General features: G+C 50.7%; 1 protein-coding gene and 1 long non-coding RNA gene across 3 annotated transcripts; one reads left to right on the forward strand and one right to left on the reverse strand.

Moving 5' to 3' along the window:
- Positions 1-25,691: 25,691 nt before the first annotated feature.
- On the forward strand, positions 25,692-31,646 carry LOC105730239 (uncharacterized). The gene is made up of 2 exons (XR_010337416.1): positions 25,692-30,288; positions 30,976-31,646. It is a non-coding gene; the product is annotated as an uncharacterized LOC105730239 (long non-coding RNA).
- A 1,150-nt stretch (positions 31,647-32,796) lies between these two features.
- On the reverse strand, positions 32,797-86,762 carry LOC105730226 (proto-oncogene tyrosine-protein kinase receptor Ret). Of its 2 annotated transcripts, none has more exons than XM_064362744.1 (20): positions 86,499-86,762; positions 62,937-63,200; positions 60,779-61,066; positions 57,872-58,113; positions 56,474-56,669; positions 53,872-54,068; positions 51,394-51,652; positions 50,633-50,758; positions 49,973-50,083; positions 49,260-49,379; positions 48,193-48,449; positions 46,145-46,292; positions 44,078-44,185; positions 42,701-42,915; positions 42,317-42,439; positions 40,511-40,581; positions 38,780-38,917; positions 37,587-37,686; positions 36,388-36,535; positions 32,797-33,604 (listed from the first exon to the last, which is right to left on the reverse strand). In XM_064362744.1, the coding sequence occupies exons 1-20, from the start codon at positions 86,575-86,577 to the stop codon at positions 33,474-33,476; spliced, it is 3,321 nt and encodes a 1,106-aa protein (XP_064218814.1). In that variant the 5' UTR covers positions 86,578-86,762; the 3' UTR covers positions 32,797-33,473. The 2 variants fall into 2 exon arrangements, with proteins under 2 accessions (XP_064218814.1, XP_021527955.2); XM_021672280.2 differs by having other exon boundaries at positions 32,797-35,001.
- Between the last annotated feature and the right edge of the window lie 56,147 nt (positions 86,763-142,909).

The following is a 142,909-nucleotide window of genomic DNA, read 5'->3' on the forward strand; positions in this document are numbered from 1 at the left end:
CCTCTGCCTCAACATTCTTAAAGAAAAGAGTTTTAAACCCAGAATTTCATCTCCAGCCAAACTTAGCTTCATAAGTGAAGGAGAAATAAAATCCTTTACAGACAAGCAAATGCTGAGGGATTTTGTCATGACTAGGCCTGCCTTACAAGAGTTACTGAAGGAAGCACTAAATGTTGAAAGAAAAAATCGGTACCAGCCACTGCAAAAACATAGCAAAATACAAAGACAAATGACACTATGAAGAAACTGCATCAACTAATTTGCTAAATAACCAGCTAGCATCTTAATGACAGGATCATATTCACACATAACAATATTAACCTTAAATGTAAATGGGCTAACCCCAGTTAAAAGACACAGACTGACAAACTGGATAAAGAGTCAAGACCCTTTGGTTTGCTGTATTCAGGAGACCAATCTCATGTGCAAAGACACATCTAGGCTCAAAATAAAGGAATGAAGGAATATTTACCTAGCAAATGGAAAGGTAAAAAAGCAGGGTTTGCAGTTCTTCTCTCTGATAAAACAGACTTTAAACCAACAGAGATCAAAAAAGACAAGGGCATTACATAATGGTAAAGGGATCAGTGCGACAAGAAGAGCTAACTATCCTAAATATATATGCACCTAATACTGGAGCAACCAGATTCATAAAGCAAGTTCTTAGAGACCTACAAAGAGACTTAGACTCCCACACAATAATAGTGGGAGACTTTAACACCCCACTGTCAATATTAGATCAATGAGACAAAAAATTAACAAGGACATTTATGACTTGAACTAGCTCTGGACCAAGCAGACCTAATAGACATCTACAGAACTCTCCACCCCAAGTCAACAGAACATAAATTCTTTTCGGCACCACATAATTGGAAGCAAAACACTCCTCAGCAAATGCAAAAGAATGAAAATCATAACAGTCTCTCAGTCTGTTCTTTTGCATTTGCTGAGGAGTGTTTTACTTCCAATTTTGTGGTCCATTTTAGAATAAGTGCTGTGTGAAAAAATAGAAAGAAAGAAACTCAAAACCATACAACTACACAGAAACTGAATTACCTGGTTCCTGAATGACTGCTTGGTAAATAATGAAATTAAGGCAGAAAGGAGTAAGTTCTTTGAAACCAATGAAAACAAAGACACAATGTACCAGAATCTCTGGGACACAGCTAAAGCAGTGTTTAGAGGGAAATTTGTAGCACTAAATGCCCAGATCAGAAAGTGGGAAAGATCTAAAATTGACACCCTAAGATTACCATTAAAACAACTAGAGATGCAAGAGCAAACAAATTCAAAAGCTAGCAGAAGGCAAGAAACAACTAAGATCAGAGCAGAACTGAATTTCAGGAGATGGAGACATGAAAATCCTTCAAAAAAATCAGTGAATCCAGGAACTAGTTTTTGGAAAAGATTAATAAAATAGACCACTAGTCAGACTGCCACTAGCCAGACTGATAAAGGAGAAAAGAGAGAAGAATCAAATAGAGACACTAAAAAAGACTACCGGGGATATCACCACTGATCCCACAGAAATGCAAACTATGATCAGAGAATACTATAAACACCTCTATGCAAATAAGCTTGAAAATCTAGAAGAAATGGATAAATTTTTAGACACATACATTCACCTAAAAATAAACCAGGAAAAAGTCAAATCCCTGAATAGACCAGTAACAAGTTCTAAAATTGAGGCAGTAATTAATAGCCACCAACCAAAAAAAGCCCAGAACAGATGGATTCACAGCTGAAAAATAGGGATGGCTGTGAGGCCTCTTTATGTGAAGAAAAGCCTCCCAGAAGATTCTGATTTTCACCCCAACTCCATTATTCCAAACTTTGCTGCACATTGAAATTACCTGGGAAACGTAACAACAACTTTGATGCCCAAAGTCATCCCCAATGCTAATTTAAATTAAAATGTTTTATGTTGAAAATGAGGCAGTTATTAAAGCTCCTCAGGTGATTTTAATGTGCAGCAAAGTCTGAGAGCTGCTGCTTAATTTGAGTTTAGGACAAGAAACTGCTCCTATTTGGTAGGACCTTGGGCAAGTCAGTTTTAAGATTTGTTTTTGTGATCTGTAAAATGAGTATTGGATTAAATGTGATTACACAGTCCCATATTTCTTGATCCTTTCCAGCATATAACTTCAAATTCTGTGATTTTAAAATTATTTCAGAGATGAAAACTACTTGAAGGACTATAGACATATCCATCTTAAGTGCTAATGTTACAGGCTTTTTAAAAACTGCTAATATGGTATAGACCTATTACTAAAATTGAGATTTGCCTTCCCTCAGTAATTTTGAGCCTCATTCTAGATGCTGAGGGCAAATGAAAGCACATAACTTACATAAGAGAACCTCTTGCTTTCTGTAGAACCTCTTGTTTTCTGATACACAGCATCAGTGGGTAACTTAGGAATACAGTTACATATATCTGAAGAGCTGTATCTGTTCAAAAATATTTCAGTTAAACTAATTGAAGTTACCTGCCATTCATATTACACTGTGTCATGTTACACTGCCTTGTTAGCACTGCTTATTTTAGGATCACTGAACTTATCATTGATTTCCTGTGTGCTTATATTTACTAATATATTTTAATAATTATGCAAAAGTGATTTCAAATAATTTTATTTGTTATAAAGCACTTTTATTATGTATTTTTCGGGAAATAATACAAATTGGGTGGGTAGGAGATAGTAAACTAAACTAAAATGCAGGGCCTAACATCTTTTTTTTGAAACAGAGTCTCACCCAGGCTGGAGTGCAATGTCATGATCTCAGCTCACTGCAACCTCCACCTCCTGGGTTCAAGCAGTTCTCCTGCCTCAGCCTCCTGAGTAGCTGGTATTACAGGCACCCACCACCATGCCTGGCTAATTTTTTTGTATTTTTAGTAGAGACAGTTTCACTATGTTGGCCAGGCTTGAACTCGTGACCTCATGACCTGCCCACCTTTGCCTCGCAAAGTGCTGGGATTACAGGCATGAGCCACCTCACCCATCCTGGACCTAACATCTTAAAAAGAAATCACTACTGTATGGGTTAAATTTAAACATATGGGCATATAGACGTAAATTGCATGAGGCTGAATGTGGTGGCTTACGCCTGTAATCCCAGCAGTTTGGGATGCTAAGGCAGGTGGATCACTTGAGGCGAGCAGTTTGAGACCAACCTGACCATCATGGCAAAATCCCTTCCCTACTAAAAATACAAAAATTAGCTAGGCATAGTGGTGCAAACCTGTAGTTCCAGCTACCTGGGAGGCTGAGGCATGAGAATTGCCTGTACCCAGGAGGTGGAGGTGAGCCAAAATTGTGCCACTGCACTCCAGTCTGGGCAACAGAGAAAGACTCTGAGTCAAAAAAGAAATAAATACATAAAGTGCATGGGCCAACAGGTTTTGGAGGTAGAAGAGCATATAACAGGGAAATATGTTATTATTTATATATTATAATCATCAACAGAAACATGTCTTCTAAGAGCATACTGCCTTGCATTTTGCTAAAAGCTAAGAAACGAAAGCAAGAAAGTGCCCTTATGGTACACTTCTGAACTAGATTTTAATTTCAGGGCCACTAGGAGAGTTTCCTCTGCACCCTTTTTAAAAAATGTCTTCAGGCCTAACAAATGATAACATCTATTGTTACGAATGTTTTTTCTTCCACAGTGTGACCTTAGCGATACATTATCATATCAAGCGAAGGTGAGCTTTTTAAAATCCTGTCTTGTTATTCTGGCTAATTACTTTGCAAGCTATCAAGCTCAGCGTTAGGTCACAGCTCTAGACATCATAAGCTATATTGTGCCTACGAAAATATTGAAGCAAATTATTTGTTTTCTTTGATCCTTAAGTCTCTTTTGATTCTTAAATGACTGAGAATCCTGAGTATGTTTTTATATTAATTATATTGGTATTTACTGTGATAGAAATATAAAATTGAGTTTTTTTTCAAAATCTATTTTTAGTTTAGATTTCATAGCTTTACCACTGTTGATATCATGAGCTAGATAATGCTTTGCCCTGAGGACCATCCTGTGCATTGCATAATGTTTAGTAGCATTGATGACCTTTACCAGTAGTAATCCATGACCCAGCTTGTGACAGCAGAAAATATTCCTGAAAACAATATTGTTAACATAAATTTTTTAATGAAAAAATAACTCTTCTACAACAATATCATCAGTAAAAGTGTGTCATGTAGTTATATTATTGAAAATCTCTAATGTTGGGCTTAATAGAAGATAGCTGGATTTTCTAGTTCATTTTTTTGCAAATTGCTTTAAAAAAGCAATAAGATAACCTAGTCTTATGCAAATATGTAGTTAGTAAAAGGTGTATTTTTAAAGCTTTCAGACAGCTGTGGGTATTCTTTAATACAAAATCAAAACTTCACAAGTGCTAGTTTCTTAAATTACAGTGGAATTTTACACATTAATTTATTCCATCAGCACTCATCGATCTTTCTTAAACAGTAAATGGATCTTTCCACCCATACTTGCATTTATAATATTATGCATTAATTATTTGGAAAATATTGGTTTACGTTTTATTGTATCAAAAATTACTTTTTTAGTTTAACCACCAATATTATTTTAAAACATTTAAAAATATTGAGAGGCTGTCAATATTTTATATTATAGTAGAAGGAACAAGTTTTTTGAAGTCCTCAGGAAAGCTTAAATTTTATCACTGGGAACAAATACTTTCCTTGTGACATGAGTGACACATTGCCTCATGAATGAGATCACCCTCACTTCATTTATTTTTGAGAATGATAGTTGTACTTTTTTTTAGACCTAGTGTCACTCTGTCACCTGGCTGGAATGGATTGGCATGATCTCAGCTCAAGGAGTCCTCTCACCTCAGGCTCCTGAGTAGCTGGGACCACTTTTTTTTAACACAACCATACTACAGTCAACAGAATTGCTTCTTGTTAACTTTCCACCTATTCAGAATACTAAAGAGAAATGTCAAGACTTAATAACACCATTTTTACTGCTTCATTAAAAATACTCAAGTAATTCAGGCTTTTTTTTTTTAAATGTAAGGGACAGTAAAGAATAGAATGCCTACTGGTGTAATTTTGTACGACTGCCTTGATTTATGCTGAGAAACCAGTTTTACCCAATTTTGCTTTTATACAATTATGGCAAGTGTCTAGAAAAAGCAGGCAATATCTTTACAATTTTTAAAAATGTTTTCATTTTTATTTTATCGGCTTTTTCAGGTTGAATTAGTATGTTTATCAGAACAGTGTTGACCTCTTAAGCCTTCTGGAAAAGGGTTATTGGGGATCCCCAGAGGTCCATGGAGCACATTTGGTGAACCACTGGTTTATCACACAGGCAAAATGTGTTAGTTTTACAAAGTTTAAAGTTCATCAAAGACTGGATTCCTTTAAAGTAAAAAGGAAGATGAGTTTTTAATTCAAACTACTGAAAATAAATAAATACATCATGAGTGTACTAAAGAGAACTAAAGAGAAAGGAAGCTAGCAATCTGAATCACATTTACATTTATTAAAGTTCTAAGGAGTTTATTGCCACCACCACTGCTTTGTAAAATGTTCTTGTGTTTCAGTGTGTGGTTAGAAGAGTGAAAATATGTTTGGTTTATTGCCATTGCCTGTTAGAGAGGGTCCGTTCTTATAGGCAGTTCTGACTGGTTATCATATAAAAGACTTTCCAGTACAGGACATGATGTGCTGAGTAAGAAGAGGTCAGGAAAACCTCTGCAGGTCAGGATCCAGGAGAATAATTTGTAAAAACTGTTTGCTTTGGTGCAGTAAACACCAAAGCACATAGGAGGCATTCTTTTACAAAACAGATATTATACTAAGATACTGACAATTTTTGAAGTAATGCACATTCTTATTTTATAGAGATGCAGATAGATCTTTGGGCATATTTGATGAAGAGTTACATCCATTTACAGTAAGTGTCACTTTTTCTTTTGAGACGGAGTTTTGCTCTTGTCTAGGCTGGAGTGTGATGGTGCCATCTTGGCTTACTGCAGCCTCCACCTCCCAGGTTCAAGCAATTTTCCTGCGTCAGACTCCTAAATAGCTGGGATTACAGGTGCCGGCCACCATGCCTGGCTAATTTTGTATTTTGGGTAGAAATGGGGGTTTCACCATGTTGGACAGGCTGGTTTCAAATTCCTGACCTCGGTGTCCCAAAGTGCTAGGATTACAGGCATGAGCCACTGTGCCTGGCCCAGCAAGTGTCACTTTTGTTGAGGTTGTATTTTCATCAGAGACTTTTATCTGTTTCATGCCAAAGTCAATGGCATCTTTCTTTAAGTCTCGATCCCCATTTCATGTTACATCTAGTCATCTTATTTCAAAAGTGTTATAAAAAGAACATGCTGGAATAAGATCTGATCTGCAGCTCTGTTTAGTGAGCTAGTGTGAGTAAATATACTATCCAAGTAGCACAAAATCTATCTTTTAGAAAGTTAATTGTCAATAGCATCAAACAACATAAGAATATGTAAATACTTTTAACACAGAAGCATTTTTATGAAGAGAGTTAAAAAATTTGTTTTAATCAATTTTACATGGTGTAAAAGTTTAAAAATGCACTTCCTCAGGTACATAATAGCCACAAGTGGCTAGGGATTATTGTATTTAACAGCATAGACTTAGAGTCTCATGGTTACAGGAAACTATTTTCTCAAAGTTTATTGCAGAGCAGAATGGCAGATGGTCAGTAAGACATTAAACCCTAAGAGTAGCTTACATTTGGATAGAATTATGTGGGGGAAACAGCAAAAAAGAACAAACATTTTCTGAGCTTAAGCTCATATTATTTTTAAGTGAATGTTGGTGAGTATTAAATCATTATGGTATTTTAAGATCCTACTGCTCATATTATAAAAACTGAAAGACATCTCACCAATCAAAATTATTGTAAGTGATACATGGGCACAAATGTGAACACTGCTGTCTTAAGGGCACTTCAGATTTTTTCTTCAATGGATACTTACATTGCGTCCGTTCTTCTTTCAGCAAGAACAGCTTCTGGAGGACTACTTGAAGTATGATCCTGAACACGAAGCGATTTTCAGATTTGTTAAACCTCTGTTTAAAGCTGTAAGGCTAACAGCTGAATTTGCAATCATGAGTCTGGTAAGATATTTTCTTTTTATAAAGCATCGTTAGCAATTTGTCTTGTAAACAGGGTGGTATGCTCATGTCTTTAAATAACAGTAAGTTTCTGAAATTATCTCGGAATGTTAAGAGAAACTTATGAAAGAAAATATACACATTGAGTTGAATCATCATTTTGGCTTAGAATGTCTCAATTGCTTTTCTAATCACAGAACAATTGCTATTAAAGACAGCAGGATGGATTTCTGATTTCTCCCCCCACACTTCAGTGCACACATGCATACACAGTGCACACACATCCAGGGCATGTGGAGGACTTGGAATGGGGAGTAGTAACAAAATCATCCAGTTGATGGGCAGGAATAGATGCCAGTATAGGTCTAAGCTGAGTCCCAGGCTATATCCCCAGGCAGTTCTGATGCTTGCTGTGATTGCAAGCTGCTGCCTTAAATTCATTGTTCCTTGGATGATGAGTGTTAATCCACCCCTGCTGATCACCTGTGCCTGCTCATGAAGTTGCCCAGGAATGTGGTTCCAGTAGCACTTGGACACAGGCTTTGCCAGTTGGTCTATCAAGTCATAGACGTGTCATTACATTTACATCATCCCTACAGAATTTTTTGATGAAACTATTATTTTAAATAATAAATTCTGTTCAAATTGTTAAAATTAGTCTTATTCCTCCCCACAGCAAACCTACAGAGTAACATCAACTTCATGGCTAGGAAGGAAAAAATATTTAGATCAGTAATTTTTTAGCATCTAGTTAGAGTCTAGGGGAGAAGGCTCCTGCTGTACACTTGAATCAAAGTCCTCAATGGGCACTGGACCAAATACAGGCCTTCTAGAGGAGCTGCAAATCATTTGGAACTCTTGGCATGTGCTGGAGGGAAGCAGGATTGGTGCTTCCAGATACAGAGAGATAGGTGATGTAGGAAGGAAAGCTCGATTGTAAAAGGGAGAGTTTTGTACATGGGGTAAGCTCAATGTGCCTTTGAGAGAGCAGAGTGGCAGAGTCTAGTCATCATTTGGATATACAGGGCTAGAGCATGAATCTGATGTAGAGCTACAGAATGAAGAGCAACAGTGGCTGTTTAAATACCAAGAAAGTGTGTAGAATGAAATTGGACAAGCCAGGCCTGGTGGTTTCATGCCTTTAGTCCTAGCTATTTGGGAGGCTAAGGTGAGGGAATTACTTTAGCCCAGCAGTTTAAGTCCAGCCTTGGCCAGAGGATGAGACCCTGTATTTTAAGAGAAGAAAAAATAAGGCCAGGTACAGTATCTCATGCCTGTAATCCCAGCATTTTGGGAGGCCAAGTTGAAAGAATTGCTCAACTGTGGGAGTTCAAGACCAGACTGGGCAGTAAAGGGAGACCCATTTCTACCAAAAAAAAAAAAAAAAAAAAAAAAAATCAAGAAATTAGCTGGACATGGTAGCACATGTCTGTGGCCTCAGGTCCATGGCAGGCTGAAGCAGGAAGATCACTTGAGCTGCAGTGACCTGGTATTTATGCCACTGTACTCCAGCTTGGGCAACAGAGTGAGGCCCTGTCTCAAAAACAGATAAAGCGGACAGAAAATAGGTCAGTAAGGACTGTTATGATTTAAGGGAGAAGCCCCCAGAAGAATGGCTACTAGAATTGGAGGAGGAAAAGCAGAGGAGGATAATAAAAGGAGAAAGAATTCAAGATAGGAGAGGCTGTGGTCACAGTGCTGAATGCTGCCAAGCAGTGACTTAATTCATGAACACACTGGATGCTGACTCTGCACTGCTCTTCTAAGTGCTGGGGTAGAGAAGAGGACAGGTGGAACACAGTTATTGTTTTTATGAGCTTGTATTCTAGATGGATTGAACTTAAGTATTTTTTTAGGTAGTATGAAACAGCAGAAAGAGAAAGCAGGATAAAGGGACACAGAATGATTGGGGGCTATTTGAGATAGAATGGTAATAAGAGCCTCTCTAGAGAGCTGACATTTGAACAGACCCAACTAAAGGTATGATGGGAAAGAGTGCTGACATTACAGGATGCAGGATGACTGCCAAGACAGACAGAAACATGTTTCATGTATGTTTGAGGAACAAACAGCAAGGTGACCAGCATGGTCAGAGTTAAGAATGAGGGAAACAGTAGAGGTGAAGTACCACGGGCAGTGCCATAGCTCATGGGGCCTTTTGGCTTGCAGGCCATAGGAATAAGTTAAGGTTTTGCTCCAGTTTGACGGGAAAATCGTGGTAGATCTTAGGCAGGGGAGTGCCATGCTCTAAATGAAGAGGCTATGCTGGCTGCTTTGGGGACAGTATAGGCCATAGCTGGGAGGCAGAGTGGAGGCAGAGAAGAGAGTTAAGAAACCTCTAGGGTAGTACAGGTGAGCACTGACAGACTGTGGTTCACCATGAAACCAGGCAGACTACCAGTGAAGGTAGACGTAACAGGCATTGCACACAGACTGGAGCAGGGGAAGTGAAATGCAGGTATTTGGACCCAGCATCTAGGCAAATGGAAATGTATGAGGAGCTCCAGTTTGTCAGTGTGAAGGCACCAGAAATAAGTGCCTATTGGTAAAAGGAACCTTGGGAGAGTCATGTCAGGGCAGGCAGCATAGGTGAAGGAGAGGTGGAAGATGAACTGGCATGAGGTTATGGTGTGCGCACCAGTGAGAGGACATAGTTGGAGAGCAGTGAGGGGTGGGATGGGGACAAAGGAAACACAATTTGGGAGAAATCTCTGGTAGAGAGGAAGAAAATCTTCAGAAGGACGTGACTGTGGGAACAGTATTCTGCAAAAGTGAGATGGGGTCAACTGCACTGAGGGAAGAGTTGACATCAGTGGGAATAAAGAATTTTTCTCAAATTCACCTAGAAGGGCATGTGGCATGGATGAGTGTCAGCAGGTCAGCAGCTCAGCAGCTCAGCAGGAAAGGGGATGGGAAGTTGAAGCTTTGCCATGTTTCAGTGCTCTCTGATTCCTATGCAGTTGAACCCAGGGAGGGAGATTCATTCTTGAAATACTTGAGACCACAGTTTGGGAGAAAGGGAGCAGAATCTTTAAAACATGTCATGTTCAATAGCCATTTGTTTTTGAAAACATACTTGAGTTTCTCAGCTCAGATCTGGCAATGTTTTCCAATTGGATAACCTGCATACAGGAAATAAACTCATGTTTTTTTTTTTTTTTTAAATAAAGTTTCATCCTTTTGTTATGATGTAAAGAGTTCAAATAGCTCACAGACATACTGTTCTGTAGAGCACCCTCTGAGGTAACAACACCTCACAGCTCACCTTTAATCTTTACTCAGCTGTTCACTTTGCCCAATTCTTTGTGGGACCGATGTTTGATAGATGTAAAGTAATTCATGAAATTGTCTCACAAACTGCTGGGCAGCAGGTTTAGAGGAATCCCAGGGATACTGAGATTGGCAGCTTTTTCCACTTTAAAACCAACAGAATTGTTTAAGTTGCAGATGATGTAAGACATAACAAATTTGTATGAAGTGATCATGAAGATGTGAAAAATAGGGGCTGTGAGAAGGACTCTCCTTTGTACATATGTGTTTCTTATCAAGTGAGCAATTGCATATGTGGAATGTTTTACTACCCCACAGACTTGTGTCCGCCATGCTGCTCTGCACAGCAGCCACTGGGAGGCTCTCTTGACCAGCAGTTTTTTAAGCTAGTGCCCCAGAAGGGTGAGTTTTTGTGATAAGGAGGTTAATATTTGCTATCACCTAGGTTTTACATATTCAAGTTTGACATACTTGTAAAATTCCCATCTCCCTACTAGCTAGATGTGAGATATTATATGTGGTAGGCACTTGAGGATATGTTGAACAACTTTAATCCACACTGGGCATGTGTGTGTGTGCTCTCTCTTATGAGTCTCAAGGTGACAACACTGCCTCTTTCTATGATGCCCTTGGCTGAGACGTAGAGTCATTCTTGTGACCAAAATTGGGCTGTAAATTTCTATGGGCAGAGTAAGTAACAGAAGTATCTGACCTAAGACTGTGATATGGCCGCTTGCCTGGCCTGATCAAGTGAAGTCTCTGTAGAACATAAGAATAAAAGGCACTTGCTTTCTGGTCAAGACCACAAGGAATCTGTCATTCATAAGAGTTCTTATCACAGCACTTAAACGGAGCTAAATCAAAGGCCAGTGTTTGCTATGTTTTGCAGATTTACATAGAAAGACTTGTAAGTTACGTTTGTATCGATATTTGTCCAACCAACTGGAGGAGGATTGTCATGGGAGCCGTTCTTACTGCCGCCAAGGCTTGGAATGATGCAGCTTTGTGGAATGAGGATTACTGCAGGCTCTTTGACAGTGTTACAGTTGAAGCAATGTGAGTTTGTATGGTTTTTGTGAACTTTCTTTCCTTTCTTTCTTTCTTTTTTTTTTTTTTTTTTTTGATATGGAGTTTCACTCTTGTTGTCCAGGCTGTGGTGCAATGGCATGATCTTGTCTCACTGCAACCTCCACCTCCCAGATTCAAGTGATTCTGCCTCCCAGATTCAAGCAGTTCAACCTCTTGAGTAGCTGGGATTACAGGCATCCACCACCACATCCAGCTAATTTTTTGTGTTTTTAGTAGAGATGGGGTCTCATCATGTTGTCCAGGCTGGTCTCAAACTCCTGGCCTCAGGTGATCCACCTGCCTTGGCCTCCCAAAGTGCTGGGATTACAGGGCATGAATGAGGGGAATAACTAAAATGAAGACACGAAGGTGGAGTCTGTCTGGCTCAAGAAGCTAACATGAAGCCTGGAAAGCTCTCAGCTAAGAGAGAGAGAGTCAGTTTAAGCCAACGAAAAGCAGGTTATCACATAGGGACCAGGGGAACTTACTGCACTTAAGGGAAGGACAGAAGCCTGGCTAGCTTCACTACCTGCTAATTGTAGAGCCCTGGGGCCTTCAGTGACATAGGTGGCAGCAGGTAGATGTTACAGTGGGCCTTCTGCAGTCACAATGCTGTGCCGACTTCAGACCTAGTGCCGTCTGGACAGACCTAGTGCTGTTCCAGAGGTCGTGGCCACAGGGGTGCTTGTATCACTCCTCTCCCGGCTCCAGGCAGCCTAGCACAGAGAGACAGACTTCATTTGTGGGAAAGTAAGGGAAGAAGGGAGCCTGTCTGCTAATACAGAGAATTCCTTCAGGTCTTATCCGAGACCACCAATATGGTACCTCCATAAGTCTGCAAAAACAATGACATTCTTCACAGAAATAGAAATGAAAAATGAATCCTAAAATTTATAGGCAACTACAAAAGACTCAGAATATCCAAAGCTATCCTGAGCAAAAACAAACCTTGAGGAATCACATTATCTGATTTCAAATTATACTCTACAGCTACAGTAACCAGAACATCATGGCACTGGCATAAGAACAGACACATAAACCAATGTAACAGAGTAGAAAACCTAGAAACCAGTCCATACATCTGCAGTGAACTCATTTTCAGCAAAGGTGCCAAGCCAGTACAATGGGGAAATGACAGTCTCGTTAATAAGTGGTGCTGAGAAAACTGGATATCCATGTGCAAACTAATGAAACTAGGCCTCTATTTCTCACAAAAATCAAATCAAAATGGATGGAAGTTTTAAATTTTGGCTGGGTGCAGTGGCTCATGACTGTAATCCCAGCACTTTGGGAGGCCAAGATAGGAGGATCTCTTAAACCCACTAGTTTGATACCAGCCTGGGCAATGCAGTGAGGTTCTGTCTCTATTTTTATAATTAATTTTTTTTTAAAATTTAAATCTAAGACTTGAAATATGAAACTAAAATAAAATGAAAACTCTCTAGGATATTGGACTCAGCATATATTTCTTGAATATTTTATAAGCACAGGCAGCCAAAGCAAAAATGAGCAACTTAGGTCACATCAAGTTAAAAAGCTTCTGCACAGCAAAGGAAACAATCAACAAAGTGAAGAGACAACCCACAGAATGGGGGAAGGTATTTGAAAACTATCTGACAAGGGATTAATTACCAGGATATTTAAGGAGCTCAAATAACTCCATAGAAAAAAAGTCTCATAATCTGAATTTTAAAATGGGCAAAATATCTGAATAGACATTTCTCAAAAGAGGACACATTAGCCAGGCATTGTGACACGTGCCTGCAGTTTCAGTTATTTGGGAGGCTTAGGTGTGAAAATTACCTGAGCCTGGAAGATTGAAGCTGGAGTGAGCTGTGATTGTGCCACAGCACTCCAACCTGAGTGACAAAGTGAGACCCTGTTTCAAAACTTAAGGGAATACAAATAGCAGATAGGTATATGAAAAGATACTCAACATCAGTATCATATTCAGAGAAATGCAAATCAAAATTACAATTAGAGATCATCTCACCCCACTTAAAACAGCTTCTATTTAAAAGACATTGAATAACAAATGCTGGCAAGGATATAGAGTAAAGATAAACCTTGTACACTGTTAATGGGAATGTAATTTAAGTATAACCACTATGGAGAACAGTTTGGAGGTCCTCAGAACTAAAAACAGAGCTACCATCTGATCCAGCAATCCCCCTGCTGGGTATATACGCAAAAGAAAGGAAATCAGTGTATCAGAGAGATACCTGCACTCTCATGTATGTTGCAGCACTATTCACAACAGCCAAGATTTGGAAGCATCCTGAGTATTCATCAACAGATGAGTGGCTAAAGAAAATGGTATATATACACAGTGGAGCACTATTCAACCATAAAGAAGAATGAGATCCTGTTATTTGCAACAATGTGGATGGAAATGTTGAGTGAAAAAAGCCAGACGCAGAAAGACAAACGTCACATATTCTCATTTATTTGCGGGAGCTAAAAATTGAAATGATTTAACTCATGAAGATAAAGAGTAGGAGAACTGTTAGCAAAGGCTGGTAAAAGTAGTATGGGGGATGAGGAGTAAGGGGTAATGGTTAATAGCTGCACACATAGAGTTAGAATCAGTAAGATCTAGTATTTGATAGCAGAACAGGGTGAAAACAGTCAAGAATTATTTATTGGTACATTTTACAGTAACTAAAAGAATATAATTGAATTGTTTGTAAAACAAAGGATAGATGATTTGTTTGTTTTTTTAAGAAGATGGATACTTCATTTACCCTGATGAGATTATTACACATTGTAGGCCTGTATCCAGATATTTTATATGCCACATAAATATATACAACTATAATATACCCCCAAAAACCTTTTTTTTTTTTTAATATTTTCATTCAGAATTACCACACTGTATACTTACAGCTGAATTGAGGATTCTTGTGACTAAAAAGAAACTGGCTAGTGATGGTTTGTTGGTTGCTTTTGAAATGGCTGCTAAATTACCACTTTGCTAATAGTGGAAACTGAGTTGTCATGGTGATATTGCCAGTAGCCATTTTAGCAAAGGATGTAACAGAAAATGAGTTTGAAACAAACAGAAGTACTTTGAAAGTTGCAGAAGCTGAAGTGCCCTTAATCTCTACTGTCATCAGTCTGTAAACTGGTTTCTTGAAGGGAGCAAAATTTGTCATTATGAACACTTAGCTCCACAATAATGGCAGCCAAATTGTTCTCAAAACCTGCAGCTAATCTGGTGGGGCTCTAGTTCTAGTTACAAGGTCAGAGAATATGCAGGGAAATGTGCAGGTTTCCACAGATGTGAGCTCCAGAAGCAGTGGTGACAGAGGGCAGCTCCAGTTCTACACAATGGTGTTTGTGAACAGAGAAGCACCAGGAGCTATGGTCTGAACAGGAGCTATGTTTGTGATCTTTGGAAATTGAAAAACATTACAACAAAGTGTTTAATGGACAATTATCTTGTCCCTTTGCTGTTATTTATAATAATCTCTTTTTTTTTACTGTAAATTGAACCATTTAAACATTAGTGTCTATCAGATTTTTCTTCAAACTTTTCAACATCGAAAACCACAGTGTGATACCACCTTATTCCTGCAAGAATGGCCATGATTAAAAAATCAAAAAATCATACATGTTGGTATGGATTTGGTGAAAAGAGAACACTCACACTGCTGAAGGGAATGCAAACTAGTACAAGCTCTGTGGAAAACAGTACTGCCATTCAATCCAGCAATCTCACACTGGGTACCCAAAGGAAAAGACGTCATATGAAAAAGACACATGCACATGCATGTTGATAGCAGCACAATTTGCAATTGCAAAAATATGGAACCAGCCTCAATGTCCATCACTTAATTGGTAGATAAAGATAATGTGGAATATGTACACCATGGAATACTGCTGAGCCGTAACACAGAATGAAATAATGGCCTTGACAGCAACTTTTGGTCAGGACAGCTGAATAATCATGTGACAGAGGGCTTCTCCCAGCCTGTTCCCCTCTCAGTGCATTCAACTCATCTCCACAGTCTGTTCTGGCCAGGGTAGCAGATGCTGAACACCCTGGGGTTTCATTTCTAACTCAACTCAGGAGAAACACTGTGTAAGGCTGGCACTCTACCAGAAGGCATCTCCCAAAATGGGTTTAGTCTAGCCAAGATCAGTTCTCTGATCTTTCTACTGTTCAAAATGTAAAGAGTATTCTTGCCCTCCATCATTTCTGTCATCAGATCACTATTGCGGTGCCTTGGGAGTGAGCATGGAATCTGATTTGTGCAATGGACCCCTCAAGAATGAGCACCGAGTCAGCTGCATGAGTGCAGAAGAGACTGTTGCCTTTCTCCCCATCCCAAACTTGGGGTGCTGGATGCAGAATGGACTGCAAGCAGCTGTGCCCTGTTTGGATATTAGCATAGGAACCCAGCTGCATAGCCTATATTTGTTTCAAAACAGCATTTGGAGCCGTTCTAGTAGCTGAGTGTTATTATTTTTAAATAAATAGAGAAAAATTTTATGAATTGATTTTAAAAAAAAAAAAAAAACTGGCTATTAAATTCATTTAGTATTGTTCAAGGAGTATCTACAAAATTTTAACCTCAATGCTTTCTTGCAAAAGAAGTGGAAGTAAGTACAGAGACCCTTTCAAATAAAGAATCACTGAGAAATGTAAGTAGTATAATATTTACTTATGTAAATTTTTGAAGATTATACCATAATCGATTTGCATCAGGCTTTCCAATTTAGGAATGCTGAGAGGATTTCCCTCTAGGGCAAGTTTTCACATAAATGTTGAAGAAATTGTTAAAACTGAAAACTTTTCTGTATTTGATAATCTACTGGGGTTCCAATCCATTATGCTTCTTGTATTTATAAGGTCTATCTACAGGGTGTGTTATCATGGGTCTTGGAGTAAATACCATGTAAATGAAGGCATTTCTACATTCTATGCATTCATAGGTTTTATTTCAGGAATGAGTTCTTATCTTCATGTGGAACTGGAACAACTGAAGACCTTACCACATGTTTGTATGTAATAAGGGTTTTCTCCATTGAATCCTTTCATGTTTTCAAAGAAATGAAGCAGCTGAAGGCTTTATCGTGTTTCCTAAGATTATGTCATTTTTCTCCATGTTAAATTCAAATATGTCTTTGAAAGGATGTGGGAAAATCAAGTGTATTAACACACTTTTTATATCCATTTTTTTTCCAATACAGGTTTTTTCTATTTTCAAAGAGAGCTGGGAAAGTTGCATGCTTTCTTGTATTTCTTCGAGCGACAGGGTTCTGTCCAGTGTGAGTTCTTTCATGCGTTCTAATAAACTAGAGCATGGGATGGCTTTACCACATTTCTTACATGAGAATAATGTTTTTGAAGATGGCCCAGTGAACTAACATTGTCTTGTGTTGGTTTTGTTGTGTTTCTCCTTCCCCAGGAATGAGTTGGAAAGGCAAGTCTTGAAGCTAATTAATTATAATATCAAAGTTCCTGGCAGCATTTACACCAAATACTACTTTGATCTTCACACTTTAGCACATGACCACAGCCTGTATTTGCCTGTTTATCTTCTCGACAGAGAAAGAATATGGAAGCTGGAGGTACGACTATGAAGTTACTAAGTGGATTTGCAGTCAGCAATGCCAACATCTGTGACTAAGTCATATTAAGTTGTTATTAGAAAAATGGAAAGCTTCAGCCCAGTGCAGTGGTTAATGCCTGTAATCTCAGCACTTTGGGAGGCTGAGGTGGGTGGATCACGTGAGGTCAGAAGTTCGAGACTAGCCTGACCAACATGAAGAAATACACTCTCTACTAAAAATACAAAATTAGCTGGGTTTGGTGATGCATGCCTGTAAGCCCAGTTACTCAGGAGGCTGAGGCAGGAGAATTACTTGAACTCTAGAGGTGGAGGTTGTGGTGAGCTGAGATTGCACTATTTCACTATAGCCTGAGTAGCGGGAGTGAAATACAAAAGATAAAAAAAGAAAAAAAAAATGGAAAATTTCAAAATTAACTAATACACTGAAGAGCTTATTAACCTTTTGACATTCTATTTCCTGCCTCTTACAGTTTTTACAAGGATCTACGTTATTTGAAAATTATAGATATTATCTCTTCTGTGACCATAATTAATAATATTTTAGGCTGGGCATGGTGGCTTCTGCCTGTAATCCCAGCACTTCAGGAGGCCAAGGTGGGTGGATCATGAAGTCACAAGTTTGAGACCAGTCTGGCCAATATGGTGTAACCCCGTTTCTACTACAAATACAAAAATTAGCTGGGCGTGGTGGTGCAAGCCTGTAGTCCCAGCTAAGGCAGGACAATCACTTGAACCTGGGAGGCGGAGGTTGCAGTAAGCCAACATCATGCTACTGCACTCCAGCCTGAGCAACAGAGTGAGGCTCTGTCTGAAAAAAAATATATGTTTCAATCAAGTTTAATTCATTCTCAATGTTTTGCTTTTGGACCTTTGCCCTTTCAAATAATCATACAGAAATGATTTCTTGCCATTGTATTCCTCATGATGTCTACATATATAATACACTTACCACTCTTGACTATTTTTTATTACTCAGTTTGCAAATTTATGACATTTACTACTGTGTATACTACAGTGCAGTCAGTCTCATGGGTTTGTTAGACAAAGCATTAGTGCCTAAGCCGAGAGACCTGCACTTAGACTGTATGAGGTGTGCGTGTCTCAAGTACGAGATGCAGGAAGTACATGGGATTTTACAGGAAATGATAACTTTTATAACTTTCATGGGACAAAGTAATATTTATGGTTTGTGACTTTTGGTAAGTACACAGTAAAATTACAGCTGACAATGTTGAACATTTAAAATAAGCATGCTCTGTAGTACCCTGGAAGTATTTTAAAATAATACTTTTTTTTATCATAATTAATGTGCAAGTGAAGTAGTGCCTTTTGATGCTTTAGTCATTAGACTTCATTGACATTCCAATACAATCCAGCACATGCCAGTCTCATTAAAATTTGCTTTTGTATATAATTACTACAAATTGGGTAGAATTTGAATAGATTAATAAACTAACTTTTTGCAAAAGTGTGTGTTCATTACATTTAAGGAACAAGTGCACAGGTAACAGATGATACTGCTGTTAGAAGCCTGTCATAATACTGTGAAATCTTTGGGAACCTAATTTTTAAGTAACTTAATAAAACAAGCCCCTCTTTGCCCCAGCAATCTAATTCTAGCCCTGAGATTACCTTAGTGAGTTGACAGAAGTTGGCAGTGTAAACCTCAGCCTAAGTAGCTGTAACTGAACTATCTAAAGAAGTCTGCATGTGTGGCTTATTATCAGTGGTGATTGTTAAAAAGTTGGAACCCTTTTTAAAATTGTACCTCTTTTCTGTTTGACATTCTTAGCCTTTTTCAAGGATGGGAAAAGACAGAGACATAGATAGTGCTGCCAAGAACAGGTCTTTGAGTGCTAATGATTTAACTAACCTTGAGTGCGCTAAAGCCGTGCTCTCCTAAAGGAAGAAATGAGGGGTAATGTAACATCTGAACCCCTCATCAAAAAAGACAGGAAAATACCACCTCTCCTGCTACAGAACTAGAAAACTTAGTATTTTCAAAAGAAGAAACACCTCAATTCAAGTTCACTCAAGGACAACTAAGATCTTGTCAGGGCAACAACACACTCTTCTGTCCTTTTTAATGAAAACACAGTTATAGACACTACTTCAAAGTGAAGGCTCCTTCTGCCTATGCACAGAGACTTCCTTAGTGTGTGGGCTGATAGCTGTGAATTATGTAAGGCTTTTAAAACAATAAAAAACTTTAAATTTTCAAGATAACTTCTCTGTTTCTTTCATGTTTTTTTCTCAGAATATTGCTGCACATGCATTTGGAATCAATGCAGTATTACTATTAAAGCATGGGACTCAGCTGGGCCTTGTGGCTCAAGCCTGTAATCCCAGCACTTTGGGAGGCTGAGATGGGCAGATCACGAGGTCAAGAGATCAAGACTATCCTGGCCAGCATGGTAAAACTCTGTCTCTATTAAAAATACAAAAATTAGCTGGGTGTGATGGCAGGTGCCTGTAGTCCTAGCTACTCAGGAGGCTGAGGCAGGAGAATCACTTAAACCAGGAAGGTGGAGGTTGCAGTGATTCGAGACCATGCCACTTCATTCCAACCTGGACAGAGGGAGACTTTCTCTGAAAAAAACAACGTGGGACTCTAACAACTCCTAAAGTCAGTAGGAGCAGATGCAGCATTGTCAGGGATTGAAGGGCTCTTCCTTCCTACTCTTACTTGATATGTCTTAAAGCATTTTTGTAAATTGCCTTGACCATTCACAAGTTGGTTTAATTCATGCCTGTATTTAAGATATAATATTTGTTTTTGTGTTCTTAAGCTCTTTTCAATTTTAAAATTATTTATTACACTTAAAATCACTCTCTGGCCACAATACTTAGTAGCATAGTGCATTAGATGGCATCCTTGAATAGTTGATTATTGTGTCTAAGAGGAAAAACACATTAGAATATAATATTAAATATACCAAAGAGAAAGGATTTCCAGGAATACCATAGAATTAGAACAAGGGTGTTGGAGGTTTTCAAACAGTCACACAGAAAAAAAAAAAAATGTAAGTACAGAAAGTAGAATTAAAAGTTTCTATACAGAGGGTGACTTAAGCTTACATTTTAGTTAAAAATAAATCACTTTTTTTTTTTTTGGAACTAATAATCTAGCCACTCGGTTTCAGTGATTCTCACTAAATCCTGAAAATATTGGTATATTTTTATCCATTTTAATTTTTTCATTTTTTAAAAATTCCTTAGAATTTAAGGTAAAATCTTCAACTTAACATCTTATCTTGATAAACTGCAGACTAGAATCAATGATCTGATGTAATTTAGAAGAAAAAGTCAATGATGAATCCTTATTTATAAGATGATTTGCACCTTATTAATATGACATTAACTAGAAGTTGTGACATATATGAGTGATCAAAATATTTAAAAACCAGTTTGGCAAAGGGACATTGGACATAAATCCTTGACTTCAAGAGTAAGGGCTGGTGCAGTGGCTCATGCCTGTAATCCTAGCACTTTGAGAGGCCGAAATAGGCAGATCATTTAAACCCAGCAGTTCAAGACCAGCCTGGCCAACATGGCAAAACCTCTTCTCTAGTAAAAACACAAAAATTAGCTGAGCATGGTGGCAGTTGCCTATGGTCCTAGCTCCTTGGGAGACTGAGGCATGAGAATCACTTAGGTTGCAGTGAGACATGATCATGCCTGCACTCCAGCCTAGGTGACAAAAATAGAGTAAATCAATAGAATAGGGACCAGTAACATCGTTCTTTCCTTTGGCTTGAATTCCAGAAGGCAACATAGTCATTTTGATAAATGAAAAATGGGGTCAAGTTAGAATAAGAATATAAATGTCACTGAAAGTGGGTAGGTTCTCTGACAACTGTTATGGGGCACGGAAACTAAGTTGGTAGCAGGTGGTAACTACGGCAGTATTCATAAAGCTTGATACCTGGGAAAGATTAGTTCTCTAACATAAGACTATGAAAAAGATTGACGACCAAAGCTCAGATTTATTTTCATTTTTAGGATTATTTTAATGTTTGTAATACAGACACCAGTGAAATTTTAACTCTGGTATAGTGTGAACTAAAACGTTTACATCTTCATTACAAAGAAAAGACAAAGATCTGAAATATGGATTTGAAGCAAGTGAAATGGCCATTTTTGTAGCATAAAAGCAGTTGCCTATTGGCAGTTCTATATAGTTTATTCTGAGGTGAACTATGTAATGTTAAAGCTCAAAGTTTCTAGAGAAATTTTATCCTGATATTTTATTCACGTTCTCTTTATGTAACCTAGATGCCCATACATTACTGAAATCCAGCAACACTAAGTCTGATTTTATTACAATTCAAGGTTCATTTTTTTGATGTAGTTTTCCCACACTACTTCTTGGTTTTAAAAAAACATGCCAAAGCCAATCTTAACCAAAAGCCAAATCACTCGATTCTGTATTTAGGTTATGCAGTGTTTCTGGAAACACTTTGCTGCAGTGGGCAGATTCGCTAGAATCTTTCATCACTCAGCCCTTTTCCTAACACATTTAAGATTTCTGTGGTTTCATTTTTCCATCACACAGCATCCTTGAGTATGGAACTACTTTGAAAATCCTTTGACAGCTGGCAGAGAAATCTCCCAGGTAAGTGCTAGTTTTTAATGCAAATTTGTAGAAAACACCCAGAAGCTATCAAGTTAAAGATTAAATGACCTTAAGTTTAATGGCCAGACACTTATTTACCTGGTTGGGCCCAACATCGTGCCAGCGAGCAATGCAAAAGATCTAGGAGGCCTTCAGTGAAGCCTGCCTCCTAGGACACAGGTTGCTAAGGCAATTTCCTTCTTTCCTTCCTTCCTTCCTTTCTTTCTTTCTTTTTTCTTTCCTATTTATTTCTTATTTTACTTTAAGTTCTGGTGTAGTGTGTAGAACTTGCAGGATTGTTACATAGGTATACACATGCCACGTGGTTTGCTGCATCCATCCCCCCCATCACCTACATTAGATATTTCTCCTGTTATCCCTCCCCAAACTCCCTACCCCCTGCTATCCTTCCCCTAGCTCCTAACCCCCCAAAAGACCCCAGTGTGTGATGTTCCCCTCCCTGTGCCCATGTGTTTTCATTGTTCAATACCCATTTATGAATGAGAATATGTGGTGTTTAGTTTTCTGTTCTTGTTGTCAGTTTGCTGAGAATGATGGTTTCCAGCTTCATCCATGTCCCTGCAGAGGACACAATTCGCCCTTTTTTATGGCTCTGTAGTATTCCATGGTGTATATGTGCCACATTTTCTTTATCCAGTCTATCATTGATGGGCATTTGGGTTGGTTCCACGCCTTTGCTATTGTAAACAGTGCCACAATGAACATACATCTTCATGTGTCTTTATAACAGAATGATTTATAATCCTTTCGGTATATACCCAGTAATGGGATTGATGGGTCAAATGGAATTTCTATTTCTAGATCCTTGAGGAATTGCCACACTGCCTTCCACAATGGTTGAACTAATTTACACTCCCACTAACAGTGTAACAGCATTCCTATTTCTTCATATCCTCTCCAGCAATTTCTGTTGAACTTTTTCAAATGCATTTGACAAGTGACAGAACATGTACTTAATGTGAAATTTAAAGAATATCAGCTTGTGGTTTAGGATTTCTAGGGTAAAGAACAACTAAGTGGGAAAGAAAAGTGGTATAGACATTATAAGAATCTTGAGTCCAGTGAAAAATGATTAACATTCTTTAAGAAGGAACAGGTTAGGTGACTCTTATAACTGCTGTAAGGAGGCTGAGCAATTGGACTGTGATTAGGAAAACTCAGTGATAGGCCTAGAACCTAAGGTCTTTAGTAAAATATGGGTGGTATCTCCTTCAAAAAACCACCATGGATTCCAAAAAGAGGCTGCTGGCTTCTTAAAAATATACATTGCTTTATCCTCACCTTCTCAACTTTATGAACCTTTACCTGTCACCCGAGCTGGGGACTCCTGTGTCTCCTCAGTGTGACAACTGATCACAGGCAGAGCTTCAAGTGCTTTATCCACCTCCCCTTCCAGCCCCTGCTTCATCTAAGACCCTTAGAACTTTAAGAATATAAATGTCCATCAACTGAAGAGTAGTCACATATTCAATGGAATATTACACAGCAATAATACCATGAAATAGCATGGGTGTGTCCCACAAGCAATATGCTGAGAATACTACGCAATTCCATTGACATGAAGCTCAAAATAGAGAAAACTAAAGGCTGATGAGAGAAGTCAGAATACAGATGGGAAAAGAGAGATATAACTGACTTGGAAGAAGCACAGGGAATCGGGACGATGGAACTGTGCTACGGTAATAATTTGATCAATCTGGTGGTTGCACAGGGTAGTATGTAAAAATTCATTGAGCTATACAATTAAGATTTGTGCTCTTATTGATTTCATATGTATTTTTTGCCTCAACAAAAACAAAGAGAAAAATGCAGCTTCTAAACTGGTCGGAACTCTGCTTATTTAGGCCAAACTTTTCTGAGCCACAAATATTGGAGATCCAACATCTTTTTTCATTCTTTTAGTCACATGACAACTTTAAACAAATGGTACTGGAATACCATTACAAAATGAACGCTAACACTCTCAGGCATAAAATACTTGGCTTCTCACTTCCAAGATCGAAACTACTATTTCAATACAACATTCAAAACCCAACATTAATTCCACGAGACATGAAGGCCCTGTTCCTGCGAGCCTTGAATGATGGTGAAACGTCACGACATCCTACATCTATTTCAAAAGCACGCTAGAAAATGCCTCCAAGTTTAACAAGGCAAGGGCTCAGGAAGAAAAGCTTCAGATATATAATCAAACTGTCATACCGCCAATACCATTATCACAAATAAAAGTATCTCTGTCGTGCTTTCTGCGTTTCTCAGAGATAAGAATCATTTTTAAGGTGCATTCTCTGACAATGCCAGAGGCTCCGCGTCTCCTCCGCCCCACAGAGCCCTTCACCATGGAGCATCTTTACTGGCGCTCGCTGTGCCGCCTGCGGATAAAGAGGGGCTGCGGGCAGAACTATTTTAACGCGATGACTAGGTCACCGCTGACTAAAAAGTTTATCCACTGGGAGCAGAGACGGTGGTGAGTTAGTTTAAAAAAAAAAAAAAAGACCAACACTGACATGCAAACCAACGGTCTCTGGCAGCACCACACTCAGAAAAACACCGGGCTTTTCCTAAAACCAGAGCCGACTCCGGCGGGCTCATCCCTAAGGGACAGGGACCCCAGCAGAGCCAGTCCGCGAGGCGACCCCACCCGACCCGACAGGAGCCCGCAGCCCCGGCCCGCGCCCTGGCGCCCGCACTGCCTGGGCCCGAGCCGACAGGAGTCGCTGACGGGCGGGCGAGGCCGGGCCAGGTACTCACCCTGCTTGACGCTCTGCGGTCCACCGCCTCCTGCGCCGCCCCTCCTGCGCCGCCGGCACACCCGGGCGGCGCCCTGCGCCCTGGGGACGCCACTGCCTCCTCCTCAGCCGCCTACACCCGGGCGCGCCACCGCGCCTGAGCGGCCACTTCCGGTGCGGGTGAGGAAATGAGGCCGCCGTGCGCCCGCGGCCCCGCGCAGTGCGCCCGCGGCCCCGCGCAGTGCGCCCGCGGCCCCGCGCAGTGCGCCCGCGGCCCCGCGCAGTGCGCCCGCGGCCCCGCGCAGTGCGCCCGCGGCCCCGCGCAGTGCGCCCGCGGCCCCGCCCGGGAAGCTTGACCCTGGCGGTGGGAACTGATTCGTCGTCAACGTGTTCAAAGTATATGTGCATGTGCCTCCAAAAACCGTTTGTGGAGGCAGCAGAGTGCCCGAGGCAGGAAAACGCTCCGGCCTGCAGGCGCCCCTGCCTGGTCTCTTGGACTGCAGCGCTGCCCCGCCCGGGAGCCGGTCCCCAGGCGGGGCCTCGGAGCCTGCGTGGGAGCCGAGCCGAGGACTTCGGGCCCCGGGGCTGTGGAGCGTCCTCGGGCACTGAGCCGCCGGCGGCCGTGGACGCATCACTGCTTTTCCCTGGAGGAGTTCCCTCATGTGTTGAATGAGGGAGTTGAGGCGGACACGCTGGGAAATGGCTTTGAGCTCACACTTTGAATTTCATGAGTGGAAAAGAGAAGCCCTTTCCTAGGCGTCTAACATGCCACTGCGTATTCCAGGGACCTCCCCAGGCACTCTGACTCCCATGCCACTCCGAGCACGGCCTTAGCGGGCAAGCAGAGGCGCTGCGGCGCCGACAGCCAGCTGTGGTGGACGCCGGGCACGTCACCATGGGCTCGGGGGGGGGGGGAGGGTACGCTGGGAAGCCCTCCAGAAGGAGGAGCGGCCACCGAGCATATTCCCATCTGCCACGCACCGTGGAGCCTCGCCTTCCGCAGCCGCATTTTCTTTCTTTTTCCTCCTAGTCCTACAGACACTGGGTTTCCTTTCTCATTCATGGTCTTGTTTTCTCCCAGGATCCTTCTTACTGGTGTTACCCTGTGGCCGCAAGGCTGGCACACGCGCGGCGGGCACTCCCTGAACCCCGATTCCTCCCAAGCCACTGTGCAGCGGCCAGAGCCCTCAGCTCGCGGTGGGGAAGTGGAAGCCTGAGAGGAAGCCGGGCAGCTGTTCCCAGGCAGCACCTGGCAGGAGATTGAAGCCGCAGGGTGAGAGTTGCCACCTGTTTTAAATTGCTATTTGAATCTTCCATTCGAATTGTTTTTATTTATTCGTATATTTTTTGAGACAGGGTCCCGCTCTGTCGCCCAGGCTGGAGTGCAGTGGAGCGATCACGGCTCACTGCAGCCTCCCCACCTCCGACTCCAGTGATCCTCTCGCCTCAGCCTCCCGAGTAGCTGTGGCCACAAGTGCACACCACCATGCCTGGCTAATTTGTATTTTTATTTTGGTAGAGATAGGTCCTCCCTGTGTTGCCTAGGCTGGCCTTGAACTCCTGGGCTCAAGCCCATCCTCCAGCTCTGGCCTCCCAAAGTGCTGGCGTTATAGGCATGAATCACCATGCCTGGCAAGAATTGTTTTTAAACGAACTGAGGGTCTCCCATTAATGGATTTAAATTGTTACTTTTTAATGATTGTTTTAAGTAGCCGAATACTAACTACATGTAATTTGAATTTGGAGAGAAGATAATGCATGATTGAAATTACGTGGCTGATCATGGGTGATACCACTAAGATACAGGTGTAAGGTAAGTAGTTCCCCTTGGGAAAATATTAAAGTACAACTACGTTGGGTTCAATATCAGAAAAAAATGTAATTAAAAGCATTTTCCCCCAACAACTTCCAATCTGATACTTAAAAAAACCCAAAACTATGAAAGTTTCCCATCCCTTTCCAGCCTTTAAATCTCTACCAAAAGCAAATGATACTGGCTGACTCCCCTGCTGTAGCAAGTTGTGAATAAATAGCCTTTGATGGTTTCCAGAGTTTTCCTGGTGGTCCCATGGTAAGTCTGTACTATTTGTCCCTGAGGTCCCCAGCCTTCCACCCGTTGTGGCACCCGGAGGCCCCTCATACCTCCACATTCTCTGCGTATCAAGTGCGCCGATGTGGTTAAGTCAGCACTGGGGGCTAACCTCATTCTACGTCGAGGTCTCTGGCTATTTATTCTCAGTTTGGTACTCTGGTTTTGTTACTGATTCTCATTGTCTGGCATCTCTAGTGGGATCAGGCCATTCTTTTTCTTCCCTTTTCACTGTATTTTGTGTTAACATTTTGTGTTCTGCTCTCAAAAAGTGCTGCTTGTCATAAGGAAAACCATAGGGAAGGACACAGGCATGGGCCTCGTAAGCATCTTGTTTGAGCTGGTCTCACGGCCCATGAGTTAGCAATTCTTATCACACCAGCATCTACTTGGACAAACTTTGCCTTGGGTTTCCAGTAAAACTGAATGAGATTCTCCTTCCAACTCACTTTCATGTCCTGAGAGACACAAACATTCTATATCTCCCCGGCCTCATCAGCCAACAATCATAGTGTTGTATAAGTTTAAATCTTCTCCTCCTCCAGGAAAAACCACTTCTTACATATACTGTCTTAACAATTCCAATTCTCATGCCCATCTCTGAAAAGCATTAACTTTACCAGGGTTGATTTGGTGAAGATATTACTTGGAGAACATCTAACTTGAATAAAATTGCTCATTTGAGAGATGCCTTAGAAACAAAAGAGAATAAGATTTCTCAGGCCCAATGGGCAGCCTTTTTTGATTGATAGTCAGAGATCTCCAAATGATATTCTGATTCAAAAAATGCTTCCCTGAAAGACTCTTTGGCTAAAGCTGATGAGCGATTTGGCAAATTTAAGCAGCAACAACCTAGACTCATTTTCCTAGTAAATTCTTCTCCTGCTTGTCATCCATTTGCTTCCCTAATACAGCTCTCCCTCTTCTCCTTATCCTTCTGATCTCTTTCCTTCCACATATCTGTCTACAGTTCCTTTCTCTTCCTCTTGTCCAGATCCCTGCCCTTTCCCGACAACCCTCCTATGACCCCCAAAATGCCAGCTGCCTCTCTGAAGGCCCTCCATGAGCCCCATATACAGACAACTATGGAATTTAAACCTTAGACCCAAGCTAAATTAATAATTATAATTAAGGATTTCCCTAAAGCCAGGCAAGATCAGCAACTATTCATAAAATAATTAAGAATACCTTGGCCAGGCACTATGGCTCACACCTGGAATCCCATCATTTTGGAAGGTGAATCAGCAAGGACTGTCTGAGTCTAGAAGTTCAAGACCAGCCTGAGCAACACAGTGAGATATCCATCTCTATGGGAAAAAAAAAAAAAAAAAAAAAGCCAGGCACGGTGATGCATGCCTGTAGTCCCAGCTACTCAAGAGGCTGAGATGGGAGGATCACTTGAGCCCAGGAGGTCAAAGCTGCAGCCATGATTGCACCCCTGTACTCTAGCCTGTGTGGTGGAGCAAGACCCTGTCTCAAAAAAAAGCAGTGGGGTGGACAGTGTTACTTAACTCATATCAACTTGTACAAACATTGACTAGAACCTTGCGTGCTAAATCCTGAATGGCAAAAGTTGATTAGACTCTCCTGGAAGGGAACCTACAGGATCCTACTGTCCACAATAAAACAAGAGTTAACAAAGAGGCTCAAAACATAGGGCAAAGTCTTCTAAAAGCCATTCCTCAAACATTCCCCACAAAAAAAGATTGGACCATAATCTGGTGTCATGCAAATAAAAAAAAGATGAACCTACAGGAGGTTTTTTGGGATAGGCTAGAAAATACACTGTACCATTTAGGAGTCTAGAAAGTAGCCCTTTCATCTCTTGTTGTCAGGGAGCTAAACCTGAAATTGGAGACCTATTTTAAAAAATGAGAATGGGAAATAGCCCTTTAACCTGAAATACAACACCTGGCAAACATTTCAAAAGTGCTTTAGAACAAAAATAAGAACCCAAAATAAACTTGTGGTCCTTCCAATCAAACAGCTGGGTGGCCCCTCCCCAACTAGTCAGCTACTGACAAGGGCACTTGTAGATATTGTAAACAGAAGGGACACTGGGAAAAAAAGACTGTTCAATCTTACAAAACAAAAATCAAGACAAAAGGAAAAATCCCTCACTTCAGATCAATGAGGTGCATTGGGGAAAAGAAAAGCACCAATATCCTGCAATACTTTTAAATACCTGCCACGCATTAACAATACATACAGATGGTGTGTGCATTTCCTAGGGTTGCTGTAACGATTTACCACAAACCAGTTGGCATAAAACTAAAAAACCGTAACACCACCCTTGGTTATTTGGCACTCTAACTGGGGGAGTTACTGACTCAATCAAAGCAATGTTCTCATCTGTGAGCATCCTATTGTCATAAACTTATCACTAACCCTGGCAAAAGTCATTAGCGATGGCACATCTTCCCTAGATGGGGCACCTATCAGTCTCAACTCATTGACATGAGTAGTGATGGACAGTCTCATTGCTGTAGATTTCTTATTGGTTGGTATGGACTCTACCACTGCTAGTACTACACCTGGATCAGTGAAACAGAGAAGATAAAACAGGCCACACATCACCTTGAGGCAAAACCTATTTGACTTTTGCCTTTTTTGGTTGATCCTCATGGCCTATATGGGATTTGCTCTTGGCCTGCATTGGTCAGGTGAGGTTTGCATTCAAAGCATGTCACAGGGACAGTTGTTCTTTCTGTCATAGTGGTCCTGATGCTGTTCCACTGCATCCTATTCTAGTCAAATGAGTACTATGATGCTACAACAGCAGAAGGATCATGACCAAAGAGACAACTGAATAATCTGTGAGCAGTGAAGAGCTGACTCTCTAGACTTGAGTTGGCCAACCTCCTACAAACAAGAAAATGACCAACAAGGGGGACTGAGACTGAACATGCAGACAATGGCCAGACCACACATGGCCAGAGGATTTGGACCAGAATCTCTGCAGAACGAGCCAGGAAGCCAAACCGCAACCTCTGTAACAGTTATCCCAGAATGGTTAGGACCTGGCCAGGAACTGAAGTTTCCCTATTTTTTTGCCATCTGAACTAAACAGAGAAAGCCATGTGTGTTCCGCAAACCAATCACAAAAGGCCCTCCTGCTGGTTATCTGCCTGCAGCTTCCCAAGGCCAACAAGCCCCAGTCACAGCATCCCTGAAGCCTTCTCCTCACCTTCCCCACCTTTTATTTTTTACTATAAGGCTTTCCCACCCCTCTGCCTGCCTTTCAGCTTCTGCCAAAAGTAAGTGATGCTGGCTGACTTTCTTGCTATAGCAACTTCAGAAACCATGGCTTCTGTGTGTTCTCATATGGGTAGCCTTTGCTTATTTCTACAAAGTTAAAGATTATAGGTAATTGTGTATCTCTTTAAAAGTAGTGCCCAACCACACTTCCTTTACTTTTTCCAGTGACTATCTTGGGAGACACCAGAGCTCTTCTATCCTTGGTGTCATTTCTATTTTTAGAATCATTTGCTATGATCTTACTTTTCTTTCCAGCCACTGAAGTCCCCCAAACCCTCAGTGTGCTCCTTAACCATGGGGTTCTGAGCAATCTAAGAGGCCCTGTGGCCAGAGTCTCCAGGAAAATTCTCAAGCTCTTGAAAACTCCCAGAAGAAAGACACAAAATATGGAGCAAGTTACATGCCCTAGGGAGAGTGGAGGCTCCAGGACATGGGTGCTGCCTTGCTCCCTACAGTTCTCTGATCAAAGCCCCTTGCCCCCAGAGACTCCTTCTTCCATGGGAGAGTATAGAAAAGGATTGATATACAGGTGAGAAAATCGAGCAGCCAAGAAAGAAGCAGGTTGCTCTGATTCTGTTTGTATCATTGACAAAAATACACAAAAACTTGGATGTTTTAAATGAATTTCATATTTTTATTCAAGAAATCAACAGTCTGCATGATAAATATGGTCTGTGTATGAAATATCAAACTTGTTTCCTTCTCAAAAAATGAAAAATGATATTTTCTTAGTTTTAGAATTCACTTACCTTGCTTGCCAGCACATTTTTAGCTTGAATTGCCTAGTGTCATCTGAGAGGATGTAGGTTTATGATCTCTCCTAGTGTGGTAGTCACAGTGGCTGGGATAGTCTCAGGCCACAAGCTCCCTCCATGCTGCCTGGCTCAGTTCCCTGTAACCTTGACATTTCTGCAGTCCCTACAGTGAGATGTACCCCCATAAAGGATCCCCTGCCTGGGATCCAGCTGAGAGATCTCACTTGGCCAGGTCCTGTGATTTAACACCTCAGAGAGATCTGCAAAAATACCTGGGCACTTGACACAGCACTCAGGTTTGTAGTTGTAAAGATTAAGTGTGATTTCTCCCAGGGGTTCAGAGTGTTTGCCTCCTTAACTCCGGGAAACAGCCTGCCCTTGTAGCCCTCAGACGGCCACCACCTAGCCTCGGCAGCAGGACATGGTAGTGGCCCCATGCTAAAAAGTTTTCTGCATTGCAGGTTCTTACAACCCCAGCTAAGACGATCCTTCCTGAGTCCCAGCTCCCTGAAGAGGTAGGAGACTCTACACAGTTCTGGTCAAGGCTGCTGCCATGGAGAAGGGACAGGAACACAGCAGGCAGCCCTGGTGGAGAGGATGCCTTCCTCACGGGCACATGAGCCTAGGACATGTGCCTGGTGCATCTTCACGTGGAAGATGCAAGGGTCCACGCGCACTGCTGCATGAACCCTGCAGACTCACTTTTCCACCTTTTTTAGGGCCACAGAAGTCAGGATTTCCTAGGACTTCCTAGAACCACCCCCCAGTTGTGAGGGTCACTAAACAAAGGCAAACCTCAGAGATACTGCTCCAGAATACCACAGTAAAGTGAAGATTGAAGAAGATACTAAATAAGTGAGCCACACAAGTCTCCTGGTTTTCCAGTGCATATAAAAGTTATATGCACACTGTACTGGAGTATGTTAAGGGTGTGACAGCGTTATGTCTAAAAACCAATGTACACACCTTGGTTTAAAAATACTTTGTTGCTTAACAGTACTGATAGAATGAAGTGAGTGCCTGCTGTTGGAAGAATGGTCCTGATAGACTTGCTCAATAACAGCATTGCCACAAAACTTTGATTTGTGAAAAAGGCAATAAAGCAAAGACCAATAAAACAAGGTGTGCCTGATACTATGTGCGAATGCACTGGAAGCCGGGAAAGTTGCCACTAACTGCTCTACCTGCCTGCGGGAGAGATTTTCTTTATATGTTAGAAATTATGCTTTTCCTTCAAATTTTCTTTTGTATATAAAGTATTTGTTCAAGCCCTGTTCTCAGGCACATTTAACTAAATTTTTGCCCACATAAGGTGGCCTTGTGGTGGGAAGGAATCCTTCGTGAAGGATGGAAGAAAATGTGTTTTTAGGGGGAAAAAAACAGCAAACACACACACACAAATAGTCCTAATGTAGACTCTACATTAGGGGTGGCTTTTAGTATTAACTTTTCTTGGAGTAGATTCCTACTTTCAGAGGTAAAGTCTACAGCAAACAGCTGGCTCTGGAGATTACGTTCACTTCCAGCCCCTGTGGTCCAGGTTGAAGGAGGAAGCCGTGAGCAGATGCAGGCACCTGCAGCTGGAATGTGGGACCTCATAGGCCTGGGGTGGGCATTGGGCAAGGCGTGCAAAGGCCTGCGTGTACACTTCTGGGTGAGGTGTGCAAAGGCCTGTGTGTACACATGTATATGCATGTGACACAGGCCCTCGGCACCTGACACACAATGCAATTGCAGATGAGACTGATGTTGACAACAACTCCTGTTTGCCCACTGACCCACCAGTTTCATGACCCCTGCATGAGCTCAGAGAATTCCTCGAGAGAGACAAACAGAATCAGTGAGTGTGTCAGGCTTTGTGCTGGTTCAGGACAGCATTTTCCCTCACACTTCTAATGGCCTTTCTCAGGACTCGGCATGTTATATTCTCTCTCCCACTTCTCTAAGGCCAAATTCAAAAGATCAGCAACAAGCAAATCGCTAGAGAGCTGTGAAGAGCTAAACTCGACATTGGCTGCTGCTTTATTCTAGGGATGGACACCTGAAGGAAGGAAACCCTTGATCAGTGGAGTTAGTTGAGTTTTTCACAGTTTCTATCAATGTGCCTATTCACAAGCAAATGTGCCAGATAAACCAGAGCCCCTGGTCCTCAACCACTATTGAAGCCTCAATGGTTATCATGATAGAATTCCTTGTGACATTTTAAATATTGTATGGAAACTACAAAATCAAGAAATCCATTGTTTCCAACTAGAATGTTAAAAAGAAAAAAAGTTTACACGTTTTATGATACATGATTTTATTTACACAACTGATTTTTTTAGTCACCTTGATTACAAAAAAAAAAATGAACATGGTCTGGTTTAATGACCTTTCATAAATAGATTTTACAAATTCTAGTAACTGACAGATTGCTACTTAATACTCAGTAATACTTAATACTTAGTAACTTCTGCTTATATGTGTAGGAAAATTCCAATAGCGCTAATAAGGATGGGGACTTTATAACTCAGGAATAAACAATTAGGTTATTGGTTAGGGATAACTACCCCATCATTGGGTTAGCTGTTTAGACCTGGAGTTCTTACCCTCCTGAGATCAAACCTGTTGAAGCAATTCACAGGCTTTTTTAATAATTTGAGAGAGTTTATCCTTATTTCTGCATTTAGTAAGACTATCATTAAGCACATCTGAAAGCCAAAAGTTTACCATGTCTATAGATATTTGTAAAAGAACTTACCACAGTGTATCTGAAAAACAGCCCCAACTAGAGCCAGGTTACATGCCCAGTAAGTGTTTTCCAAGTTCTCCCTCTGGGTGTGTGCACACACACCATAAGGCTCAATTACACATGCATCCAAGCCTTGGCCTCACAAAATGCCATAATTTTGCTGTTTTTGTGAAACGCCTATATAAAATACAGTATTTGAATGAGACTATTTTAAGTCCTATCAGTGCTTTAAGTCTGAAGAGCAGGCAGTGTTTTGGTAATCCGACTCTTTTCTGTGAAGTTACTGTGCTGACACAGCCAGAAGAGCTGCTGGGACTTCCCAAAAGCTGCCCCCACAAGACTGGAGGAGTGTTGAACATTTGTGACCACAAACAAGCAATGAAGAATGACAAGAAGCTTATGAGTCATGGTCAGAATCTAAGAAACAGAAACATCTTGTAGCAGCATTAAGTTACAAACAGGAAGAGCTGATCCATGGGCCTTTCACACAGGCTCTATAAGAGCCAAACACCATCTTTTCCACATCAGAATTGTAATCAGAGGTGTAGCAGTCCTTGGTCATTGTTACTGCTACTTCTGACACAGCTAGCTAGCCTGTCTCTTTATGGGTAAGTTGATAAGATTCAAATTAAAGTGAGTACAAGCCCTACCTGCTCCTAACAGGTAAGATGAGCCGCTGCTTTCGGCTCTGCTTGGCTGTGGGGTGCGCTGCAGGCTGATGGCTGCTGGGATTCACAGCAGCAAAGCCTCTGCCGTCAGCAGTCCTGGGACTCCCACAGCCCCCTTTCTTCGTACTCATCAGGGGTAGTGGTTCTCGGTACCGAACACGTGAGGATGATGTGGTGGGCCCGGGGGACAAATGTGTCTTGTGAGCCCACTTCCCTGATACCACCACCCACATAAGTAGAGATGGCATCGAATCTCTCCATTGTGCTAAATCTAGGAATCATCTTAATCATGATGAAAACCAAATGTCTTCCTAAGAAAAGGTTGCATGATTAAAAAAAATCATTCTCAAGATCGTGAGTGCTGAGCCCAGGCCCATCCCCTGGTCCCCTCTTCCCCTCCAGCCCTGGCAGGGCTTTGATGCTGCCACCCAGGCCTCCCCAGGCTCTCATTCTGAACAAGGACAGGTCATCTGGGCCAGCATTTTTCCTACTTCATTTTGCATGTGTGTGCTTCATGTTTAAATTTTGGTTGCCTCGTTTGGCAGCAACCAGAAAAATCCAACAGTTCAGGTCCAACTTCATACACCAGGTAGTAAGTGGCGGACCCACATATGTGAACACAGAACTTTGGTGGTCACTGATGGACACAGACTAACACTGGGCACTGCTGGGCACTGAAGAAAAAGGAATGCTTAACCACTAACACTCAGATCTCTTACCCGATGTGGCATGTCTGCTAGGAGGGAAAATCACCGGCTGTCAGAAGTAAAACCACCTTGGAAGTTAAAACAAACTACCAAAAACGAGTCTGCCCCTTGGGAACTGAACATGGCTTGGCCAATGTGACATTCACAAAGAAAGGGCCGGTAGACTTTCCGTTCTCAGCATATTTCTTCCCCATGTGAGTCCATTACCTTTCACAAAGAAATGTTAACTATCAAACGTGTCCATTAATTTTGCCGCTGAGGGTGAAAGCATCCAGTTAGCATATATACTATCATTTGCATATCTTGGAAACCCAGTGTTAGTGCCATCAGCTCTCGTGAGTGGTACAGGACTCTCTCCAGGCCAGTTCGGGTCTGACATGCCTAAAAATGAAAACAGATCATTTGTTCTGCACTGAAGAACCAAAACTTCACGTGCAGACAGTAAGGCCTTGGCAAAACTCCCTTTGATGTTCATACCAAACTCATGGTTTCTGTGCCAATTATATTCATGGTTTTGTGCTCCAGGTTTCCAAAAACACTGTTACAGTTAGGGGAAATATCATGTGCTCTCTTGGTAAATGTAACTTTACAGACACTACCAATTTTGGCTTTTATGAGCTTGAGACTCTCAAATCTGATGTATATTTCTCAAACTGTTTAACTCTTTTTCTGAGGCAGTGTAGGGCAACAGCACACTGCTGCACTCAATGGCTTTACTGCAGCAGGAACGTTCTATAAAATGTTCTCTAACATAAAGGAGGCACTCGTCTGTTGTCCAAGCCTACAATGGAGGAGAGGACCTTCCAAATCGAGGGTGCACACAGGCCAGCCCCACAGCATCATCAGCACAAATGGAGTGTGGCACTAGACGTAAAGACAGCGAGGAGTCAGTGAGTCAGAAGGCATGCAAAAGGAACCATCTCGGCTTCAAAAAATGCTTGAAACTCCAAGATTTCAATCAATGATGAAGTTAGGAAACAGAAAAAAAAATTCCAGTATTTAATCGAAGACAAAAGGAGGAGTTTTGACAAGAACCATATTTACTGTCCATTGCAAGACCACAGCACCACAGACTACGTTCTTTCAAAAAGCAACTGCTCCAGCTTTTAGCACTGACTTCATAAATGACAACCATCCTGACGGTGGGTAAGGCAAAGGATGTGAAAACAGCAGTCGGGGTGTGTCCTCCCAGGGCCCACTGGCGCCTGCCGCCTGCTGCCCCGACAGAGGACATGCGGCTGGGACTGGGGCCGAGGCTTGGCCAGCCACTGCTCGCCAGCTCCAGGTGGCCTCTGAGGGGCACCTGCCCACCCAGGAGGGATATGGGGGGGCCTGGCTGTGCTCCCAGCACAGGCTGGGTGACGCTGGCAGCTCCTTTCTCAATTGAATATCTCCCCAGATTGATAAATTTATCCATATAGTTAAACTAGAAGTACTGCGACTTGATTCCCACCCCAGAAATGCCTTATTCTGCCTGTTCTTGGTCTCCCCTGAGAGTTCCGCCCTGATCTGTTTTCTCCTCTACCATCCTAAGTTGCTGGACAGTATGGTAATTACACTTATTTTCACATCCTTTTAGAAAAACATAGTTGCAAAAATGCCTGAATGTAAACTAGATGCAAAGTCAGACATTTACAAATAAAAAGGTTCAGAGCAGACTTTAGTTTCGTTCAGACCAGAAACATTTTTAAAAAGCATCACAGAGAGGAAGGATAGTGCAGAAGAGACAGCGGTGCTAGAATCTAGTAAATGCATGGGAAATTCTACCATAGAGTTTGTTTTCAATCCATGTGGAAGGGAGGGCTCGAGGGAGGGGGGCATTATTACAGTCCACCAGGGGTGTCTCCTCCTCTGAGAGGCCATCGTCATAAAGCAGGGAGTCGGATGGAGTGGACGCTGCAAGGTCCAAGTAGTCCTGGAAGAGAGAGATGGCTGGTCACCCCAGGCCATGGGTAACAACCTGACACAACTCAGGTCCCCCGCTGCCCTCAGGGCAGAGGCTCTGGCTATGTCCCCGAGAAACCAGGGCCAGGCTGCGCTGAGCTCCCAGGACTCCTGCCTGGCCTGGTCCTGCTCTGAGGTCCTTATTGTTCCCCTTGGGTGTTGTCTATTCTGTCTCTTCCCCTAGAAAGTCATCTCCCTGGGGAGAGAAATGTGTTCCCTCAGCATCCTATCTCCAGGGCCTGGAGTGCAGCCATCTGAAATCCAACACCACTGTCAGGGTGCATAGGACGCTGCTACAGGCATGGGCTCCCAAGCATGAGGGGCCACTCATGCCTGCTCCTTTCACTGCCCAGCTTGAATGTGCACAGAGAGGCCCAGCATTTTCCTGGCTGTTTCTCAGCACTGCTCTAGGAAGGCCAGCACTAATGATCACTTCTGTTTAGAACAACCCTGCATTCACAGGACTTGGAGTTTTCATTTAAGCGAGACAGTGATGTGAAGTTTTGCTACGGGGGGCCTAGGTCTTGTGAAGAAGTGACAACTCAGTAAATGTGCCAATGTTAAGACAAGGACTGCGCGTAAACCCCGTGAGGGTAGGGCTGTGCTGGTCTTGTTTATTTGCATTCCCAGCATCTGAGGCAGAGTATGGGTCCTAGCACCTGCCTGATGAATACTGGCTGAAAATGTGTGCAAACTTCAGGAACTGTATACACTTCCAGGCACACAGGCTGACTCTGGCCATGCTGCTGATATGCTTTGTTTGGTCTAAGTTTGGCTCTGGGGAATTTCAATGAATTGTTAACAATAAAAACTGGGAGACAACATGAATCTCATAAACTTCAGAAGACCCGGCCCATTCCTGGCTCCTCTTCCTGCAGGCCACAGGTGCTCCAGCAAGGAACCCTTTGGAAGGGGGTGGCTGTTTGCCACAGTCTTCACTGCTCCCTAATCACTGCCCTGGGGTAAGGCTGGAGTCTTCCTCTGCCACTTTCAGCTTGTGGGAATTGGCCCCAGGCACTCACTCTGCTCTTAACCATCATTTTCTCCAGGTCTTTGCTGATGTCCGCAAACACCGGCCTTTTGTCTGGCTCCTGCTTCCAGCACTGCAGCATTAGGCGGTACCTGGTGGGAAGAGCAGACAGGCCAATATGACCTAAGCAAGGCCAGGTCTTGAAAAGACAGCTCACCACAGCCACCACACCCTGCCCTGTGCCCTGGTCCCAGTGTGCTCTGTCTCCAATCCCGAAGCTGTTTCTGCATAGTGAAACTGTGACTTCTCTGAGCCTCACTGGGACCCAGGCCTGGCCTGTCTGTAGGATCCTGGCCTGTGGGTCACTGTGCTCGTGGTGCTCAGAGCTGTGGTCCACAACTCTGTAGGCTTCCCTTCCCTCCAAGGGAGATTCATTTTTACTTCCCTTGCATAAACACTGGTAAACAGCTCACTGGATAGTATGCTTGCTCTGGCGGCTAAGTGAGAAGTGCAGTCCTTAAAACTCTCAAGAAGGATAAATTGACTGAGGGCTTTTAGGTGTGGAGACAGACAAACAAGAACGTTTGGCAATCACATGTCTGTCCTGCACTGCCCTTGCTTCCCTGAGTGCCCAGGCACACCACAGTGCTCTAGCTGGCTGCCAGCCGGGGGCCCAGGGAGGCGATGCCTGGCTTCTCGGCCCAGCATGCCCCTTCCACGCCCCAGCCAGGCGCACATACTGTGGAATGCATGGACTATGCATCTCTGCCTCTGGGCAGCCCTTTCTCATCTGTTCTCAGCCTGGTTTCTAAGACCATCTCCCTCAAAGTCCCCCTGTCAGTGTAAAGGCTTCAACCTCTCAGGTTGCAGTCCAGGCTGCCCATGCCTGCCTCTGTACCTCCACTCAGGCACCCTTCAACACATGCCCCCTGTGCCATTCTAAATTACCAGCTCCTCCCTAAGTGTCCTGCTGGGACAGCTCTCAGCCCTGGAGTTTGTACTGCACCAGTCCCTGCTCCCACTCATTTTTGTAAGACCTGCTAGGAAGCCCCCCAGCCCCCAGTGGGGTAGGAACCCCAGTTTTTATTGCCACACCCAAGAATGGCTCTCTAACCTCTGCCCTGCCCACTCCCCACTGCCCACTTCTCCTGGCTTCTCCTGGGGCTGCTCTGGATGGTGAGGGAATGCGCACAGGTGTCCCCTCCCTTCCCAAGTGAGGCTGGGCCAAAGCTGATCCACGCTCACATCTCCTCGCTGCAGTTGTCTGGCCTCTCCATCCGGTGGCCGGTCTTCAGAAGGTTGAAGAGCCGCTCAGGAGGAATCCCAGGATAGGGGTTGCCCCCAAGGGTCACGATCTCCCACAGCAGGACACCAAAAGACCACCTGCAGAGCGTGAGTGGACAGTGAGTGGCTCCACCTGGCCCTTACAGCACCCTCTGGGGGGCCCAGATGTCCATCCCCACCACCAAGCACTTGCTGACTCTGTCGGCCCCAAGCACAGATGCTCACAGATGTCAGCCTGGATCTGGCTGCTCAGATGGATGTAGCATGGAGGTGGGGATGGGCTGCCTCCCTGCCTGGCCCCTACTGCATGATGCTGAAGTTCCTGCTCAAGCCATTCCCATCAGAGCAGCCACACCCACAAGCGGAACATGAGGCTTGGCACTTAAAGAGGTGAGAATGCAAACCACCAGACTCAGAGTGCCTTGTATAGTTCTTTCACCATTTCTAAGTGCTTGGAAATTTTCATAAAATCTTGGAAGAAAAAACGCTACAGCATTTTTCTATAGAAATTTTTTTCTATAGGAAAAAATTTAACTGTGAAGGAAAATTTACTGTGCAATGAGAACAAAACCATATCACAAAACAGCATCACATGAGCCCATTTAGGGCAATAAAAAGCATACATGTGCACACCAGAGAGCACACCAGAGGGCCAGCAAAGGCCACTGGGTGGTGTGGTCCAGTGACATTCAGTCGCTTTTTTATGCTTTTCTCTCTCTTTTCTAACTATTCTACAGTTAACTTATGTAACGGGAAAGCTGTTGTCCAATTGCTTACTCACAGTGCACAGTATTCTAGATACATGTGGGCCATGCGCAGTGGCTCATGCCTATAATCCCAACACTTTGGGAGGCAGAGATGGGCAGATCATTTTAGGTCAGCAGTTTGAGACCAGCCTGGCCAACATGGTGAAATGCTGTCCCTACTGAAAATACAGAAACATTAGCCGGGTGTGGTGGCACACACCAGTAATCCCAGCTACTCAGAAGGCTAAGGCATGGGAATCGCTTGAACCCAGGAGGCTGAGGTTGCAGTGAGCCAGGATTGCGCCATTGCACTCCAGCCTGAGTGACAGAGTGAGACTCCATCTCAAAAAAAAAAAAAAAAAAGCACAAAAAACAAAAACAAAAAGGCACATGTCTGCTGATTGTAGAACACTTTAGAGGCAAGAATCTCATGTTTTAAAAGTGATCAGGTCTTGCCATTTGACCTGGAAGAAGGAGTTTTTGGCTTCCACCTTTGAGCAGTTTGGGGCACACCAACCTATACACTCACACAAGGCCATCTTCAGGTGGAGTCCCCAAGCTCCACTTGTGAGTGTGGGCAAGTCACTGGGCGCCCTGCCTGAGCCCAAAGCCCTGCTCAGGACCACAGGAGGGTAACTGCTGGGCTGCGCCTGTGAGTCACCAAGGGACTCAGACCGAGGCATGGAGCTGGCAAGGGGAGGGGAGGCTGGGTTTTTGGCCACCTGCTATGCTCTCATGCTCCACTGGGGCTTTCAGAACTGCAGCCTGGCCTGGCCCAGCCATTTGCCTCACGAATGCCTGGAGGCCTGGCACTGCAGACAGGTGCTTGGGGCCAGTGCAATTCCATGCTAAGCTTCACCGATGGGCATTGTGGCCCCACTACGCATATGAGAGTGTTTCTGTAACCCCCACTCCAGGAAGGCAACACTCACACTTACACACTTACACATCACTTTGGGTGGTGTAAATATGATCAAAAAGGGACTCAATTGCCATCCATTTAACTGGAATCCGACCCTAAAGAGGGGATGAAAGAAAGACATTGAAGTTACTCTGACGCTTTAGGAAGCAGGGGTGAAGGAGAAGGCCAGGCTGTGTCCCTGAGCTTTCAGCAACCAGAGGAGTGTTGTGGACACTCCTGGGCACAGAGCTGGCCACATACAGCTTTGAAGGAGCCAGAACTCCAGCCTGAACCTCCTTGGGCATTGCTGAGATGCTGGTGGGAGTCAGCTGCCTGCCCACAGCCACACAGGGCCAGCTTGTAACATGCCACAGACCTGCTGGTGGTACAGAGCAGTGCTTCCCTACGTGTGGGCCTGGAGCTCCTCCAGCAAGATCTCTCTTGGAGTTCTGACGGCCAATGTATTAGGGAAACCAACATCTAGCACTTCCATGTTGGGCAGTTTGCCAGCAGCTACCACTGAAGGAGCCTTGAGGGAAGGGATTTGTCTGTGTGCCTTGGGGGAGGCTGTTTTTCCTCTCAAATTGTACTGCAGGGTGCTTTTAGTATCTCTGAACGAGCGCTCCTGCCCCCCACATCCCTCAGCAGTGCTGGAGTCTGATATAACAAATCCTTTTCAGGGTGACTTGAAAAACAGCTTCTCCACAGACAAGCCTGAAGGTGCAAGTCCATTTGTAAAATGTGCGCCTTGGGTGTAACACTACATTACTGTCACTTCTACTTAAACACATTAGGGATTTATGTCCTTAGTGCAGTCTGGCTGTCTTGGTAGCAGTGTGTGACAGTGCAGCCTGCACACCTTATGCAGGAATGCCTTCAGCTTCTCTCCCTGGAGAACCAGTGCATCAACAGGAAGGCTCTGTCCACATCCTCCACAGGGTGGGGGCCAGTCCCAACCACTTCCCCCATAGCAGTTCTGAGATCTGCTGTCACAAGGGAAACCCCAAAAGAAACGGAACAGCTCACAACCCCTGGCAACACAAATGGCTTCTCCAGAGCCCTCAGAGCAAAGCTGAATCATAGGAAGTTGCCTTTTGTGTATGTGTTTTTTAATTCTGTTTAGAGCAGGGTCTGCTCTGAACGTCTAGGCGGCATGGCCTTTGACAGCCCCCTGAACTTGCCCTGCCTGGGCTGCCACTGGGAGGCTGCAGGAGAGGGGCCGACATGAGTGCAAAAACTAAAAGGGCCAAGGCAGTTGTCCCAGGAATAGGACCACATTGGGGAACCAGATGTCCCCAGAAGAGTGCCCACTGCCTGTTTCATAGACTTGGACAAAGCTGGGCTGCATTTCTGGATCCTGTCCAGGGGGCTCCTATGCCTCCAAACCCAGCCAAGCATCCAAGGTCCCTGCGAACAAGCCTCACTCATAAAGCAGTTCATTCCTTTTTGCAAAGAATGACCGCCAGCCATGCTCCTGCTTTCATTCCACCCTTCACTGAGGAAAGAGCTATGGTCACACTGGAATGGTAACCTTCATTCTACAGAAGCCAAAGAGACTGTGCAGAAGAGGACTGTAACTTCTGCAGCACGAAGTGGCCTCTGAAAAGCCTGGTGAGGGCGTCGCCCTAGTGCGCTGCAGGGGAGGGGTGCCCTCGAGGCCCCAGAGGAGAAGGACCAGACAGATGCTGGGTCCCTGGGGACCCAGGGTCTGAAGGATTTGGGGTGAGGGCTAGAATAGGCTTAGCACTCCACAAATCTGTGGTATCTTTCCTAGGTGTCTCAAGGGCACTGCCTGACCCGTGATGCACTTGGGATCCCCAGGAGCCCTGCCTCACCCCCGGGACTGGGCACCTTGCTCCTCTTCACGTAGGAGTCCTCTTCATAAACATCTCGGGACAGCCCGAAATCAGAAATCTTCATCTTCCGCCCCTCAGCTACCAGGATGTTTCTGGCTGCCAAGTCCCGATGGACGAGCTGCGAGGAAAAACAGTGCGAGCCCTCAGTGCGGCAGCGGTCACGGGCGGCCAGGTGAGACCAGCGGAGGGGTGGCGTGTGGCCTGGGGAGCGGCCTGGTGAGACCTGGGCCAGGGGCGTGGCATGGCAGGGGCGTGGCGGGCTAGAGCGTGGCATGGTGGGGGCGTGGCAGGCCAGGTTGTGGGTGGCAGGGGCGTGGTGGGTCAGGGTGTGGCCCGGCCGAGGGAGGGGCCGGCTGGGTGCACAGCCATGCGCATGCACCTTCATCTCAGCCAGGTACTGCATCCCCCGTGAGATCTGCCAGGCAAACGAGATGAGGTCGCCCATGGTGAGGGCCCGCTCGTCCGGGTGGTCCAGGGAGCTGGAGTTGCGGCTGCCTCCGCTGCCCACGTAGCCGGGCCCCACCTTTCGGCTCTCGCGGAGGAAGCCTCGAAGTGAGCCGTACTTGGCGTACTCCACGATGAGGAGAAGCGGGCCTGGGGGCGGATAGAGGGGGCCCTGGGCATGCGGGTCAAGCAGATCCGGTTTTCCAGGAGGGAGGGGCAGGAGGCCGCAGGGCCCCCAGGCCGGGTCACCTAACAAGTAAAGGGGCGGGCACAGCCTTGCCTGGGGCAGCACCGCTGCGGCTCCGTGGAGCGCAGAGACCTTGAAGTCCCAGCTTCCTTTTGAACCACTTGCTCTCTGCCTCCTGCTGCTCATGTGGGCGCCTCTTTCTCGAGGTGCCTGAGGCAGGCCACACTGCCCTGGGAGGCACCCCCTTCCTGCCGCTAGGACCCCATGTCTTTTTGCCTCCTGTGTCCTGCCCCAGCGTAGACAGGTCGTGCCTACGCTGCATTTACGCAGGCCTCTGCCTCCATCAGCACGTAGAGGGTGCTGATGGAGGCAGAGGCCTGCGCAAATGCAAGGGTTCCTCCCTGGCGCTGGGCTCTGCACGCAGCCTGCTCCGTTCGCGCCTGTCCTGCCCCAGGGATAGCCCCCAACCCTGCTGGTGCCGACAGGAGTGCCTACTGCGCGCTCTCGGTATTTCCTTATCCCTCTGTCCTGCCCCAGGGATAGCCCCCAACCCTGCTGGTGCCGACAGGAGTGCCTACTGCGCGCTCTCGGTATTTCCTTATCCCTCTCACACGCACGCCAGCAAGCCCCTGAGCACACAGTGGTTTGGAAAACCAACAAACCAGGGCAGTCTCCTGGGTCATTATCTGAGAAATGGTGACAATGTTCCTGCCATGCAGGGTGGGATTGGGGTCACCTGGGGTCGTAGCACACCTAGTGCCCTGTGGTACTCAGGGTACCCGAGTACCCAGGATGGACGGTCTATTCCTAGAGCTCCCTGCCCCGCAGGCCCAGCCCGGAACTGGGTGAGGACACCTGGGATGTTACACCAGAGACCTCTGAGCAGCCCGGCAAGCTCAGGGAGTGCCGCTAGCACCGGGCTCCTCTGATGGAAAATGCTCCCCCAGTCAGTGGACTCAGCTAGACACAAGCTCCAGGCTGGGGCCTGAGCCAGGCTTCCAGGAAGAGGGAGCACAGGTAACAGGGCAGGAGCAGCCAGGGAAGGGAGAAAGAGGGAGAAGAGGGCTGCCTGGAGCCCCCAGCCTGGGTGCAGGGCTGCCCATCCCACTCTACAGCTGGCCTTACCATCCTGGCTGCAGGCCCCATACAGTTTGATGACATGTGGGTGGTTGACCTGCTTCAGGAGGTTGAACTCTGACAGCAGGTCTCGCAGCTCACTTGGGGAGGCGTTCTCTGAAATGCAGCACAGAGCAGGTTGCAAACAATCCCTCCTGGAAGCCCCTTCCATGACCACACCGGTTCAGGACAGACCGCATCACCTTGCCCAAGTTCAGACAGAGAGGCCTGCAAGGATGATGCTGCTCGAGGCTTCTCCCAGCCTTTGGTGTCAGTCAACAGGGGCCACATCTGCCCTGGGGAAGAAGCACCCCAAGGAGCCAGCATCCACACAGGCAGGATCTTTTCCCAGAATGTCCCAGGGCTGGGCCACCTGTGTATGTAGCATTATGTCCCTGCAGTCGCTGTCTTTAGAAGACAGTGGTCCACAGATATCCCCCTCATTAATCCTTCTGGAAAGGTAAGGGACTCCCCAAGGTACCCACACACCCGCTTGTGGGGAGAGGCCCTGGAGAAGGTGGAGAACCATGAGGGAGGACCCCACACACCGTGACCAGTCTCCCCGTTTCCTGTCCCCATCTGAGATGGCCAGCCTGGAGGCCAGGAGTCCCCCATGCTGCTGATGTATCCAATACACATGCATGGCAGCTGCTCACATTCCCTCAGTTACCACTGAAGACCAATGTTAGCACCTGAGATAAAGCAGTGTTACCAGTGCACTGCACACCTGACATTCTGCCTTATTCTTTTTTTGAGAAAGAGTTATGCTCTGTAGCCCAGGCTGGAGTACAATGGGGCCATCTTGGCTCACTGCAACCTCTGCCTCCCAGGTTCAAGGGATTCTCCTGCCTCAGTCTCCTAAGTAGCCAGGACTACAGGCGCATGCCACCACACCTGGCTAATTTTTGCATATTTTTAAAATAGAGATAGGGTTTCCCCATATTGGTCAGGCTGGTCTTGAACTCCTGACCTGGTGATCTGCCCACCTTGGTCTCCCAAAGTGCTGGGACTACGGGTGTAAGCCACTGCGCCCAGCTCCATTCTGGCTTATTCTTAATGAAAGCACAATTCCCCAGAGAGGCTGACTGTAGAGGCATGACAGAAAGAGGACAAGGCACCCCAGGGGTGGCCTGCCCAGTACATGTGTCCTGAGGGCAGCCAGAGCTGCGCTGGAACGCCCAGCAGGTGCCTGAGCCTGAAGGTATTCCAAGAGTCAGAACACATGGCTAAGCCATCCCTCCCGGGTCAGCTGTCCCACTGCCCAGCTGTGCTGTGCCACCTCCTCTGTCCTGAAGGCTTGTCTGGAAGGGAGAAGACAGCTGGGAGTTGGGGCCTCAGGACTCCTTGGACCAGCTGTGGGTTGCCTGGGGCTGTGTGTGGCTGCACTGGAAATCCAAGGGTCTTCCTGTGCCCCTGGAGAGTCTGGGGTTTTACTGGCTTGGAGGTGAACCCAGTCTGAGGGGCTGTGTAGCTGTGCTGGGCAGCCCCCGACTGCTGCAAAGAATTCTTGTGTACGCCAACCACTGTCCCTCACCACCATGCAGCCTGGCTGTCCACAGGGCTGGGGTCTGGCCACAGAAGAGGGGGTGGCCCAGTGCAGTCACCAGCCTCAAACATGCACGCCTCTTTGGGCAGGTGCATGTGCCCATCAAGAGATAAACTTGTGGCATGACTGGGCATGAGGGCGAGATAGGCCCGTGGGGGTCTCCTGAGATTGAGGGCCAGTCCTTACTGATGATCTCTTCACCAGGACCCCAGGAGACAATGAATGGGAAAGACTGGAGTGAGGACAGCTCTCAGCTTAAAACCAAAAGGCTTTTTGAATGTTTAGAGATTAGACCTTTAGTCGCACTGGCACAGCAGCACCTCTAGAGCCTTCCAGGGAGAGCAAAGTCCTCACTCTGCTTCTGTAGGCCCATGTGGCCCATGTGCCTGTGGTAGGGGTTCCCCAACTGCAGCCTCTCTAGAACAGCAATGGGGGTTCTTTGGGAGGTCCCATGCTGGCAAGACGGGCCTCACCCTCCCCCCAACTCCGGAGACTCCCCCAGGTGCACTATGCCTGTGCCTGGCAGGTACCTTTCAGCATCTTCACTGCCACCGTGGTGTACCCTGCTCTGCCTTTCAGACGGAAGGCTGTCGCCTTGACCACTTTTCCAAATTCACCTTCTCCTAGAGTTTTTCCAAGAACCAAGTTCTTCCGAGGGAATTCCCACTTTGGATCCTCCTATGTTGGAAATGAGGGAAGGGGAAGAAGCGGGGAGAAAAGTGTGAGGATGACAGGGGAGGCAGAAGGCAAGACTCCTAAAGGAGCCCCCGTGAACAAGTGCCAAAGGGCAGAGAACTGGCTGTCATCTGAGCCAGAGGCGATGCTGCCTGCCACCGCCCAAGGCAGGACCCTACAGCCAGATCCCTGAGAGCTGCTATGTGACAGGTCTTCCCAGGGGAAGGCAGATGTCACAGCATGGCTTGGACTCAGTAGTCGACCCTGTCTGGCCCCTGGTCTACTGTCTCCCCTGACCCCCGTCCCAGGACTAAATGAGCACTAGGTCCAACACCACCACCCTGCCCTCCCACCAAAGTTACATCAGGCCCACTTGGGACTGCTCTGGATGCCTTCCCAGACTTCAACTTGACCCCTAGTACTTGAGCTCCGACCAGGGAAGCCAAAGCCTTCCAGGATCCAAGAACCCTCCCCTGCTGTGCCAGCTCTGGGAGTCCGTCACCCCAGGTCTCCTGCTCATGGGCTTTCCTGGTCTGGCCCCATGCCCCCTGAGAACCCACAGTCAAGGTCAGTGTCTGCATTGCCATGGCTGCCCTGCTGCTGCCACCTCCACAGCTGGCACTGGAAACCCATTTACCACGCTCCAGACACTGCAGTAAGCACATAATGGCGACATCAACCTGATCCTCTCTAAAGCAGAGGTTAAGTCATAGGTCCAAGACCTGGTGCTGATGAGTGTGACTCTGGAGCTCACTGGGGTTAGAGTGATGGTCTCTGCCAGCAGCAGCCCAGACCAGTGTGGCCTTCCTGTGCAGTCTCACACAAACCCGCTGGGTTTATGAAGGACTCTGGTGGCTCATCCTGGAGCCCTGCTGTGAGGCTGACCTGTGGCCAGGCCAGGAGGGGGACCACCGACTAGGAAAGCCGCTGGGGAAGTGGCAGTAGCCACACTGGGAAGGCCTCCTTGGCCCGCACCCTCACCAAGGGCTGGGTGTTGCTTGATGGAGGCTCCAGGGCTGAGGCCCCAGGCTAAGCTGTGCTGTGGGGTGTGGCCCCTCCCAGGAATCCCAGGCCACCTCCCAGCCTGAGATGGGAACTGACAGGGCCCATGGCCACTGCGTGCTCAGCTTCCTCCCTTCCACTCCAGGCTGGAGGCTCCTGCTGAGGAGGTATTCACGCCACCATAAGCTTCGTGGCTCACTGTCCACTCACATTCTTGGCTCTGAGCCTGTTTCTCCTATAACTGGGCTTGGCTTCCAGTGCCCTGAACTGTAATAGTGGGGACACTGGAGGGGCAGGCAACCACCAGAAGAGGGCAGAGGCACCACACGGTGGTCCTGGCAAGGACAGGAGGCCAGGAGTTGGGGCTTCAGGACCCCTTGGACCAGCTGTGGGTGGCCTGGGCTGTGAGTGGCTGCACTGGAAATCCAAGGGTCTCCCTGTGCCCTTGGAGAGTCCAAGGTGTGAGGATGACAGGGGAGGAAGAAGGCAAGACCCCTAAAGGAGCCCCCATGGACAAGTGCCAATGTGACGAGGATCTCCCTGTGCCCCTGGAGAATCTGGGGTTCTTGCCGCAGCCTGGAGGCTCAGCAGCATACGCAGACCTGTCGGCCAGGCTCCCCAGAGAGGCACCCGCCTCTGACTTCAGTGCCCCTCCATTCACACTGCTGCTCCCCTGCCTGATGTTTCGGCCCTGACCACTGCCTCTCACCTGGATGGGAACAGCACCTCATCATAGTCCCACCACACAGTGCCCTGCAGAAATGGGGGCAGAACATGGGCCTTGTCTGCCCGGCATCGGCAGCCCCTCATGGGATGGCCTCTGTATCCCCAGCTGGCCTCCCTCCCTGGACGGCAGCTGGGGAGGGTACAGGGGTCTTCCCTGCCCTGCAGGGACCCTCACCGGGATCTTGAAGGCATCCACGGAGACCTGGTTCTCCATGGAGTCCAGCGAGGGCCGGCGGGTGCCGGACGAGGAGTAGCTGACCGGGAAGGCCTGGGTGGGCCGGCGGAAGGTCATCTCAGCTGAGGGGATGGGCGGCTTGTGGGCAAACTTGTGGTAGCGATGGATGCAGAAGGCAGACAGCAGCACCGAGACGATGAAGGAGAAGAGGACGGCGGCCGCGATCACTGTGCGGCACAGCTCATCACATAGCGGATCTGTGGACGGGGTTGGCATGAGGTTTGGCAGTGGCAGGAGGTCCTGCACCACCGGGTACAGGCTGTCCATGCTCCTCTGCATGGCTTTCCAGCCCGCTGTGTCTGCAGCAGCAGAGAAGTGGCCGTGGAGGTGTTGGAAGGCCTGAGAACACCCCATCGAGCATGGGTACTGCCACGTACTGCCCCATCCTAGACTACTATTGCCCTCTTACAGATGGAGATAGAGGCTCAGAGAGGCTGAGCAGCCTGCCAAGGTCACACAGCAGAGGCTGTGCTCACTACACCAGCTGGCACTGGAGGGCTGCTGGGGGAGGTCAGAATTTCCCTCTGTTCCAAATGTCTTTGGCATTTTCTTTACGAAAATCCTAAGTGGCTCGGGACATAGGCCTATATAATACCAGAAAACTCAACACCAGAAACGTGTCCCTGCACTCAGGCAGGACAGCGCTCCCGAATGTGGTCAGTGTGGCTGTGCCACCCACCAGACCTGCTGACCTTGAAATGTGCTCCTGGGTGGGTCCCAACTGCATGGTCACAGGGACAGTGACTTGTCAGGCAGATAAGTTGTTTGGTGAAAGAACTGCTTTTCTGGCCTGCCCATCACAGAACTTAGGGCCAGAGGACACTTTATAGGGGCCCCGGCCCCTCTCCTGGGTTTCACCAATGGAGTAACAGAGGCCCAGAGGGAAAAAGAGAAGTCTCATGAGGCCCACTCTCCTCCCAGCAATTTCCTCCTTGTTGGGGCCTCAGATGTGCTGCTGAGATGCCCCTGGGGCCGGGAGGCGGTGGTGGTCCCAGCCACCCACTCACCCTGGATGTCTTCCGGCTCGCAGAAGCACTTCTTCTCCTCAGGGAAGCAGTTGCAGGTGCCATAGCCGGCTTTAATCCCTCGGGGCTCTCCAGGCTCATGCCCTCCGACAATGCTGCCCCCTGAGGGCAGACGTAGCCCACTTAGCCTCCTGGGGTGCCTGACCACCCCAGGCCCCCAGATTTCTAGGGCAGTGTCCCAAGGAGCCCACTCCCCAACCAATGTCAGCAAGCACAGGTCCAGGGAGACCAGGGTCCCAGCAGCTTGGCTTAGCCAGGCAAGGCTTGGCCACAGTGTCTCCCTGAAGCCATGGGTACAGCCAGGCCCCCTCCTAACATTTCATCTGAACAAAGGACTCTGCCACCAAAACTGTGAAACCTAGTGACCTGACCCGCACATTGCAGTGTCCCTCGTCTGGCTCAGGGCCGCACTTTCCCTATCAGTGACCCTGCTGACCCTTCTCTGCTTCTGAAATCCTGTGTGCTGATTTCTGGGAACTCAGCAGGGGCTTGGACAGTCTGTGGGTCCCTGCCTCCCCACCATCCCTGACTCTGCCTGTTCCTTCCCCATGGCCAGGGTGACGCTGAAATACATAGGAGGCTCAGCTTGATGCATAAAACTGACAGACATGGCGCTCTGGCTGAAGTGCATGTGGGGTCTAGGTCTCCCCTACAACCTCCTGCCTGTCCCTATGCCCTGATTAAACACTGCTTACGGAGGCAGTCCTGGGGGCAGATGTTGACGTCTTGGGTCTCCACCACATCACAGTGGCCGTCGGGGCAGGTCTTGGTGCTGGGAGAGCAGGTGGAGAAGTTCCTGGTGATCCCTGCATAGGATGCACAGCAGGCTGTCACCCAGGTGGGAGCCCCACCGCATGCCCCCACTGCCTCCCAGGGTGATCCTGCCCCTCTAGGGAGGGGCAAATGGAGGCCTGAGTAGGGAAACCATGCACACAGAGCCCTGCCAGTGGGAGCATCCCGGGAGTCATGGTTTATGGGAGAGGGGGTGTGGGAGGTTCCTCATACAAAGCCCTTACAGCAAAGAAGCCGGGACCCTCTCAGGCCTGCACAGTAAGGGGCCCTCGTGGTGGTGGGCACACCCAAGCTGGCCTCTGGCTGATGCAGACAATGAGTCCCCTGCCCATACCACATCCCCTGGCCAAAGACCTCCCAGAAAAGTCCACTCTGTCCCCTGCACATTCCAACTTTGGCTCAGACCTTCCCAAGTCCAGAGTAAGCCTGGTCCAGGGACTATTCGCTGGACTCACAAGCCCTCTCCCCCAGCCCTGCACTGATGCCTACTCTCTCAGCATCGTGAGACACATAGGGGACGAGGTGCCAGGAGCAGACCTCCCTCAGGTGTCCCCAGGGCCTACCTTTGCCGTCTCCCTGCCTCCACTCACACCTGCCGGTCAGAGAGCCCAGGCCGCCGCACTCCTCACACTCCAGCCGTCTCTTGCTGACCGCACAGGACAGGGGACAGCCCACCTCCTCGGTCATGTCTACAGGTAGCAGACAAGCAGGGTCACAGGGGACTGGCCTGTGCCCAGTGCCCAGCCAGTGCCTGAGGACAGGGAACAGCACCAGCCAAGCTGCTCTATGGGTGGAGGCCAGAAGGACCAGGGTGGCAGATCAAGGGCAGCAGATCAAGGTTCTGGGAGCAATGGTGCAGGGCAGGGGATGGGGCATCATGGTCACAAAGCGGGGGCTGCTGGACTGGGGTAAGTACAGGAGAAAGGATGTGAGGGCAGCGAGATTCAGCCAATGGATGCCTAGTGGGACCTGTGTTTCAGGTACACAGTGAATGGCACCAATGGCAGCTGTGTCAGCGTGTTCCTAAGAGTGCATGGGTGGTCCTGGAGGTATGTCTTTCGAGAAGCTGCAAAGGTTGCATGGAACACACCTGTACCAAAAAACTGCTTGTTGTTTACCTGAAATTCAAATTTAACCAAGGTCTTGTATGTTTTCTGGAAGGGGCAACCCTTTGCTGCTGGGTCACTCAGGGTGAAGCTGGTCTAAGCCTTCCCCACTCCCCAGCTAAGCCTTGCAGCTGGACTGTTTTTCTCAAAAGCCTGGAGGTCCAGGTTCTGGAAACCCCCAGGCCCCCAACCCACCCCTCCCTGGAGCAGGCACTCACATGACCCCACCACTGTGACCAGCAGCTGGGCCTGGGCCTGCCTGCAGGTCTGCTGGTCCGTGGCCACCACCAGGTACTGGAGCTCCGCACACTTGGGCCGCCGCAGGGCCTTGGTGTCATTCACGAACAGAATCCCTGAGGTGTCTGCCGCCGAGGTGACCACCCCTAGGGTGCTGCAGTTGGCGCCGGAGGCATGGAGCTCATACTGGACATTGATGCCACTGAATGCCTGGCAGTTTTCCACACAGACTTTCCCGATCTAGGGGGGCACAGTGGAACACCTTAGCCAGACAGCTGAACCGGCCTGGCCCGAGGGTAGAGGTTCCCACACAGCCTGAGTCCTGGAATGGCTCCCAGCTGGGCCTGGAGACAGCTGCCCCCCTGAGCGCCTGGTCCTCCATCCCCACAGCGCCTGCAGAAACACCTGCCTTGGTCCTGCCCTGCCCTGCCCAGCTCCACGCAGGCCACATATCACCGACTACCCCTGTTCCTGGGAGCTGGAGGTTAAGGCAACAAAGGGCCTTGAAGTTCAGTTTGGAGGGAGGAAAAGCCCCGGGCAGGCCCTGACTCAATCCTTCACTCCCCCTTCCTCCCTCACTTAGACACCAAGGCCACCGGAATGTCTCCCATGCTTATCCCTGGCTGCTCCTAGCTGCCCCAGCAATTATCTGAGGACCCCTTGCTCCTCTCTCAGTGCACAGGGCTTAGAGGTTCACCCTGCCCTGGTGTCCCCTGGTCAGAGCACTGCACCCCAGCCACAGGACTCGGAAGCGTGGTTGCCCAGCCCATGGAGGACTAACGGGCCTCCCTGGGACTTTGACCAGAGCCCCTGGGAGAGGGGCCTCTTTTCCTGGGGATGCCAGGCCCTGGAGCCAGGCAGCTGAATTCTTTTCACCTCTCAGCAACTCTTGCTTGAAACCAAAAGTTCAGTTGCTTGAAACCAAAAGTTCCACAGATGGTGAGAAGAGAACAGGGCTGGGCTGCCCCAGGCCCACCTGTGACCACAGCAAAACCTGCCTCCTGGGCCTCCTCTCTTTCCCCTACAAAGCCAACTTCCACATTCTCATGTGAGGTTCAAAGTTGTCCAGGGTTCCTGCCCCCAATTCACAGCCTTACAACCTGGGGAGAGGGGTGAGACCACAGTGAGGCTGAGGCTGGACTGGGATTCAGGTCCCCGTCGCTCCTGAGCCTGACAGAGGGCAGGTGACCCACCTCCAACAATGCCTGCTCCTGCCCACCCCCCTTCGTGAGACCCCCGGGACCCTCTGCCTTGTTGCTCCTCCATCCCTGATCCCTCTCCTATTAAAGGCCAAGGGGTGGTCGGGGAGCTTGGATATGTCCGAGGGTGGGCTCCCTTGTAGGCTGGAACCGAATGGCTGCCAGGAGCTGATGGGGGCACAGAACCACTCAAAAGAAATGGCAGATGGTGCTCTGAAGAGGAGACACCGTGGGCTGCTCTGTGAGGAAGAGGGGCGTGAGAGACCATATGTGCTGCCATTTCAAGTCAACTTAAAAAGTACTTATGAGGGCTGGATGCGGTGGCTCATATCTGTAATCCTAGCACTTTGGGAGGCTGAGGCAGGTGGATTATGAGGTCAGGAGTTTGAGATCATCCTGGCCAACATAGTGAAACCCCGTCTTTACTAAAAAAGATACAAAAAATTAGCTGGGTGTGGTGGTGGGCGCCTGTAATCCCAGCTACTTGGGAGGCTGAGACAGGAGAATCGCTTGAACCTGGGAGGCAGAGGTTGCAGTGAGCCGAGATCACGCCACTGCACTCCAGCCTGGGTGACAGTGTGAAACTCCGTCTCAAAAAAATAAAGTGCTTATGAGAAGGATCCTAGAAAAAATGCCAGGATGCACAGCACTGGCACCGACAGGCAGAAAGGATCATGCCTCATCCTTTTTAATGAATATTTATTACTTTTTTTTCTTCTATTTCTCGTCGTTATTTTCCAAAGATAAATATAAATGTACGCTCTCTAGCAAACCTTCTTACAGGAAGTAAAAAGGAAACTTTTCCTGCCTCCCCTAAGGGCACCAATGTGGATGGTGCTGTGATCTCTGTACACGTGCAGATCCCCATCAGGGAAGAACTGCTTTGGCACAAAGGAAGTCACGTGGCACCAACATCTCTGCAAGCCACCCTCACTTAAAAACACACCAGGAAGATTCCTCCAAGTCAGCGTATATAGATTTACCCAGCATTGCTCTTGGATTATTGAAAAAACATTTTAAAGATATCAAGAAGGGAAAGGGGAATAAAAAGAGAGGCCCAAGGAGCCCCCAGCCCTGCCCACTGTGAGCTCTCCCAGGCCTCTTCTGTACACCAAGCTGCACCTCCCAGCCCTGGGCCCAGGATTCCACCCAGGTTACTCTGTGCTGGTTGGGCCAAGACGGGGTGTCACCTGCCTCCCTGTGCCCCCGTGTTCCCTAGCCCTTCATTCTTTCCCAGACAAACAGTGGGCATGGGCTCACCTGGGCAAATCGGCGAGCCCTCCTGCTCACGGAGAAGGAGGTACTGGGCAGGTGCAGGCTGATGGGCAGCACTGACACGTTGAAGTGGAGCAGGAGGATGCCCGCCCCTGGGCCCTGGAAGTCCGAGTCATTGACCAGCACGGCCAGCTGCATGGTGCGATTCTCCGAGATGGAGAGGTTCCGGTTGAGAACCAGCCCTGCAGGCGGGGGCGCAACAATGACCATCGAGCTTCTCTGGCCACTCCCCCATGGTCACGCCTCTTCCCAGAGAGAGTCCTGAAAACACACTGGTGCAAGCACGCACTTTCACACGTACAGTGCCACGTGACAGGCCTGGGGCTGGTCCTAGGTTAGCACCAATGTTCAAATGTTGGCATTTGCTGAGCTGAAAGTCCAGGGAACCCTTCTTAGTTTGAGGCAGCCTGCGTGGGTGTGCATGTGCATGCGTTGTATGGGGTGTTTGTGTGTATAATACGCTTGTGTGGTATGCATGTGTGTGGTATGTATATGTGTGTGGTATGCATTTGTGTGGTGTTTGTGCATAGGGTATTTACGCATGTGTGTATGCGGTGTTTGTCTATAGAGTCATAAACTAAAAGTAAAATCCTAAACCCCCAAACCAACTAAATAGATCCCCTCTTGGCCAAGGGGACACCAGAAAAACCTTAAAAAGAGAATTCTGGGCCATGACAGGAAGGGAGGGGGGACTTGCCTTATTAGGCCCTCTTCTTTCTGGAGTTTGGACACAACTGACCAGCATTAATGTTAAAACAGAGATCATAAGACTGACAGAATGGACTCTTTGTGGCAATAAGATACCAAATTATAAACAGGACCTAAGGCCATGCCAAGCAAGGGTTAAGTCACACCCTACAAACCATAACATTGGTTTTTGTACTTGAGACAGAGTCTCACTCTGTTGTCTCTCACTGCAGCCTTGACCTCCCAGGCTCCAGCCATCCTCCCACCTCAGCCTCCGAGGCTCCTGTAATCCAGTAATGTGACACCATGCCTGGCTAATTTTTTGTATTTTTTTTTTTTGTAGAGACAGGGTTTCACCCTGTTGTCCAGACTGATCTCGAACTCCTGGACTCAAGCAATCCACCCATCTCAGTCTCCCCAAAATGCTGGGATTGCAGGCGTGAGCCACCACACCCAGCCCATAAAATCTTGTTAAACCATTTTTTCCCTGCCAGGTATACTGCGGTTTACTTTCCATCCTGACCCTGTATAGCATCATGGGATACATCACAGGCCTCCTTAACACATTCCTTTGTACTGACCTGAAGTCTTTAGGCAAAGCTTAACTCTTTCAGCCTGCTGTAAATTAAAGAATCTCTGCATCTACCTGTAACCTGTAAGCCCCTGCTTCAAGATACCATTCTTTTTGGGCCAAACCAATGTATACCCTCCATGTGCTGATTTACATCCTTGCCAGTAACTCCTGTCTCCCTAAAATGTATAAAAGCAAACTGTAACCCCATCACCTTGGATCTGGGGATGACTTACTCAAGGCTTCTTGGGTTTGTGTTTTCTCCAGGCTGTGGTCACTCATCTTGGCTCAGAATAAACCTCTTTAAAATATTTTTCAGAGTTTCATTTTTTTGGGTAACAGGGTGTGTGTGTGGGGGGAGGGTAAGATGGGAGGTAAAGGTCTGCATTGCCAAGGCCGTGGTGTTAGAGCCCTCCAGACAGCTCCCCCAGAATATGGTAGAACTCCCTTCCACAGCAGGAGCCTCCAGCAGACCCAATGACCCCGCAGGCCGAGCCCTGGAAGTTACGCTGTCTGTGTTCCTGCTGCGTGCTGCTGCTGCAGTTCTCAGGTGGTGGAAGCAATGACGGGAGGGGCGCTCTGGCACACAGGGTGTTCAGTGCCAGGGCAGGGCAAGGAGGCTGTCTCCCCTCCGACAGGCAGGACCTCCAAAGGCTTGGTGGGGTGGGGAGGACTGAGGAATGAACAGGACCAGGCCAGGCAGAAAGGGGCGAAGGACCTGTGGCCTGGGGCTCCCCCAGGTGGTTTATTTGGAAGGCGATTCCAGGAGAAATCGGCAGGAGCTGGGGGAGGGAGGCAGGAAGCAAGGCCACCGCTGAAAGGTGCCCGACAAGCAGATGAGCATGGTGGCACATGGAAGGAGTCAGGCAGAACAAGGGGCTCAGAAGCCCTGACCTGATTCAGGGGTGCTTCTGTACACCAGCCTGTTAGCAGAGAGCTACTGAGGCCACAGCAACAATCCCTAAGCATTTGGGCCGACTTAGGGGCAGCGACACAGTACCAGGGGCTAGAGGAAAGCCTCAGGTGACATATGTACTTGCAATCGGTGGTGAGCCCTGGTGAGGTTAGCATGGGGATGTGGTGGGGCCCTGCCAGGGTTGGCTGTGTGGTAGCTCAGGGAGAGAGGACCCATGGTGAAAGCCCTACTGGTGGCTGGAGGGCAGGCCTGGCAGAGACACAGGAAGTGCTGGGCAGAGGGTGGAGGGGAAGTGGCCTGAGCTGCAGAGGGTCATGCCAGGAGTGCATGTGTGTGATGAGCTGCTTGCCCAAGAAAAGCGAGCACCTCATTTCCTGGGGGCCCAGCCAGGCTGTGCCACCAACCCCGCTTACTATAGTCGTGCACGGTCGCCCGCACGAAGCTGCCGTTAGCCTGGACCAAGGTCTCGTTGGGCCAGTGTTCCACCCGGAAGGTCTGCTGGGCCCAGGTATCCCTGGGGAGCAGCGTGCTTGTGTACCGTCTCACCAGCTCCCCCGATGCAGGCACCACGTCCGCATCAAAGACACGCAGTGTGGCCACCACGGTGTCCTGCAGGATGCAGAGGGCGCTGGTCAGTGCAGGCAAGAGGGGCTCCTCAGACTCCCAAAAACCAGAGACCTTAGGACACTGCTCATCCCACAGAGCCCACAGGTGGACCAGGTGTGTCGTCAGGGCCGGGTCTGGGGACAGTCTGACCTGAGTTCAAGTACCCATGGGGGTCACTAGCCAGCCTGGCCCAGTTACCTTCCCTGGGTCACTGAGACTCATCTGTTTCACAGGTGCAATGCAGACCTCTCATAAGGAGAATTACAGCAGATGGCCAGGCACCTGGCTGGCAGGTCCCACCCACGTCCCCAGAGAGCAAAATGAGCATCCCCACTCTCCCCTGAGGAAGCTGGGCCCCACAGGGTGAAGGTCAGGTCAAGGTCACACAGGAACAGACGGCAGAACCCAGATACAAGCCCAGGTGTACATCAGAGTGCTCTGCTCCAAGTATCTTCCTACAGCAGGCTGGAGGGGGTTGTGAAGAAAGCCACTGGCCACCTTCGGGATGGCTCTGCCCACCAGGCCTCTATCACCCCAAGGCTGCCCAAGGAGGCTCACACAGCCTTTACTCACAAGGTATGCTTTCGGCCAGACCTCTTTTCCCTGCCAAACCTGAACGTGGTGTGCCCAGAGAAGCGGGATAAGGCAACGCACTATCCCACGGCAACTATCCCACGCCCACTCTCCCACGGCCAGGAGGGCTGGGCCGGCTGCAGGAAGGCTTGAAGCCCAGCAGGTGGCGGTAGCGCTCCACCAGGGCCGGCCAGAGACGGGCGAGGCGGGCTGCACCGGGCGGCACCGGGGGTGATCCGCCTTCGCGTCACTCAAGGGCCCTCCGGTCAGGGGCTGACTGCTGGTGGGAGGGAGTGCCCTCCAGGAAGATGCTCCCTGCCCGGGCAGCTCGCCGCGCCCGCCTGCAGCGGCACAAGTGTGCCCCACACGGCCTCCCTCGGGCCTCGTCCTGGTCAGTCCCAGGCTGGGCACCCAGGGGTCCCGGCCTCCCGAGACAAGGCCCAGCTGGGAGCTAGAAGCACTGCATGTTCCCCTCCCGTTAGGAGAGGAGGCGCCGACGAAGACAAAGGACAAATGAACGTGCGAATGGTCGGCCACATGGTTGAGTGGCTACACGGACACTAAACAGACCGAGAAACGAACTGCGGCCGGAGACAGACACTGAATACACTATAGCGCGCGCGGACAAGCACCTCCTTCCGCTTGAACTCCACCAAGGCGCTGGCGGTGTCGACGCCCGCAGGGAAGGTGGGCGCCGAGTCGTCCTCGTCGTACACGGTCACCGAGAAGGGCACCATCTCCATCTCGTCGCGCGCACCGGCGTGCACGGTGCACACGGCCACCAGCTGGTACTTCTCCCGCTGCTCGCGGTCCAGGGCCCAGCGCGTGCTCACCTCCAGGCTGTCCGGAGCGCAGCGGAAGGGCAGACCCTCACCTGCGCACCAAGCAAACAGAGGCCCCGCGTCACCGACGGCCCAAACCAGGCAAGCCCCCTTCCTGCGAGAGGGGGCTCTGCGGTCTGAGCGGGGAGCATACCGAACTCCGGCCTCGGCCCCAGGCCTCCGCTCCTTCACTCCACAGGGGAGTGCAGCGCTCCCAGCCCGAGTTTGCAGCGATGACTGTGTTTTTACCTGCCGTGTCCTGCTGCAGCTGCGCCCTCACTCGTGCTGGTGGGGAAGAGCCGGAAGTAGATACCCTGATCACCCGGTAGGGCCTGGGGCACCCCTCCGCCCACCTGGCCTCGATCTCGAGTGGGCTTGTGTGGGGAAGGGTGGCTCCAGCTCAGCTCAGGCTGCAGGCCTAGAGAGCCAGCTACTGGCCTTGGCTGCTTTTTTAAAAATTTTAGATTTTTTTTTTTTTTTTCCAATTTTGGAAGCAATGTGTTTTCATTTTAGAGAACGTGAGAAATAAAGCCACGATTCTACCACTTTAAAACAAACATGGCAAGATCAGAAAATCGAACACCGCATGTTCTCACTGATAGGTGGGTGTTGAACAATGAAACACATGGACACAGGGAGGGGAGCATCACACACTGGGGTCTGTTGCAGGGGGGGTGGGGGAGACTAGGGGAAGGACAGCAGGCGATAGGGAGGTTGGGGAGGGATAACATGGGGAGAAATGCCAGATATAGGTGACGGGGGGATGGAGGCACAAACCACATTGCCATGTATGTACCTATGCAACAATCCTGCATGTTCTGCACATGTACCCCAGAACCTAAAGTGCCATATATATACACACACGTGTATATATATATATACGTGTGTATATATATATACACACACACACATATATATACATGTGTGTGTGTATATATATACACACACACATATATATGTGTGTATATATACATATAAACATATATATGTGTGTGTATATATACATATAAACATATATATGTGTGTGTGTGTGTGTGTGTGTGTATATATATATAAACATGGTGGACATCTGGCATATGATGTGACATTAATGCATGATTTTCCACTGCCTACTGTGCATCTCTATGTGTGCAGAGACACATCCTATGTGTGCAGATGGCGGGATGTAGAGGCGAAAGCACATGCTCCGCGCCCTGCACGGTGGCTTAGCTCCTGCTCTACATTGCCCTGTGAGGCAAGGCCAGGAACCACAACACACTCTTCAACGAGCCTGTCCTTGGATCTGTCCTCCAGAAATAATCCAAAAACAGGTCATGATGAAGGCTGAAGGCCACCACTGAAGACTCCACAGCCAACCTCAAGGAGGCGGGGGCAACTCCACAGACCTCCCAGTCAGAACCATGCCTTGCACATGAATTACACATGTGGGAAATGCTTATCATATAATGCTTTCCTCTGTTGAGTGTGATTACAAAGAAATCCCATTAAACTAAATTTAATAACATAATTTTTAGTGAAAAAGGGCAGCATACAAAAAACCAGTTGCTTCATCAACCATCTGTTTCAAAGACATCTATCCCTGTCCCAGAGAATGAAAGGAATCTGGGGAAGCATGAGTGATGACTTTTCTACCTTTACTGAAATTTAATATTCTTGCCATGTTTGTGTGATAAAGCTAATGTGAACATAAGATGCACCTGCCAGACGTGCAGCCTCTGTGACCTGGTTGAGCCCCATTTCCTGACTTTCAGATGGTCGAATGGGGCCTCCCTTCACCTGCTCAGCTGCCTTCTCCCCTCTCCGCTGGGATCCAGCTCCTTCCACCTGCTGGCTGGGTTGGCTGTCCTTGCTGCTGCTCTATGGGCCCCCCTACACCCCATATCCAATCCATGAGGGAGTCCTGCTGGGTCTTCCATCTAGGCATCCCTGCAGCTGCCTGCTTCTAGCCACACACTGGCTTCCACCTGCATCTGGGCATCATCACAGCCCACATCTTCCCATTCAGAGGTTTCTCCTGTAGCCTTCTGATGATCTCCCAGCTTTGCCCCTGAATCTTCCCACCCCAAACCATCCCTAACACAGCAGTCTGACTAATCCTTTAAAAACTAAGTCAGGTCCTGCCATCACTCCCTCTCTCCAAAGTCTTCCATAGTTCCCCATGTTCCTCAGGAGAGAGCCCTGAAAGCCACTCCCATACCTGCCCCCACCCCAGGAACTATTCTGCCCTATCGGTCTCAGCTCTTCCCTGTGGCTCAGTGCACTCCAGGCACATGAGGGTCACCCTGCGGTGTCCTTCAAGGGCCTAAGCCTGAATATCTGGCACCCTCCCACCTTTGCTCGGCTAGCCCCTGCCCTGACTACCCAATTTACAATGGAAGAATGGAGGTCTCCTCCTCTGCTCCCCTCTTCTTGGTTTCCTCCCCAGCTAGCTCCTTCCAGAAGCCACCCAATTTCCTTGGCATGCTTGGACGCTCTGACTGCCCCACAAAATGAGAGCTGCAGGCAGGCAAGATTCCAGCCTGTTGTGTTCACTGTTACACCTTTAGCTCCTAGAACAGTACCTGGCTCCTGGCAGGCATGCAAGAGGTATTTCCGGAATATTGAATGAACTGATGGCATGGTGGTGAAGAATGAACCAGATGGCTTGTGTCAAGGGCTCACAGAGCAAGCCCAGCAGCAGCAGGCACTGAGCGGCAGCACCACAATGTTGGCACTCACCCTCCAGGAGCCTGTAGGCCACGCTGATGTTGGGGCACAAGAACTGCACAGGCAGCAGGCGGAACTGGTGGAAGGTGCCTGGGGGCCGGTTCTCACGAATACGGAAGGAGAGGCTTTTCTCTGGGAAGCAGAGCTCCCGGGGCTTGAGGGAGCTGCAGGCCGGAAAGGAGGTGTTGAAGAAGGAGAAGTACACTCGGGCACAGCCTGGCCACTGGCACTCGCCCTCACGAAGGGACGTGGGCGACAGGAAGACCTTGAGGTAGACGGTGAACACCCGGAAGCCTCCATCTGCAGAGAGAGAAGTCAGGCCTGTGGCGGCATCGGCTACACTTGCCAGGCAGTCGGGAATGGGGAGGAGGCAGGAGCTCCAGGCCTGGTGCAAAACCTGGTCCCCACCAAGGTCCACAAGGCTCAGCCTGGTGCTCCAGCTCCACCTGCTACCTCCTTGCCTCTGTTGTAGGGCCCTGCGGCCCGGAGCACCAGTGCCCCACAGGCCTAGCTCTCATCATTCAGTTCTCAGCTTAGAGGCCCCTCCTTAGGGAGGCGTGCTGAGCACTGGGTTGAAGTCTCCCGACTCTGCTGGTGGCAACTTTTCCAGTAAGTGGTGACCAGCGCCCTGCCTGCCACACCCTCCCCAAGGAGGTTTGGAGTGGCCACAGAGAGACTTCCCCAATGCCTAGAGGGGGCATGTCCCGCAAGTTCCATCACCGAGGTGCCAAAGCGATTTCCACTGTACTGCGAGGGCTTTCCCAGCTTCCAACTCAGCTGGAGGTGGGCAGCTGCTCCTCAGAGATGCTCTTCCCATATTCTTTGGCATTCTCTGCTTTTTTCTAGCCTGTCCATCACTGCTCCAATCCTCTGTTGTAACTAATTCTTTACACAAATTTTCCCTGTTCAAATCACCATGTGGTTTCTTCCTTGACAGGACCTGGCCATGTATGAAGCCTCTCCCCGCTTTGGAGGACTCAGGCCTCCTAGGAATCTCAGACCCAGGGCAAATTCCATGCTGGCCCCACCCAGGGACTCCCATTTCTCAAGCTCCACCCTGAGGGCTCAGGTTGAAGAGAGCAGCAACTAAGTGCATAGAACCAAGACTCATCTCAGATGCTGCCTCCTTCAGGAACTGCCTGGGCTACCCCGGAGGAAGCTGCCCACCCAAGCCCCCTCCCTGTCCTGCACTGGGCTGTCCCTGGCAGATGGGCCACTCTGCCTGAGTAGGGCAGGGATGCCTGCTCTGCACTCATGGCCGGAGGCTTGCCTCTCACCAGTAGACAGGGCTTAGGGTGGTTGTGGGGGCTGCGCAAGCCATAGCCCTGTCGGGGTGCCAGGGGGTGGGAGTTACTGGGGGCAGCATCACTGTTTCCTGTCACAGGCTCTCTGCTCCCTCCCCACCTCCCCCAGTACCATATCTCATGTGGCCGTGACTCCAGCTCTGACTGCTCCTCTTTCCTCCCTGGACACCCGGGACAGGCGTGAGTCCCTGCCAGGTACAAGGGAAGCTGGCTCTGATAAGTCAGGCTTTCCTTGGGAAGTGCTGCTTCTCCAGAGAGTTGCAGGTCATTTGCTAAATTAAAACCTTGGGATTTTTTTCAGCCCCACTTACTCCCTCTCTAGAAACCTCCTAATTCTTTTTAGCCCCACTGAAAAGGAATTCGGGTCTGGCAGAAGCGTGTACCCAGATTCCCGTGTGTCTCCAAAGCCCCACAACCTCAGGAAGCCCCAGGGTCACTGGCAGCCCTGAAACTTGTCCTGGCTTCTCTCAGGCTGGACACAGAGGCAGGCCAGCCTCACCTCACCCCTGACACCCTCTACACCTTCCAGGCTGGACACAGAGGCAGGCCAGCCTCACCTCACCCCTGATGCCCTCCATACCCTCCAGGCTGGACACAGAGGCAGGCCAGCCTCACCTCACCCCTGACACCCTCCACACCCTCCAGGCTGGACACAGAGGCAGGCCAGCCTCACCTCACCCCTGACACCCTCCACACCTTCCAGGCTGGACACAGAGGCAGGCCAGCCTTACCTCAACCCAGATACCCTCCACACCAGGGGTGGTGGGGAAGCCACCCCGAGCCTCAGTGTCAGAGGCTGTGATGAGGGAGGCTTGAGGAAGGGGTGGGGTGGGGTGTGGGGATGGGAGTGGGGGCAGCTCCCTTACTGCGGACACTGAGCTTCTCCCAGGTTCTCTGGTCCAGGCTCCGGTTAAGGTAGAGAAGGCCGGTGTCCTCCTGGATGTGGATCCAGTTGTTCTCGTGCAGCCGCGTGTGGTATGTGCCATAGAGGTGCCGGCCCAGGCGGAAGCTGGGCACTTCCCCAGGAGTGTCCCGCAGGGCATGGACATAGAGCAAGGGCATGCCGGCTGGCTGGTCCACATACAGATTCTCCCAGTAAGCATCCTTTGAGAAGTAGAGGCCCAGTGCCACTGTGGGAAGTAGGGAAGTGAGTGAGGGATGGTGAGGATAAGGCTTCTTCCAGGACAAAAAAAAATCATTAGTTTAAAATTCCAGTCTTAGCAGGAGTTTTTTCATCTCCAGTCCTGAGAACATGAACACTCAATTATTTGTGTAGTTACACACTGGCTAGAAAAGGACTGCTTTAAAATAGAGAAAGGAAAGAAGACAGGGGAGGCAGTAGCCACAGTGGCAAGCCTGTTCTCAATCACCCAGGCCGGAAGGGCACCTGAACCACACAGGCTTCTCAACAGGTCACCCAGAGCCAGAATGTTCAAGGACAGGAGACACTGCCAGCCACGCAGGCAGGCAACAGTTGCCAAAAATGAAGAAAGCTCTTTACAGGAAAGTCATAAATCTTTATCTAAACATACGCCTACCATACGACCCTGCAATTCCACTCCATTCATCCAAGAGAAGTAAAAACATATGTCCATCAAATGGCGTAGTGGGAACTGGAACTGGATGATTCACAGAAACCAAGTGCCTAGAAGCCCTTCGGCAGGTGGATGGACAGGCAGATAGTGGTCGAGCTACGCCACAGAATCCTGCCCAGCAATGAAAAAGATGAACGATGGATACATGCAAACTCCCGGATCATACACACATCATGCCAAAATGAGGAAGCCAGGCAGAGGAGAGCACATACAGCAAGATTCTGGACAGATTCTAGGCAATGGATCAGACTGGCTGCCAGTGGTGGGTAGGGTGGGGTGGGAGGAGGTGGACAGATAGAGAAAGGCTACAGGGCACTTTCTGGGAAATGTGAAGTTCCCATATCCTGATAGGGACGAAGGTCACGTGGGCATAGTCGTTTGTCAGTATTGTACAGCTAAGGTCTGTGCATCTTATCTATGTAATTTTTACCTGAATAACTGAAAAATGAATCACTGAGGGTGCTGTGGACATAAGTGCAGCTTCCTTGAAGAAGGCAGGATGCTGGCCTCAGCTGTGGCCAGGTGAGCCCAAGCAGGAGCGGAGCGCAGTGCACTACGCTGCTGACTGTGTGTGACCAATATTTCCCACAGTAGAAAGTTTTAAAAATAATTTTTGGAACTCATGTACACTGTTGGTGGGAATGGAAAATAATATACAGTTATCATGAAAAATGAGAAGGCAGTTCCAAAAACTTAAAAATTGAATTACCATGTGATCCAGCAATCTCACTTCTGGGTACGTACAAAAGAATTCAAAGCCAGGTCTCAAAGAGATATCTGCACACCATTGTTCACAACAGCACTATTCACAATAGACAAAAGGTGGAAGCAACTCCAGTGGCCATCAATGGATGAACGGATGGACAAAATGTGGTCTATACATACAACGGAATATTTCGTCTTAGAAAAGAGGGAAATCCAGTCAGGTGGGGGGGCTCACGGTTGTAATTCCAGCACTTTGGGAGGCCAAGGTGAGTGGATCACTTGAGGTGAGGAGTTCAAGACCAGCCTGGCCAACATGGTGAAACTCTGTCTCTAATAAAAATACAAAAAATTAGCCAGGCATAGTGGCAGATGCCTGTAATCCCAGCTACTTGGGAGGCTGAGGCAGGAGAATGGCTTGAACCTGCAAGGCGCAGGTTGCAGTGAGCTGAGATTGTGCCATTGCACTCCAGCCTGGGCAACAGAGTGAGACTCTATCTGCAAAAAAAAAAAAAAGGAAGGAAATCTTGACACAGGCTATACCACTGATAACCCTGGAGCACATTGTGCTAAGTGAAATAAGCCCATCGCAAAAGGACAAACACTGCATGATTCCATTATGTGAGGTCTCCAGAGTAGTCAAATTCACAGACACAGAAAGTAGATGGTGGTTGCCAGAGCTGGGGGTAGAGAGGATGGGGAGTTCATCTTTGATAGGGATAGAGTTTAAATTCAGGAAGATGAAAAGTTCAGGGATGGTGGTGGTGATGGCTGTACAATGTGAATATACTCAATGCCACTGAAATGTATACTTAAAAATAGTTATATTGAGGCTGGGTGTGATGGCTCATGCCTGCAATCCTAGCACTTTGGGAGGCCGAGGTGGGTGGATCACAAGGTCAGGAGTTCAAGACCAGCCTGGCCAACGTGGTGAAACGCCATCTCTACTAAAAATACAAAAATTAGCCAGGCATTGCAGCAGGTGCCTGTAATCCCAGCTACTTGGGAGGCTGAGGCAGGAGAATCGCTTGAAGCCGGGAGGTGAAAGTTGCAGTGAGCTGAGATTGAGCCACTGCACTCCAGCCTGGTTGACAGAGCAAGACTACATCTTAAAAAACAAAAACAAACCCAGGCCCGGTGGCTGTAACCTGTAATCCCAGCACTTTGGGAGGCCGAGGTGGGTGAATCACTTGAGGTTGGGAGTTCGAGACCAGCCTGACCAACATGGAGAAACCCTGTCTCTACTAAAAATGCAAAATCAGCTGAATGTAGTGACGCATGCCTGTAATCTCAACTACTTGGGAGGCTGTGGCAGGAGAATCACTTGAACCCAGGAGGCGGTGGTTGCAGAGAGCCAAGATCACGCCATTGCACTCTAGCCTGGGCAAAAAGAGCAAAACTCCGTCTCAAAAAAACGAAAACAAAAACAGAAAACAAAAATAGTTACATTGTAAATCTTATTTTTATGTATATTTTTCCACAACAAAAATTAGTATGAATTTTTTAAAAGATGGATAAATAGGCAAAAAATGCTTAAAATCCATTAAAAATTTGCAAATAGACTCTAGAATGAACAAACAATACCAACATCCACAGCAAACATTAGAAATACTGCACTTGAACATAACTGATCTCTTTTCCATCAGTTTGTTCCCACCCAGATGGTTGCTGCTTGAGGGGTCTGGAGGGCGGGGCCTGCAGCACCAGCTGAGAATGCCCTGGGGTCACTGGGCTCCTCCAGGACACCTGGGTTTGGGAAACAATCAAGTGCCAAGTGGAGCCTGGAAGAGAACAGGTGAGACGTCTGGAGTCCCACACTGGGAAAACAGAACAGGAGAAGGCTTCTCTTGAAGTGCTCACTGCACATAGGAAACGGCTTCCATGACAGCGCCCTTCATGGGGGGGGGGTGCGTTTCTGATGACAAGGAGGGTGAGAGATTGTAACTCAGTGGCCTCACAGGGCGAGGCGGGGCCGGATGCCCTGGGTCCTAATGAGCCCCCTCCCAATCCTGTGTGGCGTTCCATGTCTGGGCTATCCATGTAGGTGGTGGGGTGGATGATCTCACCCCAGAGGGGATTCTAGGGTCTGACTGAGCTCAGGTCGGGAGAGGCAACACAGTTCTGCCAGGTCTAGTTTTCTCTGAGGCACACACCTCTTGCCCTGGTCTTCCCAATAAGAACCATTTGCCCTTGGGCAGGCCATGGGGTGGCTCTGGTGATGCCCAGGGTGCAGAAGAGTGGGCCCTGGCACCCCATCTGCTACAGGAGCAGATCCAGACTAGGAATCCCACAGGTGCTCCTCTGGGGCCTCCGCAATGTACATGCACCTTCATTGGTCCAGGGACTGGAGGGAGGACAGGCCTGGGCTCCCTAAAGCCACCCCCAACAAGGACCACATGTGCTGGAGAGAACCGGCCTTCCTGCTCCCATCTGGCAGAGCCTATCCCTACAGGATCATGTGGGGCCCAATCCCAATTGGTCTCCCTGCTGCCAAAAGGAATTGGTGGGTCAGGCAATGATTGCGAGCAGAAACAGACTTAAATGCACTTAAAATGCCTCCCAGGTGGTCTCTGCAGCTGGGCACAGCTGTCTTAATGTTCCTGCTTGTCACAGGCACTTCTAGATGGAAAAACATATGGTCCAAGGTGGGATAACCGAGGAGGTGGGTGTAGGGCCAGCCTCAGCGGAGTGCAGCCTGGGCAGTCCTGGTGGGCCGTGCTCAGAGGTCTCACTCTTGGTTTAATGCTCTGTTGCTACAGTCTTGAAATTCTTCATAATTCGAGAACAAGTGGCCCACAAATGATGCAGCCAATCGTGGTGGGTCAGTGACAGGGGAGAGCCGATGAAGAGCTGCTGGTCAGACACCATTGGGCTGTGCAGCCTCTGTAGATCACTGGCTTCCTCTGGGCCTCAGTTTCCCAGCTTCGAACTGGGGAAGGCATGCTAGGGAGAGGAGGAACGGCCAGTGTAGGTGCAGCCAGGCGTGCACCTCTACACAGGAGTGTATCATCATGAGCCTCTCACAGCAGACTCATAGCCAATGGGTGCAGATCCCTTCACTGCCCATTTCACAGATAAGAACACTGAGGTTGAGAAACGAGAAGCTTGACCAAGTCAAACAGCTGGGCATACTGAGAGGCTTTGTGTCTTGGGGGTTGGAATAAAGGCTAAGAAAGTGATGGTGGAAGTCTGGCGCCAACAAGTGCGGAGCCTGCCAGGAGGTCCAGGGCCCTGCTGACTGGCACCCATCCTGCTGCTGCCCTTCTGCCTACCAGGGCTACCTGGTCTGTGGACCAAGGCCAGGCCTGTGGGCTGAGACCCGCACCATGGGAAAAAGGTCCCCAGCAGGACTTGCAAAGCTTTTCCCACCCCATGCCTTCAGGGCCCAAATGCCACGTGGTGACAGAATTCTCCCCCACACCTGTAAGGCTGGTTGCCTCAGTTGAGAGCTGAATGAACACGCCCCTCTCTCTCCGCGCCTGAAAACTACGTCACCATTCTGAGCGCATTACTCAGCATTTGCCCTCTCCACGCGGGCTCCCCGTACCCGTTTCCGCATTCCAATCTCAGCCCTGCACCCGTCGAAATTTTGAAAAAGCCCGCCAAGGACCTGCCCTACGGTAGCTCCCCCGTACATCCTCGACCAGCCCCTCACCCGTGCCCGGTTCCTTCATGACCAATGGAAATCATTCCGCTTTGTTCACCTCGTCCGTCACCAGTACTTTCGTGTCCAGTGAAATTACTTCCTCTTTGTTTCCCCGCGGTCAATCAGCTACCTCTAGGCCCTATAAAACCCCACGTCCCAAGAAGAGAAGCGCGACTTCTTTGGCCCCTTTCCGGGACCATAGAACCTCGCCCGGGAGCTGAATAAATTGGCTTTTAATTTCCTTACTCCGGTCTCTGTTTCCTCCTTGAACTCGACGAGAAATCTTACAACACCTAGCACACAGGTGTCTGCCTGGACAGCTTTGGCTGCCAGGGCTGGGCCCGCCCTGTACTTCTGCAGCACCGCGGTGGCCTGGCACACACCACACCCGCCGACGGTGCAAATAGCAGTGTCGCTTGTCTGAGAAACCAAGAGGATTCCCACGTTAACACTCAATGACCTCCCCACCGTGGTTCTGGTTCCTTAGGCTGGCTGTGCCCTGGCACCGTGCAGGACAGGGTGGGGGAACATCCTGCTTTCTCACAGCACGACTGCCAAAGACCCAAGTTTCTGTTGACATTCAGAGAGACCTCAGGAACCTTCAAGGCCTGTGTAGTGTGTGTGATGAGTGTGTGTATACGTGTGCATGCACAGTTCATGAAGGAGACAGAAACAGAGATGGAGGCACACCCACCCAAGACCCCATCTGCTTCCACCCTGCCCACCTCAGCAGGAAAGACTCGGCCCTCGTGTTTGACAGAGTGAAGTGCTAGACTGTTTCCAATGATCCACACTTGGCTGGGCTGTTTAATTTGTTCATCTTTGGATGCAGAGGGGACCAATCCCGAGCACTTTCGTCCTGCACGTGTGTGCACACACCTTAGTCCACACACTCTGTTCAGGTGTGCACATTCTCAGGTCCAGTTGGGCCTGGAGCAGGCTCCTTTGCAGGCAGCACAAGGCCAAGCTTCATTCGTGGAGGGAGCTGGAGCGATGCTGGGACAGGCCAGGGCTTGCTCCTGTCTCCCATCATTACATCTGCCTTTTCTGGGTCCTGTTGCCCAGGCAGCCCACAAGACAGCGTGTGCTTCACTCTAGCATGTACCCAAAGCATGCAGTCCCTCAGCGCTGGTGCAGCCCACACCTGAGCCTGGCCATCAGCTTCCTGCAGCCCCAGCCTCAGCTCCTGTGCCCCAAGGGGTTGCCTCCTACCAGCCCTGAACCTGCACAGCAGCCCCGGCCTGGCATTCAGCTCCTTCCTCAGGCTCTGACCCCAGCTGGGAAGGGGGTTTCTTCTCTAGTGCCCATTGCAGCCAAGGGTGCCCCACAGAGCTCTCCCCACCCCCTGCCCTCTTTCATCACAGCTTTGTGCCTCTCATGTTACTGTTTTTGTCCCAGGGATCACGTGGGGCTGTCTCCTGGTCTGATCCAGACTGACACATGGCATACATGCATTCCTTTTCTCTCTCACACACTCACTCTCTCGGATGCATATCATTACACACCACAACGGCACATACTGCTACACACTCGTTCTCCCATAAGCTCACACATTCTCACACGCCCAGTCTGGCTCTGACAAGCACATGTATTTTCTCATACTGGTGCACACCCACTTTCACACCCAAGCACACACATTTTCCCGCACCCTCGGTGCACACATACTAAGCGTGGCCTGGCCCTGTCTGCAGAGGTGGGGGGTCACCAGCTCTCCACAGGCTCCTGGCTGTAGCCCTTGGTCTCCCACTCCCCCACTGCCATCCACTTGGCAGCTCTGATGGGGCACTGTAGGTCACCCTCGCCATGGCATGGTGACCCTGCCACAGAAACACATGGAGCTCCAGATGATGGAAAGCTTCTCTAGGACAGCAGCACAAGGCTAAAATTTGGGACTTCCAGAAAAGAAAACAACAACTGAACTGTGTGAATCAGAAGCAGTGCAGGGCGTGTGTGCAGAGCAGGCCCTTCCTGCAGAACCCCTCGTGCGACGCCAGCCCCATGCCTGCCCTTGATGGGTGGCAGACGATGCAGATGACAGCTTTATTATGGCCCAGCAGAATCTCCTTAAGAGATGATTTCCTAATGCAATCATCATCCTGGGAATGGGAAACAGGCCCCAAGGCTCTTTCCTGGGGGCTGGGGTGGAAAGAGGCGGTCTCCACTGCCCCAGGCCAGCTGTCCCTGTGGGGGTCCCTCCAACCCCACGCTGAGCACTGTTATCCTCTCAGGATGTGACCTGTTACCCTGCCCCCCCGCCCATCGCTTCCCTCCCACTTCCCACTCATGTTTTCGCTTACTATAGTCAAATATTTGACATGTATAAAGAATACATTTCACAGAACATTTATGCTGAACAAACACCCAGGAGCCCGTGGCCCTGCTGAACTGGACGCCTGGTCTCACTGCTGCCCCTCCCACCTCCCCACCTGCCACTGCATCCCACCCCCACCAGCAGGAGGCTGCGCCCGGCTTTACTTTTGCCTTGTGTTTTGGCATCATTCATGGAAGGCACATTTTTGCTGGGTGGAGAGTCCCAAGTGGACAGCTATTTCCCTCCTGGCTCCTGTCTTTCGGCCTCACTGCTGCTGCTGAGGGCCCATGCTCAAGCCGCCCCTCCTGGGTATCCCACCTTCTCCCAGCTGCCCGCAGGACCTCCTCTGTCTTTGGTGCTGTCCGGCATCGCTGTGATGCTACCGAGGCTGCTCATCTCAGCTGGTTTCCTCCTCTGCAGCCTGTCCTCTAGATGGTGGCAGTGGCTGACTGACTAGCCATATCCAGGCCCGGGGCTGTCAACCCAGTCTCTGTGCTGGTGTGCAGTGTGCTGATCAGCAGCCCGGACCTTGGCCCAGGGCCAGCTGGGCATCTCCATGCCTTGCTCCCTCCACTCCTTTGCCCAGTCTGGCCCCTCCTCACCCCAAACTGCCTCCAACTCTTCCCCATCTCAACACGGCATGGCCCCGCCTCATTGCTCAGGTCATACAACTCAGTCCACAGAGCCCTGTCTCTTTCACCCTCCACCCCAGCCCCCAAGTCCCCTCTGCCAATGCCATCCAACCCTGGACCACACGCTGGGCAGCACAGGCCACTTTGCACAGAGCTGCCAGGGTCCATCGGATCATGGCACCCTCTGTGGAGCCCTGTGTTAACTCCGCTGCTTGCAGAATAAAACATAGCTCCTCATCAGGGCTCCCAGGGCCCCCTCTGGCCTCCAACTCACTTCCTCCTCACTCTTACAGGGTGCCCACGTTTCCACCATATCTGCTAACTCACTCTCTGTGAGCTGAGAGAATAAATGAATTCATGAACCAATGAATGAATCAATTAATCAAAAAGCCAGTACAATGGTTTCATAAACAGGAGTGTAAAAGGGCTGGGCATGTTTGGGAAATGGTCAGAATTTGGGGTGTGGAAGGGATTGGAGAATGGGAAGACACTGTGACATGGTCTTACGGGCACTGGAGCCACAGGCAGGCTGTCAGTGGCAGGACAGAGCTGTGTGGATACCTTGTGCACACACAGAGTGCCCACGAGTGCACCAGCAGCCTATGGGGTCAGCCACTGTGCTGAGCAAACAAGCCTGAGGCTGAGAACAAAACCACTCGTCTTCAGCTCAGGAAATGATCTCTCGATGCCTGAGGAGCCCTGGGCACCAGAGCTGCCAGCTAGACTCACCCAGTGGGGATCACCTGCAGCATGCTGCACAGACCTGGGTCCTGGCTCTGTCCCCGCTGGAGGCTGCTTTTGCCTGGGACTATAACTTTACTTTTAGGAAAAAAAAACACGATCAAGGGAGACTCTACTGTAATTAACAAATTTGGAAGTGTACATAAAGAGAGATTCCCATTTTAAAAGTTATTTTAAATTGTGGTAAAATACACATGAACTTAAACATCTTAAAACTTTTAAGTACACAATTTAGTGGCATTAAGTGCGTTCTCACTGCTGTGCAAACCATCCTTCCATAGCACTCTTTTTATCCTGTAAAACTAAAATTCTATGCCCATGAGACAAATACTCCTCCCCCAGTTCCTAGAACCCTCCATTCTACTGTCTCTACGAATTTGTTCACTGTAGGGACCTCATATAAGAGGAATCATACAGTGTTTGTCCTTTTGTGCCTGGCTGATTTCACTTAGCATAATGCTCTCGAGATTCATCCATGCTGTAGGATGAGGCAGAATTTCCTTCCTTTTTAAAGCCAACAATATTCCATTGTATGTCTGTATTATATCTTGATTATCCAATCATTGGTCAGTGGACACTTGGGTAACTTCCACTTTATGGTTACTGTGAATAATGCTGCTGAAAACGGGGATGTACAAATGTATCCCGCCTGCTTCCTGCTCCCTTTCCTGTGTGTATTCAAAGTAGAGGTGCTGGAGCTGAAGGCAGCTCTAGGTTTAACCTCTGAGGAGCCTCTCTGCTGTTCTCCATGGCAGCTTCCCCATTTACCTTCCGGCAGTTCGCAAGGCATTCTCCACATCCTCACCAACACTGGTTCTTTTTTTTTTTTTAATAGTAGACATCCTAATGGGTGTGAGGTAGTATCACACTGTGATTTTGATTTGTATTTTCCTAATGAGTGGCAGTACTGAGAATCTTTTCATGTGCTTCTTGGCCATCTGTAAATCTTATTTGGAGAAATGTCCATCCAAGCCCTGTGATTATTTTTGTTGGTGGTTTTTTTTTTTTTTTTTTTGAGACAGTCTCACTCTGCCATCCAGGCTGGAGTGCAGTGCTGCATCTCTCCTCACTGCAACCTCCATCCCCCGAGTTCAAGCGATTCTCCTGCCTCAGTCTCCCGAGTAGCTGGGATTACAGGCACCCACCACCACACTCAGCTAATTTTTTGTATTTTTAGTAGAGACAAGATTTCACCATGTTGGCCAGGCTGCTTTCGAACTCCTGAACTCCTGACCAAGTGATCTGCCTACCTCGGCTACCCAAAGGATTATAGGCATGAGCCACCGCTCTTCTCGGAATCAGGTTTGTTGTTGTTGTTGAGTTTGAGGAGTTCTCTATAGATTCTGGATTAACTCTTATCAGATCTATGAATTACAAGTTTTTCTCCCATTCCATGGGCTGTGTTTTCACTCTTTCGATTGTGGCCTTGGTTCACAGAAGTTTTACATTTTGATATAGCCTAATTCATCTGTCCTTTCGTTGGCAGTCTGTGCATTTGGTTCTTACAGGGGATCCCAGTTTTAAAGATGTGCACGCAGCTAAATCTTCAGACAGAAGCATGAAGATTTTGGCCCCATCTGGCATCTCCTTGCTGTCCTGGCCACCTGTGTGGGGCAGGTACACACCTGGGCATGGCCAGTTTCTGTTATGGTTCCCACTTCAGCTGCTGGCCACTCATGAGGCCACGACATCCAGGCAGGGGAGCGCCCTGACTGGCTAGGGAGCACACCATCTCTAGGCGGGCGTGAGGGCTCACACAGACTGGGCCATTCACACCAACCCTCAGTGCCAGGGTCACATGGGGCCAGAAGCCTGAAGAGGAGGAACCTCTACTCCTGACCGGCACTGCTGCTGCTGCATGTGCCTGGGCACGCAAGAAAGTTTTCATTTTAATTAATTTTAAAATCAAAAGGATGAACTAAATATAACAATAAGGAATAAATAAAGTGGCCTGGATTATATTTGTCTTACACCAACACTGTTGCATAATGCAATTTTGCTTTTGGACGTGGGAGGGGCCCATGGCACACGATGTGGCCCTGGCTTGAGAGTCACCTGGTGGTGCCTGACACCCAGGAGGATGAGGCTTAGCATGGAGCACGCAGCCCTGGGCAAGGCAAGGACCCATCCGAGGCCTCAGCATGGGGGGCAGTGCCTAGCAGCAACCCAGTCTCAGCCACCTTCTGATGCAGAGCCCTTCCCTTTGCCTCACACGAACCCCGGTGTCAACCCAAGGGCCTCCTGGGCAGCCATCACCAGATACTGGTTTCTGTGTGACGACTAAGTGCACCCTGCCTGGCGTCCTGCTCTCTTCCTTAATTCCCTGTGTCTTCCCTGCATCGGGGGCAGCTCTCGTCACCTCTAACTCAGGAGGTTCAGTGGCCCCTCAGCCTCACCCCTGCCCAGGGCAGCCACCACACACAGCTGTTCCCAGGTGTCTCTCCAAGCCCTTTTCCAGGCCTGGACCTGCTCACAGTTTCCCCCTGCCCCATACACAGAGCCTGGTATGTGCGGCTGCCTGCATGCTCCTGCCATTAGCCCCTCACTCCAGGCCCTGGTGCTCGCTCTGCTCAGCCTGGCCCAGGGCTCCCAGGTGCACAGCCGTCCCTGTCCTCTCCACCTGCAGGAGTCCTGCCCACTGTCCCGAACAAAATCCTACCCAGCCCCGACCCTTGCCCCAAGTCTTTACCTTGCTGGCCTTTGCCTCCCTTAACTCACAGGGTTCTTGTCTGATAATAACAAGAGTATGAGGCTGACAGACGCTTCCCATGCACTCAACCTGCTCTCAGCAGTGGTGGCTTCCTCCAGATGCCCTGCCCATGAGCCAGAGGAGGGTCCTGCTGGCCAGCCTGTGGTGGTACCGAGCATGTGGGACAGGCCACATGTACTCCATGCCTCCCAGTGTGTGGTGTGTCCTAGCACATGGGGGCAGACTCCCCAGCACAATGCTGTTGGCCCTGTTACACAGCAGGAGCACCTCGGTTCTACCTCTTGACAATGTCCCCTAACAAACATGAACTTCCCACGCCACCTGCATGCCTTGGGAGAGGTGATAGCAACTGGGTCCTGAGTACTTACTTGAGCAGTGAAAGGAGCGGCTGTCCTGGCAGCCTGCAAGCCAGATAGGACAGATGGACATACGCATGCTGATGGCTTCCCAGCCACACACAGTCCTGGGCTCATGGGGAGGATGCTTGCTGACCAAGAAAACAGGCAGCTCATCAGCCCTTTCCCTGGCAAGGAATCCTTACTTTTGGATGGATGCATTATACACTAAGGCTGGAGACACTGGCACACCTGACCTTGGCAGGGATGTAAGGATTGCTGACTGGGGCACCCATGTGCACCCTCCCTTGGGTCAGCTAGGCTGGCGAAGTCATCACACCCTTCTGCTGAGCAGACACTGTCCACCCCATCTAAAGGGCCCAGCCCTGGGTGGAGAAGAGTGCCCAGCCCAGGCTGAGGGACCAAGGGGGCTGCCCATGCTGCCTGTTCCGAAAAAATGCCTGACCAAGAGATAGCCACAGATGGGCAATGGGAGGCTAAAGGGAAGGGACTGCCTGGGGCAGCAGCCACAAGCAGGAGCCAGTGCCCAGCAGGACAGGAGGGGAGGAGGGGACCCGGGGGCAGAACCAGAGAGAGAGGAGGGGAAAAGAAGCAGGAGGTGGAGGCAGTTCTGGTGAACAGCAGCAGCACAGAGTTGGAGGAGAATGCTGGCTGGAGACAAGAGGCCAGGTCCCCAGGCCATGAGGCTATGAACCTGGGAAGAAGAGGAAGGTTGGGCAAGCTTGTGGATGCCAGGCAAGGCTATGGACTCCATCCGGGTGATGGAAACAAAGTGTGTGTTGCAGTGGTTCCAGCTTGGGGCAAGGGACGCATATTTGTGTCTGTTTCTCCTGATACTCAGAGCTCCCACTGATACTCAGGGCTCCCACCACATAGGAGTGTTGGGAGCTGGAAGGAATTAATGCAGATGAAGTTGACAGAACAGTGGCTGGCACCAGGCAAATGCTCACTGAAGATGGCTGCATCACCACCACCACCTCTATCACCACCATTACCTCCACCTTCCCCACCACTGCTTCCACCACTAACACCAGTACCATTGCCTCCACTACTACCATCACCACCACCACTGCCTCCACGACCACCATCCCCACCTTCACCATCATGACCTCCACCACCACCACCATCATCTTCACAACTACCATTGCTTCCATCACCACCATACACAGCCTGTTATGTGTATACCACCATCACCACCACCATGACCTCCTCCATCAACATCCCCATCACTGCCACCACCACTGTCTTCACCATCACCACCTCCACCACCACCATTTACCATCGTGACTTCCACCATCGACATCACCATCACCACCACCACTACCACCACCACCACCATGACCATCACTATCACCAGCACCACCACCATTTCACCTCTATCCCCACCACTCTCATCACTTTGCTGGCATCCTGAGACTTCTAAATGAAAGTAGCTTTGCCAGGTTTGATCTACACTAACTGTGGGAGGAAATCTGGGCTGTGAAGACCCACAGGGTCACCATCGGCCTGTCTTGCCCACTGTTGTATCTGTAACACTGCTTGATCCCCGGCACAAAGCAGGTATGAAGGAAAGGCCTGGGGCAGGCTCTGGTAACTGGGGTCCATAGGAGCCCCTCTTCAGGTGCACACTGCATCAGCCCCTGGCTCCTTGGCCTGATTGTACTCACTAACAAGCTAATACCTCCTTCGAGAAAAATCTGACAGCCTGTCCCATTCTTAGCGCACTGAGTTTAAGCATCTCCCTGTAAAAGCATCAAGAAAACACCAGCCTCTGCAAATGGATGAACAGCTCAGTGCATATATTGGGCACTCAATAAACTCCAAGGGCAGCTACTTCCCCGCTGTCCAGTGGTGACACCAGTCACCATCATGGGAGTACAGCCTCAATCCCAGACCTAAAAATATGTTCTTCCAAAATGCTGGGCAGGAGACCCAGTGTGGAGTGCAGGACCTCCTCAGACACCTCTCCTCCTGTACCTCCAGCCAGAAGAGCAGCTAAAGAAGAGGAGGGATGGGGACCGGCCCTGGCCTGGGAGGCACCACCATCCCCGCACGCACAGGCACAGCCCTCCTTCCCTAAGTCTCTTCTCATACACCCAGCCTGATCCCATGCTGTAGAACACAGACATCGCTCACCCTGTCCCACGCTAGAGACTGGGGCCCAGAATTCTTGTTGCACACCCATGGTAGAACTGCAACCAGGGCCTGGGTCTGCTGACACCCCTAAAAGTCATGCAGCCTTCTGCTGTGGGTGAGGAAGGGGTCTGGGCATGGCTGCGGTTTGGAGGAAGGAGGTCAGTAACTGGGCACTGGGGGAGCTGCCACCCCAGGGCTACCTTCTGCACACAGACCCAGCCTTGTGCTCTGAGGGGCCCAGGCCCTAAGCTGCATGATGGCCACCATACACACTTCCACACCCCGCCCAGACCAGCTGCAGGGGCCTGGCCAAGATGATGGGCGCTCCTGCCCAAACGCGATTTCCCAGCTGCTGCGGAGTTAATCACCAGCTTCACTGGCAGTTGCTTCCGGCTTCTATGCAAAGGAAACTGCCAATTAGGTTACAATTAATTTCTTTCCTAGGGCAAGGCCTGGCTGTAACAGGACTGGCCACCCAAGTGGCCTGTAGATGACCGTGTGAGGGTCACTGGCCCCCTCGGCTGCAGGGCTCTAGAGTCTGCCCCAGCTGATTGCATCCATTCACTGGCCCTGGCCTGGGGTGACAGGGCCAAGGCATCACCACCGGCTTTGACCCTGGTGCTTCTGACTTGGGCAACTGTACACATGCACTCAGCAAAGCAGTGACTCAGAGCATATCCACATGCTAATTTAAGTCAATCTGTCAGCCCAAGTTCCTCAAGCTGAGATGGTCTTGCCCATTTTCACCCTCCTCCAGCCCCTTCTCATCCCCGTTAAACATTAACTAGCGAGAATCCATGGTGCGCTCCTCACGAGCAGGTCTGCGCCAGGTGATTCACCCGCATCACCCACTGCATCAAAACTACCGTCAGAGGTAGGGACCATGAGGATTCCCATCTAACACAGGAGGAAAATGAGGCAGAGCAGGGTTATGTACCCTGCTGAAGGCCATACAGAGGCTAGGACTTCAGCTGCAGTCTGGCCTGGGCTTCTCTGCTCAGTGACAGTCATGCAGAGAAGCTGGGGCATGGTGAGCTACCATCCCTTGTCTTGAACTACAGAGCAGAAGCTAGGCTCTCCCTGGGGAGAGGACACAAAAAAGACTTGAGGGTCTGCTCTGGTGGAGACTGGAAGTAGGGAGACAGGAGCCTGTGAGACAGCAGGTTTCAGCCCAGCACAGACCCGGAGCCAGGCAAGCCACCAATCCAGATGCCCCAGGGCAGCCCAATGTGGGGGCACCTCCTGCATCTGGATGCTGTTATCCAGGTCCTGGGAGCAAAGCCCTCAACATCAAGGGTGAAGAAGAATCCAAACCCAAGGCTGGGGGTGCCATGCAGGGATGGGGATGCCCATGGGGGCAGAACCAAGCCTTCACCTGACACTGCCCCCACATGTGACAACTCACACCTCCCTTGGGGACTCAGTTTCCCCGTGTGTAAAATGAGAGGTTTGCACTGATATGTAAGCTCCTCTCAGCTAAGGTCTTCAGGCCCTTTGAGTCCACGTGATGTCTGTGAAGGAGCATTCACAGAACAAGCTCCTGACCAGGGGATGAGGGGTGGAAGGTGGGCAAGATGGAAATCAGGGCAGGGTCTGGCCTAGGTGGCCCATGGGGTGGGAGGGACATGAGGCCAAAACAGGATTAGGACTGCAAGTGTCCTTCCAGACCATTGATGATGAGGCAGGAAGGAGTTCAGTGGCAGGAGGGAACAAAAAGGCAGGGCAGAGTGGCCCAGCCCAAGGCCCTGTGCCTCCCCACTGTGTGCCAGGACTGGGCACTCAGCCTCCCTGGCTCTGTCCCTAGCTGCTAATGGGGACAGGAACTCCTCCCTGGGAGCACAGAGTGCCTGCCTATGGATGCCAGTGCTCCATCCCCACCAAACAGATTCACAGGAGCCCACAGAGGCTGCCTGCCACCCCTGGGCCAAGGCCCCCTGGCCCCATGCTGGCCTTTAAAGCTGCCTAGGCGCATCCACCACTGTCCCGAGAAAACTGCCCCAGGGCCCGGCAGCATGACATCACACCACGGCAATGACGATAATCAACTTAAGCAGATCTGATTATCCATTATTTTTAGAGTCGGGGCTGAGGGTGAGCAAGAGAGGGCAGCCCTGGTTCCCATGTTGCCGAGTCTCATCTCGTCAGTGGGGTGGGGGTCCCCTGGCTACTTCCCCCACCTCCATCCTTCACAGGGTGGTTCCTGGGCAGCCCCTTCTTATGCATCAAGGCTTCCAGGATGTTTGTGCTCAATGTAACCTCAAAGTCCAGGTCTTCTGAGAATATCCTCATGGTCCCCGAAGGTGGTGGTGATTCAATGCCCATATGAGGAATCAGACGAATCCACACTCTCCTCACAAGGGACCTGGGGCTCAAGCACTGACCGTGAAACCCCTGGATGAAGCTGCTTCTTTGCAGCCCTCAGTGTAGATGTGACAGCAAATTCAGCTGTACAGCAAGACGGCCACCCAATTAGACAACAGGCAGAAGGCTTGAAGAGATCCTTCTCCAAAGAGACACGCAACTGGCCAGACTGAACAGGAAAAGATGCCCAGCACGTTGTCACCAGGAAAAGGCGAACCAAAGCCACAACGAGCTAGCACTGTGCACCCGCTGCACGGCCAGAGTGAGACGTGAACCAGAGAATAACAGAGAACAATGCGAGGTGGTGAGGATGTGGATAGATTGCAACCCTTGGGAATGTAACACAATTCAACCACTGTGGAAAACAGTTTGGCAGCTCCTCAGAAAATAAAACAGAATTACCTAGTGATTTCATGTCCAGGTATGTACCCAAGAGAACTGAAAGCAGGGACTCAGGTATCTGCAACAGGAATGTCTCTGGCAGCATTTTTCATAATTGCCAAAGGGCGGAAAGCACCCATGTGTCTGTCCCCAGATGAATGGGTGACGGCACACTATTTACCCCTCACAGGAAGGGGCTGACACATGCCACAGCCTAGAGGAACCCTGACGACCTTATGCTGAGTGACTGAAGCCAGACAACAGTCCATGCAGCTGAAATGTTCCAGGACAGGCCAAGCCGAAGAGACTGAACGCAGGCTGGGGGTTGCCTGGGGACAGGAAGCAGCTGTTTAATGGGTATGGGGTTTCCTTTTGGGGTGATGCAAATGTTTTGGAACTAAGGCAATGCCTGTGCAATGCTGTGAATGTGCTAAATGCACCAAATGGTTCATTTATAAATGGTTAAATTTATGTTATATAAATTTCATCTCAATTAAAAAAGAGTAACCCATAATTATTTGCCACCCTGTTTCCCCCTCCCTCCCCCTCAGCTGCTGAGCCCAGCACCAGCCCCTGCTGTGTAGTGCAGGACAAGGGTGGGAGAGCCGACAGGCAGGAGTGTGTGCAGGCGCACCCCTGCACGCCCCCATCCCCATGTCCTCTGCACTTCAAGCCTCCTGTGGTGAGACAGGCCATGTGACACGATTGTGTGGAACACACGCAAAGTGACAGTGGCCCCTCCAGGCCTCAAAGCTCCTCAAGTTTCAGCCTCCTCGAAACTCTGTGTCCTCCTGTGCACACAGCTGGGCACATGGGCTAGGAGGTGTGGCCACCAATCCCAGGGCATAAGGGCCATGCCAGGGTGTGCCACAAGCAGGACACAGTGGACAGCGTTAAGCCCCGAGACTGGGACGTTCCTGTCATCAAGCACAGACTCACCTGCCCCTGCAGATACAGGGGGTGGGTAGGCTAGGGGAGCAAAGACAATCTGAGGCCTTCCTGGGTCACGAGTTTTCAGGGTGCTGTGGGGCGTCCTGTATGTGACCTGCCAGAGGAGTCTTCTGCAGAGATGACCTGAGGGCTGCCCGCTGGTGATGGGTCCCACAGCCAGGCTGGCCCCTCACGATGGCAGAGCAATGTGCCCATGTCACGAAGAGTCTGTGAGCCCCGTTGTTTCCCTGGGTGAGGAGGGCTGGGCCTGGACCCCCGCTGGAGCTAAGTGTCAGGCTTCCCTGGGGTGGCAGACACCCTACAGGCAATAGTGGAGGAGCAGGAGGGGGAGCAGATCAGGAGGGAACCCCTGGCCCCTGGCTCAGCACCAGCTGCCAGGTTTGTATCAGTTTCACTGGCAAGAAAAGTGTGAGGAAGAAACTCAGTGAGCCCTCTCCCTCCCTCTGGAGCTGCGCCAGCTCATGCTGCACCCCCAGCTCACCCACCCTCGGGTCCCAGCACCAGAGTGCACATCTCCCCCAGCATCTCCCCGGTCATTACTTAAATTTTAGAAATTACATGTTTCCTTTTTCCCTTTCAGGAACACAAGGGCGAGAATCCTCTGTAGTTACAGGCACACAAGGGAACTGGAAACAGCCTGGTGGCCACTGTCCTGCTCCTGCCCTGGGGCCACACTGCCCCATGGGTGCTTCCCTGGAACCCTGGCTCCTGCAGGGCACAGGTATCAGCAACACAGAGGAGCAAGGGCCAGGAGCAGAAGCACAGCTGCAGCATCCGAATCTGGGAGGGGGTTCTGAGGCTGTAGGGCCTGGGGAGCCAGAGGCTCTCTCCTGAACACAGGGTCCCAGCCTCAGGCCCTCCAGGTATCCCTGGTATCAGGGAGGAAAGCCTGCACCCGCTGGTCCACCAGCTGGATGCACACCTGTCCAGGTACAGCGGTGACCTTTCTGTGATGGTTCCTGGGCATCTGTACTTTGTGGAGCCACCCTTGAGGCAAAAGCAAACAGTGGTGTTTGCTTGGAGCTGGCCACCTGCTCCCTCCAGGGCCAGGTGCTGCCTGAACTGCTGTCCTTAAGGTCCTGCTGGCACCATCTCCCTGCCCCAGGCTTTCCAGAGGGCAGGAGCACAGCCAGGGGGAGCTTTGGGAACAAGGACACCTCACTGCCTGCTCTTGCCCAGGCCCACCATGCCTGGGGTCTCAGCTCAGGGATCCCTGGGCTTCACAGCCTCCAGGCTTGGGGAATGGAGGGGAGCAGGGTTGAGGCCCCCATGATCACACAGCTGTGGGGCCAGAGCTCCATGGAGTTCCAGGCCGCATCCTCTCAGCACCCATCCATGTGCCCAGGCCTGGCCCCAGATCTCAGGGAAGGGGGAACAAAGCAGAGAGGTAAGGCAGGACCGCAGAGGCTGCCAAGTGTCCCAGAGCCTTGGTCAGGAGAGGGCCCATCCTCCAAAGTTCCCCTATGGGAGGCAGAGCCTGCCTAGGGGGCACAGAATCAATCCCTGAGGCTTCGCCTCCATCCCTGAGCCGCCTGGGCTGCTGTTAGTGGGGGAGCCAGGTGGGCTCTGGTGGGCCTGGGGCCTTCTCCCCTCCCAGGCACGAGGGAGGCAGTGCCTGGGTCATGGACCCCAAGGGACCTCCTAGCTTGACCTCTCATAGTCCCACTGACTGGCAGCCTCCTAGGGGCCAAAGACCCCACCCCATGGAGCATGTAAGACGCCTCTGGCAGGCCCAGGTCCAGACAGGCAGGGAGACACAGCCCCGTGCCATCACCTCCTCTGTGACCATGACCGGAGCTTGCTCCCTGCCTGGTGATCATCGCCCAGTCCCCGCCCCTCACCACATATGCACGTGGAAGTCACTGTGCAGGGTCTCCTTGATAAGGGTCTCTCCCCGCCACAAGACAGCTCTGGAGGTCAAGGGGCCCTGGGGCTGAGTCGCCAGCCCTAGAGCAGCCGGGCAGGAGCCAAGGCTCCCTCAGGAGTGCTCCCAGGCTGCTGCTGTTACTATTATTGTAACTCTTATTGCTACTCTTATTGTTACTATTACATCACTATGCTGAAAAACAGTTTCGGAGGAGAGGGGAGATAGAGGGCACAGCAGGGAACAGGGAGGGAGCATAACCCCACACCAGGAAGCAGCCTCCTCCACTCCCAGGGGAGGGCCTCCTGCAGTGAAAAGGAAGTGCCTCTGCAGGAGGGGAGGGGGAGCAGGGAGCCTGGGGCTGCCCTCCACTCTGCCCTGGTTCCCTGGCTTTCTTCTCTCAGGCTGTCCTGGAGGATGGGGAAGATGAGGAGCATGAGGAGCAAGGCCCTGTCTTGCATGAGGAAACAGAGCTGTACCTCCACCTTTGAAGCCCAGACCCCATCCCTGGTCCCTGCACCCTTGTCCTCAGCACAGTAGCTTCCATCCGATGCCAGGGCCTCAGCCTGGTGTCCCAGCCGAACACCTGCCCCACCACCGGCAGTGAGATGTTTTCCTGCCATCCATGGAGCACATATGGCCCTTCTGCTGCCACAGCCATGCCTGGTGCTCGTCCCCAGACCCACAGGACTCCCAGACATCAGTCAAAGCTGATGAGACCCAGAGAGTGTCTCAGTGCCTGTGCATGGTGCCACATGTCACTCTGGGATTTGGGCTGGGATATCCCGAGGGCACCTGGAGCCTGAGGCAGGGAGACTCACCACTGGTGGGCAGGCTCAGGACCACGTCCCTGGGAGCCCTCCTTAGCCCCACCCTGGCCCCACACCACTGGCCCAGAGAAGGGGCTGGAGCAAGCCAGAGGACCAACGCTGGGGAGCTCCTGCATCCTCGCCACCGGTTCGAGTCCATAGGATATGGAGCCTCAGTTTCCTCACCTGTGAAATGGGCCAAGGCCACGACCCTTGCAGACTTGTGGGAAATGAAATGAGTGGGCACAGCACAGAAGCAGTGCACTGTGAGCACTTGTGGGGTGCTACTGCTGGTATTAGCCTTATCCAGTTAAGATGAGGGGACCTAGAGGGTCCTCAGCCAGGCTGCAGAGGGGGAAGGCCTTAGGGGAGATGGCAACTTCTGGGCCTTCCCTTCCCCTTGGCACCCCGGTTCCATTTTAACAGATACCATAATTTTTAATTGGTTTTCTCCTCCCCTGGCTAAAAGGCCATTAGCTCCCCACTAGGTGAACACATCCCATTTTCTTCACACCACCAAGGAAACGGCAATTTCCTCAGCCTGTCCCTAAGTGATTCTGTAGAATAAAGGCAATTTAGTGAATCAGCTCAATGCACTTCCCCATTTGCTCTCTGCCTGCAGGACCCCAGCAGGTCCAGCCCACCAGTGAGGGCTGCAGGTAGCTCCTGGAAGCCAGACAGGCTCAGTGTGCTGGGGTGGAAGAGAAAGCAGCCTGGCCCCTGGTGAGCCTGGTGAAGCCTCTGGCCAGAGAAAGGGGAGGAGGAAAAGGATGAAGTAGGGGGAGCTGCACCCCTGGCCTGAGCTGCCCGCACCCACACCTGGTGGTGCAGGCTGAGGTGGGCCACCCAAGCCCTCTGCAGAGGGTGGTCTGGCAGCTTGGACCAGGGGCTCTGCCAAGTCACAGTGCCCAGCTCTTCCGTGCTGGGAGCAGAAAGCCCTGGGGCCTGGGGACAGAGAGGGAAGGTCCTTTCTTGCTGCAAAACAGGACTGAAAAAGCCAGGCCAGGAAGACAGAGACAAGAGCCTTGCTGAGGAGCTGTGGGAGGCTGAGGTGCAGGGTCAGCCTGGGACCTGGGGGAGCCCCAGAAGGTGAGACCAGGTTCTTCATGCAAGCAACGGGGACAGCCACATCTGGGTTGAGCAGTCAAATGCCAGAAACCTCTAAGAGCAACTTTTAAATAAACGTAACTTTTAGATGGAGGTTCTCTCACTCTGGTTTCAGGTATAAGGAGTGCGTGTCCCTGTATACACACGTGGGGTCCCTGTGTGTGTGTGAGTGATGAGAGGGGCTGGGGTCCCTGTGTGGACCTGGGTGAGGCAGGGTGTGAAGGAGCCACAGAGTGCATGTCCACAGCTTCAGGAGCAAGTGCCGTGAGAAGGGGTAGGAGTGTGTTTTGATGGTGATCCAGTGTGAGGGTGTGTGTGTGAGCTGGGGAAGGGCTCTCATCCTCTAGAGACGTGGCCCGCACGCTGCCAGCAGGCCCAGCCACTAAAGTGCAGCCTCCGCAAGAGGGCGCTCGAGGCCGAGCTGTCTCCGTGGGGTGGTTGGGGAGAACCTTGGGACTCTCTGGGGCGATCCTGGGCAGCTCCAAGAGTTCGGCTAGAACCTCCAGAGCTGTGGCTCCTGGGAAAGAGCCCCGCAGGCCTCTCCAAAGGCCCCAGCTGTCTCCTCCTGGGAGTGGGGCTGCCTCTCCACTCCCAGTGCCACCAACTGTGGTGTCCAGGTTATCCCAGGGGCCAGGGGCTCACGATCTCTGGATTGGGGAAGCTGTCTGTGTGCCAGGGGTATGGGTACGGAAAACTACCTGCATGCCTGCTGAGTGCCACAGGCCAGCCCCCAGAACCTGGCCCCCACAGCCTCACTGGGCACCCTGACTGAACACAAAGCTGTGGAAGGGTGGGGGAAATCCCCTGCCCAGCACACCAGCAGCTGCTCACACCTGACCCATGCCCACAACCACAAAGCCAAAGTTACAGCCCAGAGTCCCAATACAGCATCAGAGCACCTTGTTTACTTCTGCCCCGTGTCTTCCCCTTGCAGCACTGGGACCCGAGTCCCAACACTCAGAACAGATAGGAGGGGAAGGGCTTCTCCCTTGTCCCTCTCTAGGTGGACTGGGGACCCACTCTGGCCTCAGCATATGAAAATTCAGTCTGTGCAGGGCCTGGGGCCAGAGACAGGGTGACCGACCATGGCTTCTTCTGTTCCCAAAGGCTCTGAGGAGAGAAAGTCCTTTATAAGGAGTGAGGGAGGGTGGCCAGGACTCCTGCCCTCTTAAGAGGGAACCTTGGTCCATACACAAGCACTCGGAGGGGATTAAGTCAGGGCCAGTTTGAGGGACACTGAAATGCGCGCCAAGGGATCAAAAATTCCACAGCCTTGCGGCTCATTCTGCCAGGGTTTGGGTGGAGTCGATGACCATCTTTGCAAGGCCACAGCTAATGCTGGGATCCTTAAGCACCTGCGATTTCACCAGGCCCAGCACGGAGGCTGGCTGGCGACACATATCCCTCCCTACCCCATCCCAAGCAGGGCAAAAGCTTTAAGTGTTGGCCCTGAGCCTCCTAAGGCCGCATCTTCAGCATCTCTGCCAGGCAACGCCACACGACTCCAGGACTGCCGGGTAGGACGCCGATGACGGCGGCCCCTCGGGGGGAGCCACCCCAGAAACCACGGTTTTTATGTGCTTAAAGACTAGAGCGGCAAAAACGCACGAGGAAAATACAATCTTTTCAAAAGAGCCTCCGAATCCTTCGGCTGGCCAGAACGGCAGAGCTGGGGGAGGAACGCACGGACGCGGAGCGGGAAAAGGAAACCAGAACGGAACCGTCTTCTGCCGAAATAGAACTCCCGCATGAATCGCGGGCTTCCGAAGCTCTGTGAGCCTTCCGCCACGCCGGCCCTGAAACGCCTGTCCGGTTTGCTCCAGGACGCGGCTTTGGCGCAAGGCGCGGCCAGGTTGAGACCTGCGGCTGTGGTTTGGGTTCTGAGCACCTTCCCCAGCCGCCCGGCCCGCGCTCCGCTCCCACCCGAGACCCGCCCAGCCCCGGCCCGAGGCGCCCCGTCCACCGCTCGCCGCAGCCACTGCGCTCCCAGCCGAGGTCAGGTGGCCGGCGACCGCGCAGCCCGCTGCCTACCGCAAACAGAAAGGCGCTTCTGAACGCGGCCGCTCCGCTGCTCGGCGCTAACTTCGCCCTGGCTGCTGCGGGCGCCGGCGGCCGGCAGGACTCACCTTTGCCAAGCAGCGGCAGCAGCAGTAGCAACGGCAACCGCAGCCCGGTGGCACCGGACGTCGCCTTCGCCTTCGCCATCGTCCGTGCGCACTGGGGCCGAGGCTGGAGGGACGGCGGCTGGGGCTGGAGGGTCTGGGTGGCGAGTGCAGCGCTCAGCCCGGCTGCCCCATTCCCGCCCGGGGCGCGGCGGACGCGACGGACACTGAGGGCGCGGGCTCCGGGGCACTCAGCGTTGCTGCGCGCCCAGCTTCGGTCGCGGGACTGAAGCTAAGCAAGCGCCGGCTGCGCCGGAGGAGCGGGCAGGGGAGGGGCAGGGCGGCGCGGGGGCGGGCCGGGGGCGGACCAGGCGGGGCCGGGTGCGGGCGGGGTGCGGGCAGAGGCGGGGCTCCGGTGCCGGCTCTGGCTGCGCGGGGTGCGGACGGGGCGCGGCGCGCATAGGAGCCCAGTGCAGGACACGGGTCGCAGGCCGAGTGGGGATTGGGGAGGAGCGAGGTGCGGGAGCTGGGTGCAGCCGGGCGGGGCGCGGCAGGAGCTGGTGCGGACCTCGAGGGGCGCGGTGCGAGGGACCTCCGGAGCCCGGGTCCGCACACCTCTGCACGCACAACCGCTCTTTCCACCCGCTGCTCCCGCTTGCCGTCCCTGCGTTTTGCCGTTTCTGCTGCACAGAGAGGGCAGGGATGCCACGCGGGATGCAGGTCTGGGTGACTGGCTCGGGATGCGACACCGGGGACTCAGAGAAGGGCGTCCCGCCTCCAGGCTCTCCGAGGAGCACAGGCTGCGCCATTTCCCAGAGGCAGGAGGCACAGTGGGAGCGCAGCCTCTGCTGGGGCCTGAGGCAGGAGGCGGGGAGGAGCTGAGCAGGGGAAGAGGGGCAGAATAGCCTCTTACAACATCCTGGGTAGTGGAGAGGGTTGGGTCCAGGACCAGCAGTCTGTGGTTTCCCCCCGCTAGTACTGGCCCAACCCTTGGGAACAGGAAACTGGCTCCGGCTGTCTTTCAGAGACCTGGTGCTGGTGGCCCTTGTCCCCCTTACACTGGAGAACTCAGGATGTGGGGCTGACAGAGTCAGAAGGTGAGCAGCTGGGAGGAACTGGAGCCCAAATAATCCAATTTTTCCCCCAAAGAAATGATGGAAATGATGCGCATAAACACATTCACCCCTAATAGGGAGAAGCTACTGGACATGAGATGGGGTTTGGAGGTGAGGTTGGATGTGGGATCGGTGGGAAAGTCCTTCCTCCTCCCCTCCCCGCACCTCCCCCCCCGCCCCGCCGCTGCCTTTTGAGGTCTGGCCTTCATCTAGGTGCAGAGAGATGGAGGAAGGGAAGCCCATGGGCCCTTGAGGAGGAAGGGCCAGAGAACCTGGGCCCAGGGCACCCCTGGGCCAGCCAATCCTGCCTGCTGTGTGGAGAACCCCACCCTCTTGCCTGGCTGAGCTTAGGGATGAATAAGTGATCTGCACATCACTCTGCAGATATGAAGTCAAAGTGAAGTCACCCTCACAGGCAGGAAGGGGAGCTGCCAAGACAGAGGCTGGCTTGCGCTCGGCCAACTGTGATGTCCAGTCCTGGCCTACAGAGGGGTAGGTGGCCAGGGCACAGGCCTGCCAGCCCAGGAGAGCCACTGTGGACCATTGAATCCTGGCTGCCTGCCACACCCTTCCAGTTTATGGAGCTGGAGTTGGCCACAAGGGGCTCCCTTGGGCGCAGACATGCCCCATTTCTGATGCCAGTGGCTACCCAGGCTGTATACTCAGGCCTGTGCCCAAGGAAGGGACTTGGTAGGGAGGGAGGGGCTGGGGGGGCATTTTTGGCTACAAACAAGCTCCTGTGATTGCCTAGGTAAATGAAGAGGGAAGGGGGTGGGCTTGAGTAGCCCCACCCCTGCACCTCCCAGGGACCACCCTGGCCAGCCCTTTCCTGACACTGATGTCTGGCTGGGCTCTGTGTGGCCATCTCAAGGGGCCATCTGGGGCTGTGCTCCTGCCTGGCCTACCTTAGGCCTTTCCACTCTTTCTCTCTCCATCTTCATCCTTGGGGGTCCTGAGTAAACACCTGACACCATGAAAGGGTTTCATCTACTCCTTGGAAAAAAGTCTGGGAAGGCCCTCACATGGGTGTACCCTGTACACATGCATACACCTGTGTTCTCATACATGGGCACACATGCACACAGATGCATACCTGCCATGTGCGCACGCAGGGATCTGACTAAAGGGTCACTCAGTAAGGACAGAGGTGAAGCCCAGGGCCTGCTGGCCTTCGGGACTGCGGGAAGATGAGACTCAACCCCGCTTGGGTGTGGGCTCAGGATCCAGAACATCAGGCAGCAGGAAGGAGCTCCTTGGTGAGCAGAGGGGAAGCGGGGCCACCCCCTGAGGTCTCACAAGGAAAGGTGGAGGCCAGGTGGGGTGCAAAGCAGACGTGCCAATTTGTGGCTGCCCAGGAGACCTGGCCCTGGCTTCTCTCAGTCTAAGGGGTGAGGAAGGCCTGCAGGGGGCTTTGCTCTCTTTCTTGACTCCCCTTAGTCATCTCTCTAAGCCTCAGTTTCCCCAGCTATAAACATCTCCCTCTCAGAAGAGATGAAGATAGAAAGAGGGGTGCATGTGAGGGTAGAGCCCAGTGCCCGACAAACAGGAAGCCCTTGATAAGTTGCAGCCATCGGGCCTCCCTGGGCCTGGGCTCAGCACCCTGGCCACATGACCCTGCTGAGGGTCACGGGTTCTCTGTGAGCTGGAGGAGGGCACGATGCAGGGTGGTCAGTGCTCCCTGCCCCTGCCCACAGGTCCCTTTGGAGAATTATCAGGGCAGCTTTTATGAAGACACATATCCTGGGCTCCCCCTCTCTAAAAAGCTGTTAGAAAAAAAATGTTCAGGGGCCAGGCTAAGTGGCTTACACCTGTAATCCCAGTACTTTGGGATGTCAAGGCAGGAGGATCACTTGAGGCCAGGAGTTCAAGACCAGCCTGGGCAGCGTAGTGAGACTCCATCTCCAAGAAAAAAAAATTTTCCAGGAGATTCTTGTGCAGACATCTGCTTGGAAAGATTAGACGTGAGTTTGAATTTTGCCATTCATGGTTGTGTGACATTGTACACATTACTCCTGAGCCTCAGTTTTGTCGCCTGTCAAATGAGTACTGAAATAGTATCCCTCCCTGGTGACTGTGAGGAGATGGTATTTTCAAGGCTCTGCCCCAGTGCAGGGTAAGATGCTCAGTGGGCGGGTGGCTCACACCATCTCCCTGCAGCATGTGAGAACTTGGAGGTCATTCATTGCTTCTGAGTAGGTGAAGATTACCTGGAGCCCCTCAGGTCTGACCCCAAAGCACCAAAACGCAGCACAGGGAAGGGAAGGAGGAGGTCAAGGCCAGCATGGATGGAGATCTGGGCCAAGCCTATAGAGGTTTGCCTGGCAGGAGGTGGTTGGGATGCCCTGTGTCCTCTGACCCAGGTGACCTGGGGATGTCTGGCTGCACTGAGAAGCCTGGATGGAGTGAGGCTGAGTGCAGGGACAAGAAACTTTGGTTCTGGGGTGTCTTGTGACTTGCAGGGAAAGGGAAACACATTCAGAAGCACAGCTGGGTCCTGGCGATTCTGGAAGGCTGAGCGGGGTTCCTGTAACTGCTGACGGAGGCCTCTCAGAGTGGGTGTGGGCAGGGGTTCAGGCCCCTCCTGTGGGCAGTGTGACGTGGTGATTGAAAGCACAGACTCTGAGGCTATGTGCACTGTTAGTGAAGTGCTCAGTGCCTCAGTTTCCCTATCTGCCTACCACTGCCCTCTACTCTCACAGTGGGCTGTTGAGGTGAGGGGCAGGTCTGCTGCTCCCCACGGTTTGCCTCCCTGGCCTTGCTGTTGGTGCCCTCCAGGGCAGCTGCGAGGAGGAAGCCAGTGACCACCAGCTGGCCCTCAGGGCACCCAGAGGGGCTCCTCAGCCATCCCATCCTGTGCCAAATATGCTGTTTCCATAAGCATGCTCAGAGAACTCCTGGCCTGGGCTTGCAGGGTGTGGCTGTGCCAGACAGGCTTTCCCTAACTGTGTAGGTCCTGCCTACCTGTGGGCCTCATGTGCCCTCAGGGGTGTTTGCAGAAGGGTCCTCAGCCTGGCCTGGGAGAAGACCCCCTTTGCATCTTCCCTGGGACCTGATTAGGAGCCAGGTGCCTGAACAAAAGCAACAGGGGCCTACATATCCATCAGAGACCCCGGTCGGGGGGGTTCAGGGAAACCCCACCTCCTCCCACCAGCCTGCCCACCTCCTCCCACTGACCTATTGTTATCACTTTGCCCACCTCACCTTTCCGTGCCCCCACACTCCATTCTCTTCTGAATTTCCTTTTCTCTCCCTCCTTTCTTCTTCCCTCTCTGCCCCTCTTCCCCTCCCCTTTCCTTGGAGGAATCTCCGTCCTTTTCACCCAGCATCAAAGCCAGGCTAGCTGTACCACTCAGCAGCTTCTGTGGTCCTCTCTGGGCCTCGGTCTCATCCTCTGTGACATGGGAGCAATAATATGGGCACTGCCTTGAGGGTAAAGCCCAATGATGCATCAATGGGCTCAGCAAACAGTGAAGGTGTTTCCTGCCTTTCTGCCAGGGTTTTCTCTCCTACAGGAGGCTGTCCAGGTATGGCCTGCAGCAGTGGCATGGTGGGAAGGCAGAGCTCCTTCTCCCCAAGTTCCCAGGGATGCAGCCAGTCAGTCTGCACAGAGCCCTCAGCCTTGGCCATCAGTATGAGCTTCCGCTGGCATCAGCCTCTATCTTCTCAGCTGTAGAAGCTGAGGCCGTGAGCCCAAGCAGCCACTGGACAGTGCTAGGGTGGCACAGAAAGCCAAGGGGCCCTAGACTCAAACAGTCCGGGCTTCCCACCTGCACAGGTGACAGCATGCACCTGTGTGCTGTGTTGGGCTGGTGATGACTGGCTTGCTAAAGCCCACACCTGTCTTCTGCATCCCTGGCTTGGCCACAGGCTTTGAGCCTTCCCCATGTAACTTGAAGCCTTCTCAGTGCTGGAGGGAGAGAGCCCTGGGACCCCAGAGTCCTCTTTGCCACAGAGGATCACTTATCTGACCTTGAATTACACGTTTGGGAGTGGTGGGTTGATTAATGCCTGAACCACCCAGGCTCCTGGGGGATTGGCTCACATAAGGCGGCCCCAGTCCAAGGGGCTCAGAGGCAACTGGTTTGTGGACAGGGCCTCAGGCCTGCCCTCACCTTGCTTGGTGTAGCCTCTGGAGAAGGCATCCTGGCTCCCAGCAACGTGGAGAGCAGGGAGCTCCAGTCAGCCGTCCAGCAGATATGGCCTGAATGCTTTTTAGACAAAACGTCTCCCAAGGCAGTTTCATAATCTGCCTTGTAATGCAGATTTAGACAACTTTTTACGAATGCACTTTTTAAAATAGGCCTTAATGGATCTTTGCAGTAGTTACAGTCCATTGTGTAAATGCAAGCAGAAGGCTTTTTGAAAACATGTATTATTGATCAGAAAGGCAGCAGCAATTAGAAGCCAGTGTGTCGTATTGTTCAATACACACTTCCTATACAGCCCTGCCGTGCCCACTCATAACTTTCTGACAAATTATCTTGTCACTAGGAAGCCCTTTCTTTTCCTTTTTGATTCTGTGAGTGAAAGAGTGCCTCCCAATTCATTATTAGCTGGAGGTAAGCTCAATGAAAAATTAAGCTCACCTTTGCCATTGCAAAACCTATTTACGACTTCTCCTTGGGTTTCCCAACTACAGCGAGATCTGAGCTGGAGGGCCGCAGAGGAGCCGCTTCGAAGGAGGGACTCTGGCCTTCGAGGCCACCGTGAGCTGCCATTCGGTAGGGTTCCAGGGAGGAAGTGCCCCCGCCGGCACCCAGTGTCCTCAGCATTTCTCCTCTTTAGTCGCCAAACCCTGAATGACCACTGAGGATGAAGTTGGGATTTGTTTCTCACTCCAACACTGGTAGGAGAATCCCTCTTTTCCCCAGTCTGCACATTTGCCCTTTGTCCTTGAAAAGTCCACTTATTTATTTGACAGACATCTCCTGGGCCCTTGCTGTATTCCAGGCAGCATTTTTGGAAATGGAGACATTACAGTGAAGAATACAAAGTCCCTCCTTTCCTGGTGCATCTAGGGGACAATCACCTGAACTCGAGGCACATGTGGAGGGATCCAAGGCAGAGGAGATATAGGTGGTGGTTTTCAGGCCTGGGCACCTCGGGTAGCTGACCTTGAGCAAAGAGGATGGTGCTGGGGGCAGTGCTGCCCTGGAGATACCAGGAGGCTGTGGGAGGCCAGCCAGCCCTGGCTTCCCCACAGCTCCCCAGCAGGGACAGGCAGCCATTCACCCTCCCAGGAGAGCATCCTCGAAGCAGTCTCTGCCTGACCTCCCTGGAGGTTACAGCGTGCCCTCCGTCCTCTGAGAGGACTCATGCTCGCAGGACCTGCAGAGGCTTACTCTGGCCCAGGAGGTCTTTTGGAGCCAAAAAACCCTGTGGTGCTTTGGGATGCTGACAAACAGGAAGCCAGTGACTGAATGTCCCAGTGGCGTCTGCAGACTGCCCTGGGCCCAGGATGGAGGTGGCTGCAGCTCCAGTGAGGTGTACATCTGCCAGGGCCCTCCAGGCCTGTGGGTGCCCAGGGGAGCCTCCGCACAAGAGAGCTGCTGTGAGCTACAGGGTCAGGACAGGCTGCAAGCTGCCTGCAGGCCACCCATCTTCCCTCTTTCCAGCTCCCCTTTGGGTGTGGGGCGCAGGGCGCAGGGCACGCATGGTTTCCAGTCCCTGTGTCTGCAGGCACTTGGTAGTTGCTCACACCTCCCTCACCCCTTCCAGCCCCACTGCTGGCCTTTGCTGCTTTGGAACCCCTGGGGTTGGTCACAGGCAGAGCCCTCAGGGCTGCCCCTTCAGCCCCTGCACCACCCTGTATTGCTACCTGAGCTGAGACCTGCCCAGGGCTCCCCACTATGCCTGGACCCCTCACGCAGCCCAGAGAAGCCCCTCCCTGCTTGCTCCATCCATCCAGGGAAGGTTCTGCAGCAATGACCATGTTGAACTTTGTGCTATTCGAGCACTTAAAATGTGGCTAGTGCGACTGAGAAACTGAATATTTAATTTTATTGGATTTAAAATAATGTAAAATTGAATAGCCACATGTGGCTAGGATACTTATGAGCAATGCAGCTCTAAAAAAATCTCTGTAGCCCCTCCTTGTGGCGCCTGGGGGAGATGGGCTCCTGGCACCTACCTCCCTGCTGGAAGGAGAGCAGAGAAGCAGCCGGCCCGGCGGTGCCTAGATCATCCCAGGGGACTCTGCTCTTGCAGCATTCTCTCTGTGCCCTGGCGCCCTGGCTTCCAGGGGGCTTGCAAATGCACAGCCCTGAGGAGATGGGTGGCACTGCAGGGGTACACCCTGGGCACCCTCTACCTGGAGAGTCTTCCACTCCCCTCCAGGTCCAGCCCCAGGCCTTCCTTCCTATAGCAGGCAGGGCGAGGAGCACAGACACAGCTTAGCTTTGGCAGGGCCCTGCCCTCAGGGGCCTCTTTGGAAAGGGGCTGATGAGTTTCTTCGTATTAAGAGGCTGATGAAGAGCTGTCAGGGGACTCTGTGTGCAGCTGGAGGCCCAGGCCTGCTCACGAATGCTAGGACCTCAGCGCTCAGCCGTCTCTCCTCTGCCTTAGACCCCCCCGTCCCTAAGACTTCCCAGGTGCTCCCTGTCCTGGACCCCCACCTGCCTGGGAGGCTCTTCCTGGCTCTTCCCAGCCCCTCTGTTGTCCAACTCCTACTCATCACTCAGAATTCACCTCTTCCTACCCTGCTTAGATGCTCGGCATGGAGACCCTGCCCCCCATCTGTCCTCGCTGTGGCCTGTGGCCTAAGGGAGGCCTTGCAGTGTCTGTCTGTGGCCCCAGCTCACTATGTCACTCTCGTCATTGTCTCTTCCCTGGTCTGTCTCGTGTGCCTGCGTGGGTTCAGGTGCTGAACTCCCAGTATCTAGGGCAGTTGGGGACCTGGTGAGGATTCCCAGCTGCTGTTCAAATGTCTGCTCTCTGGGCAGGGAGGACAACCTGGGCCCAGGCAGGAGTGTGCTCAGGCAGCAGGTAGGAAGTGCAGGGGTCTACTGGGAGCATCTGTCCCCTGCCCCACTCTCTGCAGCCCCCCATTGCACATTCACCCACTCCTCTGAGCCCCTTCTTCCTGGCCAGCCTGGCTCTGAGCAGATCGAAGCCATCTATAAACATCAGGGGAAGGAGCGACGCGACCAGCGGCTTGAGCTGAAAACAACTCACAGGGAGAGAACAAGGCGCCCAAATAAACCACCCAGGGCCCGACATTTGGAGCGTTTGCGTTGGAGACCAAACACAGATGCCCTTTAGATAAATACATTTTTGAGAAGCCTTCCGCGGGAGAACTTTACGACTTTAATATGTTTTTAGTGTCAGACAAGCATCAGGAAGTGTTTTGTGGAGAGACCTTCTCTAAAAAGCACAGAAACATTCTTCTCCCTCTGGCCCTTTAAACATAAGGATACGATGATCCCAGCAAAGGGAGGGGCTTCCTTCTCCAGGTTCCCTTGGGATTTGCCCAGGGCTGGGATTGCTCAGCTGAGGAATGTTCTGGAAGGTTTGGAAGACCTCAGTACTCCAGGCCAGCAGGGGTTGGGGATCAGGGATGGGGGTCTCTCTGGAACCTGATTTAGAAACTTAGAAACATCCTGCTTACCTAGAGCAGCTCCCCTCCCCTCCCAGCCCTGCCTCGACAGGACCCCCAGAAGAGCCTGGGCCTGCCATCCTAGGAGATCAGAAGGCCTCTGTGTGGAGGGTGTTGGTCCTGCTGAGGCTTCCAGAGGTTGGCAATTTTCTGTAGATTGGATACTTTACAAAGTTCCCCAGGATGAAGCCCAGGAGTGTAGAGCTGAGCTCACCGTGGGCCCTGAGCCAGAGAGAGGAGATGCTAGGAGAAGGTCAGATGCAATCACGTCTGGAAGCTTCTCCTTCCGGCTTAGAGATGGGCCCACCCTCCTGCCCACTCATCTATCCTGGACCCTGCCTGGGGTCCTGCAGCCACCCTCTACCCAGCTCAGGCCTGAATACCAAGTGGCCACTGGTGGGGCTGGCTCCATCCTGACGGAGCTGCTCTGCTCTCAGCCTCGCGGCCCCAGGATGTGGCTGAGCTGTGAGGGAGTGGGCGCCCTCCTGGAATTGCAGCCTCAATTGCAACTCATCTTCAAGTGAGGCTGGCATCTAAGCACTACACACCAGATTGTCCGTGCTGTGGCTTGGGACCACTTTGGGTGGGCGGTCCTGGCCAGGGTGGGCTGACTGCAGGCTTGTGTTTCAGGCCAGCAGGTGTGGATGGGGCAGGGGCGCAGGGATCCCAGGCAGGAGGGATGCATCATGGTTCCAGGACCTGGCCCAAGGAAAACACACAGGCAGAAATGAGAACTGAGAGACAGCCTAGGTGGAGTCCCTGGTGCTGGGGGCTCTGAGGGCACAGGCAGACCTCCTCCTGGCAGGGCTGTGGGTGGCGGGGTAGAGAGAAGGGACAGGTGTCTGCACTGTTCTCCAAGACCCCTCCTGAGGGCTGCAAAAAGGTTCCAGGGCTTCACGTTGATGGCAGAGGGGCCGAGGCAGCTCACTCCACCCTGGTGGCTTCTGTGTACATTCGGGGCCATGTTTTCAACAGCTCCAGTGCTGGAATCGAGAGAAAGTCGGCCTCAGGTATCTACCTCTGTAGGTATCCTGCCTAACCGGGCCTGGCCCTCAGAACCTGCCTCAGACCCTCACCCACCCAGCCCTGCACTTGCAGGGACCTAGGCACCCTCTTGAGTGGGAGGCGGCACGCACGAGGTCAGGATGGGGTCAGGATGGGGTCATGTGTGAATAGTCGCCCGGGCTGTAAATGAGGGGTAAGTGCAGAGAGGCCCGGATTGGGAAGGGAAATGCCCCCCTCTTTCTTCTCTTAGGGCCCCAAACTCACCTCCTCAGCCCCTGGGACTCACCCAGAACCTCATCAGGAGACCATCTAACTGAAGGATGAGGACAGTTGGAGGATCTTCTAAAGCCTTGCTCTTGCCTCATAGTTGATTTCCTTGCAGAACCCAGCCCCTCAGATGCAGCTGATGTCTTAGCCACCATGCACAGCAACCTTTTTTGTCTTCACAGTCGTGTCTCTGAAGCAGCTTGCAACTAAATAAAAGCAGCTCCATTAAGGACACGCCACTGGGGCTCTCGTGACCCGTACCAGGTGGGAGGAAGTGACCTCTGCTCTATTTCTCAGCCCCATACCCAACCAGGTGGTTGCCTGGTTACCCGTTTGCTTTTGTAACTTATCGGCATTCTCCAAATCCTAAAGACTTGGGTTTTAGTTCTGCACGTCTGGCTCTTGAAAGAAAGGCTGAATGAGATCCCTCATGGAGGTAAAGCTTTGGTCCCTGAATCATCTCTCTAGACAAAGAGGCAACCCTCTTTTTTGGGGGGGAGGTGAGAATGACTGGTGGAGAACCTCTCTACCCTGTGGACAAATGGGCAGCCCAGGACCGGACCCTCCAGCTCACTCAGGATCACAGCACCCTCAGGAGGCAGCAGTGTTCCGGTCTTACAGGTGAGGTAACTGAGGCTCCAGCCCAGGTGTTTCTTCTCTGGGGCTCTGGGGTCCTCGACCCACCCTGCTCATGGTTCTCCAGTGCCAGTGGAGGCTGGTCACCAGGCCCCAAGGTCAGATGTGGGGTGCTGGCCAGGGTGTGCACTTGCCATGAGCTGTTGGGTCCACATTTGGGCCCACACTTGGGATACACTGCTTTCAACCCTGTAGGATGGGAGAGAGACAGGTGAGCGTCTCAGAGCAAAGGCACTCCCCAACCCTGTGGCAGCATGTCCAGCTTGGCCAGGCATCTCCCAAGCTGCCAAGCTTCTGCTTCCATCCTTCTCCCCATGCTCCTCTCTGTTCCCAGCCTCCGTGCCCTGGACTTATGCCCCTGGCCCTGGCCTCACTGGTCTGAGGGAAGGATGCTCCCAGAACACTCCACCCCGTACTCTGCAGGGACCTGGGTTTGCAGACAGCTCTCAGCCTTCCGACACTCATTGTTTTCAGTTGGGCTCCTCATGCAAGGCCTAGACGCCTTGTAATTCACCTGTCCAGTGCCCCTGCCACCCCAGCAAAAAGGGTGGTCCAGGGCACCTCTCAGCAAGCAAATGCATTTCCCTCACCTGCAAAATGGCTGCAGTGACAGACCCACCTCGCTCTGAGTCAGGATGTGGATTCTGTGAGATGTGGGAGGGGAGGCCTCAGTGCAGAGCTGTAGATTCCCTGACAGTCAGTACTGTACAGGGTCATGGATATCTCAGGTGGGATCCAGGCGCAGATCACAGAAATGACCACTTTTTTTGCTGGGCTGATGAGCTGGAGGTGGTCACTTGCTGAAGGCTCACTCAGAGCCTGTGTGAGGCCAAGGCTGGGCCTGGGAGGATGGGAGGAGAGGGAGGATGAGGAGCAGCTTGGGGGCCCTGCCCCTTTAGTTGAGGCTCCCAGGCAGCTGCAGACCTCACTCCCAGGTGACAGAGGCACTGGCGATAACTCCAGCCAGCCTGTGTGTTGTTCTTTCCAGACTGAGCAAAGGAATTTTTCCTGCTTTAATGAAAACCTTGCAGTCAGGGAAGCCCCCCGACTAAATGACTGATACTCAACAGATAAGCACTTCTTAGAAATGTGTCCTAGTCAATGAAGAAGAGATAACAGTCAGTGAAATAAAAATTAATCTGGCCGCTATAGGAATTAATATAAAAACATCAGATGCAGAACTTATAAGGGATGCCACCTCCACCTAACCCTCCCTGGGTTAAATACCCTGGGGACGCTGATTTACATTCTGTGCTGCAGGTCTCTGCCACCATAATCGATAGGGATGAGAAATGGGGCCAGCTGGACCTGCCTGCCGGGGCGGGGTGGAGGGGAGTGTTCAGGGGGCGGGAGGCTGCTGGGAGCAGGGGCCCATCTGAGCTGTCCATCCCCTCCCTCTTCCACCCTGGTGAGCTCCAGGCCTGTAGCAGAGGGGTTTCCAGAGGCTTGGCCCAGGGCACCTCTCATCAAGCTTCTCCAGGGGAGGAGAGGGCAGGTAAGGGTGGGGTGGGGTGGGGTGGGGCAGGGTGGGGCTGGCTGGTCAGGTGCTGCCTGAGGCCCATGCAATGGGGCCCCCTCCCGGGGCCTGGGCTCAGAGATGCTCATGGCATTGGTAGTCCAGGATCAAGGCCTCCGAAGGCCACCCACCCTCTGAAGGTGCCGGGGAAGGGTATGTTCCAGCCTCTCCTTGCTTGTAGACAGGTGTCCCCTCCCTGTGTCTCTCCTCATGGTCTCCCCTCTGTCTGACCTACCACCATCGTGGCTCCGGAGAATGATGGACCGCACTCCCCACTTTGGTGAAGCTTGCCTGAGCCACTGTTTGCTCTGCTGTCCCCAGTCTAGGTGCTGCAGATGCCTTCAAGGAGTTGTAAGTCCAAGCCCTCGCTGGCCATGCCTGGGCTGCCTCTCTGCTTTCCCCTGCTGGAAGCAGCCGCAGGGCTGCAGGAGCAGCAATGTCCCTGCCCTCCTCTTCAGGGGCTGTGCTTGTTCAGCTCTGCCTCATCCTGTGCACACACCACATGGGGCAGAAGGGGTTGGGGGTGGGTGAGCTGTGCCATCAGTCCCTCCACCTGGAAGCCCTGGGGGAGACCAGCGAAGTGAGGACAGGATGTTTATTCCCACCTCCTCCTGGCAAGGCCCCAGCACCCACCACCCCCATGTCCATGTCCCTCTTTCTCAGCCAGGTTCAGAGGTCCAGCACCATCCCCTGAGCTCCTGCTGGGTCAGCCTCTCTCCAGGCTTGCGGGTTCCCCATGCTGCCCATACCTCTGCCCCTACAGGAAATCCTAGTCCCTGCCCTCTCCGTGTGCCCTCTGCTTCTGCTGGACCCTGGTCATATAGCCCCCAGCAAAACCCCCACAGGGCTAGCTGGTGTGTGTGGGGGGGCTCAGTCATTTGTCCCTGATGATGGCAGAACCCAGCCCTTCCCAATGCTTCTTGCTGCTGTCTCCTTTGCATGCCCTGATCTGAGCAGCCTGGGCGACTCCCATACCCACCGCCCACCCTGGGCTGACCCAAGACAAGCCCCACTTCCCATGCTGGACTCCTAAGCCTTAGGACCTCAAAATGTGACTGTATTTGGAGCTCAGGTTATTAAAGAGGTAATCAAGACCAGATGCGGTCTCTGATCCAGTGTGACTAGTGTCCTTATAAAAAGGAAATTTGGACACCAGTAGACACACAGAGGGGAGACCATGAGGAGAGACCCAGGGAGGGGACAGCTGTCTCTGAGTAAGGAGAGGCTGAAACAGACCTTTCCCTAGCACCTTCCAGGGACAGGCGGCCCTCGGAGGCCTTGAGCCCAGATTTCCAGCCCTGGAACTAGGGGGCGGTAAACTGAGCCACCTGGTCTTTGGCCCTTCCTTACCTCAGCCCCAGAAACTCATGTACATTGCAAAGGAATTCACTGTAGGGAACAGAGAGTTTGTTTTGTTTTGTTTTTGTACAGTTTGTTTGTTTTTTATTTTTGGGGGAAGCTGGTGTCTTAGGTTTTTTGGTGTTTAGTTGGTTTCGTTGTTACAGCTTCATGAATCAGAATTTATTTACTAATGAACAGAGGTTGAGAGGAATCTGCTGACTGGTGGGAAGGGGCCTGGTGCAGTCTTGGCAGTGGCCTTGGTGGAGGCTGGTCCCGCGGTTGCTAGAATAGAGGGGCGTGGGCTGTGACCTAGGAGGAGAGCTGCCGCCCTTGTCTCCCACCGAGGACCACAGTGTGGTGGGAGCTGCACTCTGCCCTCCCCCTGTTGCTGTCCTGGTGATGCTTTCTGTGCCTCTGGATGGCAGGGTGATTGATCAGGAAGCCCATGGAGGCCTGGGGGGCACCACCCTCCAGCCAGAGACTGGGGAGCGGGCTTGTCCTCCTACATAGTCACAGGTCAGTCCTGCTTTAATAAAAAGTGCAAACGTATTTTAAATAAAACCGAAGACCACTCTTCTGATGAAACCCATCGCAGAGGATCCCAGTGTACTGCTTAATGCTTTGGGATCCATGCTGTTCAGGGCCAGGCTGTGCTCTCATGCTGTCCCCTCATGCTGTCCCATTACTGGAGCTTTTAGAGTGGAGATTTAGAAAGGGCCGTTTCTCTACAGAACAGCACATGGCTTGCCACAGATCCGCAGGAAGGATTCGGAGACCTCACAGCCTTTGGAAAAATTACCAAATATCTAATTCTGAAGGCCAATCCTTTTTGCTACTATAAAACATTTCCCATTAAATAGAAACCCCCAGACAGGGCTTCCAGCTCGCAGCACTTCCCCTCTCACAGACCCTGGTGACCACGGATCCATGACTCCTGCAGCCGTGAGTGGGGTTCCGAGTCCTGTCCCCAGGCCCCAGAGGCTGCTCTCAATCCATCAGAGCCTGCCCAGGACATAGAAGCATTATTGCAGATGGACTTTGGCCCTCTGCCTGCCTGGGATCTGCCCCAGCAATCTGCAGACATGGAATACCCAGGGAAGGCTGGGAAATCACCTACGGCGTGTTCTCCCTGTCTAGCTCTGAGTGAGAAGCCACTCCCAAGCTGAGTGTCCTAAAGCAGCACCATCATTTCCCTTGCTCCTGAGTCTGCAATCCTGCCAGCGCTCAGTGCAGTAGCTTGTCTCTGCTTAGCTCTGTCTCAGGGCAGGCGACTTGTGGGTTGGGGCTGGCACCACTGAGCTCCCTCACACACCTGGTGGCTGGTGGCTGGTGTTGACTGTCAGTTGGCTGACAGCTCCCTTGCTGGAGCTGTGGGCCAGGATCCCTGGGTTTGCTTACAATGTGGTGGCCAGAGTCACATCACTGTTTGTGACCTAGCCTTGGAAGTCACCTGAAATCCTCTTCTCTTCAGCTCAGCAGTCGTGAATGCCTGGTTTCAAGGTGAAGGGAAATAGACTCTACCTCTCAGTGAGTCGTGGCCAGATGCTGGAGGAGCACAGAAATACTGCTGTGCCTGTTTCTGGAAAATGGGATCTGCAATCTGCTATGCCATGGGCTAGAGGTCAGTCCCACCAGGGAGTCTGGGCCAGGGGGTCAGGTTCCAAAGATGGTTCACCACCAAGAGTTAGGGACAAAGCCCAGAATGCCTCTGCATTACATGGACGTGAGCATGTGGCACTGCCCCATGGGGACTGCATCTCAGGGGTCCTCGGCTCCCACTGCCTGTAATGCCAGGACATGCTGATCTGTGAATCCCTGAAATCTCCTTCAGGAAATGACCCACTCAAAGGGAGGATTTGTCATCCTGGAGCATTTTATACATCTCACCCAGCTTCCAGACAAGCTGTAATTCTGTGAGTAATGGCTTGGTGATATGAGGTGATGTCATCAGGGCAGACGCTTTGGTGGAGAAGGATGTGTGGCCTGGACATGGCCACCTCCCTTGTAGGGCCCCCAGGGCTCACCTACCTCAGAGGAAAGTGGGGGCAGTCCACCCCTGCCAGCCAGGACATTCAGCTGGGAGCTGGGGGCATGGGCGCCCATAAGGCTTGGACTTCTATACCTGTGACATTTGCACAAGTGATGGACTCCCTGAGCCAGGGTCCCCCATACCCAAACAAGGGGGATACTGAGGGTGAAGGATGGCTGCACAGCACACAGGGTTTGATGGAGAATCACAGGCCCTGGGCCCTGTCCTTGTTCTCCCACTGCCTAGTGTGGCCCACCCGAGGCCTCCACCCTCCCTGTCACACAGCAGTACCCACCTTGCAGCAATGTGCATGAAGGGCCGAGGGCCCCCTTTCCTCCTATGAGGCCCAGCATGCTGCGTGACACATGTGAGGTCCTTGGTCAGCACCTTGGGGTCACAGGGCCTGAGGCCTCTGTCTGGCTTCTGACCATTCTCAGAATGGGAACTGACCTGTGGCCAGGACTCAGGAGCAGCTGGTACCTGGGGCTGTCTCCACTGGGGCAGAGCAGGCCGTCCATGTCCAAGTGCTGGGCTGGGTTGCCGTGTGGACCCCAGTGAAGATGGAGATGGGGGGCTACTTTCCTATGTCTGAGTGGAGATCTACTCCAAATGCCCATGTCCTGGATCAGAGCCAGTGTATCTGAGTTTTGAAAGGGACTTCAGCTATCTCCAAGGTCTCTGAGAAAGAGGCCAGGCACGGTGGCTCACCCCTGTAATCCCAGCACTCTAGGAGGCTGAGGCGGGTGGATCACCTGAGGTCAGGAGTTCTAGACCAGCCTGGCCAACATAGTGAAACCTTGTCTCTACTAAAAATAAAAAAATTTGCCAGCCATGGTGACTTGCACCTGTAATCCTAGCTACTTTGGAGGCTGAGGCAGGAGAATTGAACCCAGGAGGTAGAGTTTGCTGTGAGCCTGGGCAACAGAGCAAGGCTCCAAAAAAAAAAAAAAAGAAAGAAAGAAAGAAAGAAAGAGAGGGAAAGACCAGATGGTTCATTCCACATTAACATTTCCTGAAGCAGTGTGTCGAGTGTCTCAGAATGTGGAGGTCCTGGGCCCCTCGGAATCTCTGTCTCCCCGACCTGCCCCACTCTACTTCTCCAGGTAGGTCTCTCCACTCTGGGCCATGCAGCCTCCTTCTGGCCCCTGCCCTCGCCCTCACCCTCACTGATCTGCTCCAGAGTGGCACTGGCGGGCAGCAAGGCCCTATCACATGAGGTGCATGGAAGCTGGTGTCTTATCAGTGGGTGCCCGTTAACCTGACCCTTGTCTGCAGCTGATAAGGGTCAGCTGCTCTGATGGGTGGGCACCTGTGTCATACCACAGATCACTGTGGAATGCCACTTCAGCCACCAGATGCCACAGGATCCTCACCACCCTGGCTTACCCCCACCTGCCCTACCTGGCCATCCCTCCTGCCTGGGAGGCGCCAGCCCCAGCTTGCTGCAGCCTCTCCCTCACTGTGCCCGGGTGTTTGCATGGCCACCCTGACTGCTGTGTGAAGTGTGTTCCCACTCTCTCTGCCCTACTCTGTCTTCCTTACACCCCTGTGATAGCTGCATTTGTGTGTGTGTTTGCATTCTTATTTGCATGTTGGCATCAACCCTGAGATAAAGCTCCTGAGGGCAGAGACACAGTTCCCTGCCTCCAGTGCTGGGGAGGGGCAGGGCTCTACAGCTGTCTGCTGGTTACAGGAAGGGGGAGACGGTGATGCACCCAGCTGCGGCTCTGCCTGGGGTCTGGTGGCTGTGCAGTGTTCCAGTATGGGGCTGTGCTATAATAATTCATCCACTCCTACTCAAGGACATCTAGCTATTTGTTTGCTCCTATAGACAAAGCTGTACTGCACATCTCTGCATTCGTGTGTGACTATAGAAAAAAGTAATTCCGGGCTCTGGAGGTACTGGTCAAGGAGTGTGTACCAAATGACTCCCTCAAAAGTATGTCTAATGATTTATGATTATTTTTAAGAGACAGGGTCTGTGTCACCCAGGCTGGAGTGCAGTGGTGCAGTCACAGCTCACTGCAGCCTCAAACTCCTAGACTTGAGATCCTTTCACCTCAGCTTCCCAGAGTGCTGGGACCATAAGTCTGAGCTACGATGTCTGGCCCAATTTACAACTTTTAATAATATTTGAAAATACATGTAAAAGAATGAACCTAGCCCCACCCCTTTACGGAACCCCTGAGACCTCGAGGCCAGGTTCTGTGATGCATCTCTCCTTTCAGACGTGGGGCCGAGTCTGGGGAGGCTGTGATTTCCAGGCCTCTGGGCTGAGGTAAGCCGGACAGCCCAGCCTCAAGGGCTTGAACCCAGGCTTCCTCACTCCTGCAGAAGCCAGACTTCAGCGTGCCCCAGGGTCAGGCTGTAACACAGGAAAATGCCGAAAAGTCTCTCAGGGAGGATGGCCATTTCTCCTCCTGCACTGTGAGGGGCTTTCTGAAGTTCATGAGTGTTTATTCAGCACCTGCTGTGAGCTGTGCCGATGCTGTGACAGGGCAGGTGGTGGGGACAGAGTCTGTGATGACAGGGAACGCCCTACCCGCAAGGGCTTGGATTATCCTTGTGGGAGACAGACAAAGAGCTGGGCACTGGAGCCGCCTACATGGGGAGTGAGGAGCTTGCCGTGGGGAGGAGAGCTTCACACCCACTGCGGGGGCCACACTCTTGAGCTGCCCTTCCTCGGAGGCTGGCTGGGCCAGGACTGGCTTCTAATGGATGGAAAAGGCAGGAGGGATGGCTTCCACCCACAGGGCTCCCGCCTGACAGAGGTCTGTGTGTTGTCTCACTGGTGCCTGCTCCCTCTCTTGTTGTTCGCTTCCATGTCCTCAGCAGCACTCTGGGGGACCATGTACCAGGGACTTGGAGCGGCCCCTGAGATGGCTTGAGAGGAGCCCACTCCTGCCCACAGCCTCCCAAGGGAACCTAAAGTGGACCCATCCCTGAGATGACCTGGCCCAGCCGAGCCTGAGGGCAGCCTATGGGAGACCCTGGGCCAGGGGGTGCCACTGAGCCTGGCCCGGGCTCCCAACCCACAGAAGCCAAGACTGCAATGTTGTCTGAAGCCCCTAAGGTTCCTCAGCACTGGCTAACCAACACCAGGGTGGGTGCAGCTTAAGATGGGGTGGCAGGCAGGAGTTATTTGAGAAATAAGTTGCAGAAGGAAGAGAGTTAATGATGAGACCTGGGGGCAGAGCTGGATTTGGGGACATGGGTTTGAGGGTGCTCAGGAGATGAGGGTGCTGGAGTGGAGTGAGGGGCTGAGAGGTGGTGGGGGACCAGGGCAGAGAGGAGAAGGGGCCATGATGGCATCTGGGCTTCAGGTCACCTTAGGGAAAGGGGGCCTTTAAGATCTCCAGCAGCTGCCGTGTTCCCAGGTCCAGGTAGGGGTTGAGTGGTTTGGGTGGGGAGCAGGGTGGCAGTGGAGAGGACCGGAAGTGTGAGGTTCATTTCCAAGGTAGACCACAGGTTGGGTGGTGGAGGTGTGAGGGAAGAGGGCTGTTTATGTACCTGAGAAGGTGATGGTGAGCAGGTTTTCGGAGACCTGGAGGCTGGGATTCATGGGTGCAGCCCGGAAGGCCTGTCCAACCTTGAGGTGGAGGGTGGGGAGGTAGGGCCTCGTGGCACTCGGAGTCTGTAGAGTGTGAATAGAGACGAGCCCTGGGTCTCCCACAGGAAGACGGGAGGAGGTGTGGGGAGGGAGAAGGAGGGAGGGGCTCGGCAGAGGGGGCCTGGAACTCTGAGAGGACAGTGTTTCAGGAGGAGGGCCGAGCCACCTATTCACCACTGTTGGCTAGCTCTGCTTCGGTTTAGTGAGGTGAGGTCAGTGGTCAGGTGTCACAAAGTCTCTGTGGAGGGTTTGAGCGGGGCAACCCCAGATGGGGCCACATCTCTGGAGCAGTCTTACCATCAAGAGGAGCAAACAGATGGGCAAAGTGAGTCAGAGGACTGTCTTATTAAAGACGGGGAGATCATAGTGTATTAGGATACAGATAGGGAGGATCTGGCTAGAGAGGAAACCCCCACCAGGCAGGAGCAAGAGATGGCGGTTGCGACAGTGCCCAGGGAGGCAGAGGGAAGTGACAGGCCAGTGCAGGTTGGAAAATCAGAGCATCTGGTCCTCAGGAAGTTCTGGAGGATGCAGGTGCCCCTGCAGCCTGCGAGGGTCCCCTGCACACCCTGCTGTAACCTGGGGGCAGCCTACGGGAGCCAGAGCCGAGCTGGAAGACTGCATTTGGAATTTCCTGACCTGGATGAGGTTCAGCTCCTAATCTCATATTGGATCGATTGCATTGTTTCATGCGATTTGTGAGAAGCTGAAAGAGTGCGGGCTGAGAGGGTTTGCAGAGGGGAGGAGAGGCCAACCCAGGACACTCTTTATTGACCCTCTGAGGCTTGGGGCAGGACCAACAGTTTTGGTCACTGCCAAGGGTGCAACCAGGTGGCAAGAGCCCTGGGCTGCAAGACCAGGCTCAGATCCAGGCAAGGGACAGCTTTTCTGAGCCCCAGTTTTCTCATTTGGAAAGTGGAGCAAGTGAGAGCCCAGTGCCACAGTCTGCGTGAGGCCACCACAGGCAGTGACTTCGTCCAGATGAGGAGCAAGATGGGTGTGCACAGAGGGGCAATCAGGACCCACAGGCACCAGGTGTGCACAGAGGGGGGAACCAGGACCCACAGCCACCATGTGTGCACAGAGTGGGGAACCAGGATCCACAGCCACCATGTGTGCACAGAGCGGGGAACCAGGACCCACAGCCACCATGTGTGCACAGAGGGGGAAACCAGGACCCACAGCCACCATGTGTGCACAGAGGGGGAAACCAGGACCCACAGCCACCATGTGTGCACAGAGGGGGAAACCAGGACCCACAGCCACCATGTGTGCACAGAGGGGGAAACCAGGACCCACAGCCACCATGTGTGCACAGAGGGGGAAACCAGGACCCACAGCCACCATGTGTGCACAGAGGGGGGAACCAGGACCCACAGCCACCATGTGTGCACAGAGCGGGGAACCAGGACCCACAGCCACCATGTGTGCACAGAGGGGGGAACCAGGACCCACAGCCACCGGGTGTGCACAGAGCGGGGAACCAGGACCCACAGCCACCATGTGTGCACAGAGGGGGCAACCAGGACCCACAGCCACCATGTGTGCACAGAGGGGGGAACCAGGACCCACAGTCACCATGTGTGCACAGAGCGGGGAACCAGGACCCACAGCCACCATGTGTGCACAGAGGGGGAAACCAGGACCCACAGCCACCATGTGTGCACAGAGTGGGGAACCAGGACCCACAGCCACCATGTGTGCACAGAGCGGGGAACCAGGACCCACAGCCACCATGTGTGCACAGAGGGGGAAACCAGGACCCACAGCCACCATGTGTGCACAGAGGGGGCAACCAGGACCCACAGCCACCATGTGTGCACAGAGGGGGAAACCAGGACCCACAGCCACCATGTGTGCACAGAGGGGGCAACCAGGACCCACAGCCACCATGTGTGCACAGAGGGGGAAACCAGGACCCACAGCCACCATGTGTGCACAGAGGGGGCAACCAGGACCCACAGCCACCATGTGTGCACAGAGGGGGGAACCAGGACCCACAGCCACCATGTGTGCACAGAGTGGGGAACCAGGACCCACAGCCACCATGTGTGCACAGAGGGGGGAACCAGGACCCACAGCCACCGGGTGTGCACAGAGGGGCAACCAGGAAGCATTCTACCTGCCCTCTCGATTTCATCAGGAGGAACTGGGGCCCAGAGAAGGCATTAAGTGGCCGTGGGCACCAGGCCCATTCTCCCCTCCACCGTCCATTTCAAACCAGGCTGTTTCTGGGAAGCAGCAAGGAGTTTTCAGCCAGGACTTAATATCCAGCTGGGAGTCTGGGTTTCAGTCAGGAGGTGGTATTTGTTAAAATAGATGAAAAAGGTGAAGCTGTTATCAAGGGAAAGTATCTGGGGTCTGAGTTCACTGCAGGGTCTCCGGAACTAGATACCATCAGCCTGGCCTGCATTGCGGATGTGAAGGGAAACTGGGAGCTGTGTCTGTAACACATGGGAGCTCCCAACCCCCTACCCCACTGCACTTCCCAGTCAGTGCTCCTGAGAGCGTGGAAGATGGAAACAGGTTGAATAATCCAGGAGGCACTGAACAGAGATGATGCCCTTGCTGCCAAAGGCTGGGACCAGCAAACTGGCGGCCTTCAGCTTCCTCCAGTGCCTGGAGCTGGCAGTGTGGCCGTTCTGGCAGGGAGATGGCTGGGGTTGGAAGCCCTGCATCCTGGTCTGCATGGACTCTCGGGTTTGCTAAGTCCGGGAGCTGCCAGCTGCTCCCACGGATGAACTTCCCCCTGCTGCTTCATAATAGGTGGGACTCTGTTTAGTTGGACCCCAAGAGTAGGAGGGAGGTAGAAACACTGGGATGGCCCCTCTGCTGAGAAAATGTTTGATGAATGCCACCAACCATTCCTGTCACTCAGACATGGGCCACATGGATCTTCTTAATGGGATTAAAAAAACAGTGGCAGACTCCATAAGGCTGTTTCCAATCGCCTTTCCCTTGAGGTCTGCACTATTGAGGCTAAAAGTCTAAATATATTCCCAGCTTGTCTTGAAGTAAGTGTAGTCAAATGACACAGTTTTGGTAAATGAGACCTAAGTGGTAGTCAGCTGGGATATTTTGAGAAGGCTTGTTTTCTTGTCAAAAGAGCCAAATGCAGAGCTTTTCTTTCAGTTCCTTTCTTCCTACATTGAAAATAGATGTGATGCCAGGCACTGGGGCAGCCATATTGCAACCCTGAGGCAGAATGGATGAAAGATAGACAAAGCCCTGATGGGGTTGAACTGCTGAACCTGGGCCAACAGCTGCCTATTGGCAGGGCTCTTGTAAATGGAGGAAAACAAAATATTATTTGTTTAAGCTGCTATGTTTGGAACTCTGGCAGCTGAAAGCAATCCTAGCAAATACACACCACTATGGCAAATCACTCAACGTCACACCTAAGAGTAAAACCCTGGCCTTATTCCCATTCCATTCTGAGATAAGAGAAGGGTGTGCCACTGTGACCTCTAGGAATGACAATATCACACTGTTATGGTTTTGGAGTGTCTACTATATGCTAGCTTTTGTCCTAGGCACTTGTTATATTTACTCATTTGATCTTTCCAACAACTCTATGGGGACATTTTACAGATGTTGAAATTAAGGCACAGAGAGGTTGGCCGGCAGTGGCGGGGCGGCGGGTGGGACTTGCCGTGTTCCAAGTTCCAAGTCAGTGAGCAGTGAGTTGGGGTGTGAATTCTGGCTCCAGAATCCATCCTCCTGACCACGTGTGGATCCATCTATACAATCAGGAGATGAGGAAGAACAGTACAGCCCAGGTCAGGGGCCTCCGGTCCAGTGCCTTGAGCCACCACATCCCCTCCTGCTGTGTACCACTCAGGGGAAACCAGCCGGGGGCTAGGATCAGAGCTGAGGGGCTGACATCTGGGAAGTCCCCAAGAGCCTGCAGGGCCATTTCACAGAGAGCCAAGATGGGCCAGGGCCCCGCCTCTGCTCCAGAGCAGGTACAAATAAACACTGCCAAGATTTCCTCTTCCTTCTCTTTTTCCTCTGCTTCCAAGGCTGGTTGATTCCACTTCTGATGAGTACCTTTCTCTTTATTTTTAAAGCTACTTTTGTATATTTCAACAATGTTGGCCAGTCTTGTAGGCTGGAGAACTGGCTATTTTTTTTTTAACCTATTATCTTCTAACACTTTAAAAAAATTACAAAGGAAATATGTGGCTGCTATGAAATCTTCAATATTCAGAAGTTTATAAAATAAAAACCATAATTTTCTGCTTGTATTACCAGCCTCCATATCTCTGCCCACTACCCTCTCTGGGTGATAACTTTACTTGGGAGCTTAGACTTAGTCCTTCCAGAGTGTTTTCTATACAAACACACTCATGTATGTAAGACACACACACACACACACACAAACACACACATTTTATTTTAAATATATTTAAAAATGAGACTACATGTGCCACTCTACAAATTGCTGCTTCTCCTTTAGTAATTCTTGAACAAATCAGGCTCATTCTTTTCAATGTGCACTGAGTGTCCTTTAGAAAGGGAGCTTGGTGGTTTTTTTAGCTGACCTTGATGGACACTCTGGTTGCTTCAACGTGTTGCTGTTGTGCACTTGTCTCTGTTGAACAGATTCCTGCAAACGGCATGTCTGTGCAGATGGGCACATGGCCATGTTTGACAGGGATGGCTAAATGCCCCTTAAACTGTTGTACCAGCTCTCCCCATGAAGTGAGAACAAGAGTGCTCCCTCCCCAGGCCTTCATAAATTCTAGAGTAACAATGAGCACACCCAGCACTCATATCTGGGTTCCTAAATTCTGTCTCCACTAAAAGGAATGAGGGCTCCCTGGGGAAAGGTTTCCACGGCTGGAGTAAAAAAAAAAAAATGAGGTTAGAACATCTCGCTGAAAGTAAGGAAGGATTTGGAGAAGAAGGAAGGCATATTACCAGACATAGGAGCCAAGCAAAGGGGCTCCCATTGGCCCAGCTTAGACATTTTGAGCGTGGGAGTGAACGATAGGAATGAATTATGGCCACTGAATAAAATGAAACTCCATGAGCTCATCATCCAATGATGATATGAAATAAAAAGACAAGGGAAAGCTTGTCCTTATAGTATAATAGAACATCGGCTAGTAAAAGTAGGTGGAATTTAGAAAAATCATCATTTGGCAGCAATTAGAATAACTGATTCAGACAGCAACCATCAGCAGATGCTAAATTTGAGGGTGGAAATTTGTGCAGGAACACGGAATCACATAGACTCAAAGTATCTGCTCACAAAAGTCCTGGTTTATTACAAAAGGAAGAGAAGCCCAGTGAATACTGACTTCACCAAATAGTGAAAGTTGATATCATCATCAGTGATGGAATAAACTTCCACATTCGTCCTGGTGTGGTGCGTCAAGGAGGGCACGGAAGTAGGTCTGCAGCACTCCTGCCAAAAATGCATGATCCAAATCTAATCCTGAGAAGACAGTGGACAAACCCAAATGGAGGCACCGTCTACAACCTAAGTGGACAGCTCCCTTCCAAAATGCCAATGTTATGAGAGAGCAGAGGATGGTGGAGGCTGTCCCAGGTTATAGGTGACCACTGGGACAGGACAATCGCTGCAGCACGTGATCCTGGATGGAAAAAAAATATTGTCAAAGACAACACTGGGAGAGCTGACGAAACTGGAATAAATATGACTTCAGGTTAGATAATAGTATTGTATCAATGAAGGCACGATAATATTGTATCAATGCTAACTTTCCTGTACAGTACTTGAGAGATGTATCATGGCTAAGTAGGAGCATGTCCTTGTCTGTGGAACGTAAAGGTTTAAATATTTGGGGGCAAGGAGGCATGGGGAATGGATGCAATTTATTGCCAGACAGTTCAAAAAAGAAATTGCATATTCATGTGGAGAGAACAGGGAGAGGGACAGGGAAATAAAAGAGAACGTGGGAAGAAAAATGTGAACAGTGGTGAATCTGGGGAGATGGGGCATGGGAGTTCTTTGCCCTATTCTTTAACTTTTCTCTAAGTTTGGAATTGTTTCAAATACAAGGTTTAAAGAGAAAATAACTTTGCTAATGTGTTAGAAGCAAAGAGGCATCTGACAGGTACTCTAGTTTGCAATGGTCTCATTGCTAGTGATGTTTAGCTGATTTACATTCGTGGCTGCCAGTTATTTTGTAAATGATCTGTAATCTTTGCTCATTTTTCTATTAGATCATTTCTGTTTTTACTAAATGAAATTCTTTTTAAATTAGTACTAATTTCTTTTCTATTTTGTATGTCTTGTAGTGAATTTTCCTCCCATTCTATAGTTTGTCTTTTGAAGTCTATAGTCATGCAAACGTTTTGCACTTTTATTTAGTCAAATCCATCACCTTTTTCTCTAGGCATCTCAGTGTCTTGTTTTCCTGAGGAATATCTCCCTGTCCCCCACGACTGCAAGATTACTTTTATATACTACAATCTCTAGTACTTAATATTTTAATATAGCAAAATCTCTGGTAATTAAACAGCATAGCCAAGACACAAGTCTGTTTCAAATTTTATCATTATATTTTTCAAATGAAAAATTCTATTTTGAGATAATTGTAGTTGGATATGCAGTTGTAATAAACAATACAGAAGATCCCTGAACTTTTTACCTAGTTTCTCCCAGTGGTAACATCTTACAAAAGTGTAATACAGTATCACAACCCACAACCAGGATTTGACATTGATACAATGGAGATTCAGAACATCCCATGACCACAAGAATCACTAGTTACCCTTTTATAGCCACACCCACTTCCCTCCCAGCCTTTAATCCCTAGCAACCACCAATCAGTTATCCATTTCTATAATTTTGTCATTTCAATTAGAATTATATAATATGTAACCTTTTGGGACTGGTTTTTATCATTCAGCATAATTCTGGGGATACATCCAGGTTGCTGACTGCATCAATAGTTTGTTCCAGCCAGGTACAGTGGCTCATACCTATAGTCCTAGCACTTTGGGAGGCTGAGGAGGAATGATCACTTGGGCCCAGGAGTTCAAGGCCAGCCTGAGAAATGCAGTGGCAACTTGTCTCTACACAAAAACTAAAAAATTAGCCAGGTGTGGTGGTGTGTGCCTGTAGTCCCAGTGACTTGGGAGGCTGAGGTGGGAGGATCACCTGAGCCTGGGAGGTTGAGGCTGGAGGCTACAGTGAGCCATGATTGTGTCACTGTATTCCAACCTAGTGGACAGAGTGAGACCCTGTCTCAAACACAAAAATAAAAATAAAAATAATTTTTTAAAAGGAGTTTGTTTCTACTTGCTGCTGAGCAGTATTTCATAGTGTGGATATTCCAAAGTGTGTTTCACCATTCATTTCATAAAGAACAGCTGGTTGTCTGCAGTTTTTGGATATTATAAATAAAGCTGCTATAAATTTTTGTGCAAAGATTTTTGTGTGAACGTGTCTTCATTTTTCAGGGATAACAAAAGCCTATTTTTATTTACCCATACTTTCGCTTGCTGCATTTTTTTCTTCCTTCCTGATGTTCCAAGGCTCTTTCATTTATTACTTGTTTTCTGTTTGGACAGATTCTTTGGCTATTCTTTTAGCATAGGCCTGCTGGTGACAAATTTTCTTAGTTTCCCTTCATCTGAGAATGAGAATGAGAATGAGAAAGATGATTTAACTAGGTAAAAGATTCTGGGTTGACAGTTATTTTCTTTCTGAACTGTCATTCTCTCTTGCTGCTTTTAAGATTTTTTTTTATATTTCAGAAATTTAATTATAATGTGTTTTGGCATAGATTTGTCTGGTTTTATTCTGTTTGGGGTTTATGAAGCTTCTTGAACTTGCAGGTTTATATCGCTTGCCGAATTCAAAGAGTTTTCAGTCTTTGAGTATTTTTTCAGTCAATCCTCTTTCTCCTTTTCTCTAGGACTTGAATGACATGAAAGTTAGGTCTTGTGTTACAGTCTCCTGGGTTCCTCTTCTATTTTTTTCAGTCTATTTTTTCTCTCTGTTATTTGACCAGGTCATTTCTATGCATTTTCCTATTCACTGATTCTCCCCTTTGTCTCCATTCTGTTAAGCCCATCCACTGATTTTTGTTAATGTAATTTTCAATTCTAAAATTCCCCTTTGGTTCTTCTTTATACTTACCTTCTATTTCTTTGCTTAGACTTTCTGTTTCTCAGTTTGTTTCAAGCATGTTCACAATTGCTTGTTGAGTCACATTTTCGATGACTGCCTTGTCAAGTGATTCTAACATCTCTTTCATCTAGATGTCAACATTTATTGATGGTTTTCATTTAGTTTGAGATTCCCTGCATTTTGTTATGACTGGGAATTCTCTTTAGAAATCTAGACATTCTCATATTTTGTTACAAGACTCTGGGTCTTATTTAAGCCTCTGTTTCAGCTGGTACTTTCTGTTAGCCTCTGGCAGGGAAAGGGAGGCAGCACCTCCTCATTGCCAGGCAGAAGTAGAGCTCAGGTTTCTCACTCAGCCTCTGCTGACACCTGAGGTGCAGGTGGGGACTCCTCATTACTGCTGGGTGGGAATGGGAGTTACTGTCCCCATTACTGCTGGGTGGGAACGGGAGTTCTGGCTTTCCATGTGGTCTTCTCTGACACTGCTGTGGGTGGAGGAATCGATACCAGCTAGTGAGGATCAAAGTCCTAGCTCCCTACTTGGTCTTCTCAGCAGGGATATTGCTGGTGATGCGCAGGGGCAACGTCAGGGTCACTCGACTCTCAGCGTTTCAAATTGAGCAGGACAAAGCTGACTCCTGCGGCGGCGGGAAGGGCATCTAGGGGCAGGGTGTATGTTGGGGACAGATCAGGACACATCGAGGTGACTTTCAGATGGTTGCAGCAATCGGTGTGGTGGCATCAGCTCCCAGGGGGTGGAAGCCATGCAGCATGAGATCACCAGGGACACAGGGCCAGGCTTCTGGACGTGTCCAGCCAGGGTGAGAGACTGGAGCTGCCAGCCAGGCTAGTGAGACACTCCAGGGCTGGCTGGGTGGGCCTTCATGTCACCGAGTATCCACATGTTTCCCTTCCATGTCATTAGCTCTGTTCCAACCCTGCTGGTCTGAGGCCATACATGAGGCTGAGAGCAGGTCACAGGCAAAGGAATCCATTTTGAAAGCTCCAGGTGAGCCTGAGAAGCATTCCATCGGGAGAACCAGACAGGCTGTGTGGCCTGGGGAGTCACTCAGCTCTGGTCTCTAAGGACTCAGTGGTGACCTCTGTCCATGGGGCTGGCATGAGGCACAGAGCTCTTACCCAGTCTGTGTGGATGAGCTATGATGCAGTGACAATTCTGCCCCATCACCTCTGCATGCCATTGTTATTCTGCAGTGACCCTCCTAAGGGAGCAAGCTCATCTTCCCCACATCCCCAGGGCCCCACTCAGAAGGGCCATATGGAGGCCACGGTAAGAATGCTTATCATTTCTGTAGGGATACTCAGCAAGCATGTGTGACTTGGTTTCAGAGTACCCTCTGTGTCCTGGGTACTGCTCTGCTTGTAGGGCATGGAGCAGCCCACAAGAGATGAGGTCACAGTGACATCAGTGGGTGATCATGACTGTGGAAGTAAGAGGCAGTGGCAGGCCCAGTGCTGAGCTGGGGGCAGCAGCTCCTGTCCACCATGTCCCCCTGGCTGAGACCCTCCAGCCAGGAGGGAAGAAGCCTCTTGTGGCTGTGGTGGGGACCCTGTACCCCGACCCTCCTTCACCAAACACGCCCACCCTCCCTTACCCTAATCGTCACTGCCAAGCCCTCTGGCTCTACCCAGCATCATCCTGTGCCCAGCAGCTGCCCAGAGAAGACAACCTCAGTGTGTGCTGCATGAAGGGGTCCCAGTATGGGCTGCCCTGAGGCCACTTACAAGCACATCTTTAAAGGTCACTGTAAGTGGAAGAACGTGGCCACACCTGATCTACAGTAGGATACCAATCTGGGAAAAGAAAAATGAAAACGGGAGGCCAGCACTTTGGGAGGCTGAGGCAGGAGGGTCACTTTGAGGCCAGGAGTTGGAGACCAGTCTGGGCCACATAGTGAGACCTTGCCTCTCCAAAGATATTTAAAATGTAGTAGAGCGTGGTGGCACATACCTTTAGTACCACCTACTCAGGAGGCTGAGGTGGGAGGATCACTTAAGCCCAGGAGTTTAAGGCTGCAGAGAGCCATGATTGTACCACTGCCTACAGCCCGGGCAACAACGTGAGGCCTTGTGTCTAAAAAAAAAAAAAAAAAACCAAGGAAAAGAAAAAGGAAAACAAGAAAAGGCCCACTGATCTGTGAGCACATGAGCCGTTTTCTGGGTGGGTGGCTGTCCAGACTGTTTCTGTGTTCATGGCTCTTTGGGGCCTTAGGCCCCTGGGAAACCGAAGTCAACCCTGCAGCTTCTCCTCACGGCTTCAGGTCACCTGCCTCACGTGCCATGGGCCCCGGGCCAAACTGTACACAGTGAATGAGTTGCTTTTATAATTGCAAGCCCAATTCTTTTATTAAAATGCAGAGAAAAGTTTAAAGTGCACTTTTAAAATGATGGCAGCTGCTGTTGGTTGGGTGGTGTGTGTCCCCAGGCTGCCCACCCATGCCCCAGGGTCCCTCTGGCCAGCGCCTGAGCCACTGGGTGTTTGGTGGGCACATGATTCTAATGAGGGGGTTCTAATGATTATCATGGGTCTCTCAGTTTGGGCCTGTAATCCTCTTGGCCTCGGGGTCTCCCCTTCTTCTGGCCCTCTTCTATTTTTCTTCTTCCAAAATGACCAAAAGAAATACAACTTCCCACTTAAGTGTAAAAAAAAAATTCATCTAAGTAGCCTTTTAATAAAAACAAAGGCTCTCTCTGATTAAAAAATCAATTAGTTGGTGGAGAATTTTATTAGTCAATCATGTAAGTAATTAAACATATTGATTGATGGGGGCGTCTGTGGCTGAGAGCTGTGCTCCTATAGCAGGGGTGGCAGTGTCTGGCATAGGGGCTGCAGGGAGAACGTTTGGAGTGGGGGCTTTTAAATCAGTCCCCAGAGTGCCTCTCCCAAGGTCAAACAGGGCGCATTAGACAAGGGACTCAGCCCATCCTGGAGCCTCAGATTCCTCCTGTGAAAAACACCAGTCCTGACTGGCTGGGTCTGAATGAGGCCGTTTGAACAGTGCGTGGCTCAGCACCTGGCTCCTCAAGGGCGGAGCACTGTGTCCTCAGGACCCAGGCACTCTGGATTCCAAGCCTAGTCTTGTCTGGGTCCTCGGACTGGGAGGGACAGAATGGTTACCAGGCCATGTCTCCTGAAACAGGCCTGTCTGGGTAGGTCCCCCTCCCCCGGCGGCACTGCAGTCATGTTGTCACTCAGCCAGCGACAATGATCTTGTCACACTGCTGCTTAACAAACCATCCCGCAGCACAGTGGCTTCACTGACAGTATTGATTGTGCTCCCCAAATGCACATTGGGCCGGGTGCGGTGGGGGCAGTGTGTCTGTGCACGTCGGGCCGGGTGCGGTGGGGACAGTGTGTCTGTGCACGTCGGGCCGGGTGCGGTGGGGGCAGTGTGTCTGTGCACGTCGGGCCGGTGCGGTGGGGGCAGTGTGTCTGTGCATGTTGGGCCGGGTGCGGTGGGGACAGTGTGTCTGTGCATGTTGGGCCGGGTGCGGTGGGGGCAGTGTGTCTCTGCTCCACTTGTGTCAGCTGGGTTGGCTGGAGGCAGCTGAGGGCTCCTGGTGCTTGGGTCTGGCAGCAGAGGCTGCTACTGGGCCCTCAGGCGGGACATCTGCATGTGGCCTTTCAGGGCCCTGGGCTTCCTCACAGCACAGGACAGGGCTCCAAGGGAACCTCCCTAGAGAGGAAACCAGGCAGAAATGAGTCGCCCTATCTGCCCTAGCCTCTGATTTCATTCCGCGTGGCCTCTGTGGTTCCCATCTGCCACCCCTGCCCTGCACCCGGGTCCAGGGAAGGGGAAACAGACATGCCCCCGGACAGTAGCAAGGTTCTGAGAATGTGTGGGATTGGAGATACTCTTGTGGCCATTTTGAGAAAATGCCATCTGCCACCCAGAGGCCCAAGGGTAGCATCCTCTGCTGGGAGGAGGGGCTGCCTGGGTGCTTTGTCAGAGGGACTGAGGAGGGACCAAGTGCCCAGTGCTAAGCCACGCCCAGGCACCTCATCCTGTTCTCTCCTTCTGACACTGCGTCGGCTAGAAACTGCTTCCCTGCTCACAAGCGAGGAAATGGAGCTGGGATTGCAGCCCAGCCTACAGGACTCCAGAGCCCACGCCCTTCTCCCCAGGCGGTGCCCAGAGGCCCTGCCTTGGTGCGGAGCTGACTGCTGGCTTCCGGCTCTGCTCCTTGTGGAGCTGCTCAGCCTTGAACGTCCCACCTGCTGCAGGCTCACTTTTTCCACCAGTGATCACAGGTGCCAGTGGCTGTACGGAGGCCCCAAGGGCTGGGACCATCCTAGCTGCCACCCTGTAGGCATCAGCCTACCTGGCACAGCCCTAGCCCGGGGCCTGGAAGACCAGCCTTGCCCTCCTGCACTGGCCCAGGCAGGGTCAGCAATCTTACCTGTGTGGCCCCTGCCTGGACACACCATTCACGGAGGCAGAACCCACATGGAGATCCACACCCTGAAAAGCTTTCTTGGCTGTGGAGGCAGCCTGGGCCCTGCCCACGGCTCCCTGCACATGCCTGGTGCTGGGTCTGCCCTGCCAAGGAAGAGCAGGGATGCCCCGGCCTGCTGTTCAGGCAGTAGGATCACGGGAACACTTGACCCCTGCACAGATGCAGGCCCTGGACGCTGCCGGGGGCTTCGACACATATCTCACCCCTTCCCCAACCCTGCTACCAGCTGGGCCTGGGCTGCATTTTGTCAGGCACGGGGTTGCAAGTTCCATCCCATTATTGGGTTTCCACATCCCTCTGGCCGACCTGGGGCCTCCCCACGCAGTGACCTCCTGTAACATGGAGCTTATGGACAAGGAGGAAGATGGCGCTGCAAAAGTGGCTCCTGCAGGGGGAGGGGAAGGAGGGTGTCCTGAGAGGCATGTGCTGTCGGCCTCCCACCCCCACCACTGCATGTGTCTCTGGAGCAGGCCCTATCTCAGAGTCCTCAAAAAGGAGCCCTCAATAAGGCCCTGGGCTTCTCAGGGACCCTAGACAGCCACCCTGCACCCAGCTCAGGGCCTGCCCCTTCCTCCTAGGGGAACTCGCAGGCCCTGCCTCTTTGGCCTCAGTCACCATGACCCCCAGTGCTCCCCCATCAGGAAGGGCTCCCCCTGCCTTTCTGGCACACAATTTCCTAAAGCCACCTTGAAAAGCGGGCCCTGGAGGCTCTCGTAGCAGGCCTCTCCTCCTCCGAAAACTTTGGCTATTTGTTTAGACTAGCTGACATTTCCACGGTCTTTTATTAAAGGAAATATCCTGGGGAGAAGGCAGGATGTTTGCACAGAGCTTATGCCCTCTGCCTTGGGGCTCGCGGCGCTCAGGGCGGGTGGGTGAGGAGCTGGCGCTCAGCAGGAGCTGATGAGGCAGGGATGCAGCCGCTCCCCTCCCTCTGTCCTGCAGAGGCCTGACAGCAGCTCCTGAAGGCGCAGGGACTCTCCCGGTCTCTGCTTGGCTGCACAGATGTAGGGGCGAGGCAATACCCACCCCTTCTTTTGCGGGACTTCAGTTTTTGTGGCTGGGCCCTGGATGCCATGCTGGCCCGGGGCCCCCAGCTGTGCCCCACTGCTCTGCCTGTGGCTTTGCCTCGCTGCACCCCTTCCTCTCCTTTGTGCCTGTGTCAGCTTCCACCAGGCGCTGAGCGGCTGGGGTGCTGTTTTGCACTAACAGTCACTGTAGTTCACTGGGACCCGCTTCCATGGCCAGGTCCAGCTGAGTTTGCGCTTCTCCCTTAGCCCTCACAGGGTACTTCTGAGGAGGGAGGCCTGTCCTCACCTCCCTGGCCTCACAGGGCACTTCTGGGGAGGGGTGACCGTGTCAGGGACTTGCCTCCCACCAGCCTCCGTGCAGCTGCTGGCCAGCGGCGTGAGGACTGTGGTCTGCTGAGGTGCGCACGGTGCAGGTTTTCACTGCCCCCATCCTGAAGTCCTGCAGGTGTCTCTGTCTCCCCACTGGGCCTGGAGTTTAGGCTGGGTGGGAGGTCCTGGAATGAAGCCTGGCAAGCAGGGGGAGCATGGGGCGTGTTTCAGAGGTGCCTGGGACCCTGGGGCTTTTGCAGAGGAGGAAGGAAAGGCCGCTTAGTCCAGCTGTCCAGGGAGTTCCCGGCAGGGAGAGCCAGGGATTGTGGCTGATCTGGCCTTAAAGACATCCCTCCCCGGGTCCCGGAGACAGACTGCTGTGCTGGGCAGTATCTTTGCAAGTGGGTGTAAACACACTCCCTCCACTCTAGCTCCCCGGCAGAGCCGGAACCCCCAAAAGGCGGCATTTCTGTCTTAATTGGCACGAGGCTGCTGCCAAGACCAACTGCTGACAGTCACCATCATACTCAGCAGGGAAGGCCACACATTTGTGGATTAGGAGGAGCAATGGCACAGGCCATGCCGCCGCCTTCCTGAGGTGAGAGTGGGGCTCCCAGGGGCCTCAGTCGGGTCCTTGGCAGGTGGGGGAGTTGGCAGCCCAGTTCTACCCCACCTTTCCCTCTGGGACTCTTTCCACAGGGACACGGGAACCATGGGAATCTCTGAAGCAGGGAGGCCCTGGGGGAGGGCTGGCAGTGAGAAGCCTTCTGGCGGCTGCAGCCCCTCCGACAGTGGATGTGCCTCACAGCATGCTCGGGACACAGAGACCTCTTCCTCGATGTCTCAGCCCCATGGTCAGATCTGGGGACTCCCTGTAGCTGGAGGCTGAGGGCCAGGTGGTGCACCAGGACCAGACTTCAACCCAAGGTACAGACCCTGGGCCTGAGAACAGAGACACCAACTGTTCTGGGCACACGTGTTCTGCCAGAACTAGGACTCCAAGCAGAGGGGCAGAGGCACATCTGATGGGGGTAGACCTTGAGTAGTCAGGGCTCCCTGGAGGTGCTGAGCACCCCTGCCCACCCCAGTGCAGCTCCTGATTAAGAATGGAGCCCATGAGGTCATGGCAGGACCCATAGAGGTCTGAGAGCTGAGCTGATGGCACAGAACTTGGCTTCCAGGTTCCACTTCCTCTTTGGAGTGCATTCATCATCAGAGTTGTCAGTGGCATGACTGAGGTGTCTCCTGGTACTTGCTGTGGCCCCTGAAGACACCCAGGCCAGCCTGTTGGGGCACCTGTCCACTGTGAAGCAGGCCAGGGGGAAGGCAGGAGGAAGAATCGGAGGTCAAGTCCCTGACAGCTGACTGACTCATGGCATGGCAACCCTCTCAGCATGGCCCAAGTCTCAAGAGGGGCCTCTGTGCCCCGGCCCTGAGCACCAGCAGAAGGCACCCTATGCCTGCCCAGTCCAAATTCCCCTGAAGCGCAGATGGAGGGGTGGCTGGGCCTTGCCCCAAATGTGCATGCCCAGAGCCCACTGGGAGACAGGTGAGGGTCCCCTACCCTGGCTGCAGCCCCTCCTAAGTAGGGAGCAGAGACATGAATGAGGGGGTGTAGGCCATCTGTGTGACTTGGAGTGGACATGGGAGGTCTGCTTTAAATGGCCTCTTGGCCTTTAAGTATTGCATAGATGGAAATAAAAAATGTAACTGTGCTCTCCTCCAGGGCAGGGAGCCATACCTGCAGATTGGTCCCATTTGTAAAAGTGACCCCTACTTTCCTGCTTGCACTTACTCTAGCTCTGTCCTAGGGGATGGTCCCAAGGCCTGCCCCAAGGTTGAAGGACCCTGGGCTTCCCAAGCCCTCAGGACTGCAGTCTCAGCCACGCAGAGCCAGAAAGCTGTGAAGACCCCGGATGGGCCAGTAGGCCTTGGGTCATCTCTCCCTCACAGAGAAGGGGCCGCCATGGGGAGGCAGCCCCCACAGGAGAGGAGCTCATTCCTGGCCAGTCTCCAACCTACCCATGGCCCCAAGGCTAGTATGGGGGCAGTCTCCTTGGTTGCCCAAGGAGGCAGAACTCCCTCTGTAAACTTTGAGGATCTTAGGCAGTGTGATCTCCAGGCTAGCTGGGTACCTGGCTTGAGAGTGCTTATGTGGGGATTCCTCCTGGGACAGCCAGAAGGTCCTCTCCTGTCCTCAGGCTGTGTGGACACAGCAGCCGCTTCAAGGGAAACCAGTGCTGCACCCACAGGGTCCCTCTGGTGCCAGCAAAGCCTGGCACTGCCCCTGCTAGCTTTGAGCTTCAAGAAGCTGTACCAGCTCTTGGGGCCTGACGGCTGAACGTTGAGAGGGGCTGCAGCACTGGGAGGGCTGAGTTGGGTGGGGGTGATCCAGACGCAGCAGTCAGCGTGCCCCTCCCTCAGCACTCTCTTCCAGGATTGCTGTCTGCCTGGGAAAGTCCAGGGGCTGCTTCCCCACTGGCCTTCCCATCCCTGCCTTAGTGGAGCGGGCTGAGGAGGAGGGAGGAGCAGCTGGTCACGGAGACAGGGACAGGGGAAAGGAAGAAGGAACTTCAGGCCAGCTCTCAGGTGAGGGACGCCCCTAGTGGGACTCAGCCCCTGTGGGGGAGCCCCCCCAGGGCCGGCCTCTGATGCGCTGTAACTGCCCTGCTCCAGTGCTAACCCATGGCATGGCTCTGGGCCACCCACTGGCCCACTCCAGCGTTTTCACCATGTGCTCTGAGCCCACAGCGTCCCCAGGGAGTGCTTCAGGGGTTATGAGGGGTGGGTTATAGTGAATGGCTGTTAGAGGCAAATTCTGGCCTCTCATTTTACTTCGGGAGATAGAAAACCACAGGATCCTTCTCCACTGAACTTTCTGTGATTCTTTGCTTCCGATTCTACCCCAGAACTTCTCTTCCCTTCCATGTCTACTTACAGCTCCCTGCGCTAACCCAGCCTCCCCCTCCTGAGTAGAGCGATCCTCTCAGTTCCCCCAGTGCTGCAGGTCCTCTCAGCACCAGCACCCACCCTAGCATGGCAGGTCCTGTCAGCATCCTCCCCCGACAGCATGCAGGTCCTGTCAGCCCAACTCCCCCCACAGCATGGCAGGTCCTGTCAGCCCCACTCCCCCCACAGCATGGCAGGTCCTGTCAGCCCAACTCCCCCCACAGCATAGCAGGTTCTGTCAGCCCCACTCCCCCACAGCATGGCAGGTCCTGTCAGCCTCATACCCCCCAACAGCATGGCAGGTCCTGTCAGCCTCATACCCCCCAACAGCATAGCAGGTCTTGTCAGCCTCATACCCCACAACAGCATGGCAGGTCCTGTCAGCCCTACTCCCCCCACAGAATGGCAGGTCCTGTCAGCCTCATACCCCCCAACATCATGGCAGGTCCTGTCAGCCCCACTCCCTCCACAGAATGGCAGGTCCTGTCAGCCTCATACCCCCCAACAGCATGGCAGGTCCTGTCAGCCTCATACCCCCCAACAGCATAGCAGGTCTTGTCAGCCTCATACCCCACAACAGCATGGCAGGTCCTGTCAGCCCTACTCCCCCCACAGAATGGCAGGTCCTGTCAGTCTCATACCCCCCAACATCATGGCAGGTCCTGTCAGCCCCACTCCCTCCACAGAATGGCAGGTCCTGTCAGCCTCATACCCCCCAACAGCATGGCAGGTCCTGTCAGCCCCACTCCCCCCACAGAATGGCAGGTCCTGTCAGCCTCATACCCTCCAACAGCATGGCAGGTCCTGTCAGCCCCACTCCCTCAACAGCATGGCAGGTCCTGTCAGCCCAACTCCCCCCACAGCATGGCAGGTCCTGTCAGCCCCACTCGCCCTACAGCATGGCAGGTCCTGTCAGCCCAACTCCCCCCACAGCATGGCAGGTCCTGTCAGCCCAACTCCCCCCACAGCATGGCAGGTCCTGTCAGCAACTCCCACAGCATGGCAGGTCCTCTGTCCCTGGGACCCCCTCACATCTCCACCTTTACCATCACCCCCTTCTTGGAGCCACCACCATCCTGTGCCCCCCTCCCCACACTAGCCAGCATCAACTTTCCAAAATGACAGTCGGATTGTCACTGTCATGCACACCTTTCAGTAGCTTCCTGCTGCGAGTGGGATACAGCCGAGTTCTTTCTGAAGGCCCCGGCCTTTGAGACCCGTCTCCTCCTTCTCCAGCCACGTTTCCTCCCAGGCCACACTGCCTGCCTTTCCCTTTCCAGCTGGAGCTTGCGGCCAGGGGCCCTTGCCATTGTTTTCTTGATCCCATGCCCTTTCTCCCTCCGATCTGACTCACCCTCTTCCCTCAGCCTCAGCTCACCTATCTCTTTGGAGTTCCCCACCCCCAGGCCCTCCAACCCTCTGTGGGAATTTCAGTCTCTAGCAGAATTCTGGTCCCCTGGGCCACAGCCTCACTGGCCGTGTTGCCTAAGAGAGAGGCACCATGTGTCCCAGGCCCTGAGTGAGTGAGGCTGGAGCTTCAGCCATGTGGATCTGGTGTCCCTGAATGTGCCCCTTGCAGGCAGAGACGGTGTTTCTGTTGTCACGGACACTGTCCTTGTGCCGCTTCACCAGGTGTCATGTGCCACCTTTCTATGCAGGGTCTCACTTACCCTCCCTGAGGGTGACAGGACTGACCTTGTCCTGTCGTAGGGGCAACATGCCCTGGGCCAGGACTCCCAAGAGGAGAAGCAGAGGAGGCTGCTCAGGCCCGAGGCCTCTCTTGCAACCACTCTGCCCACCCTTGGCCTAGCAGGGAGGCCTTTCCCTGGCTGAGCCGCAGCAGATGCCTGGCTGCCCTCCAGCTGTGGGGACACCTGCGGCAGCTGGGCCTGGCCCAGGGCTCCACCACATGTGTTCTGTCTCGGCGCTCCACCACGTGTGTTCTGTCTCGGCACTCCACTGGAGACCACGATGATGTGAGACTCACACTGCAGTTTCCTGTGATGTAATTAGATCCCCGGAGCCTGGGGAATAACTGGTCTGCTGGTGGTGGGGGCTCTTGCATGTGTGTGCGTGCATGTGTGTGTGCATGTGTATGTGCATGTATGTATATATGCGTGGACGTGTGTATGTGTGCATGTGCGCATGTGTATATGTGTGGGCATGTGTGTATATGAACGCATGTGTGTGCATATGTACGCATGTGTGTGCATGTGTGTATGTGTATGTGTGTGCACATGGGCGTGTGTGTGCATGTATGTATGTGTGCGCATGTGTATGTGTATGTATGTGTGTGCATGTGTGTGTGTGTGCGTGTGGGCGTGTATGTGTGCATGTGTGTATGTATGTGTGGGCATATGTGTGTGCATGTGTATGTGTGTGTGTGCGTGGGCCTGTGTGTGCATGTATGTGTGTGTATGTGCACATGGGCGTGTGTGTATGTGTGTGGGCATGTGGGGGGGGCGGGGCTGTGCAACAGCTCCTCTGGGACCTAGAGGTCTGTGCAGAGAGAAGAGGCAGGTTTTACTTTGCCTTTTTAAAAAGACAGCATCAGGGGTTGCCTAAGCACTTTGGAAACTCAAAGGCCCAACTCTGTGACTCTACCCCATGGCTCGATCTCAGCAGTCTCAGTACATTCATCGATAAAACAGGGACAGGAATTATTCCTCATTCTCAGACTCCCTGTGAAAATTAGAATGCACAGCCAATGCTCAGGGCAGCCCCACCCAGAGAGAGCAGGGATGAGGTGTGCATATTGCAGGGAACTAGGTGGGTGGCAGAGGACCCTGGAGTCCAGCTGCTGGACACCAGCTTGGGTAGGGAACCTGGAGGAGCACAGGGAGAAGCCAGCAAGAGCAGTGATGAGCAAGCTTTCCTTGTGGGTGGAGAGCTCCCTGCAGCCGAGTGCAGAATACCCCCAGCCCCAGAGGTGTACTCAGCCAGGGACCTTGGGCAAGCTGCTAACCTCCCCTAGCTGACCTGCTCCTGCCTGGCTCCCTCAGGTCCTGTGATGTGACTTAGGCCTGAGAAGCCTGTTCAGTGACAGGAGGGACTGCAACTCCCATGGCTGAGTCTGAGCTCTCTTCAGGCCTGAGTGGCTGGGTGTGGGCCTCTCTGAGGGACCTGCCTTTTCACCCTGGAGCTTTTCTGGCCATGGATGACAGAGAGCACAGCCTCCGGGGATGTTGTAGGTTCTTTGGAAGCTGGAGAGGAGCAGGGGCTTCAGAGCCCTGCCTGTGGCTGCAGAGACAATGGGCACCAGCCTCGTCCGGACTCGCCCTCTGCAGCCCACTGCATCCAGGGCAGAGGGGCATCATGGGGCCATGGAGGGCTGGCCAGGGGCATAGCTGGAGTCACATATGGTCCTTATGTCCCTATAGGAGGGCTGCAGTTCACCTGCTGTCTCCTCTAGGAGGCTGAGCCCTGCAACACCGAGGTGGCTCAGTACTTGAAGCCTCTCCAGGTGCCCCTGGAATGGACTTGGGCCTTTGGGAAGCATCAGTGGCCAGAAAGGTTCTCCCACCTTGAGAAGTGCAGGTCCTTGGGTAGGAGTGGCCCCTGCCCTCCTTAGAGTGTGGATGGGGACCCTGCCTCGCCCTACCCTCCCAGCCTTTTGACCACAGCTGTCTCATGGGAGCAGCTTCGGTTCTGTCTGCCCCAGGGGCCACCCAAGTTCCAGTGGCAGTGCCGTATGGAAGGACTAAAGTGATAAAGCCTTAAACACAATAAACGCAGCGAGCTCGGGAGGTTATTTTGACCTCCATGTCCTGTCAGCCTGTTGTGCGGCTTGGGCTGGGCTCAGTGTCTCCGAGTAAGGAGGCGGCAGAGCAGTTTGCTCCCTGGTGAGCTGCAGCTCTGCAGTCCATGCCCATGGGCACTCCTGGTCTCTGGCTGTGGGCTACTGCTTGGTTTCCCTTTCTGTGAAATGAGGCACTGGTGGTGGGTATGCTAGTGTCTGTTCCCTGTACTTTTCTATAGTTTTAAAACTTCAAACATTAAAAAAAACTCACAAAGGAAAAGCAAGGGAATTAGCTGGAGGGAGAAAGGTGAGTGGAGTTGGAGAGGGTGGCAGCCTCTTCTGCACTAGGACAGCGCAGGCCCCTGGGCCTGCTCTAAGCCTCTGCCAGGCCTGAGATTGGGGTTCACACTCACAAACCTGTCCCCTCCCTTAGAAGATGGCCCGGTGAGGAGTCCTGGATTCTGGCCTTGGTCTCTTCCTGGAGCCCACTTGCTTGGGCCCTGCAGGCCCTTACCTTGGGTTTCCCTCTGGCCTCTGGGAAGCCCCTCTGGTCTCCAGCTCACCCTGGTCCAGGAAGCTGCTTGGGGTCCTTGCAGCTGGGGGCCCAGTCAGAGGTCAGCCCTGTCCAATCCCAGTCCTGCCCCACTCCAGCACCCAGGCCAGCTCTGAGCTCCACACCACCCTCGACACCCCATGTCTGGGTTGGATGAGAAGTCAGGTTTACATCAGAGCTATAAAGATAACAGCACACTGATATCACATGCTTAGAACTCACCTGGCTGCTCTCTCCCATCTTCTATTTACCATTCCCACCACCCTCCGTGAGAGCGGACAGCAGGAGACCTGCAGAGGGGCCAGAGACAGCTGCGGCTCCCACTTGGCTCTCCTCCTTCCCACCCTGTGAAAGTGCAGCAGGAGCACAGGCCAGGCAGAGTGTGCAGCCCAGACCCCGGCTCATCCCACCGACAAAGCAGTGTGAGTCCAGACCCCAGGGAACTGTACCCTCCATGAAGCCCCAGTCCCAAGGCCACACCTTCTGGGGGGCCACACCTCCAGCTCCCTTGGGTGCCTGGAGATGGTTGCCAGGAGGTACATGGCTTCAGACTATCAGCACATATGTGCAGAGCTAGGAGTGGCCAGTGGCAGTCAAGGAGCGGGGGTGCTTTTGAGGGCCTCCTGCTCCTGGCCGAGGGCTCAATGATCCTCCCTGAGCACTCGCTCCCATGAGCACATTGGCTCTTGGCCCCTGCCAGGCTCATGCAGGCATGGGCAACATCAGGTGGTAGCACAGGGCCTGGGGGTTGGGGGCCCAGGAGCCATTCCAGCAACTCTGGCTAGGTGTCCATAGGAGACAGCCCTCCTGGTAGGAGTCCACGTGTTCCAGGGACTTCTGCTCATCCCGGACCAGCCTCCAGACCCTTTTCTCCTGCTGTCCCGGAGCTGGCTGTAAGTGCTGGTGGATGTTCCAGAAGGGTACTCATCCTAAACAACTCTGTCCTCAGCTTCCAGGTGGTGACCACCAGCCATGGTCTCCCTGGTCCCTAAAGCTCAGCTTGCTGTTTCAAGATGAGAGCCCCTCCTGCAACATGACATCTCGGCTTTCCTTCCAGATCGCGCGCTGCACCTCTGACCTCAACCCGGGGACATCGGTGGCCCACACGAGGGCCTCTCTTCTTGCTCTTGCACATCTCTCCTTTTCTCCTACATGACTTTATGTCTTTCAACTCTTCCCTGTGCAAACGTTCCACATCCCACATTCTCTTTCTTAAGTTCGAATTCTGCACATTACTGCTTGCAGCTTAGTATTGAACTCTGATATAGCCTTCCTGACATAGCCCATGTGTTGATTGGCCCCCCCTTGCCTTTAGAGAGCTGAGAAGCTGAACCCAGATCCCAACCCAGAGCCCTCTGCAGTTCCCGTGAGTTCCTTGCTTTCTTACACTTCTCTCTGCCTCCAATCCATGTCTCAGTCCCACCCTCATCTGTCCTGTATATGAAGTCCAAATCCTCCACTTAAAACAGTAACGACTGTATTATATAATTTGCATAGTAAAATGCATCCATTTTAAGTGGACAGTTCGATGCATTTTGACAAATGTCTACACTGGTGTAACAACTGCCATCAAGATCTGGAATATTTCCAGCACCCTAGAAAGTTGCTTTGCAGTCAAGCCTCCTGTGCCAACCCTAGGCAATCACTGTCTGCTTTTGGTCACTGTAGTTTTGACTATTCCAGAATGTCAGATAATTGGCTGGCTTCATTTGCCAACATCATGCTTCTGAGTGTCATCCTTGTGTGACTCAGCACTTTGGTTCTTTCTATTGCTAAGCAGTATTCTGTTTAGTGGACATACCACAGTTTGTTTATCCATTCTCCTGTTGTGATACTTCTGGATTCATTTCAGTTTTTTTGTTCTTATGAATAAAGTTGCTATGAATATTCATGTATAAGTCTGTTTGATCATAAATTTTCACTTTTCTCGTGTAAATACTTAGGAGTGAAATTGCTAGATTACATAGGGCTGCATATATTCAGCTTTAGTAGATCCCGCCAACTGGATTTCCATCATAGTTGTATCAACTTATACTTCCGGAAGCTGGCACTGTCTGAGAGTCCCAGCTGCTCCACGTCCCCGTTAACACTTGGTGTTGTCAACATTTTTAGTTTTAGCCATTGTATGGCTAAAGGGCTAGTAGTGGCTAGTAGCGGCATCTCCTTATGGTTTTAGTTTCCATTTCCTCCAATAACTCATAATTTTGAGCTTCATTTTGCTGGTTTTGTTTCAGGTTTGATTTCAGCCTTCTGTCTCTTCTTTCACTCCACATAACCTCAGGGGTTGCACCCTTTCCAAAGCATGAACCTCAACTGTGTGACCTGCCTCTGTGGGTGCAGATCCCCAGTGGTACATCTCTGCTCCTTGCCTAAGGAGGAGCTGTGCTGCCCTAGGCTCCTTGGCATTCAGGAGAGAAAAGTCTCCTTCCTTTTGTTTCATTATAGTCATTTCATCTTTTCCTTAGCTCAGCTGGTTTCCTCATTGGTGTCAGTCGTCAAATTCATTTTTATCTTTTACTTTAAAAACTGTTTAAAAAATTGTGGTAAATACACGTAACGTAAAATCACCATTTTGACCATTTGTAAGTGTACAGTTCAATAAGTACATTATTCGCATTGTTGTACACCATCACCGTCACTCATCTCTGAACTTTTCCATCTTCCCAAACTGATACTCTATACTCATTAAACAATAACTCCTCATTCTCTCCTCTGCCAGCCCCTTCTATTTTCTGTCTTTGTAAATTTGACTACTCTAGGCACCTCACGTCAGTGGAGTTGTGCAGTATTTGTCTTTTTGTGTCTTGCTTATTTCACTTAGCATAATGTCTTCAAGGTTTATTCATGTCGTGGCATGTATCAGAATTTATTTCTTTTTTAAGGCTGAATAATATTCCATCATACAGCTAGTTCACATTTCCTGTATCCATTCATCTATTAATGAACCCTTGGGTTGTTTCACCTTTTGATTATTGCGAATAACACTGCAATGAGCATAGGTGTACAAAAACCTGATCAACTCCTTACTTTTAATTCTTTTGAGTGTATACCCAGAAGATAAATTGCTGGATCATACTGTAATTCTTGGAGAAGCTGGAGGGTGGGGAATTGCTATACTGTTTTCCACAGCAGTTGTAACATTTTACATCCTAACAGTTCATATGGGTTTTAATTTCTCCAAATTCTTAGCAACACTTGCTATTTTCATTTTCGCCTTTTAAAAAGTAGCCAACATAATGGATATGAGATAGTATCTCATTGTGGTTTTGATTTGCATTTCCCCAATGATTAGTGATGTTTGGCGTAGTAACCACAAATAAAATATCTATAGAATCCATACGGAAGGAAATGAGAAGGTATTCAAAAGATGTCAATGCAAAAAGTCAACTAAGCACAAAGGAAGGTAGGAAGGGAGGAAATGAAGAACAAAAAAGCTATAAGACATACAGAAAACAAACTACAAAACAGCAAAAGTAAGTCCTTCTTTATTATTAATTACATTAATTAAATGTAAATGGATTAACTTCCCCATCAAAAGACCTAGAGTGGCAGAATGGATTAAAAGAAAAACTGATCCAACTGTATGCTGTCTATAAGATACTAGATTTAAGGGCACAGGACATGCATAGGTTGACAGTAAAAAATGGGAAAAAATTTCATGGAAATATTAACTAAAAGGAGCACAAGTGGTTATATTAATGCCAGGTAAGATAAACTTTAAGCTTATAATTGTTACATGAGACAAAAATGGACATGATGTAATGATAGAAGGGTCAATTCAACAAAAAGGTATAATGATTATAAATACATATGTGCCATACATCAGGGCTGCCTTCTCATTTTTTTTTGTATGTATTCCATAGATGTTATCTTTAATGTTACTATGTGAATTACATAAAACTTTTAAAGTTATTACAATCTACTTTAAACTAATAAAAACTTAACTTCAATTGAATTAAAAAACTCTACAACCTTATGGCTCTCCCTTTTTTATGTTATTAATGTATGTTGCAAATTACATCTTTATATATTATGTTCCTATTAACATAGATTCATAATTATTTTATATGCTTTTGTCTTATAAACTCTATAAAAAATAAAATGTGGAGTTACAAACCAAAATTATAATAATACTGGTTTTTATATTTGTCTGTGTATTTACCTTTATTGCATAACTTTATATTTTTGTATGGCTTTGAGTTACTATTTTGCATCCTTTAATTTCAACTTAAATAATTTCTTTTAATATTTTTTATAGGGTAAGTCTAGTGGTAACAATCTCCATCAGCTTTGTTTATCTGAGAATATCTTAATTTATCCCTCATTTGAAAGGAGAGTTGTTCTAGGTATAAAATGCTCAGTTGACAGCTTTTTCTTTCTTTTAGCACTTTAAATATATCACTGCATTGCTTTCTGGTCTTCAGGGCTTCTACTGAGAAATTCATTGCTAATGTTACTATGGTTCCCTTGTATTTGGTGAGTCACCTTTCTTTTGATGCTTTCAAGACTCTCCCTTTGGCATTGTCTTTGATTTGATTATACTGTGTTTATAAACTGTGTGATTATAGTGGCTTGATTATAGGGTGTCTTTCTGTGGGCTTGTTTGGGCTTATCCTAACGGAGTTTGTTGAACTTCTTGTATTTTTATATCAATTTCTTTGGATATAAAGGCTTGGCAAGTTTTTGGCTGTTACTTTTTCAAATAAACTTTTACCCTTTTCCTTCTCTCCTCATTCTGAGACTACTATTATGCATATGTTGGTCGGCTTTATGGTGTCACATAAATCTCTTAGGCTCTGTTTGCTCTTCTTCATTCTTTCTTATTTTTGCCCCACAGACTAGTGTTAAGTGCCCTTTCTTCAGGTTCCCACCTGTTTAAATCTAGTGTTGAAACTTGTAGTGAATTTTTCAATTCATTATTGCATTTTTCAACTCTAGAATTTCTGTTTTGTTTTTTATTATTTCTATCTTTTTGTCAATATTATTATTTTGATTGTATATAAATTTCTTGAATCTTTTTAGTTATTTACCTGTGTTTTCTTTAACTCTTTGAGGATATTTTTAGAATTATTTTGAATGATTTGTCTAGTATGTCCAATGCCCAGGCTTCTTCAAAGACAGCTTCTGCCAATTTATTTTGTTCCTTTGAATGAGCTGTTTTTTTTGTTTCTTTGTATGCCTTCTAATTTTTTGTTGTTAAAATTGGGCATTTGAAAAACAGTCACTTCTTTCTGTCTTTTCAGACTGACTGTTTACCAGGGCAATCATTTTCTGCTTGGCTGGGTGTGCTCTGAGACTTAAGATCAGTCAAATGTGAAAGTTTCTTAGGTATTTTTTGAGCATACATCTTGTCTGGGTCTGTGCGTGTGCTTCTGCACCCCCACCCTTGATTTTCTCTGTATACACAGTGGCTTTTGAGTGTCTTAATTTTCCAGAGTCTCACCCTAGTTTTCCTTGGACCTTAGATGTTCTATTATATGTATCCACCTGTAATCTTTTTACCCCAGGTGTCTATGGGTCTGTAGTCCCCCTGAAACTTTTATGGGCAATGCCCATTGCTTTTTTCCCCACTTGTGTCCCAAGTTTTGCCACTTTTCCCTGCCTGAGATGTGATTTAGGCATGGAAGAGAGCAGTTCTTCATGCAGCCACTATACAGGTTAGAACGTTGCAACTAAGATCTGCTCTGCTTTCTCCAAATTGGGAAGGAAACAGAATTGGGCTGCTGCCTCCTCCAGACAAAACAGTGCTATGCCAAGAAGGAAGTGAGGCAAGAATGTGTAAAAATGCCAGAAAACTTTCTACTCTTTTGAATATGGCCATTGTGGACACTTTGCTTCTCTCCAATGTACCTCTAAAGTTTTAAAAGCCAGTTTCTGACTGTTTTTTGATGTTTCTATGGGGGAATGAAGGCTTGGAACTTCCTACTCTACCATTTTGGAAACATCACTACTCCCAAGAAGTATTTTAAAATTTATATTTTATTGGAAACATCAAATGGATGATTTCTGATATTTATTTCTGCTGTGGTTTAAATAATTGTGTCCACTCCACAGTTCTTATTAAAATTTAATCCCCAATGCCATAGTATTGGGAGGTGATTCAGTCATAAGGGCTCTGACTTCATGAGTGGGATTAGGTGCTCTTATAAGAGGGTTTGACAGACTAAAATAGTGTAATTGGATTGTTTAAAACACTTGAGGTGATAGATAACCTATTTACCCCCCATATGATTATTACACGTTGCATGCCTATACCAAAATATCTCATTGAACCCATAAATATACATACCTACTATATATTTACACTTGTTATGTACCTACAAAGTAAAAAATAAAAAAAAAGAACTTGATGGAAGGATTTCACCTTTTTTGCCTTTCTGTCTTCTGCCATTGAGGACACAGCACTCAAGAAGCCATCTTAGAAGCAGAGAACAGCCCTTAAGGGACAGCCAATCTGCTAACGCCTTGAGCTTGGATTTCCCAGCCTCTAGAACTGTGAAAAAAATCTGTTCTTTATAAATTACCCAGTCAGTGATGTTGTTATAGCAGCACAAATGGACTAAGACAATTTCAGTTGCCCATGGTAAATCATTTTCATCACTCTTCATCTATCTTTTGAGAAGTTTGCGTTTTTATTTTTCTTTGCAAAGCCTTTCTCTTTCTCATATCTGCTGTTTCCATTGACCTAGCATTGAATTGCAAGGGCTCTATGAAAGCCTGACATTTGCCTCAAACAAGTATGGCAGTTCATTATATCATTGCTTCTCCTTGCTGTCCACCCAAATAACAACAGAAGCCTCTGCTTAGAGTGTTGCGTGGCCTAAGGGCCTCACAATCATCTCAGAGCCCAGGATGGAGGAGACGGCTCTGGTCAGTTCCAACAGGGTGTTTTGTCTTTGTATAGGGTTATTTCTTCCTTGAACCTATTTTTCTTATTAATTTTCTACTTGGACTAGTCCATCCCTTGTCTGTCTAGCCTGCTTCCTGGACTACTGCTCACCCCTCAGGAAGAGTGTTGCCCTGGCTCCACTGCCCTTGTCTGTTTTTGAGACCTGCTGACCCTCAGTACCAAGAGGTTCCATGTGTCATGCCCTCATCATCTGCACCATCTTCTATAGCCAGGTTATCCCTGGGCCTTTCTCAGGCCCCTGCAGTTTCTTCCCCCATGTCTGTACTTGCTCAGCAAGGAGGGTTGCAAGTTTTCTTCAGGCTGTTTTTTGCCTGCACTGTAACTTTTGGAAGTGACTCTGCATGTGGCATGTAAATGGTGCCCTGTTGGATTTCCAAATGGATGCGGGTTTCTCCTTCCTTTTCTATTTCTGGAGTCATTTGGGTCAGCGTTTGGGAGGGGCAGTTAGATGCTCATGCTCAAGTATTCTCTTACCTGAATGCCCATTAGATATTTTAGACTGAAGATTGCCATAATGCCACTTGTGTTTTGCACTTAGGTTGGAGGGAAATTGCAGAGGGTGTGACTGGAGGCAGGGAATCAGTGTGAGGGTTCATGAGGGCCTAAATTGGGCAGCACAGTGTGGGGGCAGGAGGTGGGTGAAGAGCCTACACATTAGAGGGGTTATGGGAGTAAAGTTAAAGGGGCTTCATTGTATGAAGTGTAAGGGAGAGGGAGGGGTCAAGGAGCCCGACTTCAGCCCAGGCAGGCTCAGGGGTTAAGGCTGCGATTTGTGCCCCACAACAGTGGAAAGGAGCTGTTCTTGTAGCTTCTAGCAAACACTCAACATGGACAGAAAAATGTTCCAGGGAACCAGCTTCAGCCTTGGCCCCTGACTGGCTCTGCCCCCTAGAACGTTTCTTGACTCACTCTTGTTCATTTTCCCCTTCATTCTTACCCGTGCTCCTGCAAGGTCCTCAGCACACTGTGCCTGTCCAGAGCCAGAGGCACTACCCACAGCCACATCCTCCATGACATCGTCTCCTCTGATGGCCTTGCAAGAAGTAATCTGGTCTCAGACGGCATCTCATCTACACTCCTGTGCATCTCAGAGCAGCATTTTCGGAAATATACCTAAGAAATATCTGTTAGTGTGTTCAGGTTCACGTAATATTTTACAAGTAGTATAATCACCTTCAGAAAAACAAAGTTGCCTTGATGAGGTAGGAAAAACAGACAGGTCGGTGGAGCACTAGCAGGTGTGCTACCAGATAAAGCCAGTGGGTTGTGAGCTCTGGGAGAAGATGCATGCTACTGTCTCACACACCTGAGCAGCAAACCGACAGCTGCTTGGGTTAGCACTGAGAAAGGACTGAGTGAAGCCAGACAAGGTGTGGATGGTGCACCTGATCCAGGGGAAGGAGCACGGTGAGCTGCCTGGGGGTCAGACCCACGGAACCTGGCTTGTCTCAACGTATAGACCCAAGCATTGGCATCTGAGACTTTTGGGCAATCAGACCCCACAGGTCATTGGAACATCACTGTGAGTGGACCCAAGCCCTGCACTCTTCCTGCGGGGCCTGTGACTTGAACCGGGCAGTGCCACTGTGTTGGGCCATGCCTCCAACAGGCCCCTTCTCTGTCCTTTCTGCTGCCAAGGAGGGTGCCAGATCCTGGCCTTCCACAGCCCTAGGTGACCTGTGAGTGGCTCTGTGCTAGGCCAGACTCTGAGCCCTGGGGTTGTGGAGCCTGTAGATCTGGTGCTGCCTTCTGGGACCACTGCACATGTGTGTGTGCATGCATGCAGTCCATGCATGACCACAGAGGAGCGTCTGCAGAGGAAGGGGCAGCACTTGAAAGAGAAACAGGGATCCTTTTGCCAGAGCCCAAGCTGATTCCTGGCCTCAGATGGCACCAAGGAGCAGTGGGTGCCTGAGTGCCCTGGGGGCAGCACCCACAGGGTTCTGTGCTTCTCCTCAAAAGGGAAGAAGGATAGGGCAGTGCGGCAGCACTAACCCACTCCAGAAAGGAAGGGCTTTCTGAGCATTTAGTGTTCACGTCGTAGATAATATTCTTCTTCCCATTTTCTAGATAGAGTTGTGGCCTACAGAGCAGCGAACATGCCTGAGGTCACAGGGATTTGAGAGTCCCAAAGTCACTGAGCTCAGCTGCCCTGATGGCAGCTTCACATGCCTCCAGATAGGTTTGGAGGACTGCCCCCAGGCCAGGGCCTCAGTTCTAGAGGTGTCCCTGGAGCAGGTTTGACTAGGACAAGCCAGCTGGGCACAAGGCCAACCTGGATGGGCATCCTTTGGCCCAGATGACTGGGGCCTGACCCAAAGGGAGGCCATTCAGAGAAAGCCCAACACAGACCAGCAAGCCTTATGATTTTGAGGAATCACAAGAGGCAGGTGTACACTCCATTCTCTGGCAAAAATCCACAAATAAACCATGGGCATCGTCATGCAGCTGCCAGAGGATCTTAGGCGTGGTGGCAGCTTGGTGGGGTGCTGTGTGCAGAGAAGGTGACGGCCACAGGGCTGGGGAGGGACTGCGTGATGGAGGGGGACCTCTAGTGCCCACTGTACGCTGGTGTGTGTATGGACATGTGTGTGCATGTATGTGTGCATATGTATGGTACACATGCATGTGTGTATGTGCATGTGTGTGAACATGCATGCGTGTGGGGAGCATGAGAGCAGGGCACTGTTCCTGTCAGAGTCATATGCTGTGACTCTCTGAACCGTCCTTAATGAAGAGACACGATAAGGAAATGAGATGTGTAGTCTAGAGTCGGATCCTGCATTACGGAAAAAAAGAGCTCTGAAGGACACACGGGGTTGGGACAATGATGAAATCTGAATATGGACTGAATATTAGAAAACAGTATTGCATCACGGTTAAATTTCCTGATTTTGATTATGATGCTGTGTCCCCGAAAGAGAAACTCCTTGTCTTGTTAACAACGGCGAATCTAAGTACAGGGCCCGCGGGAATCCATTGTCCTGTGCTTACAACTCCTCAGTAGGTTTGATGTTATTTTCAAAATAAAAAGTGCCTGTACTCCTTGCAATGCCATTCGTGTGATTTACAGAGAGGAAAGGGAGAGGAGCGAGATTGGTGGTGTTGGCCTGGCGGAGGACTCCCTCGGGAAGGGAGGAGGGGCCCGCGCCGAGCTGGACTTCCCGCTTGCGCAAGAGGTGTGGAGGCCGCTGAGCGCTCTTAAGTGTAAAGCGGGAGGCGGAGGTCAATTGAAAATCGATGGTGCGGGAGGAGCAGGTTGGCTGCGGCGGCTCCCTCCTGCCCCGGCGCCCCAGGCGGTGGGGGAGGGGCCGAGCCGCGCGGTGCAGAGCCGCCTGCTCTCGGCAGCTTCCCGGGCCTGGATCCTGAGTGCCAGAGGCGGAAGATCAGCCGTGTCCTCCGTCTGCCCCGGCAACAGGTCTGCCTCAGGCCAGTGTCGCCTGCTCGGCCACCGCGCGCTCGTCAGCAAGCTGGGTCACCCTGCGGGCTCCGCGCACCGTTGGGATGGCAAGGTTAGAAGCTGCACTGTCCCCGGCTGTATCTCTGCGCCCTCAGGGCGCCCTGCCAGTAGGTCCTCAGCAAATACTCAGTGGGTGATCGATGCGTTTATTCAGCAAATAGTTGTTGGGTGATAGTGCCAGGCCCCAAAACTGAACAGCCATGGTGGCGGGGAAATGGTTCCTTTCTCCTGAGGTCCCAGTGACACAGGAATCAGCCAAGGTAGACAGGCAGAGGAGCAGGAACCAGGTTCAGTGCGGCGGGGGGCGGCGTCCACGCTGGAATTCTTAACGATTTCATGTGTGAACTTGTTAAGTGAAGCCCTGGGCCCTCTGAGCAGAGGGGATGTATGGATAAATGTGAGCCCGTCCTCATCAGGCCAAGGCCCCAGCACGGGGTTCCTGGCAGAGCTCAGCCAGCTGTTGAGAGTGGCCAACAGTGCTGTCCTGCCTGAGCACGGTGGGGCAGAGGCTCCTAAGAAACACAGAGAAGCTGCCCTGGGCATCCTTGCTGGCTCTATCATCTCCCTGTACTGCACAAGCACTGACGCTGAGGATGACATGGAAGGAGAGGGAAAGCCTTCTCCCCTCCCCAAGCTGAAGTCGAGAGGGTTGGTACAATGCGCCTGTACCAGGAAGTGAAATTCAATCAGGTGAGTTAGTTCTGTGAAGTATTTATGCTTCTCTGAAAAGGACAAAATACACATGCATGTACGAGTTACAGAAATTTTGGTGTTTCTGCATGAGTTAAATGCTCTTACACAGCATTTATGCTTAAAACTGGCATTGAATGATATAAAAATGAATGGTGAATTTTATTTTACCATTAAAATTTGTTTTATTTTTTTCTGTAATTTAACATTTTGACTTTTCTTGACTAGAAGGCCATTAAATAGCAAACCAAAGTATCACAACACATCAAGAGAGACTGCGAAGGAAAGGGGAAGCTTTGCTAACCACACATTAAATGAAGTTCTTCATTCTGCTGGGCCCATGGTGGAGTGGCGGCAGGGCCATGGCAGGTGCCAAGGGCAGGTGGAGGAGGAGGGGTCAGAGGGGAGGCTGTGAGAAGTGTGGTCTGTGTGGTCTGGGCGGGATGGTGACTGCTCACAGGTGTGGTTACTGTAGGCAGGTGGGGGAGGGTGAAAGCAGACCATTCCAGTGTGCCATTTGGTGCCCTCCCATGGTCAGCATGGCAGGAAGGGAGCAAGCCCTTACCCGCTGTCAACCAGACCAGCTTTTACTCATCAGGCTTCCAGAGAACAAAAGTTTTGAGGCCAAGAAGTGGGTAGGGGGTGATGCCTGGGAGTTTAGGACTGTCCTCAGCCTTGCCAGCCTGCACCCAAGAGCTATGAGAGTGGAGGTGCCCCTCTCCCAGGGTGTGCTGAGCTGTGGTTCTGGGAGATGATTTGATTTCCAGCTGTTGGCCCCAACTCTCTCACCAAGCCTTGAGGTGGCCTCCTTTTACTCATTAGCCTTGCTATGCACACCTAGTTGGAAGATGATTGCCCTGACCTGTCTGGTATCTGGGGAGTACTGTCGTCCACTTGAAAGTGAGGATGATTAAAGGCTGAGCCGGTGGTGATGGAAGAGGTTCCATTAGCTCCGAGGCAAATGGCTCTCAGCTTTCCGCCCTATTCCCTTACCCCAGGTCCTCCACAAGGGCTCCGGGCAGGCTCCTGGGGGAGGCACCAATAACTGGTCACAGATGTGACGACCCTGTGGTATTGCTTTCAGAGTTTCCAGGGTCCCTCTGAAAATTTGAACCTTGTGGGAAAGGAGCCCTATCCCAGATTGGGACTAGAGAGTACGGAGCTGAAGAGCCAGGAAGTCAAAGAGACCCACACTTGCCAAGACTGATCTTTCCACCAACAGCCATGCATTCACATTGTCCCTGCAGAGGGTTGCCTGCACCGTGAGGGAAGACTCAGAGGGGCTGGATGAGCCATCAGTCCCTCCATCCATCCACGTCATCCCTGTCTTATCAGCTGCCAGCACGGCTAGAATATAAAAAGCTGCAGAACGGTGTGAAAAGAGGACACAAGCCTAGCCTCCCAGCCTGCGTCTTTCTCCCATGCTGGATGCTTCTGCCCTGGAACATTGGACTCCAATTTTTTTTTCAGTTTTGGGACTTGGACTGGCTCTCCTTGCTCCTTAGCTTGCAGACAGCCTATTGTGGGACCTTGTGATCGTGTGAATTAGTACTTAATAAACTCCCCTATGTGTGTGTGTGTGTGTGTGTGTGTGTGTGTATAAAGATGAATGGTAAATTTTATTTTACCATTAAAATTTAAATTTTATTTTTTTTCTATAATTTAAAATTTCAACTTTTCTTGACTAGAATGCCATTAAATAGCAAATGAAACTATCACAACACAAGAGAGACTGCGAAGGAAAGGGGAAGCTCTGCTAATATACACATACACACACATATACATACACATATATATGTTTATATTATATATGTATATATACACATATGTATACAAATATATATACATACACATATATAGGGGAGTGTATTATATATATACACATACACATATATATATAGGGGAATTTATTATATACACACACACATATATATAGGGGAGTTTATTATACACACACACATATACATAGGGGAGTTTATTATATGTATATACACACACATATATATAGGGGAGTTTATTATACACACACACACACACACATATATCTCCTATTCTGTCCCTCTAGAAAACCTTGATTAATACACCATCTATCCACCAATAATCCATCACCTATCCATTCATCCATTTATCTGTCCATGCAACAAATATCAAGTGAGCTCCTGCCCTGCACCAGCATTGTTCTAGACACAAAGGATACTTCAGCAAGCCATAATTCTATTTGAAGGATAAACAATAACTAAGCAAATAAACAAGAAAATGAGAATACTGCTGTGCCACAATAAATAATGAATTCACATTGCCCCAGGATGGCACTGCCCTGCCTGCACCATGATGTACACAAAATGATGCCCAGGAGGGCCCTGAGCTTCGGGGCCCACCTAGCAAGGGTTCCATCAAGCTTCTCCCACATTCTCCCCAGCCATCCCCACGCCGGGATTCCCATCCTGTCTACCCGCTGCTCCGGCTGGAGACCAGGAGTCTTTGGATTCTGTGCTTCCTCATGCACTTGCCTTAACGAGTCCTGGGCAGGTGACATCATTTCACACACCCAGTCTTCCTGTGTCTCTCCAGCCTGCCCCCACCCCTAGCCCATGTGGTCATCATGCCCACTTCAACCACAGCGAACCCCCCAATGCCCATTCTCTTCAACCCATGTTCAACATAGCAGCTGCCCATGTCTCTCAAGTGCGACCAGGGCATACTACTCTTGGGATTAAAACCTGCAACCAAAATAGAACCTGAAGCTGCCACCAGAGCCCATGAGGCCTGGCGTGATCTGGCCTCTGGCGACCCTCCCCCAATCCTTTCCATCACTTCTCACTCTCTAAGACCCCCAAGGGGTTGCCATTCACTCTTAGGATAGGTAAGCTCAGCCTCACCTCAGGGCCTGTGATCTTGCAGCCACCCCTGCCAGAAGCACTGTCTGCCTGATCCTGGTATAGCTCCCTCGCCTCCTCATGTAGAAGAGCCAGCCCCGTGCCTCTCCTATCCTCAGCCAGGAGAGCCGCCGCCTGCTGTCTGGCTTCCCCCAGCCTCTGGGTCTTAGCAAACCAGAAACTCACCAACAGCTGGGAAAACTGACTGGTGGGCTGACGGCAGGCAGAGGCTTGACTAAGGGAATAAGAATAGGCGGATGATTTAAGAAAAACAGTTACAGAAAATGCTTGGAAGCATTTAATTTCGGGGCAGCGGCAAGGTGGGGACAGATCAAAGCTGATGTCAGGAGGATGGGAACTGGGATCCAGTTGTGCCAAGGAGCTGGATGCTGCACGACTTTCCCTGTCCTCATTCCTCATCAGGAGGCAGGGAGAAATTAACTCCCATGCTCTCTCTCCCTTTGGCTCCCTCTGACTCTGTCTCTCTGTCTATGTCTGTCTATCTCACACACACAGCTCTAAGACGTCCTGTGATACCAATGGTGGCTCTGTGCAGCCAGCGAGGTGAGAAGGAGGGCAGGGCAGGGCAGGGCAGGGCAGGACAGGGCAGTGAGGGAACTGGTAACAGAGAACCCAGGCTTCGTGTTTGGCGCAGCTGGCGGGACTCTGTAAGTGCATTATCTTGTTTAATTCTCACAGGCACTCCCTAGATAATAACCACAGCAACGGCCATTTCCATCAACTGCCTTTGGAATCTTCAAGGTTTCATCTCAGGTCTCCATGGAGCAAGGGGTGTGAGTGCAGTGGGGAGCGTACGCACGGGCCCTGGGACAGGCTTCCTGGCCTCTGCTGAGTGCACTCCAGGCCCTGAGCTTTTCTCCCCTCCCGTCTCACCTCCTGCCTCCTGAAAACTCCTCTTATATAAATGCTATCAGCTTTGGACACTTGGGCAGTTTCCACTTTAGGGTGATTTCGAATAGTGCTGTGATGAACATCCACGGATGAGTTTTTATGTATAAGTATATTTCGGCTCTCTTAGGTATTAATAGATACCTATGGTGGGACTTGGTGGCTCACGCCTGTAATCCCAGTACTTTGGAAAGCTGAAGTGGGCAGATCATCTGAGTTCAAGAGTTCGAGACTGGCCTGGCCAACATGGTGAAACCCCATCTCTACTAAAAATACAAAAAGTAGCCAGGCATGTAGTCCCAGCTACTTGGGAAGCTGAGGTGGGAGAATCACTTGAACCTGGGAGGTGGAGGATGCAGTAAGCTGAGATCGAGCCACTGCACTCCAGCACTCCAGCCTGGGTGTCAGAGTGAGACTCCGTCTCAAAAAAAAAAAAAAAAGATACCTAGGAGTGGAATGGTTGGATCACATGGCACCTCGGCTGACCTTCTGAGAAACTGATGCGCTCTTTTCCTAAGCAGCGGCCCCCACTATCCATTCCCACCGGCAATGAGAGGTTCCGATCTCTCCACACCTTTACCAAGTCTTCTTGTTGGCTGGTTTTGTTTCTAGCCATCTTTGTGAATGGACAGCGGTATATCCTATGCTTTAGCTTTGCATTTCCCTGATGACAAATGATGGTATCTTTTCACGTGCCTATCATGTATATCCTCTTTGGAAAAATTTCTATCCAGCTCCTTTGCCCATTTTAAAATCAGATTATCCTTTTACTATTGAGTTTTGAGAGTTCTTTATCAGATATATGATTTGCAAATATTGGCCCCATCCTGTGGGTTGTCTTTTCACTTTTTTGATGGTGTCCTTTGAAGCCCCTGAAAATTTAATTTTGAGGAAATGAGAAAATCCAATTATCAATTTTTTTCTTTTGTCACTTTTGCATTAGATGTCATATCTAAGAAACCATTGCTTAATTCAAGGCTGCAGTGACTCATGCCTTTAATCCCAGCACTTTGGGAGGCCGAGACAGACGGATGGCTTGAGGTCAGAAGTTCGACACCCACCTGGCCAGCATGGTGAAATCCTGTCTCTACTAAAAATATAAAAATTAGCCGAGCATGCTGGCTACTCAGGACGATAGGTGGAGGCTGCAGTGAGCCGAGATCGAGTCACTGCACCACTCCAGCCTGGGCAACAGAGCAAGACTCCGTCTCAAAAAAAAAAGAAAAGAAAAAGAAACCATTGTCTAATTCAGGGTTATGATTTACTCCCATGTTTTTTTAAAAAAGAGTTTTATAGGCTGGGTGCAATGC

This window comes from Aotus nancymaae, unplaced genomic scaffold, assembly GCF_030222135.1.
Source record: "Aotus nancymaae isolate 86718 unplaced genomic scaffold, 86718_ANA_hifiasm-v0.15.2.pri h1tg000049l, whole genome shotgun sequence".
Taxonomy (NCBI): Eukaryota; Metazoa; Chordata; class Mammalia; order Primates; family Aotidae; genus Aotus; species Aotus nancymaae.

Excerpts from the sequence above, each read along its gene's own strand:
- LOC105730226 (XM_021672280.2), bottom strand. The coding sequence starts at position 86,577 with ATGGCGAAGGCGAAGGCGACGTCCGGTGCCACCGGGCTGCGGTTGCCG. Across the intron at positions 61,067-62,936 it reads GGAGAAGCTCAGTGTCCGCA|ATGGAGGCTTCCGGGTGTTC; the intron begins GTAAGGGAGCTG and ends CTCTCTCTGCAG. Across the intron at positions 56,670-57,871 it reads TGGAGTTCAAGCGGAAGGAG|GACACCGTGGTGGCCACACT; the intron begins GTGCTTGTCCGC and ends TGCATCCTGCAG.